General features: G+C 35.4%; 9 protein-coding genes across 12 annotated transcripts in view; 3 read left to right on the plus strand and 6 right to left on the minus strand.

Moving 5' to 3' along the window:
- The first annotated feature begins 3,991 nt into the window (after positions 1-3,991).
- LOC115978154 (plant intracellular Ras-group-related LRR protein 6-like) lies at positions 3,992-9,283 on the plus strand. Its single transcript, XM_031100173.1, has 3 exons — positions 3,992-4,353; positions 4,823-4,992; positions 8,163-9,283. Exons 1-3 carry the CDS (start codon positions 4,165-4,167, stop codon positions 8,854-8,856), a joined length of 1,053 nt encoding a protein of 350 aa, XP_030956033.1. The 5' UTR covers positions 3,992-4,164; the 3' UTR covers positions 8,857-9,283.
- Positions 9,284-26,933: 17,650 nt separating this feature from the next.
- LOC115976214 (oligosaccharyltransferase complex subunit ostc) lies at positions 26,934-27,906 on the minus strand. The gene has a single exon (XM_031097371.1). It carries the CDS (start codon positions 27,765-27,767, stop codon positions 27,222-27,224), a length of 546 nt encoding a protein of 181 aa, XP_030953231.1. The 5' UTR covers positions 27,768-27,906; the 3' UTR covers positions 26,934-27,221.
- Positions 27,907-33,025: 5,119 nt separating this feature from the next.
- LOC115976215 (nucleotide-sugar uncharacterized transporter 1) lies at positions 33,026-47,025 on the plus strand. 2 transcript variants are annotated; one of them, XM_031097373.1, is made up of 8 exons: positions 33,026-33,389; positions 33,495-33,621; positions 34,624-34,775; positions 34,883-35,091; positions 35,163-35,256; positions 37,228-37,394; positions 37,482-37,652; positions 46,412-47,025. In XM_031097373.1, exons 2-8 carry the CDS (start codon positions 33,531-33,533, stop codon positions 46,683-46,685), a joined length of 1,158 nt encoding a protein of 385 aa, XP_030953233.1. In that variant the 5' UTR covers positions 33,026-33,389; positions 33,495-33,530; the 3' UTR covers positions 46,686-47,025. The 2 variants fall into 2 exon arrangements, with proteins under 2 accessions (XP_030953233.1, XP_030953232.1); XM_031097372.1 differs by having other exon boundaries at positions 33,027-33,621.
- A 718-nt stretch (positions 47,026-47,743) lies between these two features.
- On the minus strand, positions 47,744-49,085 carry LOC115968349. The gene is made up of 2 exons (XM_031087732.1): positions 48,555-49,085; positions 47,744-48,415 (listed from the first exon to the last, which is right to left on the minus strand). Exons 1-2 carry the CDS (start codon positions 49,083-49,085, stop codon positions 47,744-47,746), a joined length of 1,203 nt encoding a protein of 400 aa, XP_030943592.1.
- A 7,631-nt stretch (positions 49,086-56,716) lies between these two features.
- On the minus strand, positions 56,717-61,010 carry LOC115978155 (auxin efflux carrier component 2). Of its 2 annotated transcripts, XM_031100174.1 has the most exons (6): positions 59,759-61,010; positions 58,979-59,249; positions 58,182-58,267; positions 57,889-58,046; positions 57,014-57,090; positions 56,717-56,886 (listed from the first exon to the last, which is right to left on the minus strand). In XM_031100174.1, exons 1-6 carry the CDS (start codon positions 60,999-61,001, stop codon positions 56,820-56,822), a joined length of 1,902 nt encoding a protein of 633 aa, XP_030956034.1. In that variant the 5' UTR covers positions 61,002-61,010; the 3' UTR covers positions 56,717-56,819. The 2 variants fall into 2 exon arrangements, with proteins under 2 accessions (XP_030956034.1, XP_030956035.1); XM_031100175.1 differs by lacking the exons at positions 56,717-56,886; positions 57,014-57,090 and having other exon boundaries at positions 57,947-58,046; positions 58,182-58,208.
- Positions 61,011-66,097: 5,087 nt separating this feature from the next.
- LOC115968358 (auxin efflux carrier component 2-like) lies at positions 66,098-71,390 on the minus strand. The gene is made up of 6 exons (XM_031087743.1): positions 70,262-71,390; positions 69,898-70,159; positions 68,486-68,571; positions 67,168-67,325; positions 66,299-66,375; positions 66,098-66,164 (listed from the first exon to the last, which is right to left on the minus strand). Exons 1-6 carry the CDS (start codon positions 71,388-71,390, stop codon positions 66,098-66,100), a joined length of 1,779 nt encoding a protein of 592 aa, XP_030943603.1.
- Positions 71,391-96,161: 24,771 nt separating this feature from the next.
- LOC115968367 (auxin efflux carrier component 2-like) lies at positions 96,162-101,473 on the minus strand. The gene is made up of 6 exons (XM_031087755.1): positions 100,360-101,473; positions 99,995-100,196; positions 98,583-98,668; positions 97,277-97,434; positions 96,367-96,443; positions 96,162-96,228 (listed from the first exon to the last, which is right to left on the minus strand). Exons 1-6 carry the CDS (start codon positions 101,471-101,473, stop codon positions 96,162-96,164), a joined length of 1,704 nt encoding a protein of 567 aa, XP_030943615.1.
- Positions 101,474-110,341: 8,868 nt separating this feature from the next.
- LOC115968377 (homeobox-leucine zipper protein ROC8-like) lies at positions 110,342-118,810 on the plus strand. The gene is made up of 10 exons (XM_031087763.1): positions 110,342-110,463; positions 111,397-111,514; positions 111,605-111,796; positions 113,139-113,585; positions 113,699-113,800; positions 113,913-114,116; positions 114,734-114,917; positions 115,201-115,469; positions 115,857-115,946; positions 118,424-118,810. The coding sequence occupies exons 1-10, from the start codon at positions 110,342-110,344 to the stop codon at positions 118,808-118,810; spliced, it is 2,115 nt and encodes a 704-aa protein (XP_030943623.1).
- Positions 118,811-138,528: 19,718 nt separating this feature from the next.
- The window catches only part of LOC115976217 (UTP--glucose-1-phosphate uridylyltransferase), a 9,586-nt gene continuing 3,935 nt past the window's right edge, over positions 138,529-144,179 (minus strand). For both annotated transcript variants that reach the window (XM_031097376.1, XM_031097375.1), the window contains 10 exons: positions 144,025-144,137; positions 142,715-142,747; positions 141,491-141,543; positions 141,350-141,425; positions 141,194-141,250; positions 140,995-141,078; positions 140,782-140,880; positions 140,594-140,698; positions 138,860-138,931; positions 138,529-138,769 (listed from right to left, as the gene is read on the minus strand). In XM_031097376.1, coding sequence (XP_030953236.1) covers positions 138,743-138,769; positions 138,860-138,931; positions 140,594-140,698; positions 140,782-140,880; positions 140,995-141,078; positions 141,194-141,250; positions 141,350-141,425; positions 141,491-141,543; positions 142,715-142,747; positions 144,025-144,137 — 719 coding nt within the window. In that variant the 3' untranslated portion in view covers positions 138,529-138,742. The remainder of the gene's footprint in view (positions 138,770-138,859; positions 138,932-140,593; positions 140,699-140,781; positions 140,881-140,994; positions 141,079-141,193; positions 141,251-141,349; positions 141,426-141,490; positions 141,544-142,714; positions 142,748-144,024; positions 144,138-144,179) is intronic.

Below are 144,179 nucleotides of genomic sequence, written 5' to 3' on the forward strand. Positions count from 1 at the left end.
CCTTCTCAAACCTTGTGAAAAAAAGCTAGACTTCATCGGAAGCTCTCTCGTCATCCTCCTCCTCCTTATCTAGGTTCCAACAACGCCTAAAATTTTGAACGAGTAGCATTATAGATTGGAATAAAAATAACTTTGGAAACTTATTTCATAGAAAGAACCGTCTTTTAGCTAGGCTTCAAGGTATTCAGGTTGCTCTATTTAGCAAACCATTTGCTTTTTTATATTCGTTAGAACAACAACATGCCCAAGAATACAATAACACCTTGCACTAGGAGTATCTGCTTTGTCAACTAAAATCTAGAATCCTGTGGTTAAATTATGGAGATGCTAATACAAAATATTTTCACCTAAAAACGTTACAGCATCGAAGCCAGTCCCGTATTTTAACCCTTAAATATGGGAATGGGATATGGATGTTAGGGGAAGCATTATCTCTCCATATTAGTGACGCTTTTAAAACGTTGTTTACATCCACTTCGTCACATAATAGGTCAAAAGCCCTGTTAGGCCAACAACATAGTCAAAATAGCCCCTTATTAGAACATTATCAATGGCTCTCTAGCATCCCCCAACCTGAGGAGATATCAAGGAATATCCTATCGCTTCCTCCCTTGAAGGCCCCCAGGCTAGATGGCTATCATGCCATTTTTTTTCCAAAGAAATTGGCATATTATAGACTCGAGTGTGATTCAGGTCATCTAGGAGATTTTTGAAAATATGACTATTTCGAAAGATTGGGGTATCACCAACCTAGTACCTATCCCAAAAGTGCCCCACCTAGATATGATCACACACATTTTCGACTAATCAGTTTATGTAATACTCTATATAAATTGGTATTTAGAATTATCCTGCAGAGACTCAAACCCTATATTGCAAATATTATCAATCCTTGTTAGGTAAGGTTTGTTCCAGGTTGCCGGACAAGTGATAATATTATTCTAGTTTAGGAGATTATACATACACTGGTACGTAAAGGTGGGAAAAGGGGTCACATAGCACTAAAATTAGATCTGGACAAAGCATATGATAGATTAGAATGGTCTTTTATTCAGGAATCGCTTAAGTTTTTTCAAGTTCCGCCAACTTCAATTAAACTTATTATGAACATGCTCTCCTGAACACGATATCATATTCAGTGGAATGGCTCTCCGCTCCCGAAAGTGGTCCCCATTAGGGGAATGTGCTAGGGAGATCCATTATCCCTATATCTCTTTATTCTGTGCTTGGAACGCTATCCATTCTTTTGGAAAAGGCGGTTTGGAACAAGACGATCCACCCCATTGTGTTCAGAGGAAAACTTAGAATATCTCATTTATTCTTTGCAGATGATATATTTCTGTTCACCAAAGCCAAGTTAACGGTATGCCAGAACCTTATAAACATTTTACAAAAATTTTGTCATTGTTTTGGCCAAATTATTAGTAATCACAAATCACGTATCTAGTTTTCACATAATACCCCCCCCCCCCCCCCCCCCCCCCCCCCCCCCGCAGGACGGAGAACAAAAGAACTAATTGCAAGAATATTTGATATACCAACCACAACGCAAATAGGCACCTACTTAGGAACCCCTATTTTTATCACATGCTAAATGGCTAACGCATATCAATACTTAATTAATAAAATCCAAAAGAAAATTGAAGGTTGGCAAGCCAAATATCTGTCTGTGGCTAGTTGTGTCACATTGATCAAATCTACAGTGGCTTCCATTCTTAACTATGCCATGCAAACAACTCTGCTCCTACAGAAAGTTAGTCAGAACTTAGATAAAATCAATTGTCAATTCTTATGGGGAGACACGAACCATCATAGAAGTTATCATACTATTAGCTGGGAAACTATAACAAATCCTAAGGAAGCAAGGGGGCTGGGCATTAAAACATTTCGCCATATGAATATGGCAACTCTTACGAACTAGGTTTGGAGACTTCAATGGCAGCCAAATATGTTATGGGCCCAAGTGTTAAAAGCCAAATATTTTCCCCATACAAATGTTTTTGAAAGTGTCAGAAACCCTAGAGGGTCCCACACTTGGAAAGCCCTACATGAAGGAATACAATGGTTATGGCAAGGTATGATATGGATCTTAGGGGACAGCCAAAATATTCGAGTTTGGGAGGATCATTGGATCCCTGGGGGCACATTACGTAGTCGCATTGAAGGCCCCCTAATGCCAAATGAAGAACAATGTTTAGTTAGCTTTTTGCGAAATAGTCATGCTTGGACATTAGACATCCTTCAAGTTCCCCTCCCAATGCAACTCGAGCAACTTATTAAAGGTATTCCTGTGGTGCAGCTTACTAGGATACCTGATTCCTTTGTGTGGCTTCACAATGATGGTATTTGCTCGGTTAGGTTGGCCTTGAAATATTTATACCAACAAGACAATGTTCCTATAAATAAACCGCTATGGAATTGGATCTGGAAACCCCACTGCCCCAAAAAAATCCAAATTTTCATTTGGAAAGCCATGCGCAATCGGGTTCTCACAAGGCATTATTTAGCATTCTCTCACCCAAATATGAATGATCGATGCCTTAGATGCAACACTTCTGAAACAACGATACACATATTAAGAGATTGCCTTTGGCCCAAGGGGGTCTGGTGTCAATCCCTGAGTATCCTGCCACTTTCATTTTTTCAAACATCATTACAATCCTGGCTTCAAACCAATGCTACTTTTGATAGCGTTATCCTGCACCAGCAACTTCTTTGGAAAATATACTTTCCATTTCTATGTTGGCAATATTTATAGTTAGCTAGAAATGAGCGTATATTTAAAAACCAATATAGCTCCCAGCATAAACTTGTCCACAAAACGGTCCAAGCAACTACAAAATTCTTTTACTTAGCATGCCCTGATAAAATAGTTAAACTTAGTATCTCTCAAGTTATCAAGTGGATGGCTCCAATTGAACCATTTATAAACCTAAACACGAATGGTAGTTTTTTAGACAACCCAGGTATGGCAGGGGTAGGAGGTTTGCTAAGAGATAGCTCAGGGTCATGGATATCAAGATTTTCTTTAAGTATGGGTATTACAACTAACAATATGGCCGAATTAGGCGCAATGCGTCAGGGCCTTATGTTGGCATGGGATTTGGGATTCAAATTTATCCAACTAGAGATTGATTCTATGATAGTGCTAGTCTGGCTAACTACAACAACTTCTAATTTCCCTCCTGATGTGTTTCCTTTACTATGTGATTCCAGGAGCCTTATGGAGCGGGCATGGGAGGTCCAGGTGCACCATGTCTACCATGAAGCAAACGAATGCACTGATGTATTAGCGAAACGGAAAACCACCAACAACAACTTTTGAAAATCTATGATACTTGTCCCAATTTGGTGTGTCAGTGTTTTGTAAGGGATATGGTAGGCTTAGGAAATAGTAAAATATGTCCCTTGAGGCTGGATATGGTTGTGGATGTATAAATTCTGTTATATAATTAAATAAGGCTTCCCCCTTTTTATCAAAATAAAAATAAAAATACTCCTGTAAAAAGACTCCTCTAGAAGGAGTGACTAATTGCTCAAGAACAAAGGAAGGGAGTACGGACTAGAGACTAGAGAGTAGGTAGTCATGACTCATGATTACACATATTATTATCTTCTTCTTGTTGTCAAAAACTAAAAACAATTCCAAGTTGGATTAGGCTCGATAAACAAAAGGAATTCCAAGTCTAAAACACAAAAACAAAAATGTGAAAATGGCAAACAATAATAAAAGCCACCCGAGATTCGCGTGCAGCCGAGTGGGGGAGGGGTTTATAGGCCTATTTTTTCAATAGAAAAGGGAGGGGTTGACTTAATCAAGTGGGAGACATGGCCACGCAACCCTTAAGGACTCAGGCCTTAGTACACGGCCTTGTACGTCCCCCCCAAAAAACAAACAAACAAAACGTCATTCACACGTGGTAGGTACCTCAATCAAACTCAACCCACCCGTACGTCCTTTTGCAGTCCTTTCCGTCCAATGTATATATAATCATGCTTCTTTCTTTGCACCCAAACAAAAATTATAAGAGATACCTTTTCTGGTTTTTAAGCTCTTTCCTATCCAAAATACCACCTTCTTATTATTAGGCTCTATAATTGTAGAAAATTTTGTGTCATACTTTCTAGGTGAGGGTGTAGAAAATCTTTGTGGTGTTTGTAAGGATGATGTATGAACAGCAACAACATGCGAGGATAGATGTGAGGAAGAGGATGGAGAAGAAGGGTTCCATAAAGGAAGAGAGATTGGAAATTGTGGATTTGAGTGGCATGTCCTTGGAGGCTGTCCCTATTAGTCCTTCCCTTAACCTTGGGACTATTTGCAATTTGGACCTCTCTAATAACAATATTCAGGTATTCTTCATCAATAATATTCTAGTGATTTTTCTTTACCAAGATCTATCTCTTTCTCTGAACCAAAATATATGAAACCCAGATATATAATTTCCTCCAATAATCAAAATCTTTGTCGGTAAGCGGTTCTCACTTACCAATGAAAGCTTAGACAAAAAGTTTATTTTACGATTAAGATTTTATTTTATTTTTATATTTTTTTTAAATAAATGACATAATTTTACTTTATTTCTTATATCTTTTTTTTTTTTTTTTGGTAAGACTTTATTTCTTATATCTAATGGTGTATAAGTGGGTTTATATTCAAGTGAAATTGATAATTTTTCTCTGGAGATATTGTGAAGTGTAAACAGCCAAACAGGTGTTTGATTTCTGGAGAAGATGAATTGATCAAATATTATTATGCTGGATTTTCATAACATATACTTGTATGTGGTAACAAATTATCGTTTGGTTGTAAATTTGACAGAGCATACCGGAGTCCTTAATAGCGAGATTGCTAAATATGGTAGTTTTTGACGTGCACTCAAATCAGCTTAAATCGCTCCCAAATTCAATTGGCTGTCTTTCTAAGCTCAAGGTTTTGAACGTCTCCGGCAACCATATTGAATTTCTACCGAAAACCATTGAGAACTGCAGGTCTGTGCTCCCCTCATGCACTTCTTGCGTGTAGCTACCTAGCACACCAAGCTTTTTAACATTAAGTCACTGCCTGGTATTTTTTTTTTTAAATAGTAATTTAAAAAAAAAAAAAAAAAATTAACAGCTCTGAATTCTGTTTCCTATGGATTATCATGGAAGTTATTTTAAGCTTTTTAGAGAAGAAAAAGTAAAACATATACAGTAGTATATAAAACATTAAATAACCTAATCATAACCACACACCCAAAAAAGAAAAAGAAAAAAAGATCAATAATATTTAGTGCACCCGTTTTTCCATATTATGATTTATGTGCATGCATCATGTGTATTCTACTACAAAGAGAGTAGAATTTAGTGATTTCATGTTTTAATTTGTCAAAAGGGTTTGTTAAAAATAAAAGGACAAAATTTAGAATATAGATGAAGATATGAAGCGGCAAAAAAAAATTGTGAGGAAAAAACAAAAGGATGGTTGAGAGGTGATTGATTTTTAAATATCATAATTAATAGTGAATGAATAAATGTCAATTATAATAATTAATTTCTCCATAATTAATTATAAATATATAGAGTGGTGAGAGAAATAACAACAGTTATAAACTTATAATAATTAGGTAAAATATAATTTTATCTTTCCAAAAAAAATCTATAAGCATGAACAAGCAACATATCTAATAAATAATTGATTAGTCTTAATAAATAGCTTTCTTAAAAAAAGTAGAGAATGATAAGTCTTAGTAGATAAATCTCTTGTTTTGCATAAAAAAAAAAAAAAAGACAAGTGCTGATGAAAGGTAGTTCCAAGGTTTTCAAGAAATAAAATTTGATTGGGAGCACATAGAGAATATACCATGAAAATAACACCTACCTATGCTAATATTTTGGTTCATTGACTCATTCATTTTCTTCTACAAAAGTAAACAAGGACCACTAAGGTGGTGTGGTCTAGTGGTGTTAAGTGATGCACAAAGAACTGCATCAAGGGTGAGGTTCCATATTTGAGTCCGAATATGGACTTGTGTGGGGTTGCCTTCCTTGGCAGCCTAGGATCACTAATGCCTCTTGTAGGGCTGGGAAGCTATGACTCACTGTGTCCTCCTGCACCCCAGTAGGACCCGGACCCAGTGAATGGGGCTGGAAAGCTATGATTCACTGTGTCCTCCTGCACCCCAGCAGGACCCGGACCAAACGGATAAAATACTACTATAATCACGTCTAGGTAGGATTGGCATGTTAATCATCCCCTACCCATTTTTTTTACCAAAAAAAAAAAAAAGTAAACGAGGGATGAAAGTGGATGCCACAAATTTATCAAAAGCTGTTACTAAATAATTAATTGTGATTTGATACTTGTGTCGGGATAATTGTTCACAACAAAGGATTTAGTTTGAATCCAATGAGTGTACTGACCACCACGCAACCATCCAATATTATTAGGCTTTGTTGTGCTTCTTTATCTTTGACTAAATACACCATTTTACATCACATACCTACCTAACATCACTGTTCACATAAGCAATATATCTTTCTTTTTCTTTTCTTTTTTCTCTTCCTACGTCATGATTGATTTGATATTTTGATTATGGTTTTATTACGTCATATTTTAAGAAAAAATGAAAAATTTATCAACCTTTTTTTTTTCAGTTTTTTCAAATTTTTATAAAAATTTCCTAAAACTAATGATTAATGTATATTCTAAAGTCATACATTAACTAAATCCTTTGATTATATATTTTTTAGAGTTTTATTTGCAATACATGACATCATTTTTTATTCAAATTTATTGTTTATACATAAGTAGATTATTTTTACTTGGTAAGGAAATCATTTTCTTACTCGCAGATATGAGTGGTTTTCACAATACTTTCGTGCATAACAATTAACCATACCCTTACTAAAAAAAAATTAACATTATTTTATAATAATACCAACAAAAAAAAAAGCATGTTTATGTTTATATTGGCATTTTTTTGGGTGTGATAAATGGTACATTTGACTATTACGAATAGGGTTCATCAAAAAAATTGACTATTACAAATAGGATGATAGACTACAACAAAAGTCAAAAAACTCTTTCATTTGTTTTATAGAAAATAATCAAAATACAGCAACAGTTACACGCATGCAAAGGAAAAGGTTCACTCTAGATATTGTAATCTGAAACCGTCCATTGTGTTCTGGAGAAAGATTATAGGCTGAAAGCACTAAATAGCATATACGGACAAAATACTAAAAAAATTAAATTAAATTAAATGTCTGGTAGATTGATGCGAGATAGCCGCTCAACAATCCTTTTCCGTTTGTCTAATGCAAATATCTATATCACCGTATATCTTTGGTGCAATGGTCATTCATTTCACAAATATAAATACTTGTGAGGTATGGGAGGTAAGAGTCGGGGTTCAAGTCTCCAAAATGGAGCTTCACATATATATACATTTAGATTAAATTAGAGTCGAAATTTTATTTTGTATAAAAAAAAAATGCAAATATCTATTGTTTACCAGGAATAATATATGCTAGCTAGGAGAAGAAAAAAATTTGAAGAAATTATTTAATATTCTTAAAATACAGCTATGTGGTATGCCTTTCTATTATGTAATAATAAGTTTTATTAATTAAACTTATGATAGGATCCACTAATCACATGAGATGATGATAAAATACCATGTTACATTCCGAAAAAAGTGCCTAATAATTTTCTAAAATTTTGGAAAAAGTGAAAACATGAACTTAATTCTATATTTGGTATAAAAAAAATTATATTCCAGTAATTGATACACATTTAACCTATATACCCTAAACCTTAAATTTTTTTTAACAAGAACCGCTTTATTTGTCTTTAAATTTAAGAAAAACTTGGTTGAGATTTAGTGCATATGTAATAATTATTTAAAATATTGATTATTATTGATTTTGAATTAAATTTTAAATAATATGGTATTATATATATCCTTAATCTTTAAAAACTAAATATTGACTATAAAATGGACATGGTCATTTTATTTTTGAAAACAGAAAATTCTGATTCTGATCATTTGAAATGAACAAAAGATGAATGAAGACTATCATTTTTTTTTTTAAACCAGCTTAATTTTTAATATATATATACACACACCATGGTTAACAATTTGTGGTTTGATGCATGCACCTCGGCCCTCCTGCAGATCCTTAGAAGAAGTGAATGCCAACTTCAACCAGCTGAGCAAGCTCCCAGACACCATTGGTTTTGAGCTTACCAACCTAAAGAAGCTCCATGTTAACTCAAACAAGCTCGTATTCCTCCCAAGCTCCACCTCTCACCTGACCGCCCTGCGTGTCTTAGACGCCCGGCTTAACTGCCTCCGGTTACTCCCTGATGACCTTGAGAACCTCACGAACCTCCAAGTCCTCAATGTTAGCCAAAACTTCCAGTACTTGGAAACCCTACCATACTCCATAGGTCTCCTCATCAACCTGGTGGAACTGGATGTGAGCTACAACAAGATAAAAAGCCTACCAGACTCCATGGGATGCCTGAGAAAGCTCCAGAAACTGAGTGTGGAAGGGAACCCGCTGAGTTCGCCTCCCATGGAGGTGATGGAGCAGGGATTGCATGCGGTGAGGGAGTACCTAAGTGAGAAGATGAACAATGCCGAGCACAAGAGCACAGCACAAAAGAAGAAATCATGGGTTGGCAAGTTGTTCAGGTACGGCACCTTCAATGGGAACAATAATAATAATAATAGAAAACTACACGAGGACCGTCAAGGCTTCAGCATACCTGAGTATCGTTCCATTGATGGCCTCGCTTCGCCAAGGTATATGGGGATGTTCTCGCCGCGTCGCCTCTTCTCACCTCGGACCTACTTCAGTAGATGAACATGCAGCAAATGCACGCAGAGCTGTCTTTCAATTTACAGCACGAAACCACTACCTTTAATCATCATTGCTCATGGCATGGGGTACTTTGAAGTTTGAAGTAGGTCTTGTGATATACTGCTACAAATTAATTAATAAAGAATAGCAGGCTGTACACATTTTAATTAGATGCAGTATATTATGTTCTCCAATTAAATTTAAACACTTAATTATATTGATCAATAAGATCAGGGTAGTGATGCATTTTCCTAAAACAACCAAATTTAAAGCAAAAGTATTTGAATTCAATTAAAAGACTTAATATACTGCACCTAAAAAACTATACCTAAGTTTTACTCTTATAAGCATGTATGAATGGTATAAGTCCTTAAGATGTCTCTTAGCTTAAGTAAGCATATGGATCAGATTCACTTGTGCCTTGGGTCTCTAGCTTGCACTCTCTCATATCTGTAAGTAGAACAGGTATATGTTTTGGTCTGTAAATAAATATCATGCATTGTGGAGTGGACATTTGGTTTCCTTTTAACTGTATGCGTTTTTATAAATAAAATATTTTCCAAACAAGCTATTTTCTCTCCAAAAATCAAATTAGTGGACAATAAAAAGGTGTAAAAAGAAAAAAAAAAATCTAAGAAGCAATTTCAAGAGATGAATAGTGTGAAGCTCAGTCTTAAAATTGAGAGAGAAAACAACGACAAGTCGACAAAAAAGTCAAGATGTAAAATGTATTTGGTGAAAGAGAAGCCGAAGAGGAAAAGGCAACCTAGAGGAGTTTTGCTTCCTATTTAGATTCTAGACTTTTGTTAGTTTTTCTAGCTAAAGCAGATGTAACATGCAATGAGGACAACAGTAAATACAGACTAATGTTTCCAAAAAAAAAAAAAGACAAAAGATGGTAAAGATATGCGACATGCATTGAAACTAGTAAGGGCAATAGTAAATTTTGACTAAATATTTGGAGCAATCTTCCTCCAATGTACTATGTGACGATTTAAGAGACAAATTATGTGTCATTTTAGTTACATGATTTTTTTAATGAATTATATGACCTATTTAAATCATATATATATATATATATAGTCTTATATTATTGTACAGCACACAGCTTCGGGCCCACTTGGCCCGGACACACCCCTAAAACGTTCTTAAGCCTAAGCCCAATAGTATGCCCCTTCCACTGATCGCAAGTTAGACATGCTCATGGAGATCATGTATGGATTGGTCGGAGGCTGTACTTACCAAGGGTAGCCCGTGACCTCGGCAACTCGGTATTGCATTGGGGAATATCGCTACTGAGCAATCTTCTTTGGAGGCAAGAACCACTTCCAACGCCATTGCCATTGTTTCCAAGGGAGCATATTCCTTGTCAGGAATAATCAAATCAAGCCTCACCCACACGAGTGAGACTAGAAGGTAATCATGAGTACTCCACCAACCTTAAGCTATAAATAAGAGAAGGGAGTAGAGAGAGGAGGTTGGTCATTCTGAGAGAAAGAGAGAGCAAGAGAAAGAGAGAGAGAACACCAGTAAAAGGAGAGTAACTTAGGGGGAGAGGGAAGAGAGTTCTACGTAGGAAAAGCAACACATAATCTAAGCTCGGCTAAGAATTACTCATAGTAGGAAATTCATAGTCCACATTATAAATTAATTGTCAACCCAATCCCGAATCTAGTCCATTAAGGGAGTTACGGCCCGTACAATTATGAATCATAAAGTAGTTGGTTGGAAGAGATTTCTCCATATTGGTTTAGAGATGAACTTTGTATAATTTTAAATGAAAGAGATGAGAACAATTAGCAAAGTAAAAAGACAATTATGCCCTCATTTAAAACACAAAATTATCATTTAATTGTGAAGTTATATATAACCTTCCTTTCTCAAGTCATATTATATGCTAGTTTCTATATCAGAAAACAATATGGACCTTTGTGACTAGTCGGCAAGCAATTCGAAACCGACTTCTTTCCATGAAGGGCTAGTTCCTTGGAATGTTTATTTTCCATTTGCTATTTGGAACCTTTGGCTCCATACAAACAATGTCGTGTTTAACACTACAAAAAAACAAGGCTATCCCAGCATTTTTAAACGTATTGAGATAGGGTCAAAATTCCTATTAGGGCATTTTTTTTCCTAGCGCTTCAAACTGTCGTGCAGTGACAGTCGGTATAGGGTCGTCGGACCTGTACTAGCATTTTTTAAAAGCGTCGGGTCTAGGCAACCACCCTAACCCGAGTCTAGGCAAATCTGTCTCCCAGGCAGCAAATTAATATTTATTTTGTGCTGCCAGGAATGGAATGCTTAAAATCTCTAAGCTAATTATGGTCAGGTGGAATGGGCCTAGTAGTGGGTGGTACAAACTCAACACAGATGGATTAGCTTTGGGAAATCTTGAAAGGGCTAGTGAAGGGGGATTAATCTGTGACTCTAATGGGTTGTGGGTCAAAGGTTTTACCGGGAACATTGGGCATGCCACTAGTGTGGATGCAGAATTATGGGTTTTAAGGGACGGGTTGACTTTATGGTTAGCTCTCAATTTTGTGGCGGTGGAAATTGAAATTGATTCTAAAGTTCTGCGTGATTGGATCACTAGTGAGTTCAATTGTAATCTTAACCACTCCTCTTATTGTGGACTATCAGTACCCTCGTTAGTCAAGTTCCCTAAGTGAAGATGAGCCACTGCTACTAGAAAGCCATCAAGTGCGCAGATGCTCTAGCTAGGAAAGACCCATCCATCCAACAAGATTTTGTTGTTTTCAATAGTCCGCGCCTATGAACCATTGCTATGCTTTTATTTTATGACAGTACTGGTTTGTACTATGAGAGGGACTATCCTTAAGGCTCTATAGTTGTTGCTTAGTCTTTTATGATAATCATTTATTTACCCCAAAAAAAAAAAAAAAACAAAACAAAACAAATTTGTGTTCTAAGAGCCTTGTAGACTGTAGTTCAATGGTTAGTACCTTTTGGTGTGTCCATGATATTCATGATTCATATTCCTTTTCCCCCCATAACTATCAAATTTAAAAACAAAAACAACAAACAAATCAGAGTTTATTTGTTGGGTGTCCAAAATGACACATAAGTGTCCTCTAAAAAATCCTCAAGCCCAATCCAATTTGATTTGCAAGCCTAGCAAATAAGGAAAACCCTTTTACCTAAACGAATTTCCCAGGCAAAGTTAAAAGCTTAATGAGTCATTTTTTCAGAAGTGGTCAAATAGCATTTAATTTAAGCTCCATAAGAAAAGTTACAGCTATTATGTTCCAGCTACAAGAGTATACAAGTCTTTTATTAGGTTCCTAGTTTTCACTAGTTCTTTTAACTTTAGTCTTGAAATTGTAATGTTATGAACTGCAATTTTCGTTCTCCTAAGTTTGAGTGTTGTTTTAAGCAACTATTTAAGTTATCTAGGTGGATTTCAGTTAACTCAACTGATAAAGTTTCTAATGATTGAATAAGAGATCTGAGGTTCAATCCCTGTTTACACCAAACCGACTAGTGTTTTGGTCTGATAATAAAGAGCTATTATCAGGAGCAGACATATCATATGTTAAAAACTCTCTAAAAAAAGGTGAAATGAATAATATAGTGTGATTTATACAAACTTGGCCCTAAGCTTGTGAGAAGAGTGATTTCTTTTACTTTAAGGGCACGCTTGGTAGACTGTAATAGATACTATAATGTAATAGATATTCCTATGGTATAACTATTCGGTTGTTTGGTTATGTTTTTATTACAATGAATAGTTATTCCTTATGAATAGCTATTCTTCAAAATAAGGGATAATTATTCCTTATCAAAAGTACTGAATATCTATTCTTTCACCTTTTGTAACAACTTTTTAAAAAAATTTCCTAAAAAGCCATTAGCCACATCTTCAAAATGAAAGAAAATAAATTTTCCTTGTTGTTAATTATTAGCTCTATTTTGAACACCCAAAAATAAGTATATTTTAGGAAATTTCACTTAAAATGATTTAATTACACCTTCTTTTTATACTCTACTAAATTGTGGATGCATATTCAGGATTCTATTTCTAAATGGTCACCAAACTAATGAATAGTAATACTTATTACATTCCAAGTTAATGTATTCCTCATAATACTTATTCTTATTCCCATGTAGTAATCATTACAGTGTACCAAACGTGTCCTAACTCTTATTCATTTGGTAGATTACATTTGAGTGGCGAATTTTAAATTTGATCTTATCTCTCTATTGGAAAATTCATTAGAGTGTTGAGTTATGCTCTTATTTGTATTGGTGGATTCCATTAGTGTGGCAAGCTTATCCTTTCTTGGAGTTTGTTTTGATTATCCTCAATGTTCATTTCTCTTTCCCTAAATTTGAATTTCAACACATGGGTCCTAGGTCCTTTTTTTCATTTTAGACTCCCCCCCCCCCCTCTCTTTTCCTAAGAGGTGATGACTTTAATTGTATTCTTAATTTAAAAATTAAACTAATGAAATTTCAATATGTACTTAATTTTAATTAATCTAATTAACGACCAATCAGAATTAATAAGTCATTATCACATGGTTTAGGCCCTAATTTGTAAGAATGTATATCAACCATTGAAACTTGAGATGTGGCTTGATCTTTGATCAAATGAACTGATTGTCACATTCATTAAATTGTTTTGATCTTTGTAAATTCATATGTATTTTAGTTTTGATCGTTATTGTTAAATATTAGCAACGCGATGTGTTATACCATGTTGTGTATGCTAGAATAGATGCGGAAGAGGAAGCATAGCAGAAGAACACTGAGAACACGAGGGTTACGTGGTTCAGCCTTGACGGCCTACATCCACGGAAGAATCCCTTAAGGGCTACATCTTTATTGTATGAGAGTGTAGTACAATAACTTCCTGTGTTACAATGAACCCTAACATGAGTATATATAGACGACTAAACCCTAGACTACTAGTACAAGTAGGAATGGGCTTGGGCCTATTACATTGGGCTAATATGTCTAATATATATCTCTAACACCCTCCCTCAAACTCAAGGCGGAAGCTCGATGAAGGCTTGAGGTTGGATAAGCATTGAGAAGATCACTTGGAAATGCCTTGAAGAATGCCTTTGAAGAAACCATAATGAAGAATGTGCCAACTGACTAATTTCGGAGTCTCAAATGCGGAAACGGAGTCCAAAATTGGAATCTACGCGAAAAACTGAGCAAGATAGACCCTTTCGGAACTTTTGACTTTTGGTCAAAAGTCAACGCAAAAGTCAAAGTCAAAGTCAACTGGTCCAGAGTCAAGTCAACAGTCAAAGTGCTCACGGGTCAGATCCGGGTGGTCCGGGTCGGGTCGGTCCGGGTCGTGGTGCTGACGAGACGACACTGCTGACGTGGCTGATGACGTGTAGCTGACGTGGACATGCTTGCGTGGCTGCTGACGTGGAGTGATGACGTCATCCAATGACGTCAGATGACAACAGCGGAAGTCTTCGGCGCGTGGGTGTTCCGCCGGCGCGTGGAGGAGAAGCCAGAAACTAGGAAGGCGCGTGTTAGCTCGGTTGAGGCCCGTAATTTCAGGTTTCGTAGATCGGCGGACGAGGAGGCCGAAAGGGCGGCGCGTGCGCCTGGAAGACAATCTAGAAATTAAGAATCTATGGCGGCGCGTGGAAGATTTTTCAGAGGCTACTGCGGCGCGTGGAGGCGCGTGAGAGCTCGTATGATTACCAGATTCTCAGGCCAAGTGGATCGGTGGACGACAAGGCCGGCTTGGCGGCGCGTGTGACTGAGATCCGAGCTGGGAGTCGAGAATCTTCGGCGGCGCGGTGAGAGTTCCAGGAGCCATTGGTCGCGCGTGGTGGCGCGTGCTGCTGCCGTTGGAGGTCGGGTTTCTGGGTTTTGGTCGCGATATGCCGTGGAGCACGTATGTCTTGTTGGTTTCATTAGGCAAAGGCTTGATGTGCACAGATCTGATAGGGAGAGACACTGATTGCTTGGGATTAAGATCTGGACACAGCAGTGAGAGCCATAGCGGCTGCGAGATGCCGTGGAGTCTAGATCCAGCCGACAAGCATATGACTTTTGATGGCAGTGTGCACATAAGAATCTTCTTTGTTTGCTAGAGATATTTGTTTGATGCCAAGAACGAAGTTTGGCTCTGATACCATGTTAAATATTAGCAACGCGATGTGTTATACCATGTTGTGTATGCTAGAATGGATGCGGAAGAGGAAGCATAGCAGAAGAACACTGAGAACACGAGGGTTACGTGGTTCAGCCTTGACGGCCTACATCCACGGAGGAATCCCTTAAGGGCTACATCTTTATTGTATGAGAGTGTAGTACAATAACTTCCTGTGTTACAATGAACCCTAACATGAGTATATATAGACGACTAAACCCTAAACTACTAGTACAAGTAGGAATGGGCTTGGGCCTATTACATTGGGCTAATATGTCTAATATATATCTCTAACAGTTATAAATTCATATGTATTTTTAAAATGGAATTCATGTTCTACAAACTATCCAAGTGACATTCTTGCCCTTAAGTGGCTTCAAATTACAATTTCCCCCTTGTGCTCAAATTGCACAATGGGTTGTATCAATTTGATGAATAATGTTTTTAAACCTTTCATTAGGCATTTTGTCATTTTTTTTAATGACATTTTAGTGTACAACAAGTCTCAAATAGAACATTGGAGTATCTTTCTTAGGTGTTTCAAACCCTTCGTAAGCAAAAGCTTTATGTGAACTTGAAGAAGTGCCATTTCTTAACAGACAACATTATGTTCTTAGGTTTTGTTGTTTCAAGATGGGATCAAGATATATCCAAGTAAAACAATGTTGTGAAATAATATGTTTACGTAATGTTAAAGAAAAGAGAAGAGAAAATATTACACAAAATTTAAGTGGTCCTACAGTATGCCTACATTTATTGGAGATGATAGAATAAAGTTTCACTATAGTTTTGGAGATTAGAATAATAGCCTGAAGGCATTGTCACAAACCCAAACCCTAAATACACAATTGATTCTCTCTCAAATAAATTGAGAACACCCTGTTGTATTTAGTCAAGAATTACAAAACACTCTAGCTTCCTTTATTTGGTGCGCACACACAAAAGAAGCTCTTATTCTCACCTACCTTTCTTTTGCTTCTTCTCTCAAACTCGCTATCTATTTAGAACTACTAGTGTGGGTTGCATGTGCAAGGCATGTGCTAGCCCTTTAGTGAGAAAATTAATATAGATTTTTTTTTGTTGAAGAAGTATGAAGTCATATACTTAAATTTAAAATAGCTATTTGAATATCTATGTACCATGAAAATTTCTTAGAACTTATTTACTAAATGTAATATCTACTCACCAAAAAATGATAATGAATGTCATCATCTTTCTACAATATTTAAATTGTCGCAATGAATGATAATATACGCTACAAATTTTTTGAAAATCTTCATTAAATTAAATACTTGCAATCATTTTATTATTCATATTTCATTCTTTATTATCTTATTTTATGAATCTAACTACGATGTTTAGCTTACTTATTTTTAATGAATACCCTTTTAAGTAGGAAAATAAATTTTTTTTTAAAAAGAACAAAATAACAAAAGACATATGTCATCAAAGTTTCTATTAGATAAAATTATAAGCCTAGAAGATTTAAACCTAATATAGTATTCTCTAAGTAACAAATAGAATATTATATATCACCATTCTAACTTTTCAAGCATGACTACCAGTCTACCACATAAAATTCAAAATACAAAAAGAAATTTTTTGGGACATTAAAATTTAGTAGGAGTATATTAGACATTGCACAATGGAATATTTTAGGAATATTAAGATTTTGTTAGGGTTTAACTAAGGGAGAAACAATAGGGATATATGCTCATTTACAAAATATAAATGATGAAATTATTCAATTTTAGTTTAGGGGGGAATGCAACTACCCCAAACATAAAGGAGGAAAGTGTTACTTCGTCAATTTGTGTGTATGTGTTATGTGTGTGTAAAACAATATGTGTGCGTGTGTGTGTGTTTATTTTTTTTTAAACTTGAAACAATGTATTAAAAAAAATCAACCTAAAAAAATTATGCATTAAACAATGAATTTTAGTTCAACAAATTGAATAAACCAAAAAAGAAGTTAGAAACACAACAAAAAGTCACGATATTTTTACAATACCTTTATTTCTAGTTATGGTGGGTCCTAGTTTGATATTTTATTATTTTATTTTAGAGTAATGTTACGTCCACAATATTTTCATAATAAATCTTAGATGGTAAATTGCTGTTGGTTTTAAATTGGGCTAACCACTTTTAATCGTGCATTTAAAATTAAAATAAAAAAACCAACTGAAGAAAATTGTGCCTAAAACAATGAATTTTGGCTTACCAAATTTGACTAAACAAAAAAAGAAGCTTAGGAACACAACAAAATGTCACACAAAAAATAAGTTTAAGAATATAACAAAATGTCACAACATTTTCATAATATTTTTTATTTCCAGTTGTGGTAGGTCCTAGCTTGATATTTTATTATTTAATTTTTACATCAATAACATTTTCACAACAAAATTTAGGTAGAAAATTATTACTAGTTTTAAAATTATGCATTAAAAAAAAAACAAAAAGACAATACAAGAAAATTGTGCATGAAACGCAAAGTGAATTATGACTCACCCAATTTGACTATATATACTAAAAAAGAAGTTTAAGAATATAACAAAATATTAAAACATTTTCACAATACTTTTATTTTTAGGATCCGAATAAATATATTTTTATTTTATTTGAGGAAAAATGTGACATCCATAACAGTTTTTAAAAAAATTATAAATGAAAAATTGTTGTTGGTTTTAAATTGAACCCACTACTGACATCACTTTTTTATCCTTTAGAAATATCTTATCACATAAAATTTGTTACAAAATTATTGTGAAAATATTGTGACAAGAAGAAGATGTTATAACATTTTCATAATACATTTACTTTTAGTTGTGATTGATCTTAGTCTCTTATTTTATTATTTTATTTTGACCTTTAAAAAATCGACACCTCAATAATTATGAAAATATTGTAAAAATTTGTTGTGTCAGTGTAATTGTGTATGTACATGTAATATTTAAAAGTACAAGCAAAACCATGTATTGTGAAAAAAAAAAATGAATAGTACAAATTGTCAATAATTATGAAAATATTGTAACGGTACATATACATATACATATAAATATTTAAAAGAAAAGACAAAAACAGCACAACCAAAACCCGCATACTGTGGTTTGTATAAATAAAATAATAATAATAATAATAATAATAATAAATCCTAATGAACAATGTTGTGAAAGTGTTGCGAAAAATGTCGTGAATATAACACTTCTTCTTTCATAATACTTTTAGTTTTAGTTGTGGATGATTCTAATATGATATTTTATTTTAATCTATAAGAAATTAACATAACAACAATTGTAAAAATATTGTGATCATTTATTGTGTAAACTAATAGCTTTATATATAAATAAAATAAAATAAAATAGTGGACAGGACGATAGTACCAAAAAAAAAAAAAGCGGCGAAAAAAAAAAAGGAAAAGAAAGCAGCAACAGTGCAGAGGTTGACAAAAACCAAAGCAATGTAGTTACAGTGCCAATTGAACCAACCAAATGGCACTGTAGCAACTGTTCAATACTTGAAAAAAAGGATAAAGGCGGCACAATAAACCAAAATACTGTTTAAAATACTGTTCATTGACCCTTTATGTATGTATAGAAAGTTTCAGCCGGAGTTGAAACTTGAAACAGTATCATGTCATCACATGAAAATAATGACAATGACTTCTATTGCTAAAGAAGTCAACAATTTCTGCCAAAAAACATGCAACAAATCTACAACATTTAATGCAAGCATGTATATCTTTGGATTTAGATAAGGTGCATGCAACTAACCTTAAAGTTGTGAGAGACAAGTTAAAAATATCAGTATAAAAGTAAAATCGTAAAAAGCTAAAAAAAAAAATTATTTAAAGGTTGAAATGAAAAGTGATTTTTGAAACTTTTAGAGCCTGTTCGGTTATAGTTTTCAAAAATTATTATTTAAAAAGATGTGAAAATTGTGGTTTTAAAAGTGTTGTTGAACAACGTGTTTTTAGTGTGAATAAAACAAAAAAATGTGTTTGGTATCATAGTTTAAACAATGTTTTTCAGTATTCAAAAAATGTAAAATATGTGTTTGGTATGTATGTTTTGTTTGATAAAAAAAAGCTGACCCGTATTAAATAACAAATTTATAATCCCATTTTTATCCCTCCTTTATCCCATTTCTTTCCGTCTTTATCCTTTTCTCTTCAGTCTTTCCTCAGAGCAGAAACCCAAAAAGCAAACCCACGCCGTCCTCATCTCCATTGACGCCAAAGAAGATCCACCAAAAAGCCAAACCCAAGCCGTCCCCATCTCCACGAAAAAGCCAAACCCAAGCACTCTTGATGTTTGTGTTGATAGATATCTGGAGAATGACAACCATCCTCAAGACGGGCAATAAACCCAAATGTTACATTTCTTTTCACCTGGCTTGGCACGTTTAGCATGATCCAAGCAAGCTTGACAGCAGTCAGCTGCACTTTCTTTATGGTGGGTGAGGCCCCATCTAACGGCTGCACCATCATAATCCGTATGAAGTTGAGCATGGCATTCCGTTGGTATTGGCCTGCCAGGTAAAATTTGATCCTCTGGAGAAGAAAGTATACCTTTGTCAATGATATTATAGATCTCCACCCGACAAAAAATGTGTACAATACACTTCTTAAATCTAGCATACAACGAAAACTGGGTTTTTTTGGTGTGAGATGAATTATTCGGGGCGTGAAGACTGAAGAGATGAGAGTAGAGTGAAGAGGAGACAAACTTTAGAAAAAGCTTATCAGTGGGTCCGGGTGCAGTGAAAATTGAATTTCAGTTTTATTACCGTTGTGCCATCAGAAACGCAATTTCATTGTTTAAAATGTGGCTCGAGCATGTTTCAAAAAATATGTTTCAAACAGAGGTTTTTGAGCAACTATTTTCAAACAATCCTATTTTAAACACTATCACCAAACATATTGTTTCAAATTTTGGACACTAGTGTTCAGTGTTTAAACACTGAACACTATGTTTTCAGTTGACAAATCAAACAGCCTCTTAATATCAACTATTGATTTACAGTTGTATGGTGCAATAGCCAGGGACGGAAGAAGACTTGGACAATGAGGGGCAATAATCCCCCTAAATATTTTTAAAAAAATATATTAGTATATATATTAATACTAAATTTAGCAATTTTGTTCAATAAAATTATATTTTTCTCTTTAACAGTATCATTATATCATTAATTCTTTTAAGAGTAATGTTATAACCCCAAATTTTTCTATAACATTTTTACAAAACTGATGAGGTAGTAAATTCTTATTGATTTTCATCTGAACCAACCATTTACATCATTTTTTATTTACTAATAACAACTCATTACATTAATAATTTATAAAAAAGTTTCTAACTCTAGTATTTCTCTCATTTCAAAGGCTAGATCTAAAATTTAAAATAAAATAAACAAACTCAAAAAAATTAGCCTAACAACAAAAATTATCAATAATAAAGTTAAAAACAATTAAGCCCAATCACTAATTTTATCCAAAACAAACAATCCGACTTTTTAAAAATTTTTAAACAAAATAATTATCCATACCCAAACACAAATACACGCAACTAACAGCAAAACCGCGACTATTACTTTTTAAGTCCTGACTCAGTCCCTAGCCATAGCGCTACCTACTGCACCTCAATCCTATTTCTTCACGTATGCTTCTTGTTGGATTGCCAATCCTCGGCTTGGTTGAATATCAAGCCACACTTTCTGACATGTTGACGCATGCTTTTTGTTGGATTGACAATCTTAGGCTTGGTTGAATATCAAGCCACACTTTCTGACATGTGCATGCAAACATTTAATGGCTTGTTAGCTAACGCAAGCCGCCATTTTTTGACCATTCAAGTCATTCCAACAAACAAAGACAATAGTTAGTTAACCCATACCACAATCTATTAACAATGTCAAATTTTCTTGGACTCGCCTCTTCCAGTCGTTGTTTTATTAGAAACTTCAATATTATTATCGCACCTCTTACTAAACATTTTAAAGGAGGAAAATTCCATTGGAATGAGGAAGCCTATAAAAGCTTTGAGCTTATCAAGAGCTCTACTTGCACTTCTAAATTTCAAAAAATTGTTTGAAGTTGATTCTAATGCTTCGAGGAGTGGAAATTGGTACAAATCCCAACTAAGAAGAGCCTTTCGCCTTCTATAGTGAGAATCTAAGTAAATCTCGAAAGAAACATTCCAATTTTTATAATAAGTTTTATGAAATTGTCCGTTCTTCAGATCATTGTAGTTATTATCTCATTCTCAATGACTTTCTAATTTTTATTAGTTTACTATTTTAAAAATCTAACAATTAAGTTACATGTTCAATTTGTTCTTGATGCACATTTTATAAGTGCAATAATTATTAATCTTTGATCATTTTAATACTTTGTAAATGTGAAAGAATGAGACAACGGAACTTGATGGTAATTAAAAGCCAATAGCATTCCTTAGTGTGTTTCCAATTTAAACATGACTTCTAAATGTTAAAACTTTTGTTTTGACCAGAAAGACAGAAAACTCGAGACAGAAGTCATTATTATGTTATAGTGGGGTTTCACATGGGTGTTGCCCTAGTCTAAATGTTATAGGTTTGGTTTTGAACAGAAAGTCAAACGCATGAGATAGAGTCGTTATTATGGTATAGTGGGGTTTCACGTGGCTACTGGCCCTGTTCATGAAAGTTGCAACCATTTTGACAGAGGCAATGACCACAATTGTTCCATTCCATGAAGGCTCTCTCATTAGCGGGCCACAAATCTACCACTTCTGTCAAAGCCACCAAACAAATGCATCGGAATTTTTACCTAGTGACGAACACGACACCACATTGGCGTGGATCTGGAACATGCACATGATGCACTAGCTCCAACAAGTGGTCCAAATAGGCATGCACAAATGAGTCTTGAATCCACAATCTTCCTTACTTTTTTACTAATAAATTACGCATAAACAGCGCCCCTCTCTCTCTCTCTCTCTCTTAACAGTCAATTTGATCTATATTATTTTCTATTTCAATCAATATTTACCGTCAACTCATTAACGAAAAACAAAAATTAATTACAAGTTAAAAATAACAAGAACCAAATTAAATGTAACTAAAATGTAGAGACCAAATTAATATTAACCAAAATGATATTCCCACCCCCACCCCCAAAAAAAAAAAAAAAATAATAATAATAATAATAATAATAATGAGCTCTAGCTAGAGTAAAGGTCATTGGCTACTCAAAAAAAAAATCATTTTTATACAAAACCTAAGATGATAGTGTTTACAATCCCATCAAATACTATGTACATCAACAACAAAAAATTGGATTCGCCTAATTATACAAAAAATTCATAAAGTTAGTCAAAATTTCCAAGTAAAACCCATCAATTAAATTCATAGTGATCACCTGTCATGAAATCATATTTTGACATAGTACAATAATACAATCACCAGATACACCACCGATATATATAAAAATAACTTTTACAGCTAACCATCTTTACTTCCCACACAAGATTACCAGTACCTTGCAACAAGAAAACCTCATTTATCTATTGCATTTGCAACTTTTGAGGAACACAGAGAGTGAGGATTTGCAACTCGAGCATAAACCCTTCTATAGTCTTAGTCATAAGTTAACTTCACGAAGGTGGCTATGATCACACATATAGAGTATCGTCAGATCTTGTACAATGGACCAAATGTGGTTAAGGAGATAACATAGAGAGAGCCAGTGCACTTCGGCAAGTCATTGGGAGGTTAGAGATAGTGTAGAGACAGCCACTGACCTTGATTGAAATGAGAAAATTTGGTTGAGTGAGCTATGCTGGTGCCACAACTTGTGGCACAACTCGCCACATGGGCGAGTTGTGGCACCAACATTTGTCTTGTTGAGTGCATGAAGACATTGAAGGGGGTGAATTTGATTGGACAGCTGTGCTCAGGCAGGGAACTAGATAGCAAAGTAGTAAGGATGTAGCAGAGAAGATGGAGCTCGTAAAATGGGAAAGCAATTTTCAGTTATTCAAGGATGCATTGTTCTAAAGCTATACATTGGAATATGGAGAGGGAGTCAGAAAGGAAGCGAGCAGAATGCAAGAATTTGAGAATAACACTTACATAGGCAGAAATTACAGACAGAAAACACTTCCATGTGGAATTTGAAATTTCATCCCATAAAACATTCCAAACAAAGAACTTTATTCAACAGAAATTTAAATTCTTCTTTATAATTGGACAGTTGGGTGGTGGGGGGATTCAAACCCTAGACGTTTCTATTGGAAATTCTAGAAAGTGCCAATTAAGTTACAAGAACTCTTGGCAACAGAAATTTAAATTCTACAAGACCCCTAAGTGCTGTCTACAAATTCTCTACCCAAACACAGTTAAAGTCTTCCTCAATCTACTTTGCAATCACACGTATAACTAACTGTAAAAACTAGCACACCAACATTTTGAATCACTACTATATATATATCCAAAGAAATTTCCCTAGTAAATAAAAAGGTAAATAAAAGAGAAATAAAAAGTCCAATAAATTTTCCATGTTCCAAGAATTAGAATCAAACAAATATGATACTGCTATACACTAGAGCATCGGATGCTTGTAACCGAATGCAGGTATAATAGACCCAGAATATTGGTTTAATCAATGGCGATGACAATGACATCAAACTAAAAGAGGGGGCGAGAAAATTTAAAAATTCACAGGAGGGAAAACAAGCTATAGACACTACAAACTACCCACATTAAAGCAACTGTCATCATCATAGAGCACTGTAGTGGCGTTTATATAAAACCCATACACCAAATTTTCAAGACCTGGATTGGCTTAAATCTTAGCATTACCTAGCATAGCGATCAAAAGGGCTGCCAATCAAAATGTTGTGCCCAATCTATTTGCCTTCATTTCTTCCAAACTATTCAAACTCAAGCTTCATCCTTACCAAGCAGCAATGCCTTCCAGAGACAGTTCACTATATATATATATATATATATATGTATATGATTTGTCATAGTTTGCAGTACTGATTGACAGATTAAAATCTCACACTACTGTGTTTTTTCAACTAGTTTTTATTAAGTTCATTAATTACATCATTGTGATGAAAACTTCATATCCATTATTAAAAATAAAAAAATAAATGAAAAATGTTGTGGGTGCCCTACGTGAAATCAACCACTTCTTTGTAAAATCATCAAATGGCTGGCAGGGAATAAGAGAATTACTACTCAATACTTGAAAAGCATCTGATGAAAAGTTTTCCACACTAGTTAAAAAGAGTACAAGCAACAATCACATTCAAACACTGCCCTATATGATCGTAATAATTAGTGTTCTTTTTTAACAAGTTCATTAAAAGAAGTTAAAAAAACAAGACAAGTACATATATCTATTCAACGATATCATAGTCCATAGGGTCACAAATATCCATTATACGATATACTACTCCAAATGGTAGTTACGTAACAGCATCAAGACATTCTTATGCGTAGGGTATTGCATTCACTAGTTTTATCAGATTACCAAAGCAAAGTAGGTTGCTTTATAATGTAGCTTTATAAAGGCCCTTACCCTAGTATAATATCTTCTTGCGCAGGTTTGCATTTCCCAAAAAATTAATGGCAAGAATACCAATAACAGTATTAGGCAACAAAATAATCAATGGGAGACAAACATCATGCTCGTATAACCAAACGATCTAAATACAATAGATGAATAAGCAGGAAGAGGAGACAGAAATGAAAATCATGAAAGATCAACCTCCTTGGGAGCAAAAGCATCATTAAAGAAAGAGGAATTTAAGTAGATGTGGCATCTATGAAATGACAAACATCATAGTTACAGAAAAAAAAAAAAAAAAAAAAAAAAAAACTTTAGCCCAAAATGATTAGCAAAAGCTTCCAAGCAGCATTAAAACCTTGACTGACTGAGAATGCATCCAAAATAGGAAATATAATGCAATCATAAACTTGACTAAAAACCCAACTGACTAGATACGGACCCAAAGTGCTTCAGGAATCAGTATTCCTATCCATATGTTTGCCCTCCATTCTGCTTGAGTGATGCATTTTTTGTTGATGACAAAGAATAACCTGAATGCAAAGTCATTGGTTCAGGGGCATGAAGGTAAGTAACACAGTGGAATGCTCACCAATCTACACTCCCTATATCTTCCCCCCCCCCCCTCCATTTTTTTTTTCTTTCTTCTTCCTTTTTCTTTTAGATAAGACTTGCACCTAAGTTCCATTCACCTCTTCACAACTCCAGTGAAAGACAGGAGGACCCCACCAAGGCTTCTAAATCAATAAGAGGATATAGAAACTAGATATGGACCTTTAGAACTGAACTGAACTGAACTAAGCTTTAATCCCAACTAATTGGATAAGGGTACATGGATTCTTTCAAGCCAATTGGCCCTATATAGGGCCACGTCTTTACCTCTCTAACAACCATATCATATAATTTCTACCAGAGACATTTTTGGCCACCCTTTTGCTACAGACCACCCCCCCCCCCCAAAAAAAAAAAATAATAATAATAAAGAAAGCAGCATCCATGGGTAGAAAAAGGAGCAATAAAAAGCATTAATCACAATAAATTAGCAACTTTTTTTTACAAGTAATAAATGAACAACTTTTAGCAATTTGAAAATGTTGAGCAAGATTTAAATTTCCTTAAGGCAACATATTTTATGAGCAGCTCTAGCAGGCTTCAGGCTTGATGTCAACTATAGATATTGTGAAAGATAGGAAAGCAAATAAGCATGAAAAGAAAACCGGTGTCTGTAAAGGAGACTCTAAGGACTTGTTTGGCACACAATTTTGGACTAACCAAATTGCACCGGATTGGATTGGATTGAGAATAAATGGAATTGGAATGGATAATTATTATCCCAATCCTACATGTTTGGTGCAATAAAAATAAAATATCATTTTAACTTTTTTAATTTAGAATTAAAAAATCCCTGCCCTCAACCCATTGGCTCAATAACAACAACAATCCCCTCTTCGTCAAAGTTTTAACAACAACAACAATCAGACACGTGTTGCCATTAGATCTACAAAACATGCACGTGTCATTACCGACACACTCGACCACTTCTACAAGTTGATCTCACAAATGCCAAGCAGGACTTTTCCTGTAACATAGAGTTTGATCAGCATTGTGAATTTGAGAAATATACATTGTTTTTGAAGGCAAGGTCTACTTTGGAGAATTGGAATGAGACTGAAGGTGTGGTGGAAGACATGAAAATTGGGGATCAAGAGAAATGAGGGGTACAAGGGAACTTCTGAACCCAAGGGGACAAGAATTCCGTTGCCTTGGGAACTATAGCAGGCATTGAAGACTTTGGTGCATTGCTTGTTGGCTTCATTGTCCAATGTCAAAGAGTTTGTGGAGAACAGACTCGATGCCCACTCTCCTAGTCACCCACATAATCGTCGCCATCAACAATGGCAACCTCCAACTCATCCAAGTCTCCTGCATCTATGTCAACGACAATAGGTAGAAGACAGCAAAGGCTTTGCAGCTTTTTATTCTGTGACCTTAAATAGGCTGACTATTTAGTCCAATCCCATGTAATTTAAACCCCCTAGTGGGGATTCATTAATCCAACTTTACCAAACCATATGTGTTTCTTTGGATTCAAATGTTACAAGGGTGAAATACCCAAAACATGGTTTTTTTACCTTCGGATTTGTATGTCCTGAGCCTAACATTTCCTTAATGAGGTACTAGTATTATCTAGCTCTAATCCTAGTCATAGTCCCGTGTGCCAAACAGTGCGTAAAAGAGCAGCAATCAGATAGAAACAAAGCACAATAAGCTATGAACAAGCTCAATATTTGCACAAAGCATGAACAGAAATGAATATGGGCTTTTAACATGTACTACTCTGTGACAATTTCTCCCACCCTTGTCTATTTACCCAACTCCTCCTAATAACCGAAATACAATGTTAAAATGATAAAATTAAATTAAATAGAGGCACATTACAACATTATTCCAATCCTATTAGTTTTAGCTTTTATTTTAAGCTCCCTAACCTAACTCACATACACGCATACAATACAAACGCTTAAGCCTCCAGCTCACAAAAATAACTGAGAAACATAATAACCTCCATAGATCCATAATTCATTTTCTTTATAAATAAAAAAAAAAAATAGAAGAATCCCATAAAACAAAACAAAACAAAAGTCGCAATTGAAAAATGCATCAATCTATGATTTATCTAAGATAAGCGGGGATCTTGATACGAATAAAGAGCATACTCATGACATAGGCAATGATGACGGAGGAGATGCCGGCGGAGGCGTAGGAGACCTTGACGCTCCTGGCGCGGTTGCGGTCGAGACCCAGATCCAAGAGCACGATCCCCAGCCCACCCAGAATGAACATGAACCCGGACGAGAGTCCCTCGATGATGTACTGGCCGTTCACTCGCCCCTGCAGGAACACGACGGGTCGTACGGATCCTGTGGCCGGGTCTTGGACGGAGCCGATGCCGGGGGGCTCGACGATGACGTCGTAGACGAAGCCGGAGACGACGAGGAAGTAGGTGAGGAGGACGAGGGCGTAGACGGTCATCGAGGAGGGGAGCGTTAGGGTTGGGAGCTTCAGGCGGAGCTTTGGGGGGCGGAGGAGGAAGCTGTTGAAGGCTACGAGACGGAGCAGGTGGTGGATCGGGTCAACCGACGAGGCTGAATCCATTGCTGCTGCGGCGGCGTTGCTGGTACTGTTGGAGAGGGTTTGGCTTTCGGATTTGGACCTCATCTTTCGTTTGCCCTTCTTTTTCCCAGGAGCAAGATCGACTGATCTCGTTGTGGGTGTATGACTTGTGATAATATGGGGGTTCAGGGCTTTGGCATTGGGACACTTGGGAGTCAGGATTTTTTTTTTTTTTTTTCCTTTCTTTCTTAATTGGGAGTCAGGACCTAGGACTATGGATTTGGTTAATATGCTATCCTGTAGGTTAAAGTCTCTAATAATTAAATAAGATATTTGAAATTTAATTTTTGTCTACATTAAAAATCAATTAATCTCTTGGTCTGATAATAAAGAGTATCATCAAAAACGAATGTTATAAGTTGAAACTCTCTAAAAAAAATGTTATCCTAGTCCAACTTAAATTTCTTAAACACTAACCAAATCAAGGCTAATATTCCTATAAAAAAAATCAGTGCTAATATGAAAGTCAAGGGTATGTCAACTGAACTTATGTGCCCCTATTTTGTGACAAAATGTTATATGGGAGAATATAAATGGTAGAGAAAAAATGATGAATCCATATGAATGTAACAAATAATTAAGCACAATCACATGATAATTGTAATGTCCTATTTCATTTTAAAATGTAGCAATGTTTTCTTTTATCTTTTCATAAGCATTTTCCATCAATCTAAGGGTCCGTTTGTTTTGACTTCAAACGGAATTCATAAATCATTTTCCAGAAAATAGCATGTTTGGTAGGTCCGGTAAATTGGTCAAACTGAAAATATTTTCAGTTTGACCATAAAATAAGGCTTATGAGGCGGAAAATGAATTCAGTTCTCATTTTCACTTCAAAGTATTTCCACACAGAGAGAGAGAGAGAGAGAGAGAGAGAGAGAGAGAGAGAGAGAGAGAGAGAGAGAGAGAGAGAGAGAGAGAGAGAGAAGAGACTTCGTCGACGACCACAGACCGAGCTCCAGTCCGACGATCGCACCGCACCGCTAGTCGATCGCAGCACCGCACCGCTCGATCTCATCGCTTAATCTCGCCTCCGCTCGATCTCGCCTCCACTGCGCAATCTCACCTTCTCCTCCGCCACGCGATCTCAATTTGACCGGATTTGATGAATTTTTTTGCTGGGTTTTGTTTCTTTTGTGAATGAGTGTGGAATTGATTCATTATCCACATGTTTACAGCTGAGGAAGTGTATGGAAAATTGGGTGGCTTAGCTATGTAAAGCATTTTCTGTAAAAATGTTTGAACAAACCAAACACCGAAATTGATTTTCCGTAAAACGAATTTTGAGGCAGCCAAACAGCTTGAATACATTTTTCTTTCCTGAAAATAGCATTTCCGGAAAATAAATATTTTCCATAAAATATTTTACTGGAACCAAACACAGCCTAAGGTAAAATTCAAATTTCTCTTTGAAAATTGTGTCTAGACCCACATGTTAAATAACCTATATCATGCAATAACAAATACTCTACACAGTTATGACCTTAAAACCAAAGTTGTAAAATTGAGACTGGACCACATGGTCAACCCAATTACTATCAAGCTGGTTCTTTTAACTCCAGAAATCGGCCTATGCAAAAAGTCAGTGAATCGTCTCGACTAGATCGCCTAGGTTTGATTCTTTTTTTTTTCTTTTTTCTTTTTTATATATATATAGAAGAAAGAAAGAAGTTCTATGTTTCTGTAAGAAACAAGGTGTTAATTGAAGTTTATTTATTTTGTTTATGCAATTGTATTTTGTACTTTTAAGGATTGAGAAATTCAATAACTATTTATGTTTTTGTAATAAACAATGTGTAGCTTAGGCTGCGTTTGGTTCACTGTAAATCGAATTCCAAGTGTAAAATGAATGCAGGGGAAAGCGAATTCCCGTAAGGAAAATGAAATCTGAGTGTTTGGTTCTATAGTGGAAAATAGTTTGAAAAACGATTTATGGTGTTTGGTAACATTCTGATAATGCTATTTTCCTACAAAGTTTTCACATTTTCCCAATCATTTTCTCAGCTCCCAACCAAATTTTATAACAGAAAATTTCAAAATATAAGCTTTAGCGCAACCAAAAATAAAAATAAAAACATTTTTTATTCACAAACTCGTCAGATCAGGAAAGAGAGAGAACAAGGGAAAGAGAGGATCGGAGTCAATGGAGGACGGCGGCGGCCGGATCGGGTGGGTTTAGGGGTGGAGTGGAGTGGGCTGGTGATCGGTGGCGGCCAGATCGGTTGTCAAGATTGGTATCGAGCTTGGGGCTTTGGGCGACAAGATTGGTGGTTCGATCTAGAGGCGGCAATGATGACGGGAGTGGGTGGTGGGTTGTAGATCGGTGACATGCAGTTGAAGATTCGGCCATGGTTGGTCAAAGGAAAAGAGAGAGAACGAGGGAGGAAGAGAAGAGGGACGGTGGGTGCAACTTGCATGGCGGACGATAGATGGTGGACGGAGCTTGCACGACGGATGGCAGATGATGGACGGAGCTTGCATGGCAACCAAAGCTTGCACGGTGGTCCGATTCCTCTGTTGCTCTCTCTCTCTCTTTGGGTTGTTAAGTTCTAAGTGAGGTTGGAAATCATTTGAAGGTAAAATGAGTATGTAATTGGTTTTACAGAGTTGGGGTGCCTATTTTACGATCAACTGAAATCGGTTTTCAGTTTGACTGAATTTTCATGTGCATCCAAACACCCTCAAGGGTGTAAAATATTTTATGGATTTCCTTTACCACTGAAACAAACGCAGCCTTAAAGTTTTTTTACTTGTTTATGCAATTGTACTTTACACTTTTAAGGATTGAGAAACTCAATATTTATTTATATTTGCTTAGGATTTAGTATTTCTTATTTGCCTTATAAAAGTTGTGAACTTATGATATGAAAAATACATTTGAAAGATATATCTCTGTATTTATTTGGACTATTTTAGCCAATTTTTCTATTTTTATTAATTTAATATATTCATATATATTTTAAACCATTATTAAAATAATTATGGTTTCATCATGATTTAACCTTGGTCCAACCTCAAAAATCCGAAATCTCTCACTTTTCTAGTTCTTTGTAAGGTCCAAGTTTCAAAACCATGCTTAAAACCCTCCAATTGCTAAAATACCACATGCATGATGCTGAAAAAAAAAAACTTTTAAATTGTGCATGTAATGTGTGTTATCTAGATTCCTAATAATGTGATGTCTGACAATATGGAATAAAATGAAACTTATTAGATTTCTATTCAAAACAAAATAATGCTATCAAAGTCCAGCTTATGGCATTTACCAATGAGTTTCATTTTAGTCCACACGTATATTTACCTAAAGCATGAACAAAAAGAGTAATATATAAAAGCTATCCTTGAACTAATGTTAGGTACTACAAAAAAGTTTTAAAAAATATCCAATTTACTCTCTAAGTATTAATCTCACTTAATAACATTTGAAAATTCTATTGCTCCTTTTGTTTCTTTCTTTATCTTTGGTTTCTATTGTTATAGTATTGGCTATCCAAGCCCTTTTTTTTTTTTGGATAATGGCAATCCAGACCCTTGATTGTGCATATAATTGCCATAATGTTGTCAATGTGAGTTCTGTGTAGCAAAGACAACCTGTTGGAAAGAAGCAGAGGAGGAGCAGAAAATTTCAAACCGTGTTGAGTGTCATTTGTCCTTAGGGGCAAATTGGATATTTTTGAAAAGTTTTTATAGTACATGGTATTATTCCAAACCCCACCAATGGTTTTTGTATTTTACCAAAAAAAAAGAAAGAAAAAAAGAAAAGAAATAAGAAGTGATGCTAGAGATATTAAAAAATTTATTACACAAGTCTTACAAATTAATGCGATACGAATAAAAAAAAATAATTATGAAATTCATTTATTATGCTGTAAAAGTCCATCAATCACATTTATTGCAATTAGGGGTGTGCATGGGGATTAAGTGTGTGTGTGTGTGTGTATATATATATATATATATATATATATATTGAGCACTAGAATAACACCAACACAAATAAGACAAAATTTATAACCTAATAAACTTTGTATAGCACTAAACTAACACAAACAATTTTATTAGTGTTTTAAGGTTCAAACCAACAAAAATAACAATAGATTTATAATCTTATAAATATGCTGGTAGTGCATCGAACCAACACATATAATTAAACCAAATAATTTTATTTGCTTCTCCTACCATCTAAAAATTCTAAGCAATATCACCACCATACACAAATTATCAAACCAAATGATACTTCATTTAGTTAGTAACATATCAAATAGTTCTATCCCAACTCAGTTGAAAAACAAAATAAGCATAAATGAGTTTTATTATTCTATAATTATTAAGATATCATATAGTTCTATCCAAACTAAGTTGATAAACAAAATAATAAATAATAAAATTATGTAATAAATATTTTTAAATATATATTAAATATAAGTGGGTCGAGTTGGGTTAGCTAGATTTGTAAATTTGTTGACCCGCACCGAACCTGATTTATCATAAATTTTTTTAAACCAACCTAATCCACCAATCTCTAAAAACCAACCCAATTCAATGGGTTGAGTTGAGTTGGATCAGACCGGTTTTAGTGGACTGTCAAGTTGGCTACTAACCCTAATTGCAACATTAATTTGTGTTGGCAATTGGGATTGTAGGATGGCACATAAACATTGGGGTTTTTGGTGTGCAGATTATACAAGTTCATTAATCCATAATTTTACACAGATGCCCAAGCGTACGTTGAAGCACGCACTCAGAAATTTTTTAAAATTTTCTACAAAGCTCATTTGATGGGTTTGATGGTTTTTATTTTATTTTTTAATTTTTGTGTTTTAAAGTTTTTGTTTTGTTTTTTTTAATGACATGGACTTTTTAATCTTTCAAATGCTTATATGGCCTTTTTTTTTTTTTAATGTTAAATTAAAAATTTTAATATATATATTTTTTTTGGCATAAATATTATTTATCGATTAAGTAAGTTTCAAAGTGTGTTAATTGTGTCATCTGATTTGTAACATAAACGTTTTCTATTTTTTTGATAATCTGTAACATAAACGCTTTCTATTACTAAGTTGGTATAGACCAAATTAAAGGTGACAAAAAAAATGGTATTTTCACCATTTTTTTTAGAAACTGTGACGAGAGGTTAAACTCAAAAATCTTGTAATTCAACTGTGTTTCAAACCCAGACCTCCAGACTTAAATCTCTCATCCCACTTTCAACTATCAAAATTACTTGTATTAAAAAAAGAAGAAAAAAAAAAAAAAAGGAAAAGGAAAAACGTGATGAGAGTAATTAGATGCATCACACAAAAAATTCAGTCCTAATATAACTTGGGTACATTGAAGTGGCCCCCGAAAGAGAGTAAAAATAAAACTTGGGTAGTAGACCAGTAGTGCAGTGCAGTCCAGTACCTGAATCTGTCGGCCGATGATGCCGTGATTTCCTCAAAAATCTGTGTCCGACAGCTTGAGTTTTCCGCCATCAACGCTTTACTCGACCCACGTGTCCCCTCTCTTTTCGAGATTTTTGTTCCTTTTTTTGTTTTCTTATAATTTATTTACTTCCCCCTTTTGTCTTTTTCCACCGCTCTGCTCTTTTCTTTTGTGCTCTTCTTCTATTTCAATTTCAAAAATTGAACTCCTCCGAAGACCAAAGCTTTAACTTGTTTGCTGGGCTGGGTATCTACTTTCATTTCTGCATCACTCTCTTTCTCTCTCCTCCATTTCTTAATATTCACTCCGTCTCTGTCTCTCTCTCTTCTTGTCTTGGGTTTTGATTTGAAGCAAGCATTTTGATTTGGGCTGCTATGGTTAAAAGGAATGCTGTGTAGCCGTAAAATGTTCAGTTTCTTAGTAAGGAAAGATATTAAGAAGGTTCTTAAGCGCAAAGACAGTGATGCTGGCCACAAAGGTAACTAAATCTACATTTTTCTCATTTTCTTTTCCTTTTTGGTTATAGATTTTAGATGGGTTTCTGGGTTTCCTTTCTCTTTTTTTCCCACATTGCATGTGCATTATCATTATTCATTTAGCCTTGAATATTGCCTCTGCTATGAAGAATTTCTTTGTTTCTCTCTTGGGCTTAGTGCAATTTTACCATTTTTATCCTCTTATTCTTACAAGGAGAGGACATGTCATTTGAACTAGAGTTCATTGTCCTATAGTTTTTACTCTTTTCAAGCTTGTTTGTAATATAACCCAACTTTCTCAAATATTTTCCCAATCAATTACTTGATTAATAGGTTGTTTCATGTAGTAAAATTTTTTTTTTCCAAGGTCTTTTTAGTATTGAATGGAATTATTTTATGCTCATAAAACATGTGAATCATAGGATAAGACCAAGATGGATGAAGTGTTAGAAGTATTGTGTGATCATAGAATACATATTAAGTTAAATGAAAATTTTAATAAGACTGCTATAAGACCAGCTATCCTCTGTGTTAAGAAGCAACATGTTTATAAAATAAGTGTAATTGAAATGAGAATGTTAAGATGAATAAGTGGAAATACAAGGAAAGATAGAATTCAAAATGAGGAAATTCACTAAGATGGTGGTGGCCCTTTGTTGATGAAAAGATGACAGAGAGTTGCTTGGGATGCTTTGGTCATGCACAAGAAGTGAGTTAATTCAAGTCGAGGAACAAAAAGAGGTAGATGAAGACTTAAAATAAAATTAGTAGAGGTAGTAAAAAATGACATGTCAATTAAGAAGGTAACAAGGAGTATGACTTTGATAGAATAGAATGATGGAAAAGAATACATGTGGTTGATACTGACTAGCCTGTTGAGAATCTATAGCCGGCCCCAAAATTTTGGGACTAAGGCTTGGTTGTTGTTGTTGTTATTGCAATTGTAAAATCTTTGTCTCCTTGATGTGGTTTATTAATCTCTCTCTTTTTTTGCATCAACTCAGGTAGAGCACTAGAGGAGTTACGAGCTTCTCTTTTTAACAAACTTCGCTTGTCTGAGGGTGTAAAGCGTCAACGGCAATGTAGATGTGGCCCCATTGCTGCTCTTACCTTCAATTTTGTGGTTGCTGTTGGTATTATTTTCACGAATAAATTGGTTCGTATAGCCACCTTTTACATATCTAATCTAGCTGTTTAATGCCATATTTGATTTATGTAGTCACTGTTTCCCTGCTTGTAACTTTTCTGTCCTTGTTTTTTCAGGTGCTTAATAATGTCAAATTCAAGTTCCCTATATTTCTTACTTTTATTCACTATGTTGTAAGCTGGTTCTTAATGGCCATTCTAAATGCCTTTTCTATCCTGGCGGCATCTCCTTCCTCAAAATCAACACGTCTATCTACTTTAATTACTCTTGGCACTGTTATGTCTCTATCTACTGGCCTTGCTAATGTCAGCCTAACATACAATAGGTGAGATACATAATTTCCTAAGGATTAATTATTCTATTTCTGACACTCTGACTGTAGTACCTACATTTCAGTGTGGGTTTTTATCAGATGTCCAAGATTGCTGTAACGCCATCAATTGTTCTAGCAGAATTTATATTATATAAGAAGAAAGTTTCTTTCTCCAAGGTGACTGCTCTCTCTTTGGCAACATTGATGTCCCCATGGAAATAGTGTATTGTTCTCTGAGTTTGTAATACATTAAGATATAATTGTAGAGTACTTAGAATCTGTAATCATTTTTAGATATTACAATTGTTCATTGGGTCTATCTTAAAATGTTTGTTAAAATGGGAGCGTTTTGTCTTTAGTAAAAATCACTTTTGAATGTTTGTCTGAAATGTGGAGGACCTGACTCTAAAAAAATCTAATGACTCCACCTGTAGTGCTATGCAAAGTAGCATCAAGTGACAGTAGTGTCCATTTTGTTTTGGACATGATATACCTTTGACATGTTTGTATCGGTAAATAAGATGGCCTGAATGTGTCCAAAGACTTTATGTAAATTTATGACAATGTAAACATTGCTAAGACGCTGCCAACATATTCAAGTCTTGGTAGATTGATTCGGACGATAATTTTCTGTCTTAATATAATAACAGAAATATTTTAGTGCAAATGACCTTTAAGTCAAATGGTGTTCCCTAGTGTTTCTAATGGAGACATCTAGGGTTTGAATCTCCCTCCCTTACTTAAAAATATAAGAAAAGCATTGGTGTTTCTTAGATATTTATTTTTTATACAGATATTGTTTATTATCTGTATATTGATGCAAAAATGTCCAATGTTGACTACAAGAATTGATGAAATATTGAAATGATTCATGGCTATCAGTGATCAGATATAGGGAGCTTTTTCCATGTGTCTAAACATTTATATTGTATGTATGCATAAATTGAAGCTGTGTAGTGAATTGGACTTTGACAACTTCTGATGCAGCTATGGAGTATTAATTTGCAATTACTTTGCACATTTGCCTTCAAAAATTATTTTATATGGGGTCCACATGTTAATTCCAATTAAAGTGAAGGTTGTGTGGTTTTAATGGTCTGAGTTTTTAGGGTTAAACCAGGTTTTATTTAATTATTCATGGGCAATTTCTGTATTCAGGGGAAAATCTGTAATTTTTGCAATTCCTGCAAATTGAGGGTAATTTGGTTGAGTCTAGGATCTTCCTAAGTATTTTAGGTTTTATTTTCTTTGAGTCAGAGTTAGTTTTTTATTAGTTTTTTGTTTACTAGTCAAAGTAGGAGTCCTAGTACTAGGAGTGCTAATACTACTACTAAAAGAAAAGGTCTTATATAAATTGACGGAGAATTGATTAATAGTAAAATTTATTGAATGTTTTGAACATAGAGGCACGTTTTCTTTTCTTTCTCCCTTTCTCATCTTTCATTCTTCCTATTCTTTTCTTTCTCCAAATGACTATTCATACTTCCCTCGAACATCATAGAAACTTCTCTAATTCTTCTTCTTTACAACTCCAAATCAAGCCTTTATTTTACCTATCAGGACCTGAAATCTCCACATACTTTCTTATACCAAATAGTCATCAAATAACTCATCAAACCACTTTTTAATTCCTAACACAACCCCATATAACCCTTTCGTCAACAACTCAAATCCTATTTCCACAAATCCTCCTAAACCTTAACCCACCATAAACACACATGGACAAATTCCCCAATTTGTCCTATGTCAACTTCATTTAGGAATTTATGTGCATGAGATTGAGTAGTAGAATAAATGGCATTTGTGTGAAATCTATTCTCATGGGAGAGTATTTTGCAATAGAGCCTTCTGTTTTGGGCATGCAGTCTTGTGCCACGTAACTGGCTTTCAAACTTGTACTAGTTGCTATCACCACTTTCGAGCTGTTCGAAAATATACTCTCCTTGCTTTTTTAGGCCTTAAGCAATTCATCAGTTTTATAAGATACTAGTTGGGTGCTTATAATGGTCTGAGTATATGGAATGTAAAACTCATGCTTGTTGAATGACTAACTGACCTTTAGAAACTATTGCTTGATCTGCATATGTTGGTAATATGTGCTATAGCATCCTGCTTTGTGTTTGAAATATTGCCAATGGAATCTTTCAGGTGCTTGCGTTGACAATTGTTTCTATTGGTGTTGCTGTGGCTACGGTGACTGATCTCCAATTTGACCTCTTTGGTGCTTGTATAGCATTGGCATGGATAATACCAAGTGCAATCAACAAGATCCTCTGGTCCAGTTTGCAGCAGCAGGAAAATTGGACAGCCTTGGCGTAAGTTTCAAGCTCTCTCAAACATTTTCTTTTTTCCTTGAAGTCCTCCTAATTGCATCTTACCAAGGATGCTGAATCATTGAACAGATTGATGTGGAAGACAACGCCGATCACTTTATTGTTTCTGGTTGCTTTGATTCCTTTGTTAGATCCCCCTGGTGCCCTCTCCTTTGATTGGAATTTTAACAACACATTGGCTATTCTCACATCAGCAGTTCTAGGCTTCTTGCTACAGTGGTCAGGTGCTTTAGCACTTGGGTAAGCAACCTCTTTACAGTCTTTTGACTATATCATGTGATAGCAGGTTTGGTCTCATGGCTTGGAGCTGGAGTTTCCATCCTTTTGTTTTATTTGGTTAATTCATACTCTAGACTGATGCCGGTAAAAAGAAAAAAGAAAAATTCTATCACGTAACACTTCAAAACAAGAGCTGGTGTTTTCTACAACCATGGGAGAATGGGAGAATGACACAGGAAGATCATGGACAAATAAGCTCAAAGATCAATTTTTTTTTGATAGGTAATAAGAGAACTATTATTAAAAAGTAAAAGATGAATAATACAAGCTGTTCATGATGATGAACAATAAGAAACAGAAGAAACAAACAGCCAAACGAAGGAGAGGGAAATCAAATAGTTAATCTAAGGGAAAACAAAAACTTTGGAAGAGACGAAGAGTCAGTAAAACCCCAACAACGAGACCACTCAAAAAGACTACGTTGGCTTAAAACCTTCAACTCATCCAAGGTCTTCTCCATGTTCTCAAAGGAGCGACGATTCTGTTCCAACCAAACAATCCACATTATGCACCCTGGAATCAAATTCCAAATATTCGAGTTGTGCTTCCCAAGCCATTGATGCCAACAAGACAACAAACCCGCCACTGATCTTGGCATAACCCAATGAATACCATAAGCCTGAAGCATGAAAGTCCATAAGGTATGTGTAATAGGACAGTGAAGAAGGAGATGGTTTACCGACTCCCCATCATAGCAACACATACAACACCTATTTGCCAAAATGCGACCCCTAAGCATGAGATTATCCAACGTGAGAATTCGATCGTGAGTAGTTGTCCACAAGAGGAAAGGCAAGCCACTCGCTTAGGAATCTTAGATTTCCAAACACCCTTCCAAGGAAACCGAGAATTTGGAGTATCCTGAATTGCATGGTAATATGATTGGGTGTCAAACTTACCATTACCTTTGAGATGCCAACAAAGAGTATCCCTCCTATCACCCCATGGAATACGAGGTTGGATAAACTGAAATAGAGAAAAAGATGCAGCAAGTTCCCAATCTTCGAAAGCTCTGTAAAACCTTAAATCCCACACTCTAATAGTGCCTCCTTTCGGAAGCCACAAAATCTCAAAGATGCAAGCATCCTTGGTAGCTGAACACACAAAGAGCTCAGGGTATAGATCTTTTAGGGTACTATCCCCAATCCACCTATCATGCCAGAAGCGAATACGGGTGCCTTCACCCACAACAAAAGACAGATGCTTAGAAAAACTCTCCCACCCTTTGTGGAGTGCTTACTAGAAGTCTAGTCTAGTTGATATTATCTTTTGATTTGTTTTCTCTTATATGTTTCTGGGATTTTTTTGTTGAAGATTATATGTTTCTGGTTTGTTTGATTTATTTTTCTATTTTTTAATTTTAAGACTCTAGGATAAGGATACATTATAATTTCCAGATTTGCTGGTAATAGGATTAATTGGCCTAGAATGACGAACTTGTGATTGATGCCACTGTGCCTTTTTAATTGGACATAACATCCTTCAATTTGTTGGTGATGACAGCAAATCAGTGATAGAAATACACCATTTAGTAAGTTCATCCTTCCCAAAATTTTGATGGCTGTGTGCCCATCATGGGTATTTTTGTAATTTCGTATTTACTGGTGGTGGACCACAATGATGAGCCGTCAGTTTTATTTAATGTCTATGTCGGTTTGATTTAGTTAAGGGGTTTATATGTGGACTTTAGTTTAAGCCATTTAGGAATTTGTTTACTAGTCAAATTGGGAATTCTAGTCCTATCAGGAGCATGTTAAGGTCTAGAGTCTAAGTATATACTTTTGTATTCAAATAATTCAAAGTCATTGGGTTTTTTGTTTGTAGTGTTAGGAATTAAATGGGTGATGTCCAAAATGGTGCATAAATCCTACAATGATGGTGTTTTACACCCATTTCCTTTAGTAATAGGGTATGGGTATGGAATATGCTTCCATTATGCTTGATGTGGCAAATTTGGAGGAAGAGGAATAGAAGAGCTTTTGTGGAGAAAGAGTTGCCTATAAAGAGATTGATATCTCATTTTCTTGGGTCTCTTTTCTTTTGGGCATCATTAGATAAGGGCAGGCCATCGAGTATGTGTGATTTCATAGATTCATTGTACCTTTGATCTAGTTGGGAACTAAGGGTTAGCTGATATACTCCATTTTTTTCCTTGGTATATTTTTTCTTTTTTTATCAATTCCGTTGATACTTCCCCAAGATTTCATAAACATGCATCAAAATCAAAGTAAATGAGCTGGATTCTTCCCATAGGGGTTAATCCAGGCTCTGAGTTTCTGTCAAGTGCCAACATTGTTCCCTCAAGTTCGAGTGGAATTGGCCATGTTTTACTACCATCATAGCAGCCACAACCAAATTTGGTTCTATGAAACAAAGTGCTGACTTTTTTTTTTGATAGGTACAAAGTGTTGACTTAAAAAGTGAATTTTTTCCTTTCCTTCTATACTTCAACTTATTATCAATAAAGAATTTGGAGATATAAGGCAAGAATTGGGAAGTCAACTAGATGTGATAAGAATTGGGATGTAAATGATAATTGTAAGATAACTTGGTCGATTCGAGGTGACTGGCCTCCTAAACTTGAGACGGAGAAAGGAATTTGAGGGTTAATTTTCTGCTTGCTTTCTTTTTTTTCTTTCACTGCTTAAATACAATACAATGCTTGAGAAAATTCAAAATTACAACTGATGATAAGGGCAACCTATTTTATCTGATAAACTTTACCACTAACCAATCCTTATTGAAGTAGATAGCTTACAACCTGATCCACTAACCAATCCTTATTGAAGTAGATAACTTACAACCTGATCCACTAACCATTCCTATGAAAGTAAATAACTGAACAGCACAATAAGCATTATTCTCTTTCACTTATCAATATCCTTGTAGAGTCCATGCAATATTTGCAACCTTACACATGCTAATCCAGGTTCATTCAGACAACCTTGGTTCATAACAAGATGTGCCAGAGTTTTTTGGACTTTCAAACCTAGAACTTTAGAAGATTGCATATATAGTTTGGAGAACTGTTTTCATTGTTATGGCATTAATGAAGATCTGATTTAGATTGTAGGATATTTTTTTGGAGTGGTACTTTAGGGCTAGGCGTGGAGTTTAGTGATGGGAAAAGATTAGGAAACAGAACAAAGCCAAGGTTGCTCTGGGGTTGTATAGAACAAGTTGTGATATAAAAATGGGATGCTTTCCTAAAATGAGTCTGAGTGTCGGAGAAGAGTACTAGGCCTATTTTTAATAAATTGGTTGAAAGATGGCTAATGATTTTTAGGGTTGGATTTAGGGGTAGAATAGTGTAAAATCAAAACACCCCACTTGTTTCCAATTTATAATTGAGGAGTGCTAAATATGGATAGAAAGGTCAATTGAGCTCTAGTTCAGATGGCACCTCTTCCCCTTGTAAGAGTAAGATGGAGGGTGAGGTCGTAAGTTCAAGACCTATTGGGTTTATATGTAATTTTATCAAAAAAAGGAGGAAAAAAAACTTATCTAGGAGTTTGCTCCTGCAGGATGGAGGAAGACACTTCTCCTTAATCTCTATCTAGTTAGTAATGGTGGGTTGGTTAATTTTTGTTCGATGATCTCCTAGAAAAGTTGGCCTTTACATTTAACCTACATCTTCACGAACGACTTTCTTGTTATCAGATAAGAGTTACCCCTCAAAGAAGTAGTCCATCTCATGCAACCTGTCAGTAAAGGCCCATGGGTCTAGGCGACCATCAACATTGGCTGCCTGAGCTTTTGTGCTTCCTATCACTCTCTCATTGAAGTCTCTAAGCTCCCTAATGTCATTATAGTTTTGATAATCTTACCGAGGAGAACCCTTGATTTTTATGAATGTTACCTTGGCAACGTTGTCTACAGGTATTGTGCCTTGTTCCTAGTTATTGCCTCCTATTGTGGGGGCCTTCGCCCTCATCTCTCCTTTGGAGGAAAGCTTCTACTGACCCTATTTGAGCAGACAGGGCTTGGAGGGTTTTTCATATTTGTTTCTAAGGCTTGTTTCATGGTGGTTTGGGACTTGAACTAGACTAGGACTCCGAATTTGACACTGTGCCGATCATTACGCAAAGGGTGTACTGTGGATGCAAGTGAGACCAGTTAAACAAAACTCCTCACAATTTAATTTTCAATATAAAATAAAGGCTAACTCGTTTAATTGGCTACACTTCAATCAATTAGCACCTATGTTTGAAGTACCGAAGGTGACCGTTCTAAGTTAAAACTTCCATTGATTAGGGCATACCTCAAAATTAATTATGAGGCTTGACTACTTTGAAGGATTTAATGTAAAACTTTTTTTTTTTGCTCAAAGGTGATAAAAGAATAAAAGGGTTGTGTAAGCTGGACTTGGAGAAAGCCTACAATTGTATGCACTGGAATTTTCTTATTTATATGTTGAGAAGATGCAGGTTTAGTCAGTGGAGGTAGTGGATTTACACATGCATCTCCATAGTTTGGTTTTCAGTTTTGGTGAATGGTAGCCCAAGACGTTTCTTGCAAAGCTCTAGGGTTGAGGCAGGAGGATCCATCATCTCTGTTGTTATTTATCATAGTGATGGAGGCCTTGAGTAGGTTGTAGGAGAGGGAAGTGGGAGGGCATTACCAGTCGGGATTCATAGTTGGATGCTCAGCCGATAATGTGATTAAGGTTTCTCATCTTCTTTTTGGGGATGATATGCTAATGTTTTGTTGGGCTGACTTAGAACAAATTTGATATTTGAAAGGTGTGTTTGTGTGGTTTCAAACAATTTTTGGCCTTAAGATAAATTTGTGGAAATTTGAGCTGGTACTGGTAGGTGATGTGTCGAATGTAGAAGTATTTGCGGGAACTTTGGGTTGTAAGGTTTTTAAGCTACCAATGGCATATCTTTGTTTCCCTCTAGGATCTGCCTTCAAAGAGATGGTTGTGTGGAATTCAATGCTAGGGAAAATTGAGTGCAACAGCTGGCAGGTTGGATTGGAAAAGAATGTACCTCTCCAAGGGAGACCAAGTGATGCTAATAAAAAGCATCTTATCCAACCTCCTAAACTTATCCCTAATTGCCATTCCCTTGGAGGTGCTTGTTGTATTGAGAAGCTACAAAGGGATTTCTTGTGGGGGGTTGGACTTAATGATGAGTACAAATATCATCTAGATAGTTGGAGATGTGTGTTTGAGCCCCTTCAAAGTGGTGATTTGGGTATCAAGAATTTAGTCTTGTTCAATCAGGCATTGCTAACTGCACCTGTGTTTGTGCTTAGGTTGTGTTTGGTTCATGTAAAATATTTTCCGGAAAATAAATATTTTCCGGAAATGCTATTTTCGGGAAAGGAAAATATTTTCAAGTGTTTGGTTGTATTATGAAAATTTTTCTAGAAAATATTTTCATGTATTTGGTAACATTCTGAAAATGCTATTTTCCACCACCACCCACACAAAACCTACCACCACACAATAGGAAAACCACCAAAACACTACCACCCACACCACCACAACAACAAAAAAAAAAATCAGAGATCAAAGAGAGAGTAAAAATCAAAATCACAAACAAATTTTATTACAAAAATTTCAATATATACACTTTAAAGAAACATAAATCTGCTCAAAAAAATTCATTGAACTTCATACAAATTTGGTCAAACTGAGAGAGGGAGGAAGAGAGAGTGATCGAAAACTTCAGGGAAATAGAGACGTCGACGAGATCATTTGTGCGATGAGATCGGCGGCGCCGATGAGCTTTGGGTCGAGAATGAGAACGAGATCGGTAATGACGGCGCCGATGAGCAACAAGAACGAGATCGGTAACGACGACGCCGATGAGCTTTGGGTCGAGAACGAGAACGAGAATGATAGCGCCGATGATCTCGGCGGGACGATCTTGGCTGCGCGAACTCGACGGCGCGATCTTGCATGCGCGTCTGGGGTGGGGCGCAATCTGGGCTCTGGGTTCGCCGGTGAAGTCGAAGGCTCTTCTCTCTCTCTCTCTCTCTTTGTGCGTTTGACCCGGAAATGGTTTGAAGTGAAAATTTTCACTTCAAACCATTTCTGGGTCAAAGCCTCATTTTACATGGTCAACTGAAAATATTTTCCGGAAAATTTATTTTTCATGTACAACCAAACACCCGCATTTACGGAAAAGCATTTCCGGAAGTGATTTGAAACCAAAACAAACACAACCTTAGTGTCATAAATTTAGTTCACAGCTGATCCCAAGCTTAGGAAAAGGAGGGTTGCAGTAGGTTGACTGCCAACATAAATTTACTCACCCTTCCACTACATATACTCATTGGAGTGTCCCCTACTAGCGATGCGCTGCATTGGACCCTATATGCAGTGAAAGGTGGGCAAAGTTAGCTAGGGCGTTCCCTGTAAGCAATGCGCTATATCGGCACTCAGATGTAGGAAAAAAGGGCAAGAGTTTCCACACTTTGATGGACAGGTGCGGGTAAAGAAGGTAGTCCAAGAGAATAAGATTTGTATAGATACTTGGGAATAAGGTTTTTAGCTGGGAAACTAATGGAAATAGTAGATACAATGATTAGGAGAAGAATATACATACTATTTCTTCAGGAAACTAAGTGGGTAGTTGAGAAATCTAGAAAATTGAACATACAAGATTTAAATTATGGTATACAGGAAAATAAGTGGATATGCCCCTTAAGGAGGATTAGAAGAATCCATTTTGGGAGGACATGGATTGATTGATTCAAGGGTTACCAAACGAAGAAAAGGTATTTATTGGAATAGACCTGAATGTTCATGTTAGAAAAGATAGTGGGGGCTATGAAAGAGTTCATGGAGGCCAGGGATATGGATTAAGGAATGAACCAGGTGATGCTATCCTAAATTTTACAACACCACATGATTTGATATTAACGAACACTTGATTCAAAAAGAGAGAATCACACTTAGTTACCTCTAAAAGTGGGACAAACGTTAGTCTCATAGATATCATCCTTACTAGAAAAGTGGATAGTAGATGTTGTAAAGATTGTAAGGTAATACCAGGAGTGAGCATTACCACTCAACATAGGGTAGTGGTACGAGCTATTTGTATTAGAAGATGGATAAGAAGAGAAATTAGACAAAGAAATCCAAGGATTAGGTGGTGGAGTTTGTAGGGAGAAAATCAAGATGTGTTTAAAGATAAAATGATCAAAGGCAAGAAATATAGACGAAGATGTTGATAAGATTGGAATGAAATGGCTAATTGTATTAAAATAGTGGCAAAAAACATACTTGGACAAGAGAGTGATGTGGTGCTTGACAGGATGATGGTGTAGCTAGGTGATACCATATCAGACTGGATGGTGGTGAGAATGTGAATGACTTGCGATTTGTGATGGGGTTGATGGATGCTATAAGTGATAAACTAAAGGCATGATGGAACAGCAGCTAGAATGGGTCTCACACTGCTTGGCAATGTTTCAAGATGGTTTCTAGTGTGGTATTGGTAGTGGCAAAGACAAATAGGGATAAAAGGCAGGGGCAGTTGGGGTTGGCATGGATTCTGAATTTATGATGAGTGGGGTTTTCAGTTTGGGCTTGATTTGTTGGGCATTGGGTGATGTTGATATGTGTGGCAATGTGGCATTCATAACTTTCTGTTGCAGTAGAGAAGTATGATAACAAAGGGTTTTGGGCTTTGCTAATGGTGGCTGCAAGTCTTCGAGTCCTCGAGATTGGTAGTTATTGAATTTTAGTAGCAAGTGACGAGTGGGGTGGGGGTTTTGGTCTAATAGATTAGAGGTTGGGGTGGCAATAAGGGTTTGTGTTTGGGAATTCGGGTTGGAATGAGTCTTGTGACTTTGTTCTTCAGGGGACGACATGGTCGTCTTGGCTTCAGTAGATACAATGTTTCTTTATTTTTGGGTGTTAAATTACAACTTCCCTCAAGTTTGGGGAAATGCCACTGTTAGAAACCCACTCTTATTTTTGTAAATGACCTCCCACCCCCTTAAAGTTTTGATTTGTATAACAAATAACCTCCTATGACCATTTATGTCTATTACAAATCAAGTCAAAATATTTTTCAAACCGAATTCCCATAAAAAATAACCTTAATGATTACTAACCATATTGGTTATAGAATAAGAAAGTTTTTTTCAAAATAAAATAACAACCACAGCGGGTAAGTGTCATTTTTAAGAATATGAGGGTGTTTCTAATATTTCCCAAGGGAGGTTAGTGTAATTTACCCATTTCTTTCTTTCTTTCATTTGGAAAACTGGATTAGAGTTATGCTCTGATAACAAGTTGATGCAGCACAAGTTTGAAAGGCAAATGGGAGGCAAATGGAATAGAGAAAGGAAAAGACGGGCTTAGGAATCAACATTAAGTGGGAAAACCTAGAAATCAGAACTTAGCTATTGGAAAATTCCAGGAAATATCAAAAAGGAAAGTAATTAAAAAGTAAACATAATCTCACATAATCCTCAATCATACTAAAATTACATTAATGGACATTCAAATTCAAATTAGCAATAATTTTGTGTCTGCACCATTCTATTGATAATTAGACATTACAATATAACTGGCATTACCATGTTGATGATAAATATTGTAATATGCTGATCTATTATTATATGCTTGCTGAAATCATTTATCATGATATGTATCAGGTAATACTTTTTAGTTCTGCCCATGTTCAAATTTAAGAAAATCATCTTGTCTGATCTCTGTTTGTTTGTTTTGGTTCTCAATTTTCTTTCTTAATTTACAGGGCTACATCTGCCATTACCCATGTTGTTCTTGGTCAGTTTAAAACTTGTATTCTTCTTCTTGGGAACTACTATGTCTTTGGTTCAAATCAAGGATATACTAGTATTTGTGGAGCATTCACAGCAATTGCTGGTATGTCTGTTTACACTTACCTTAATCTGAGGCAGAAAACCAGCAAAACATCTCCTCGACAAGCCTCTTCTGTACCAGTATCTAGACTGAGCAAAGAAAATGGCAACAAACATGATGGCAATTATGGCAGGGAATCAGTCTAACAAAATACTTAACTTTGGTTAGAAGATTAATCTGAAGATGGTTCATTAACTTGAGTTTTTTATTGATTTTTTTTCCACTTAACCTTTCTGAATTCTTAGAATAGGGCTCTTTCATTCATATGAGTCTCTGTTTATAGGCTGCTTGGGTGCTACAGTTAACATTAATTTTAGTCTGTTTTAGTCTATATTGTTATTCCGGCTTAAAGGGCTTTTGCAGGTTATGTGGAGTGCTTTTTTGATGTCCTGACTGCAAACTCAACATTGTACATATGGATGGTGTGGAGGATTCTTTAGTTCGATATAATTTTATCAGGATTTTTATTATATTTTTGTTTGTGTATTTGACAGTTCGTTCCTTTTATTTGTTTTATTTTTGGCGAATAAACTGTAGCCAATACAATTCAGGAATTTCATAATAATCATATAAAGGCAATTAGTGTAGAAGAATTTAATTGAGGAAGAATATCCAGAAAGGTTGCCAGAGTTTATAATGGGTTGATTGGAATGGAATAGAAAAAAAAATGTCATACTCCTTTTGGGAGATTTGAGAGGTTATGATATTTAATTATTTATCTTCCTTTTTGAATCTTCTGAAGGAATGGAATGAAGGAAAGTAACATTATTTGAGGGTTGAATGGGAAAGGATTGGCAAAGAATCATTGTCATACAACATTATTATTATTAAGGATTAAAAAATAAGATTAAAAAGAAAGAAAAAGAAAAAAAGAATAGAGGTTCTAGATACGATTGTAAACAAGCTGAGTTTTGATCGTAAACAAGTTGAGGTTTTTTGAACGCAAAGCAAACTGCTGAAAATCATTGCCAAGAAGAAAAGAAAGTACAACAAAGCCAGGAGAGAAAAGCTCGAGGCAATTAACGGATTACAAACTGTCTTCCTGTACAATTTGAATCAGCAAAGGAGGACAAACTCCTTTCCAAACTTGAGATGATTCCTTCTGCCTCCCATACTGAGCCAACTCGTGAGCTACCTTGTTGTATTATCTTTTCACATGCTTGATTTTCTAGCTACTAAAAGAAGCAAGCAGACTAAGAATTCCTTAATAAATATGGCCAAGACAGCCACTATTTCCAGCTGCTAAAACACTATTGACCGCTGTTAGAGCATCAGATTCCAAAATAATTTGGGAAAGCTTTTGCTCCTTGGCAAGAAGGAGACCACATTCCATAGCCAAAGCTTCAACTTCCTCCACCAAGTATTGACCCTGAAGATATTTACAGCAAGCAGCAACAATATTACCAGCTGAATCTCTTATAACAGCTCCCACACTAGAGTCCTTTTCACCATCCGAACTAGCACCATCAGCATTGATCTTGAATACACCTGGAGGAGGCGCTAACCACTTTCCTTCTGACCAAGACAAACTTTGAGCACAAGCTGTTGAAGCACTTTTGAATTCAAAAATATATTTCTTTGCAAAACCCCAAATATGGTCACGGATTTGACTTGAGGACTCATACACAATTCTATTTCTATTGTACCAAATTGCCCATGTAGCCCCAACGAAAATCTCCAAGTCACTGGATGAACCAGATTCCAAAATCTCCATAGCAATATCTACAATATTTCTATTTACATTCAACAACAAAATCGGACAGTCTAGCCAACAACTCCAAACCCTCTTAGCCATTTCACATTTCACAAAGACATGACAATTCGTTTCAGGCTCCATACCACAAGCCGGACAAACATCACAAATATCAACACCTCTCTTTTGCAGATTCACAAAAGTAGGAAGAGCATTCATACACATTCTCCAAGCAAAAATACGTACCTTGGGAGGAATGTTTAAGTGCCATAGTTTTTTTCCATAGAGGACTTCTAGAATCACCGGCAGAACATTCGCCTACCTCCAAAGTATCAAGCACCCCAACAATATAATACGCACTTCTTACACTGAATTCTCCTTTTCTATTACCCACCCATATAATCTGGTCTTCTGGAAGGCTGTGGCAAAGGGGAATATTTAGAATAGTCCTTTCTTCAAAAGGCAAGAATAGAGATCTCACTACATCACCTTTCCACCTCCTAGTATCTCTATCAATAAGCGCTGAGACCCTAGGGTAATCATTAAAAGACTTTGGGGAGGAGATAACTTTGTATGTTGTTGGAGTCGGTAGCCATTTATCCTCCCAAATAAGAATCTTCTCACCACTGCCAACTCGCCATCGGGTGCCTCTTTTCACAACTTCCAACCCATTGAAAATGCTCCTCCAAGTATAAGAAGGGCTGGATCCAAGCTTAGCGTGAAAAACATCATCATGCGAATAATATCTTGCTTTAAAAATTTGGGCCACCAGAGAGTTAGGATTCGAAATCAACCTCCAACCTTGCTTAGCTAGCATAGCAAGGTTGAGAGCCTGAAGATTTCTGAACCCCATTCCAACACTCAACTTAGACTTACACAATTCCTTCTAACTCGCCCAAGCAATTTTAGATTCTTGACCCCTTTGACCCCACCAAAATTTCCTCATCATTGCTTCCATCTCATCACAAAGGCTTTTCGGGATTTGGAAACAACTCATCATGTATGTTGGAATTGCTTGAGCAACGGCTTTAATAAGGACCTCTCGGCCTCCCACTGAAAGCATTTTTTCCTTCCACCCTGATAATTTTCTCCCCACCCTCTCTTTAATTTCAGCAAAAATTTCAACTTTTGACTTGCCAATAATTGAGGATAATCCAAGGTATTTTTTATGGCGGGTATCTTGCATAGGCCCCAACATATTTTTATACTTCACTTCAGTGGCGGAGCCAGAATTTTAGCTCAGAGAGGACAAAATTAAAAGATATTATTTAAAGTGAAATTGATCTAAAAAATATTAATCGATGATAATAACAAAATAAATAAACAATTGTAAGAAAATAAATATATTTCATATTATTAAAATAAATTTAAAAAAATAATTAATTCATACTATAAGATTTACAACAAAATGTTTACAAATTGATGTGGTAAAAATGTTATTAGTATTACTTAAACAATATATAATGAATAAATGTCTGAAATTATTTTTTGTAGTTGGTGACATATCAATTTGTAAGATATAAGTAGTAAAATTTGTAGTATTTCTAGCATCAATCGACAATAAAATACTGTAAAGAGTATTATTAATAGTGAAAATGGTAAAAAAATAATAGAAAGGAAAAAAAATTGTGAAACAGGTGTCAAACTTGGGACAAGACAAAAGCTATCTACAAGAACAGTAAAATAGGTGACAAGGTGGTAGATTTGATGTTTGAGAAAACTTTTTTTTTGTGTCAGAGCTACTTTGTTTCAACCAAGTGGGAGTCCTTTTTTTTGTTTTTTTCTCTATAAATCGTCAAAGAGTCTAAAAGTTTGAGCTTGGTTTGACTCATTAGTCAAGTTGAGCTCGAGTTCAATATCAAGCTTTTGAGCTTGAGATCTAACATAAATATATTATCAAGTCTATTTCAAGCTTATTATCAAACTTATTTGGTTTGAATAAGTAGTATCAACTCTTATTTAGTTAAAGTCCAAGTAAGAAAACAGTTTATTTGTCAAACTTATATCAAGCTTATTACCAAGTTTATTTGGTTTGGACGTGTAGTCTCAAATCTCAACTCCTATTTAATTAAAGTTTTAGTAAGATATGAGTTTATTTGTCAAGTTCATATCAAACTTATTACAATGCCTATAAATGACCCTAAACTTGGCTTGTTTTGTATCAAGCCTTAATGTTCATGAGTATGTTCATTAACGATGTATTTTTGCTTAGGCTTGACTCATTTATTAAACAAAACTAAAACTAAAACTAAACTTTAAACTTAGTTTGTCTATAGACAAATAAACATGAACAAACTTCTTATTGAATCAAACCCTAATTGTTATGAATGACGTGGTTTTTTATTTTTATTTTTTTTTATTACCCTAGTTTCAGAATTTTTTTTAATAATAAAAATTTCCATTGTTTTTTTCCTCCTTTCCTAAACAAGCTATTATTGTATGCTTAGCGGTTTGATTATTTTGTTTTAAACTTATTTTTCAATCCAAATAGTATCAAAGCCAACCTGGTAATGCCACGTAGGCTTGGAGACATTGTCTCATAAAGTAAGTTCTAACGAGGACGATAAGAATTTAAGTGAAGGAGATTGTGATACCCTAAATTGATTGGATATTAATTGAGTATGTTATGAGTCTCACATCAAATATATTTGTATAATATACTTGTGTGTACGTTTATCTATTTTCTTTCACAATTTTTCATGCCATATTTTAAAAACTTTGAACCGAATGAAATGCATATGTATTTTATATGGAATATATATCCTGTAATGTATATTACTAACCATGCTATTAGTGCAATGTTTAACAGAGAAGAGTTTGATTGTAACAAACAACATTAATTAATTATTATGTGACAGCAGAACTGTTTTTACCATGGAGCAAGTAGCAATTTTTAAATCTTTCACAAACAACGAGCGATTTTGGGATCAATATAGTCAGAGACTCACCGTGACACAGAAACAAAAAATAGTTATATTGATACATGTAAAAAGAGTTTTACAACTGTCCTCATTTTTATATCAAAATAAGTGTTTCATCTTATCTGATTTTTCTAACTATTTTTATTTATTTATTTGTAAAAGGTTGGAGGAGTCATTGAAAGGTCCAACATGCATTACTTTGACTTAAAGATTTCAAGTTTCAATGCATGGGAGTGACATTATTGGGAACGGTCAATGGAACTGGTTGACTTATTCGCATGTAAATAAAATACTAGAATTAAATGGACCACACTTTGTTTTGATACTCAAAATATACAGTAGTAGTAGTAATTATCCTAGATTCACAGACGCTGGGCAAGATAGAGAGAGAGAAAGTCACATGATGGGGTACATTTCTTGTAGACAATGCATGCATGTTGTCTGCTCTAGGATTTACAGGAACTGTTGTGTTTTCAATTTTTATTGAAGAAATGTCTAACAGATATGACAGGAACTAAGAAGACCTTCATGTGCAGTGCACAGGCAAAGAACTACAAATCTAATCTTTACAAACAAAAACCCTCTCTTTTGGCAGCCCCACTGATGACAAGAATAGACAGCAATTAATGACTTGGCAATAAAGCGAATAGAAATAAATACTGTTAATTTTACCGTTCAAACTCTTTCTTGTGGGTGCTAATTCAGTTATAAAATCTTTAACAATAAAACGAATACTTAGTGTAATTAATGTGAAAAATATTATTACTCACTTCTTAATGCATACATTATAGATATTAATTTTTGAAATCGTGCTTTTGAAACACAATTTCAGTCAATATAATAATATATGTATAATGTATGGTGGGTATGTAACTATCATTATTCTTTATCATTTACTAGAATTATAACCTCCCTTTTAGAGCTAGATATTAACATCAACATTTTGGAACATAGTAACATGCTTGGTATAATTGCGTGTCTCTAGGAAAATAGTAGGATAGAAAAAAAGCCAATTTGTTTCTGCTGGAAAAAAGAAGAAGCCAATTTTGTTGTCAAACACCATATGTGCAACAACAGTTTAATGACAAATTAAATTAAATTTTTACTTGAAGAACAGCTCCTTTTGGAACAGCTGTAGGTCACATGCTTTAACGTTGTAGTACATATATATTTATTGCATAGGGTGAAGATCCCGTTAAGTAATGCTTTTTAAAAAGGTAAGGAGGTTTAGAACAATGCATTGAAGCTACCCTTTTCTTTCAACCTCCACTTCTGTTTACAAGTTACTTGAAATTCAGTCATTCATATTTGTCTATATATATATCCAGTCATTCACGTGCAAGTAAATTTAATAAATCCAAAACCCATAATGTTTGTTTAATTATTTTTCTTAATTTTTTCTATAGATAATGCTGCATCCAAGTTTATTATGCTACCGACAATGACGTTTGTTGCGATCTCATTGCAATTTTTAAACTTTTTAATATGATAAATATATTTTTTGTTTATTAAAAAAATGATTATTCATAAAAAGAAATGTTATACTAATACAGTGAATGACAATATGACAGGGGTGAATGTTGAGTTATAAAAATAAAGATTTGTACTGCCAATCTTTTTCCTACCCATATATAACCCTAGCACATGAGAGAATCTATAACAAAAACTATTTCCTTTTTCTTGTATAATCAAATACTGAAGTTATAATTTAATATATTTTGAGTTATAAGGCGGGGACTTTTCTTATAATTTATATCATGTGAATAATTATTAGTTTTTTCCAATATCCCAATAGTGGTTTTTGTTAAACATTTTTTTTGTAAAGTCATCAATTTGATACTTTGTATGTTTTTAACAATTTTATTCTCAATTGAATTAATTTCTTTGTACTAATATCATGATGATCATACTAAAATCATGAAATATTAACCATGCTATTGGTATGTTAAATGCCTTTCATGCAAAATATGGCCACAATGAGGATTTTTCATATGCGTAGAGTATGTTAAATATAAAAGAATTTTTTTTTTTAAAAAAACTTCTAAATTCTAAATGATGTCGTTTTTGTCAAATGCCTCAACTCAATTTCAAATAGATTCATTTCAAATCTTGCTCAAATTTGCAATTTGCAATAATAGGGTATAGAACCAAGGACTAGCATAACACCTTTTAGAGTCTAAGCTGAAAATTTTTAGTGGGGACTTCTCTTATTTTATATATTAATTGAATAATATTTATTTATTTTTATCTTTTTTTCATTTAAAAATATTTTTTTTCTTGTTTTTTTGAGATACAAATAACTTCTTCATACGCAAATGTAATATGCATTGGTAGTTAATATATTAGAAGTATTTTCATCTATTTATAAAATGTATTTTAAAAAATTTAATTTTAAAATAAATCTAAATAATTAATATTAGAATAAATATTGTGGGGTCATAGAGCTCAGTGATATACATCCACCTTTTGTATTGGGCCTGAGGTCCATGCTGAGACCCATAATTGCATATGAAGAAGACAGTGGTGATCATGGCAACCCAGGAAACCGCGCCGAGGACAACTCTGTCCTCGGCTAGCCAAAGCCAAGGTAGAAGAAAAGTGATTTACCGGCAAAGACAATCTTCCAAAAGCACTCTAGGGAAAAAGATAAGTACAGCAAGTAAGCACATTGGAGCATGGCGATAGAGCAATTCCAGGAAAAGCTGCTGCTACATTAAATGCTCTACAACTAACACTATGATCGCATTAATGTGGAAATGATACCTGAGCAGTAGCTTTTCAGACTCACACTACTACCTAAGAGCTTTGGGAGGAGGTTGATGTGACAAAGACCAACAACAGCAGATCTGACTTGCACGTGTATGGTGGAGATGAAGGAAAGTAGTACATAAAGAAGAAGGAGCTCTGAGAAAAGGGATCGGAGGTTTTACCAGAGAAAACACTGTAGCAATCTGAACTAACTTTGTAACTATTGTCACTGTCGCTCAAGAAATAATAAGTTGAAACTCCTTGGACTAGTGTCGAGGATTGAATTGCTTACTCAAGTCCATATTTGTTTTACTTATTCATTCTTTAAATCATCTTCAACTGTTGTTACACTCATTAGAACCCAGTTCTTCTACCCACTCTCTACAAATTTATTGTATTGGGCTTGAATTCACTTATCCCTTAGGAATAGTGCTCAAACCCAGTCTCTACAAATATCATGTCTAAGATGGTCATCATCTCTCTTGGCACTATTGGACTTCAAGTATTGAACAATGAATTTCAATAATGACTTGGAAAACTATTAATTCTATTTTTTTTTCTTTTTTCCTTTAATTATTTTATCTTTTTTCATTTAAAAATATATATTTTTCTTGTTTTTTGAGATACAAATAACTCCTTCATACGCAAATGTAATATGCACTGGTAGTTAATATTTTAGAAGTGATACATGCATTACAAAAATAATTTATCTTACTGGTAGTTAATATTTTAGAAGTGATACATGCATTACAAAAATAATTTATCTTTTTTGCATAACTTAATACATTAATTGGACTATTTTCATCTATTTATAAAATTTATTTAAAAATTTTTAATTCTAAAAATAAATTTAAATAATCAGTATCATAATAAATATCATGTCTAAGATGGTCATTGTGTCTCTTGGCACTATTGGACTTCAAGTATTGAATAATGAATTTCAGTAATGACTTTGCCCGGAAAACTATTAATTTTAATTTTGATAGAGATAAAAAGGAAGAGTAAATTTTTTGAGATTTTGAAAAATTTTACTCTCTTAAACTACCATAAACATATTAAACCCTATTAATAGAATGTACAACATTCGAAAAGAATATAATTTTAAGAAAATATATTCATTACAGTTTGGGCCTTAATTAAAAAAAAATTACATTATAAGATTGACAAGACATTCTTTTGGCCAATAAAATATGTTCTTTTATTTTCCTCTAGGTGAGAGACTTTACTCTTTTTTTTTTTTTAAATTATTATTATATTCTATTTTAGAGGACCTACTTCCATTTGGGGCCTTAGGCCATTGCCTAAATGATCTAATGGTTTAGTCATCTTGGTTATAATTATTTAACTGTGATGATTAGTGCGGCTATTAAATACTTTCATGCTAGCTTGTAACTAGGAGTGTCCATGGGTCGGTCCGGGTTGTGTTTATGCCCAACCTGCAATTGACTCGACCAAATCAGGTGGAAATTTTTTAAACTCGCAGTTAACCGATGAGGGTGTCGGATCGGACTTGTTAGGTCACACTTTAGGCACCGGTCAGTTCGGTTGAAACTAGCAAAGGCAAAACAACTGAAAAATCAACCCAGATTTGGTGGAGGGCTTACTGAATTTGGTGAAATCTCACCAGATCTGATGAGATCTCCACTAGATCTAGCAGAGATCTCACCAGATTCGGTGGAGATCTTGCAGATTTGGTGGATCTCCACTGATTTCTCACAGGAAAACTGTTAAACTTTGATGAATTATTTGGTTTTCGTGGTTGGATCGGGTGGCTCAGGTTTTGGAGAGGCAAACCCACCAATTCAATTCTGAGGGTGGGGACCTGCTGCTAACTGCTGGAGTAGTCAGATTGGGCAGCGCGTTGGTCGGATCTGGTCGAGTGTGGTGGGTGGGTCAAGTCTCTGGTTGGTTTGAACACCCCTAGTTACTTGTAATGATCAAATGACTTGTATGCAATTATGCAAATGTCATTGTAGGCTTCCATAGGTGGCTTCACAGGTCTCTTTTTGCCGATTAGTGAGTGTGAGATAATCTAAGCATGACATTTGCTAAGGTTACAATAAAGTTGTACAAGAGTTTTGTAAGTAAACTGGATAACCATTTCTTCTAATGAATTTTCTATGAGATCGGGTTTTTAAAGTGAATTCTTTATTAAAGAGGTTTTTTTTTTATTTTTTATTTTTTTTTATTATTGATTTTTCATTTCGTTCCCAAATCTATGTACTTTTACTACTTTCATTATTATTGTTTATAGATTTTGGTATTATAACTATGGTTAAGATATCTGGATATATATGCTAATATATATGCTTCAAATAAATTATAACTTGATCAAATAATCTGGTTGGGGGTTCAAATCCAGTTTTGTCAATTGGTATTCACCGTAGGATTCTTTAGTTTGCTGCCTGAACGTCGGATAAATAATATTAAAGTAAACTGAAACGAATAAAATTAGAATTTTTTTTTTTGAGAGAGTTTTAACCTAGACTTTACCAGTTGAGCTAACTGGAACCCACAAATAAAATTAAAACTTAAACTAGCTATGTAGACAAAAATCTGAGCTTCTTTGATAATTGATATTGGTGTAGCAAAAATTGAAATACATTCAAATTTAACCTTCTGCCTTCCTCTCTACTATCTATTCTATTACCTTCCGCTATCTAACTGTATAAACCGAGTAAAAAGCAAAGTAAAACAAATAACTTAGACGAAAGAACTTAAAGATCGAAGCAAATGGATGCTATATTTTCAATTCCAATGGTCATATATAGCTAGGGATGGTCACGATCTTATAAATTATAATTGTTACGCACTGAATACAATGGCATTGTTCTTCCCCGGACATTTGCATATAATAAGCCTAATTTGGATTTACAATACTATATTTGCTTTCCCTTGTCTTTACTTCTGTCCACAAGTTACAGCCCAAGAAGCACATAGTAAAGAACAGTTATGGGCAAGGCAACCAGCATTCCAAAAATAACTCTGCAAAAATAAATAAATAACACCAAAACTTATGTCAACTTTTTATCATCATTTGCTTGTTCTAATAATTAACTGAATTTTTTTTTTAATTTTAATTTTAATTTTTTATAGAAAACAGAAAACTTACGCAGTGCTAAGTACGTTGGCATGCACATTGTACTCCTTGGCAAATACAAAGGGAACGATTCCCTGGGGAAGAGCAGCCTGCGGATATGAAGTCAAAGTTGATCATTCTAGGTGAAGCAATCTGCAATCTTATCTTTGATTATCTTTAAAGATATATTTTTTTTTGAGAAGATAAAAAAAAGATGGAGGAAGAAAGATGCAGGAGAAATTGAGAGGCTGTTTGGTAGCGTATTTTAAATAATAGTTTTTAGTATTTAGATAACATTACACGTATTTTCATACATTTTTTCACTTACACGTATTTCAGTAAAATACAAATAACTTTACTAAAACAACATTAAAAAATGGGTCCTGAGATTCGGATCATGGAAAATAAGGATGGGTGGTTTTTTTTTTTTTTTTTTTTTTTTTTTTTGGGGTTTTCCATCCAAGCCCACAAAATTTATTCTTCAAATAATTAAAGGGAAAGGAGGAAGAAAATAGGGAGGGAGAGCACATTTAAAATTTTGCTCCAATTGAAATAAAATTTGAGTTACTATTAAATATATTTAAAAATATTTCTTATAATTAAAAACTAATAAGGGCATAATAATGATTAATACAAAATTATTAATTCTTTTTTTTCTTCCCAATTAAATAAAAGAATTTTTTGTACATTTTCTATATTCTCACCTTTTTAAAAAAAATTCTTATTTCTTCTATAAAAAAAACAAAGAAAAATATCAATCTTTTCAATTTTTTTTTTTGAAATTTCCATCCTCCTAATATTTTTCATTCTCTCACTATTCTGTCCTCCCAACCTAATTCTTTCAATCATATATATCAGCTTCCCTTATTTCTTGATGAGGAAATACTTTCAAAAGTTAGATGGTATACCTGAACAATGGCAACATGCAAAAGCACCCCACGAAGACCAATAGCGATTGAGGTTGCTGCAATTACTGCTGGACCAGTTAAGAACCTAACAGCCATTGAAAATGCTGCCACGGAATTTCCACAAGCAATGATCTTTGGTTGTAAAGCCATGAACAAACCTAATTAATCAAACATTACCCAGATTCGTCATTTGAAAGAAATTACTGCTAAGTATTTTTTTTCCCAATATATTAATAATAAGATTCAGAACGTAGTAAATTCTTTGTGACGAGTCACTTAGTTGAGGAAGGTACCCAGACTGAACATTGCCATTCCCAATCCTGCATCAGATAATATTGCAATGGATCCTTTAATGATAGTTGGCATTTGGATGTGATACCTAAGAACAAATTAGAGTAATTTATATTATTCCACACAGCAAAGTATATGAGATGATGAAGCAGATCATTTTCTTGAACCATGCATCCTAGACGTGAACCAACCATAATTTGTTGTGATATACCAGTTCCTTAATATTTAATTACCCTACAAATATAAAATAAAAGAAAATAGAGTAAAAAGATGTGCAGTAACACTCGAGATGGATAGACAAGCAACTCCGGAAAATTTTCTTAATTAAGGATGATGACAAGTGACAAGGACAATAAATATGTATGTCAGTGGTGATTATCAGACATAGTGTACACGGAATAATTCTTAGATACTTTCAAAATATGAAAAATGATGTTCTCTTTTCTCACATTTATGATGGAGTCTACTTATTAAATTCATAGTGGAGTGCATTATGAATATAAAAAGAGAAAAACACTATTTTTCTGTGCTTCGAAAGTACACAGAATAATTCTTAGATACTTCCAAAAAGTACACGGAATAATTCTTAGATATTTCTAAAATATGAAAAATGATGTTTTTTCCTCTCACATTTATGATGGAGTCCATTTATTAAATTCATGGTAGAGTGTATTATGAATATAAAAAAAGAAAAACATTATTTTTCTGTGTTTCGAGAGTACCTAAGAATTTTATGTATGCACACATATATTGATTGAAACTTAATTTTGAAAACAAGATTTCAGTTATATTGGGGTACCTGTATGAAATGAGAGACCATGTAAGGCCGATAAGACTTGAGTAGGTATTAGGGTTTCTTATAAGCTTCCTCCAAACCATGATAAGTACAAGCCTAGTCATGACACTTGCGGGAGGCATTTGGTGCTTCTTCGCTCCATCGCTTTCTTCCATATCCACTACTTTTTTCTGGCATGTGTAAGGTGACCCATTTGTTGGGAACTTCAATCCTTCCTCTATTTCAAGCTCTGATTTGTCCCCATTAATTTTGCTTGCTGGACTGATATTTTCACCTGAATCATCATGAATGCCTTTATCTCAGTGATTTCAACAACAGAGAGACCCAAAAAAAAAAGGTAATGAAAATTAAAAGACACAACACATTCATTCATTCATAAAATTAATTTCCATTAATCTAGGATTAGCATTTTAAGAACAAGCTGTATGTATGCACTGATAAGTGTTTTACTGTTTTTTAGCATTTGAAAATGGTAAAAGAAGTTTGAACAATAGCATGTAGTGAAGTACATCTTAAACTGAAACGGTTGATGTGAGTTTGCATTGCATGCAAATACATAATCAAAAAGAGACAAATGCGGTTGAAAGTCCTGAATATATTAATTGGATAATAGTATGTACTAAAATTTAATTTACACATATATAAATAAGGGAAACTATTGTTACGCTCTTGTTATTATATTTTATACACTCCATAGGCACTCTCTTTGAAATCAGAAAATCATGTTTTTATTTTTATTTTTTTTATATAAAAATAAAATCGTCAAAACATTATTTCAATTACCTCTTGAAACAGCGGTCTGAAGTTGAGTGGCAGCTTTGGAAGGATCAAGGACCCCAAAGTCAGTGGAGGCAGCTCGATTGACTGCATGTCTGAGATTGCCTTCGGAAACTGGAGAAGCACTTGAGCTCCAAACAAACATGTGAAGCTCTTTGCTAGGCTGCACAGCCATCTCCTTCTTCCTTTGGACACCACTAGTACTAGACCCTGAAAATATAGGGTTTGGAGGAGGGTAATTACCCCCTGCAACTGTACCATTAACATTAAACAACTCACCACTCATACTCCTCGCTCCTCCTCTAGTTTTCTTCCCAAATTTGTTATTACTATTAAGAAGCTGCATATCATGATCATCAAAATTTGAAGTCCTTGGTGTTGCTCCTTTTGAAGACTCATAATTGTGTTTTGGACTTGGTGCTTTGCTACTAGCAAACATTGCATAGAAATCTGTCTGGTTGAAGCTTGAAGCTCTTGGTGTTGGCTCTCTGGAAGACTGTACTGAGTAGATCTCTACACCAGTAAGATTGGATGCTCGTGGAGTCATGGAACTTAGTCCAAGTCCATGGCCATGGGACTTGTTAAATGAGGAAACCATAGATGATGAAGCTGATGCAGCACCAGATCTTCTCACAACTACGTGAAGTTTTCCATCCTCACCGATCTCAGCATCAGCGAGTAATGGGTCACGACCGTTGAGTGAAACAACGTCAGACTCAACCTTGAAGGAAGTGATGGAGCCAGCAGTCTCTGGAAACTGCTCCGAAATGAGTAGCTTTGCACCTCTGAACTCAAACAAGAAGAGCATGAGAGTATACCAAATAATACTCTGCAAAACCACAATCTGGACCATGAGATCTCCTGAGAAATCTCCATACATGGCCTTCAAGAGTGGGATTCCCATGACAAGAGTGTTGGGGAGAGTGGAGAGAGAGAAGAGGGTAATCATCCACTCAAGGCAGCCATTTTTGCTAAATGTTTGCCATAGAAAGAGAGCTGTAAGAATGACCATTTTTTGGAGACAATCAGCAGCAATGAAGCGATAGTTCATGGCATAAGGATTGTTGGAAGAAATGAAATGGAAGGAAAGTAATGGAACTGCAAACACAGCCACAAATCGGTTGATACCAGAGCACTGGTCTGGTGTGAAGATTTTCCACCACCTCACCGATCCATATGCTAATAGCATAGCAACGTATAGAGGCACAATGGCCGCAAACACATCGTAAATGTCCTTACCACGAATCATATTGCTTGCTTAACTACGTACGTACTGGAGATCATATATAACTAGTGGAGAGAGAGAGAGAGATAGAGAGAGAGAGGGTCTCTTTTAATTTGCTTGTTCAAAGTATTCAGAACAAGAAACTCCTTAACCTCTTTATCAGTTTGATATATTGGTTTTATTTTAGTTGACAACACTAGAGTCTAAAAAGGCTAAATCTGATTAGGTTACTGCCTATTACTCACATTTTTATACCAAATGCACTGAAATCGTGAGCATAGTGCATTTCAAGTATGTGTAAAATTTTGTGTAATAGATTGTGTATACTAGCATATTTTTTATTATTTTATTATTTTATTATACACTTCTGATTGCACGTAAAATTGTGTACGAAAATATGATTTTAATTATAATTTTAAAAGTGAATTTAAAATACAATTTTAGCTTAAAATTGTGAATCTTACGCGGTGTGCATATATCACCACTCGTTTGAAAAGGATTTGATAACAATGCGGGATAGGAACCAGAGCGAGGAACAGCCTCGTCAACATCGCTGAAAGAAATTACTTTTTAAATCAGAAGTTGTCGTGAGAGAGGAAAAATTCGATCCTCTTCTGTGCGGTTGTGGGAACTCAAAACTCTGCAGAGTTTTTATTATAAAATACTAATAAATAAATAAGTGGGAGATTTAAACGTATATGAATATGCGTTACATTATATATATGTGCATGACTTTGACTCATAAAGAAAAAATGAAGATGAGTCTGTATTTACTGCAGATAAACCTTACTCGTCGCCACTGTACTCGTTTAAGCACATGAGTTAAGCAATTTTGAGTGATCCGCGGTTGCAGCAAGATTCTGTCTCTATTTAATAAAGCTTGTTGTGGGAACTTGGACCCTGACTTAATTTTATTATTATTTCTTTTAATATTACAGTTTCCAATGGAGACAACCTATTCCGTCAGAAACAAACACACAAGCAAGTGGTTTCATAACATATTGACAGTCTTGTTTAGAAAAATTTTAATTTTTTAACGGAATTGTATTTAACTTATTTTTAAAAAAATAAATATCAACTTTCCAAAAGTACATTTAATTTATATAAATTCAAACAAAACTAATAAAAAAAAGGAGTATTGTATTTTCTAACTAAAATAAATGGTATGTAAGAAAAATTATTTATATTTAGAAAATAAATATATTTTAGAACATCCAAAAATACATTATGATATGAGATCTAGAGAATATTTTTTTTTCTACCTCTCTAATGCTTAAGATAAAAATCAATGTTTGTTATAATTTAGTTAACAAATACCAATATGAGTGAATAAGTACGCCAAACACTAAATACTTCACAGTATTTTGAGCTGGGAAAAAAATGTGGTCTGTTTAGTTTTATTATAGAAATTAGACCTTAAAATCTAAAGCTCTTGCTATAAATACCTTAAACTGAAAAGAGTATTAGCATATATAACATTTGGCATACAATTTTTTGATGAATTGGCAAATTACAAATTAAAAATATTTTGTAGTTGTTGCATTCATTTGGCTATCAAAATGATGAAGTGCTTTTAAATGTGGGCAATAATGACAATGGAGGACATAATAAAAGTAGTTACTAGTTAGTATTTTCATATATAGTTGTCAAACGTAAATCGTTATTTTATTTTATTATATATATTTTTTTGAGAAAATATTGTATTGTATATGATATTCTATCATATTGTTATCGTAACATGTACAAATACTTAATATAAATTATAAAAAATTATTATAGATATGTAAATTATAAAAAATTATTATAGATATGTAAATATAAAATGCATATTTATTATATGTTTTAAATATATTCAACTAATGACTAATTAAGTTATTATTATTATTTTTTTTGAGAAACAAACACACACACAAGGGAGAGGGAAAGGGGTTTTAACACAAAGACACATCACAACTCCACTCAAAAGTCATGATAACTTTTAAGGGAGGGTGGGGCAAGTTATACTACATACAACACTCTCTTTTAAGTAATGTGGGACAATTACCTTTTCTTTTTTTTTTGAGAAACAAACACATACACACACACACAAGAGAGAGGTAAAGGGGTTCTAACATAAAGGCACACCATAACTCCACTCAAAAGCCATGGTAACTTTTAAGGGAGGGTTACTAATTAAGTTATCAATTGTACAATTCTCAACAAAAAAAAAAAATTGTACAAAATATTTAACAAAATTACCTAAATAAATCAATTTTAAATATATTTATACGATCCATGGTTAAATTTGTCAAACTTAAAAGTGATGATACATAACATTTAAGATAAAATAATATTGTTGTTCTCATTATATTTACATCTTTCCTAATCAACTTCATCTTTAGTCCAAGTTAATGTTACAATTATTGATGCCATTTGAAAAAAATCATATCATCATTGACATTTTCTCTTCTAATCAATTTTCATAGTCATCTCCAAAGTTTATTATCACTTTTTGTATTTTATATTTCTTTATGGCATTCAAGTTTCTTGGACTTATATTATTAATAACAAAAATTTAATTATATTATCATTTAATAATTTTTTTTTGATAATCATATTATCATTTAATACTTTATTCATAATATAAAAAAATTCATAAGTGTGAAAGTTAAGTGTTAAGTGTGGTCAAAAGTTTGTATGAGAGAGAAGGAAATAAGAAAGACCTCATGTACATGTTATTTTATTGGGCTCAATCAAGTCACCAAATAATTTTTTGTTAAACAAGTCCAACAACTTGTTCAACTTAATTTAAAACACAAATTTTAAGAAAAAAGTCCAATTTAAATTCATATATCTATGTATCATTCAATGCATATGATTCATACGATACACATTTATATATCTTACAATTAAAGACCATAATCAATACAATACTTTTTTAACATTTGATATGCATAGTACATTTTGTTAGGACATATATGTTTCACTTGTTAAGAACATATGTCACTATTTTATGTAATTGGTTTATCCTTTGACAAAACGTATTTTACTTGTATCTGAGTAGATTTAGGATGTGTTTAAATACTTCAAGAAACTATGTTTCAAGATCAAGTGTTGAAACCTTCAAGTCTGTCCAAGAAAACAAGCTAATAGTGCAGATTCATTAAAACTCGACAGTTGGCTCGACAGCTGCATCTATTAAGCTTAAGAAAGCTGTTCAAAACCTGGTGTGCTCGACAGTTACTCAACAGCTGCTCGGCACCTCCTATCTGTTGAGGTTTAAGAATTTCAGAATTCTAATTTGATTTTCTTGGGATCCATGAATATGTCTTTGGGTTTTCTTTTCTCCTAACCCTAAACATATAAAATGATTGTTTTAAGGGTCGTCAAACAGTTCACAAGTTGCATAAACATTGAGCAAACTCTGTTCAAGTAAATTGTGACTAGAGATGAAGTTCTTGCCCTAGTTCATCACTTTCTCTTGAAAAAGTTGCTGTGTATGTGCATCGTAGGGTTTTGTGACCAAGCATCTTTTTGATCTTCATCGTGTGGATGAACTGAAGAACTTTGCAACCAACAATCTTCTTAGTTGGTGATTGAAGTCGCGTACTGGGATTCGTGCAATTGGTTAGTCACGTATTTGGGAGTCATGCATCTGAAAGGGGAACTGTCACTACAGAACAAGTCCAATTGGGTATTGGGGTAAGGGTTCAATTGTAGGTTGGTAAGGTACTTGAGATTCCTTTACTTGTAACCGCTTGTTGTGATAATAGTGGAGTTTCGGGAGTGGTTACCTAAAAATCACCCGGTGGGGTTTTTACCGTTAGGTTTTCCCCATTCGTAAACAAATCATCGTGTTATTTATTTTTCGCTACATAACTAGTTTATTGGTGATTTGTTTGTACTACCACGCGTTTGCATGATAAATTGATTAATTAATAACTTGACTAATTAATTAATTAATTTCTATCACAAAGGGTCATTCAGTTTGTGGCCTATCACATTTTGTATGTCATATCGGAAAAAAAAACTATGTTTTTATACTTGAATGGTGGATGCCATGAAGGTATTGGTTTAGGAAATATTTTTAAAAATATTTTATGGAAAAATAAAAAAGTAATTAATTTTTTTTTACCTCTTTTTATATTTTTCATAGAAGTGGTATCAAAACTTTCCTAAAATAGTCCATAAAAATATGTATTAAAGGCACCCGTTAACCAAACCCTTCCAATTAATAGCAATTATATTATTTGATAGTTGGGAAAGTGTGGACTTGAATCCTGAACGTTTTTGTTGGAAAATAGTTGAGCTACAAGGTACATTAATCCTTGTGTGATCTTATTGTTAAATCATTTGACTAAATTATAAAACATAATTGTTAAAATTACTATTTGACATGCATGTTGTGTAATCCTAATACCTTTATTTTTTATGATATTTTCTTTTTCCTCAATTTGATTTGTTTTTCTTAAATAAATCATAATATATCTTCAATTAATTTGTATAGTTTTAATCTATTTTTTCTTTTAGATCTTCAATCAATACACTTCCTTCTGGATTTGACTTAGAACTCACCAAGACCAAGTTATTATCAATCTTACCCTTGGAAGTATTATTGAAGTCTCAACACTTTTGATTCAAAATTCATTTTCCATATTAGGTTACCCCCTAAAAATGAATTTATATTATTAAAAAGTGTTAAGGTTTATCATACAACACATTCAAGAAAACATAAACTAATCCAGGAAAATTATAATGAATAATTGATTTGAAATATGAATAAAAACCAATATTAATTCGATGTGTGTATGTATATATATTTCTTTTATATATTTAGTCAGAGTTCACCTCACTGAGAAAAATCTTAACTTTGCCAACGACTACTTTCTACCTAGTAATTCTACAAACACCAAAATTGTCATAGAAAATTTCACTTACCCTCTTAGTCGTATTCACCACAAAACAAAAGGAAAAGAATTATGTGAAAAAGTCAGTGAAAATTTGTTTAGTAACAGACTTTTTGATTCATATACTGGGTAAGATAGCAAAAGTAATCAAATACGTAGAGTCCAACAATGAGAAATCAAATCAGATGGTGTCCATCCTCCTCAGCCTAACTTGGATTTGCATTTAACCAGAACTCAAAGCCCAAGAAGTACATAGTAAATAATTGTAACGGGCACGGCAAGGATCAATCCAAAAATAACCCTGCAAAAATTGTAACACCAGGATTAACTTATGGTTATTATTATCATTTTAATTCATTACTCTATACCCACATATTTTCTTATATAAGATTTTCTTCTAAATCTTAACTAAGAAAAATCCAAAAAAAAACTTACGCAGTGCTAATTATGTCTGGATGAACATCGTACTCCTTAGCATACACAAAGGGAACAATTGCTAAGGGAAGAGCAGCCTGTGACAAGAGGTAAAGGTTGAAAATAGCAAGTTTGTTATTCTTAGAATTGTTTACGTAACTATAACACATCCGGTATTTTCAAGAGTCTCTCTTAAAGTTTATCAGTATTCGCATTAGCTCATACAAATATTTTTGTCTATTTTAGTATAAGAATTTACTTTATTTATTTATTTTACATACTCATTTTTTAAAACATCTCATATTAAGATTATATAATTTTAAAATATCAGTTTTTTTCTATTTTTTTTAATTATTTTTCTTTCTTCATACATAACAACCATTATCTTTCTCTCTCCAAAAATAAAAAATAAAAAAAATCATTATCTACTATTTTCCTTTATTCTCAAAATACATAAAGAAAGAATAAAAAACTATAGTACCATATATCTACGTGGTTGATATAGCAACCATATATTTTTATACAACTTTGTATGGTATGAAGTGGGTGATTTTTGGGCTAGGGTTGGCTAAAATGCGATATTGTTTTTTATTATACAAGCACTAATGCAAGTGCTCAAACATCCCTCCATTTGGGAAGTAATGTTATGAACTAAAGAAGTCTAAACATAATTTTGGATATAAACAATGCTACAGCATAATTTTAAAAGAATTAAATGAAGTATTGTGGAATGGAAGGTTTAATTAATGTCAAGGTTTTGCGGAGTTTATTTGTTCATATATTAACTGAATTAATTAATTAATATCGATATCAGAGAATGCGCGCTTTCGATATATATATATATATATATATTTTTTTTTTGAGAATCCTTTCAATTTTAGTTGGTGTACCTGAACAATTACAATTTGCAAAAGAACTCCACGAAGACCAACAGCTAAAGAGGTTGCCGCAATTACTCCAGGGCCGATCAAGAACCTAACAACCATTGTAAACGCTGCCATGGGTTTTCCACTAGCAATGAACTTTGGCTGTAAAGCCATGAATAGACCTGGTAAAGCAATTAATATATAATTGGTTCATTACTTGAAAAAAAAGAAAAGAAAAGAAAAAGGAATTGACATAAAAAGGTTTAGATTTTATTCCTTAGATTAGATCTTATCTTTGTCGATTAAAGTTACAAATTTATGAAACTATTTAAATTTGAATCCCATAAGCACATTCTTTATTGAGGGCATTAATGATTAATGAAGCAGGAAAACAAAAAGGAAAACCCTGGAAATCGCTTCTTTACTCCAACTAAGTATTTGGTTAGGGGATAAAAAAAGTGGGGGATAGAAATAGTCTTTGGAAAAAAAAGTGGGGGATAAAAAATAATTAGTTTCTCCTCATGTGTGTTTATTTGGGAGCGTGGAAAAGTTGAGGGAAGGAAGACTCCTTGTTTGGTTGAGAAGAAAAAATGAGTCGTAAGGAAATGTAATTTATATAAATTTACTCTTATACCTCTGTTATATAAATCAAAATTTTTAATAGCTTATAAAAAGTAATTTAAAAAAAAAAAAAAAAAAAACCCAAACAAACAAACACAAAAAGAGGTAAATGAGTCATTTCCCATCTACCCCATTTCCTCTTCTATTTTCTCCCCAAATTGGGGAGATTGATTTTTAGTGAGTTAAGAGAAAAAACACTCGAGCCCCGCCAAAATCATCACTTTTCCCTTCCAACCAAACAACCAAAACTACCATTTTCTCCCCTATATATTTTTCTCTCCCATTTTCCATCCTTCCCCAAATCACCTCAACCAAATGGGCACCAAATGAGGTTTTCTCTTTCTACCCTCTCTTTCAATAGCTGGGAAATTGATTTATGAATAAGTTTTAATTAAGTGAAATGTAAAGTTTAATTAATAATTTCCTGCTTTTCTTTGCTTTATTATTGCCCATAATAATGAAAATGAATAAAAAATATTGACAAAAACTTCAAATTGAAATAATTTCATAATAAATTTAAGACTTTATTAATTGACAAAATTATAAATCTAAGACCTAATAAAAAATATGGTGTAAAGTTTAAGTTTGGACATTTCTTTTTCTTTTTTTAATTGTAAAATAAAATAAAGTAAGGAAAAAAAAAGGAAGGAAAAAAGAAAAAGAAGAAAAAAGAAAAAAATGAAACAATATGCAATGTGAAGCATTAGTTGCAAAAGGGTACCTAAACTGAATTGAGCCATTCCCATGCCTGCGCTCGATATCATTGTTATGGATCCATCTATGATTGTTGGCAATTTAATGTGACACCTAAAAATGCAAGAGAGTTAAGAAATTTAACCATATATTGTAATAAAAGTTGGATTTTTTAAGCTATGTTTGTCCCCAAGTGTATCACTAAAAAACGCGGCTTAAAAACGCGTTTTTTGTAATGCCTGTTTATATCTTTTTTCTTTTTCATATTATCTTTCCTTATAATATAAAAAATCAAAGGAGATTTATTATTAAAGTACTCCTGTTAAAACTCAATTAGTAAAAGTTTATGCAATATTATTATTATTATTTTGATAAAATCCTACTTGCTTTTACCATGTAACTTGAAATACTATCTTTTTATTGTAAATTTTCAATAACATTATAGAAAAATCCTTCTTTAGTTTACATATAATTTTACATCCAAATTAAACAACAGGCCATGCCAATCTAAAACTAATAGACTAATTAATTTTGTTATGGATGAAACTCTATTACTAAAATTCCAATAAGTTTAAATTATTATTTGAATTATATTTTTATTACTAAAAAATTTTAAATTTTAAAGGAAATTTCAATATTTATTTTAAATTATTTTAACCTTTAATTTTTTTTTTTAATAGTCTTCTGTTTTGACGGAAAATTTGTCGTTGATGTTAGACTTTTTTTTTGAGAACCGTTGATGTTAGAGTTTTTCTTTTTTTGAGAAAGTGTTGATGTTAGACTTTGGTCATATGATTTAACATTTAAAAAAAAAAAAAAAAATTAACCATGCTACTTGTAAATTCCTAGCTAGGATATATAAATTGAACTAACCCGTGCATCAAACGGATATATTTCTTGTAATGGATTAAATTTGACATGCTCTATGACAACTTAGCTGGAGAGAACAGTGTATATGCTCAGCCTTGAGAGTCTATAAGCAGAAGCCAGCACAATTATTTAATTTTATTGTATCGGCAATGATTTGCAATAAATGAATTATTTCTCTAAAACAAAGCTATATATATATATATATTTTTTTTTTTTTTCCTTTTTGAAAAAAAAAAGCTATATTTATTATCGAGCTGTAATATATGGTGCCTACTGCCTAAATCAAAACCGAAAACTATAATTCTGTGGAACAAATATAAGAATTTGGAAGTGGAAAGATATAAATATATATATATATATATATATATATATATTGTAATGAAGTATTCATTGTCATTGGTTATTTAAAAAACGAAAAATGCGCAAAATAGACAGCAAAGAATTTCATAAACATGTAAGAACAACTATAAATCTAAATTATCTAATAGTATTAATTTATGGTAGTGTGTATACAGTAAGTATGCAATAATTGGTGTGTGATAATCATTAATTTGAAATTTTCTTAAATACCTGAATGCTATTAAGGACCATATAAGACCCAAAACACTTGCGTAGGTACTAGGGTTTCTTATAAGCTTCCTCCAAACCATGATGAATACAAGCCTAGTTATGACACTTGTGGGCGGCATCTGAAGTTGTTTCCTGTGAAACCTACTTGCCTTGAAGTTAGCCTCTTCCTCTAGATCAAGCTCCCTATCCCTGGTGATTTTCCCTGCAGATAGCTCATATATATACCTCAAAGGTTTCAATTGATTATCGATGATAAACTCCTCTTTGATATGTGATCATGAGTAAAGAACTTTGATCATTTGATATAATCAATGTCCGAAAGCAATATTAATTTCACAAAAATCACAAAGAAAAGGTAGTTCACCTCCTGGCGTAGTGGAATCATGTTTAAGAGCAGTATTAGTAGTGCTGAAAGCATGTCTGCCATTGTTATGCACATCATAAACTGGTGAAGAACTTGTGCTCCAAACAAACATGTGAAGCCCCTGCTTGTTATTAGGAACTTCACCACCACCAACACCAACACCACCACCAACACTGAAACTATGTTTCATCTTTCGATAATTACTGCTAGGCGTAGACCCTAAAAGCATCAGATGATCTGGTGATGCGTAAGGTGAAAATCGATCACGGGTCCTTGTGTAACCATGTTTTGGAATTGACTCCATGTATCCAAACATAGGGTGCAGAAAATTCCCATCTGTTTGGCTAAAGCTTGAATTTATTGAAATTGAACGGTAGGGTTCTTGTGGAGTAGATTGTACTGAGTAAATCTCTACACTATTGGCTGGGTTTGATGCTTGCGGTCTTTGGGTAAGGGAACCCACGCTGGAACGGGAATACATTCCAAAGGACCTATTAATCGAAGATCGTCTCAAAACCACGTGAAGCTTTCCGTCGTCACTGATCTCAGTCTCCGCCTCTATTGGGTCTTGACCACTGAGCGAAATAAGGTCGGACTCAACCTTGAAGGAGGCGATGGAACCTGCAGTCTCAGGAAACTGCTCAGCAATGAGGACCTTTGCAGCTCTGATCTCAAACAAGCAGAGCGAGATATTATACCAAACAATAGCCTGAAGAACCACAACCTGGACCATAAGACTTCTAGAGATCTCTCCGTACATGGCTGTCATGAGAGGTATTCCTATGAAGAGATTGTTAGGGAGGGTGGAGAGTGAGTACATGGTGATGGTCCATTCAATGCTGCCCTTTTTGCTCAAAGCTTGCCATAGAAAGAGAGCTACAAGAATGACCACTTTTTGAAGAGAGTCTCCAGCGATGAACCGAAAGTTCATGATATAAGGGTTGTTGGTGGCAACAATGTGGAAACAAAGTAATGGAACCGCAAACAACGCCACAACGCGGTTGATGCCTGTGCACTGCTCCGGTGTGAATATTTTCCACCACTTAACCGAGGCAAAACCTAATAGCATAGCAAAATATAAGGGCACAATGGCCGCAAATATATTGTAAAGCTCCGTACCAGTGATCATGGCTTACACTAAGAAAGAGGGCTAATTGAACTAGATGGGAAGATTCTTCTTTCAAAGACCGGAAACAAAGTGGTTCTTCCAGTTTGATGCGTTCTTCTGAGGGCCTACTTGGGATTTTGATGCAGGAACAGGATCGAAAAGACAATAAATAAAAGAATGTATTTTTAACAAGTTGCTAGGACATTTGGTGGGCAGATTTCATACCAAAATGTGCAAGAATTTGGAGATTTTGGGTTTATGAACTTAGCTTTTACGCATCAGATTTTACAATAAATGCATTTATTGTAAAAATAAACTTATTCCTTGCCACTAGTCTTATTAATTCATTGCACATTAGTTCAGGTAAATTCCTCAATGAAACGATGGCAGGCATATATGCATTAATCTTCTTCTTCCTTTTTTGGATAGAAAATGCCACGTGTATAAATAAAGATCAGGATGCAAGATGGGAACTAGCCACCATCGAATTGTCCAGTACAAGAAGCCCTCCTAACACGATTTGAGAGAAGAGGGAAAATAAAACCACTGGGGGGACCTTTCCAATGGAAACTGTCCCAAAATAAAAACTACTAGAGAAAATTAAAAACTTACCAATGAAACAAATCTACTATAGCAAGGGAAATTTTTACAATTTTAGGAAAAACATTTTCCTAGACTTTACTATTCGTAGAAAGCTTACAGAGAAAGCTTTTCACTACACTAGAATCTCTGAACTTCTTAACTATATGAAGTGCCTCCATGGATGAAGCACTCATGATCACAACTAGAACCTCTAACTGAATTGAAGAACCTCTTGAATGTTTTCTTTACAATAGCAAGTCTTTGGTTGGAGCTATAGCTTCAACTTTTTCATCAACTAATCTTCAGATCTACTTGAAACCTTTCGATACGATGAATTTAAGAAAAACTTTACAGAACCCTATTCTCACAAATAGAGCTTTTTAAGATCATCTCTAGGGATGACTTATAATGTCCCTTTTATATCCCAACAAGTAGAGCTCAAATTAGGCTTGAAACGAACTAGTTATTCAACTTTTTGTATTTTTTATTTTTGCTAATTTTCTGGAGTAAGAGGAAATAGAAACTTCACTTTCAAGCTTCGATTGATCGGGTCGAATCGAGGCTATAGTCAAGTGCAATCAAGGTGGAGTTAGGCATGAAGTCGAGGTCATTGAAATTTCACTTTTCTTGAGTTGTTCTTAAGTATCCTTTACGTCTTCAACTTAATCTTCAATTATCATTTTAAGACATGTCAAAACTCATGACTAAACACACAATTTGGCCCATTTGACAACATTAAAACATATAGACCTAACAACTTTTTCCATATACAAATAGAACATGTACCTGTAGACAAATAATAAGTAAATTAAAATATAATCCCACAAACTCAATCACTATTCAATCAAATCAAAAACATTGAAAGACTTATCCCTAATTAAGAATACATTCAATCCAGACCTAGTACAAACACCCATTTTTTACACCCTCCAATAATAACATGACACATCAGCATTTCACTAAACAACAAAATAGAGTCACCACACACAATCACTACTTTTTAAAATACAGTATCATAAATTAAAAAATTTCACCTCCCACACAACCGAAGAAACAAAAGCCTACAACCACCAGAGACCTCCAATGCAATGACCTTAACATCTTGAGATTTTTTTTTTTTTTTTTTAATTTTTTTTTTGGAGATGAAGGTGAAGCGAGTGAATGCAAAGGAAAAACAAATCTATAGGGAGTGATAAGGATAAAATATAAATGTACTTACTGATATAGAGGCATAGAGTAATGTTCCAGACAAATCCATCAGCCTTGTATTCCGTAATATATATTTGGAGTCTACGGCTCCAAGCTGACGGTGTCAACTTGAAGCAAAGATAAAAGGGTGACGACATTAAGCTGAAGGGCACACAAGATTGACAGATCTGATATAACTTGGCCTCCACACATAGGTATACAAGGAAATATCTTGCGTCCCACGTTTAGAAAGACTCCTATAAGGAAAGGGTTCCGTAAAATACGATCATGAGGATTCTTATAAGGAAAGGACTTCTAAACCAAGGAAAAGATATCAACCCTCTACTACTATAAAAGCCCCAATACCCTTATTAACCAAAGTACGCACAATTTACCTGCTCTGGCACTCTAGAGTTGTGAAAAATTCTAACTTGACCTTCGGCGGATACTTGGCCGACACCACACTGGTGCTCTTTGTAAGGTCTTTTCTTTTCATGTTGTGCAGGTGTTGTTTCGAGCACATGAGGACCGTGTAGCTCATTGTTGATTTTTCAGCATCATCAGTTGGTACCGTCTGTGGGAATCACGCACTTTAGCCTATTGCTTCCCGGACAAAGAGTTGCATGGTACTCACTCGCTCAATGGCAACTAACAACAATGTTCAGGGAGACGAGCCGCGACCCACTGCCCTGGAGAGGCAGGTCCAAACCCTCACGGCAGCAATGGAACGTCTCACTAAACAGAATCAGGACCTTGAAGAACAGTTACGGCAGAAGAACGCTGCTATGGGTACCCAAGAGGAAGACAAAGAAGGTACCAGTGCTGAGAGGAGAGACTGAGAGGGGCTGAAAGGTAGTCACACCCCGAGCAGACCGGAGTGACAAGACATGAGCCGTCCTTCCACTACAGGCACGGCTCCCCCTCACATTGTCGCAGAGATGTAGATGATGAAGGAATGGATGGACCTTATGATGAGCGCCCTCAAAGGACGAGTGTCCAGTGATTTTGATGATCTGGTCCACCGAACCGACTTGCCTTTCACCACATCCGTCAACTCCTTCCCCCTACTGCAGAAGCTTCGCATGCCACAGATAGAAAGCTACAACGGAGTCAAGGACCCTTTCGATCACCTAGAGACTTTCAAGACCTTAATGCACCTTCAAGGAGTAGTAGACGAGATCATATGTATGGCCTTCCCTACAATGTTGAAGGGTCCTGCAAGAATTTGGTTCAGCCGGTTGACACCTAACTCCATCAGTACTTTCAAGGAGCTAAGCACCCAGTTCACTTCGCACTTTATTGGGGGGCATAGGTATAAGAAGTCTACTGCGTGCTTGATGAATATCAGGCAGCGAGAGGACGAGATGCTGAGATCCTACAAAGCCCGCTTTAACAAAGAAGAACTCTTGATCGATGAAGTTAACAACAAGATACTTGTAGCAGCCCTCACAAATGGGTTGTAGAAGGCTAATTTTTTGTTTTCTTTATACAAGAACGACCCAAAAACCATGTCGGACGTACTTTACAGGGCCACTAAGTACATGAATGTCGAAGATGCGCTACTGACTCGAGAGGAAAAGCCTAGGAAGAGAGAGAGGCAAGAAGACACGCGACAGGATAGAGGGCAAAACATGGCAAGAACCGGAGAGAGAAGGGATGACAGGCGCTGTAAGCCCCCGGCGGGGAGGTTTACGAGCTTCACCCCGCTAACCGCCCCAATCGACCAAGTCCTAATGCAAATCAAGGACGAAGGAGCCTTAACCTTCCCTGGAAAGCTGAAGGGGGATCCCAACAAACAGCCTAGAGAAAGATACTGCCGTTTCCACTGTGATCACAATCATGACATGGCAGACTGCTATGACTCAAAATAGCAGATCGAAGCCCTTATCAAGCAAGGGAAGTTATAGAAGTTCGTTAGCAGGGAGAGAACAGATCCGTCTCCTCAAGAGCAAGCCCCCTGACGGGACAATAAGCGTCCCAAACCACCCCTAGGAGACATAAGAATGATCGTGGGAGGAACGGCGACCACCGGCTCGTCCAAGAAGGCTCGAAAGACTTTCCTTAGAATGGTTCAGAACGTTCAGCTGGCAGGCGTCGTCCCAAAAATGCCATAGGTCGATAACCCAATTATTGGTTTCTCGAAAGAAGATACTCGATGCCTTCACCACCCGTATGACAACGCACTCGTTGTGAGCATTCGAGTAGGAGACTATAACACATACCAGGTTTTGGTTGACAACGGAAGTTCCATGGATATGCTCTGCTATCCGACGTTCCAACAGATGTGGATCGATAGAGAACATCTAGTTCCAACCAACACTCCACTCATCAGGTTTGGAGGAACAAAGGTATACCCCTTTGAAGCGGTCACATTGCCTGTAACAATTGGGGACTATCCTCAGCAAATCACTAGGGATGTTACATTCCTTGTTGTCGATTGCTCCGCTGCCTACAATGCCATTATAGAACGACCAACCCTTGACTTATGGAAGGCCATAACTTCAATCTACCACTTGATGATTAAATTCCCCATGGAGTACAAAGCAGGGGAATTACGAGGAGATCAGGTAGCTGCGCACGAATGCTACATTGTGATGCTGGAGATGGACGACCATCTACAGACCATGAGCATAGAGGAACAGCGGACGAGGGCAGAACCTATAGAGAGGCTCAATGAGATACCTTTCAATAGCTCCAAATCGGACAGAACCACGAGGATTGGCAATTTCGCCAGCCCAACGGTTCGCCAAGAGCTCATAGCCTTCCTTAAGGAGAATCAGGACATGTTTGCTTGGAGTCATGAAGACATGCCAGGAATCGACTCGTCAGTCATGGTACACAGGCTGAATGTATCACCTTCCTTTCCACTCGTCTGGCAGAAGAAGCGAGTATTTGCCCAAGAGCGAGATCGAGCAATAGCAGAAGTCGGCAAGTTACAAGAGGCGGGCTTTATCAGGGAAGTATACTATCCCGATTGGCTAGCGAATGTGGTGATGGTCAGGCTTTCCACTCATCTGGCAGAAGAAGCGAGTATTCGCCCAAGAGCGAGACCGAGCAATAGCAGAAGTCGGCAACTTACAAGAGACGGGCTTTATCAGGGAAGTATACTATCCCGATTGGCTAGCGAATGTGGTGATGGTCAGGAAAGCCAACGGGAAATGGAAGATGTGTGTAAACTTTATGGATTTGAACAAAGCATGCCCCAAGGATAGCTACCTTCTTCCTCGAGTCGACGTACTGGTAGAACCTATAGCTCAGCACTAGCTACTGAGCTTCATGGACGCCTTCTCAGGGTACAATCAGGCCCGGATGGATGAAGCAGATCAGGAGAAGACTTCATTTGTTACCAACTAAGGTCTTTTTTGTTACAAAGTAATGCCATTTGGCCTTAAGAACACGGGCACGAGGTATCAAAGGCTCAAGAACAAGATGTTTGCGAACCAAATCAGGAGGAATGTTCAGGTCTACGTTAATGACATGTTGGTAAAAAGCCGAAGAGAAGAAGACCATTTGAAAGATCTTAAGGAAACATTCGGCACCCTTCGCTCCTACAACATGAAGCTTAATTCGAGTAAGTATGCATTCGAGGTGACAACGGGAAAATTCCTAGGCTTCATGGTGTCTCAAAGAGGTATCGAGGCCAACCTAGACAAGATCAAAGCCATAGTAGAGATAGCCCCCTCAAAAAACGTGAAAGAAGTGTAGAGTTTAATCGGCAAAGTAGCTGCCTTGAACATGTTCGTATCAAGAGCAACGGATAAGTGTCTACCCTTCTTTTGCACGCTGAAGAAATCTTTTGAATGGACTGCCGAGTGTCAGCAAGCATTTGAGGAGCTAAAGGCCTACCTCTCTTCCCTGCCGCTGTTAAGTCCTTCACAATTGGGGGAAGAGCTCTTCCTGTATTTGGCTGTCTCCCTGGCAGCCATCAACACGGCCTTGGTCAAAGAAGAAGACAAGGTTCAAAAGCTTGTGTACTATGCCAGCCGGGCATTTCGTGGTGCAGAGGAGAGGTATCCACCCATGGAAAAGCTCGCCTTTGCCTTAGTTACAGTAGCTCGTAAACTCAAGCCGTACTTCCAAGCCCACACGGTAATCATCCTAATCGACAAACCCTTACGGCAGGCAATGAGGAACCCTGAAGCTGCTGGTCGGTTAGCGCTATGGGCAATAGAGTTGAGTGGGTTTGACATTCAATACCGCCCACACACCGCCATCAAAGGGCAGGTCGTCGCTGACTTCATAGTAGAGTTCACCAATGGGGAAGACAAGAGGGCAGATGAATATCTGCAGTGGAGTATACATACAGATGGGTCGTCCAACAGGTAGGCCGGGGGTGTAGGTGTCGTACTTCTCTCTCTTAAAGGAGACTTGATCGAATGTATGGTTCACTTCGACTTCCCTACCACCAACAATGAAGCAGAGTACGAAACTTTAGTGGTGGGGCTTGATCTCGCCAAAGCAGCAAGAGCCACAAGAGTGGTTCTTTACTGCAACTTTCAGGTCGTCACTAACCAAGTAAACGGGGATTATAAGTGCAAAGGCGAAAGAATGAAGAGATATCTGGATCAAGTAAGGAGAAGGGTAGACGAGCTGAAGGCCAAAATTATCCAGATCCCCAGAGGAGAGAACAAGCAAGCCGATCGCCTTGCCAAAGCAGCTTCAGCCGAACATATGACTACCCTTGATAACATACTCTCTTTTGTTTAGCTTTCTCCACTAATAGATACCATCAATGTGCAGGAGATAGGTTCCGAAAGCAATTGGACCACGCCATTGATCTCTTACTTGAAAAATGGCGTCTTAACAGTCGAGAGGGAGGCTGCAAGAAAGCTGAAGGTCCAAGCAGTGCGATTCATCTTGATGAAGGACATCTTATATAAGAGAGGCTTCTCCCACCCATACCTCAGGTGTTTGGGACCCGAAGAAGCAGATTATGTTATGAGAGAAGTCCACGAAGGGATCTGCGGAAACCACTCAGGGTCACAATTGTTAGCACACAAGCTGATTCGAGCAGGATACTACTAGCCCACCATGCAAAAAGATGCTCAGACTTATGTCAAAACCTGCGACAAATGCCAAAGATTCAGCAACATCATCCGATAGTCGTCCAAAGAGTTGACCCCTATGACAGCCCCATGGTCGTTCGCTTAGTGGGGGTTAGACATCATGGGGTCGTTCCCAATAACGGTGCGACAGTTGAAGTTCCTGATAATAGGCATCGACTACTTCACGAAATGGGTGGAAGCTGAAGTTTTAGCCACCATTATGAAGAGGAACGTGAGAAACTTCGTCTGGAAGTCCATCATATGCAGGTTTGGGATCCCTAAAGTCTTAGTCTCAGACAACGGGAAAAAATTCGACAATGACTCGTTCCAAGATTTTTGCTCGCAGTTAGGGATCAGAAATCACTACTCCTCCCCTGCCCACCCTCAAGCGAATGGACAAGTTGAAGTCACAAACTGATCCTTACTTAAAATTATCAAGACTCGGCTCGGGGGAGCAAAGGGTATATGGCCTGAAGAGTTGACAAGCATACTATAGGCGTATAGGACAACGGCGAGGACGCTCACAGGAGAAACACCATTTCGGCAAACGTACAAAAGCGAAGCAGTCATTCCAGCTGAGGTCGGACTCACAAGCTACAGGGTAGATAACCATGATGAAAGAAAAAACAATGAGGCTATATGTCTACAGCTTGATCTAGTTGACGAAGTCAGGGCAACAGCAGAACAAAGACTCGCACGGTACCAGGACCGCATGGTTAAGCACTAGAACTCTTGGGTCCGACATAGAGACTTTCAGGTCGGAGATCTCATTTTAAGGAAGATCATGGGCGCTGCTAGAGACCCTACCCAAGGAAAGCTCGACCCCAATTGGAAAGGACCCTACCAACTCACGTCATGGCAGAGGAAAGACACCTACCACCTAGAGACAATGGACGAATGGAAACTACACCACCCATGGAACGCCGAGCATCTACGGAAGTACTACCAGTAAAAAGGATAGTGTGAAGGGCAGTACCCCATTATTTTTAGTATACCTTAGTTAAATTTAGCTATACTCCTCAGTCTTTCTATTTTACTTTAGGTTTTGCTACAATAACTCTTTTTTAAGCCCAAAGGGCAGATTTTCTTCTTTTTAAGAACTACTTTTTCTACGAATGCACGGTTTATCATAATAAGAGGATTTTTCATTCAGATATGACTTAATGTGTTTTTTTTACAATATATTATCAAGTCCATAAAGCAGACAAGTTTGCAACTAAGTCCATAAAGTGGATAAGTTTACTACCAAGTCCATAAGTGGACGAGTTTACTACTAAGTAAACAAAGTTATTATCAAGTCCATAAAGTGGATGACTCCACAAAGTGGACGAGTTTACTACTAAGTAAACAAAGTATTATCAAGTCCATAAAGTGACGACCCCACAAAGTGGATGAGTTTACTACTAAGTAAACAAAGTCATTATTGAGTCCATAAAGTGGACAACCCTATAAAGTAGACGAGTTTACTACTAAGTAAACAAAGTCATTATTAAAGTCCATAAAATGGACGACTCCACAAAGTAGACGAGTTTAATACAAAAGTAAACAATCGTTATCATTAAAAAAGACGAATTTATTAAAGTCCATAAAGTGGATGACTTCATCCCAGAAAAATGAAATATTATAAATGGACGAGTTTATTATGTCCATAAAGCGAATAAATTCAATAGTAAGTCCACAAAAGGGACAAACCAAAGTCCATAAAGTGGACGGGTTCATTGGTCCACAAAGTGGGTAAATCCATTACTTGATAAGGTGGACAAGGTCATTTGAGGCTGACGACTTCATAAAATTACCATAAAGCGGACGAGCTTAATAATAAAGTCCACAAAAGTAGACAAGTTTGTTAGCCAATCCTAAAAGTTAGATGAGTCCATAAAAGTGGACGAGGTTATAAGGTAGACGGATCTAACTAAACTAATGGGCTCAGTAAAAAGCCAAGAAATTAAGTCTACAAAGTAAACATCCTTAAGTGGACGAGCCTATCAGACAAACGGGTTCGTCTCTAACTTATGAAAACATATCATACAAGCACGAGGAACGAGCATATAGATAAAGAGCAACACATATATGCTTAAAGCGACGGATATATAAGATGACGTTTTTACAAACAGGGCCCAAAAATAAACAAAAGGGCATAAAACATTGTCCAGAAATTAGATAAATTTTACAAAAGAAAAACCCTAAGTTCATGAGGTCGGGAGGTCTTGTGGGGTCCTGTTGCCCTTAGTCTGATCTGGGGCATCTTGAGATGAAGGGTCGTCAGCAACAGGGGGATTGGTCGACGGAGCCAGAGGAATGACGGGAGGATTCACGGTAGGTTGAGCAAGGATGACACTGTTATCTTGAGTATCCTGCTTTGATTCAGTGGCGCCGTCAGCACCTTCAGGAATGGCGTTGCCTGCAAGAGTTGTTGGCAATGGCTCATCCATTGAAACCTTCGCCAAATCCAGGTGAGGGTAATTGGATTTAACCTATTTGAGGCAATCCTCAAACCCCACACCATAATATTCAGGAATCAATGAATGCCAGCGAATCCTTAAACTCTTTTACAGCGTCAGCCTTGGCCGTCTCCACTTGGCCCAGTATAGCCGTCAACTCCTTCTCCGCCGTCTCTTTAGCTTCCTGATCTTTTTTCCTCTGACGACCCTCTTCTTCCAATTTCTCTTTCAACTCCTTCACCTCCTTGTTAAGAGTACAGAGGGTGTCCTTATACTGATCTTGCCCGTCGGTTAGGTTCTTAATACGCTTTTCTTGACGGGCAATCACCCCTTCATTGGCAACACCCTTGACCTGTAAAGCCTTCATACGAACCAGTGCCTAAGAGATAGAACAGCTGTCAGTTGGTTAGTATGAAATGGATAAGTAAAAGAAAGAATGAAAGATACTTACCTGAGCAAGGTCATAGAGGCCTGAATCCCCTAGTTCACTAATCGCCTGACCAACACAAGGATTTGCATCTTTGTCTTTGATAATGGACTCAAGCATCTCGACAACATAATCCTTGTGGGTAAGAAGGCGACGCTCAGAATCTTGAGTGACGGGGCTGGGCGTCGTCATCAACCCCTTACCAGCCTCGTGCTTTGGTGGCAACGGCTTTTTAGGAAGCTTCTCTCCCGAAGTTACGGATGCCTTTTTGGACTGGCGCTCGTCCTTCTCGTCAGCCTTCCTCTTGGCCGCCCCCTTACCAATGGCCTTAGGGGCCGACGATGACTCCTCCACCTTAGTTTTTTCTTCTTCTTTCTTACAAGCAACAGCTGCTCTCACCCTCTGTCTGGCTGCTTCCATTTCTACAAGAGCAAAAGACAAGTATGCACAAGTGACGACCTAAAGGAAAACGCATACAAAGATGACGGGAAATTAAGGGATACTTACGTCAACGAGAATAAGCGTTTAACTGACGAGCAATTGGTGTTGGCTCCGAACCTCCATAGTAAAGGTGTAAAATGTCGAGTGTAATGAGATCTCGACACTTTCTCTAATCCAAAGGGATCTCTGTTACCCAACGGATGAAATCTTCCTGCTCCTCTGTAATATGGGGACGGATGCTAGCTGAAAATTAGGAAAGCAGACGATGTTAGAAGTTTGTAATAAACAAACAAAGGAAAAAGAGCAGATGGGGTTAACCTGAATCTTTGACAAAAGCCCAAGTGTTGTCAAAGTAACCATGGGGCATCGTCTTCCATTCTTCCTGATAACACACCCAGTTCATCCCTTTTACAAAAAAAGTATCTACCCTTCCAATTTCTATTGGAGTCAGGTATGTCAGATACCAACTTTAGCCCTTTTTTCCTCACCACGAAGTGGTATATCCCATGAAGACGAGACTATATGTTGAGGTCGATAGCACCAAAAGAACTTGTCAATTGTTAATTGACGGTTCCCACCACTCAAACGATCTCACAAAATCTCAGCCCCAATGAATATCCTCCAAGCATTAGGGGCGATTTGGCTGACGGACAAGCCTAAAAAATTAGCCAGCTGACGGTGAAGCGCTGTTAGCGGCAGCCTCAACCCTGCTGCAAACATGGCATCATACATGCTAACATCCGTAGTCTTCCCCGAGTAGTACTTCTCAAATTTCCTAAGGAGACGGATTGGGATATCGTCCGGTATCTAGTAACGGTCTCATAAGGTTTTAAAGACTTTGTCTGACATCGTCGGCAAAAAGTCATTGACGGTCCATATCCTGGGGAGAATGAAAGGACGGTTATCTCTAGGGGCTCTCGGGGTGCTATCTAAAGCCTCCTCGTCACTATTATCCTCGTCACCGTCATTGTTGTCCCCATCACTCTCTCTCTTCCCTCTCATCTTCCTCATTGCTCATCACTCTCTCATCTTCCTCACTACTCATCACTCCTTCGTCTTCCCCTCTATAACTCTCCAATTCCTCATTAGAAGGTTGGGCTGATGTTTCCCTCTCTGACAACCAGGAGAAGCCCTTCTCAGGCTCGTGACCTGACGGGAAGACCTCGTCGTAGCCCGCTCCATCGTGGACTGACGACTGTTCACTCGTGGCTTCTCTAGACATCTTACTACCTACAAGCGACAGAGGCATTTTAAGAACCTAATTCGACGGCCTTTCTAAAAAATACATAGAAAACAGAAAGTAATAAAAGCAAGAGTAACTTGCCAAAGTAAAGCTAACAGATTCCTAGAAGATGATGGTTTGAGTTAAAGCAGAGGATGTGGGTGAAGATTTCTTAAGTGACGGGTTCACTCTGACAGTCAATAGTAGTAAAATAGAGGAAAATGAAGGGAAAGGCGAGGTATATATAGGGAATGATAGGCACGGAAGACGAAGTGACGTCCAGAGGCAAAGCCAATTGGATTGTGCCACGCGTCCAAGCATTAAGTAAAGGCTGCTTGAGGAATAGCCCATAATTGATTCTCCCTCTCTCCTAAGAAAAAGAAAACTAATTAATAAAGTTCAACTCCATAACCCATCAGCTTAGACTGACAGAGATATGGAGTAGGGGGCAGCAAAAATATAAATGTACTTACTGATATAGAGGCATAGAGCAATGTTCTATACAAATCCATCGGCCTTGTATTCGGTAATATATATTTGGAGTCTACCGCTCCAAGCTAACGGTGTCAACTTGAAGCAAAGATAAAAGGCTGACAACATCAAGCTGAAGGGCATACACAGGACTGACGGATCTGATATAACTTGGCCTCCACGCATAGGTATATAAGGAAATATATTGCGTCTCACATTTAGAAAGACTCCTACAAGGAAAAGGTTCCGTAAAATATGATCATGAGGATTTCTATAAGGAAAGGACTTCTAAACCAAGGAAAAGATGTCAACCCTCTACTACTATAAAAGCTCCAATACCCTCATTAACCAAGGTACGCATAATTTACCCGCGTTGGCACTCTAGAGTTGTGAGAAATTCTAACTTGACCTTCGGAGGGTACTTGGCTGGCACCACACCGGTGCTCTCTGTGAAGTCTTCTCTTTTCGTGTTGTGCATGTGTTGTTTCGTGCACATGAGAACCATGTAGCTTATTGTTGATTTTTTGGCGTCATCAGGGAGTAATTTATTTGATCATTTGAGATGAAGGTGAAGGAGAACTCAGAATCAGACTCAATGGCATAGTCCAAGTTGGAGAGGAGAGGTGGTGACTCATCCAAGTTGCCTACAGACTCAGTGGTAGAGTGCAGTGCTATTAGTCTGACAAGGAAGAGGAATTAGAGGCAGTGAGGAATTGCTAGAGACCGTTGAGATTGCCGTAAAAAGAAGTGCTAGGGATATCTAAGGTGGTTGGAGGTTGGAAACTCTTGGTTCTTTAGTCTTGTGGGAACTAAAAATTTTCATCATGTAGTTTTCTTTCTTTTAATTAATTTATTTATGAAATTGGGTTTTAAGAAGTGGTGATTGTATGTGGTAGGTCTATTTCATTGTTTAATAAAATGTTGATTGCATGTTGTTATTGGAGAGTAAAAAATGAGGGGTTTACACCAGGCCCAAATTGAATGCATTCTCTTCATAATTTAATCTCAAAGATGATAAGAGAAGAGGTTTCTTTTTTCCATTTTAGTCAATGACCTGGCAGTGCAATTTGGGGACCTTTCACCTTTGGCATCACTTTTCGATGGCAATGGGCTCCAACCAAGAACCATTATATGAGAGAGAGAGAGAGAGAGAGAGAGAGAGAAGGATTTGGGAAGATGGGAATTACATAATATAAACCACCGATGTAGATCTCCATGTTTTACCAGTCATTATAGAACCATATCATAGAATAAATGTCATAAAATGAAATTTTATCATATTTATCAAAATAGACAAAGTCTCAAATTCCCAATACTGATGATGCAAGGAAAAATATAGCATCTTCTAGAGTCTAAAGTGAACAAAAGTCAAAAAGTGCTCAAAATTATTCCGTACCAATTGCTAAAGCATGATTTACCTTCATTTTTTTATAAAACCAATTACAACTTACCCACCTATAATTTAAAATTTGACACTTTACCTACCTAAGGCAGTTAAAGTTATGTTACCCACCTCTTTTAAAAATAGGACTAAATATGTGATTTTGCTAACTTTTAAGTCTCTCTCTTCTCAACACACAATAAAAACAAAAAAGCACATACAAAAACAAGACAAAATAAGACAAAAAAGGGAGGGCTTTGTAAAAATTAAGAACCATGATAATCTCTTCTCTCCCACATTCCATTCTTCAAAGCTCCAGCCAAAAGAATTTCTTTCCTTATGTTGGAGATGAATCTTTCTACAAGCACTATACGTTCACTGCCAAGCCTTCCACTCCAAATTAAAAAACAAACAAATAAATGCACACAAAACCCACCAAAACAAAGGGGAGATAAAGTCATACTTTAGTCTAAAGTTACTAATGAAAATAAGATCCTCTCTAATAAGCTTGATCGAATCAGCAAGTCAATTCCTTCATAATAAACAATCAAAACTCAGCACTTGATGTTATTTTCGCACCTAAGCTGTATGCCTCCTAACAAATAATTATATTTCAACATCCACTTGCTAACCTCCTAAGTTTCACAACTTGTGCAAATGTGGATGGCCTGCAATTAACAAAGAAGCAAATCATATTGTATTGATATTTAATACATACTCATTGAAACTGTCAATTTCAAACCAATATAACCCAAAAGGAAGGAATATATGCTCAATTTTTTCAAACAAACATGAAACTATACAGAAGCTAATCATATCAAATAAGAAGCTATAAACATCATAACAATACAATTCTAAATGCCAGTGGCATTGACAACAAACTTTGATATGATGGATTTTGACAGTGAGGTTGGAGAAAAGACTTTTCATAAACCTCTAGAATCACTCACTGTGACAATGAGCTCACCTCTTTGAAGAGTTGCTTTATCTCTCCACACAGCTGGATTATTGTAGCATTAGTAAATCCTCCCTGGAAGAAACCACATGACGAAAAAAGAGTATTTTAAAAACAGATAACTTAAGTATAAACCCCCCCCCCCCATCTTTTGATCTTGTTTTGTCTTGTTTTTTTATGTGTTTTATGTTTTATGAAGAGAATGACATAAAAGTAGAACAAAATTACATATTTAACCTTATTTTTAACAGATGTGGGTTACAGAACTCTAACTGAGCTAATCTTAAGTGGATAAAGTGTCAAATTTCAAATAACAAGTAAGCAACTTAAATTTCGGTCAAACCACAAGTGGGTATGTTGTAATTTGCCATATTTTATATATTCATATCTCATACATTCCAACCAATATTAAACTAAGGAACTTATGATTAACTTTTCAGAAAACTTCCAAAAGAACAATTGGAACAATATATTTCAATTTTTTATTTTATTATGTTCAACGTTATGTATTCTTATTTTTGCCCTAGTGGATCTCTCTCTCCCATTTACTAAGTTTCTATTAGGTATCAGAACTTGAAACAAATTTTGCTTTGTTTTTTAAAACCTAAAAAATGGTGAGTCCCACTTTTAAATCATGTGATTAGAATGAGTTTTTGAATATGGTTTCCAAAATATAGTGTTAAAATATTATGGTAAATATTTTAACAACTCTTAAAACAGATCTTAGTGGAATTATGGTAAATATTTTGAAGGGTAAAATACTATTTTGGTCCCTAAATTATATTAAAAGTTTGTTTTTCATTCCTAAATTTTAAAAAGTTCTTTTTTTATCCCTAAACTTTGTAAAGAGTTTTTTGAATAGTATAGGGACTATGGTGGGCCTTTTTTTTTTTTTTTTTTTTTTTTTGTGTTTTGGGTTAATTTCCCCTGCTATACTAAGGCCCGTGATTCTGAGGTAGAAGAGTTGGGACTGGCCTAATTGAAATACACCTTAGGCCATCTTGTGCGCAAGTTGGACCATCGCAATACAGACGCGTCCTGGGAGGATCTTGGAATGTACCACGTGCTCACAGCAGGAAAGACTATTACAGATATTATAGTAGGAAACAGATGCAGCAAGATAACTAAAACATTTCTATTAATAACAATAATACATGAATAACACAGCAATGGAGGATAAATCAATACAATTACAAATAACAAGGTCACAGCCAAAAGTTTAGCAATAAGATAACAAATTAGTCATTGATCAACCAAAACAAAGAAACAGGATTCATCTACCGAAGGAATGGACTTAGCTCTTTAGTAGACACAAGCCCAAAAAGGGACCGATCTCCAATGTGGGTAACCTCAAAGGAAAATCTTGTCGTACACACTTTGGAAAAATGACCTAGATGGCTTAAACTTAAATTCTTAGTTTATCAGAGAATGGGTTTATTGAGAGGGAGAGAAATAGATAGTCTATTGATGCATGTTTTTGCTCCTATCACTAATATTTCTTTTTCTGGGATTTATGTATCTTTCCTTTCTTTTTTATTTCTTTGTTTACTTTGCTTTCTTTTCTTTCTACATTTCTTTCTTTTGTTTGCCATTCCCCCCTTTCACTATTCACGCCTATGGCCTTTTATACTGCCTATCATGACAAGATTTAGCATTTTTATCCCTTAACCACTTTTGGCTCATTGTGGGTGTCCTTCCAAGACTATCCACTGGTCTGTCGGCTACTCAGCCATTACCATTACACTACATAGGTTGCACCACGCTTCATTCCCAGACAAATTTTTTTTTTTGGTTTTGTCTCTTACCTCTCTTAACACTCTCATCCGGATAAGGGTTAAACATGTCCCTTACCTACTTCTATGGCATGCATCTAGTGATTCTAGCTCATGTTTACTTCTTTTGGGTGAGATGTCATCCCAACAGAACATTTTTCCCAAAAGTGTTTAAGCAGGAATCCCAAAATAGGCTCCCTCCTTCTCCCCACCGCCAGACCACACCCTCTCATACCTTTGATCCATGGCCCACCTCTCCTGTATTGGCTGGGTATAGGTAGGTGGTGCCCTGAGCTTTGTGTGCATGCTCCACTTCTATCTAAGTCCATTGCTTTTTTGGCCTTCACGCGTTTGCCATTGCCTCTGGGTTTATCTGATTCTGTTGTACATTTTTGTATCTGTTTAACTCTTGCAACGTGAAAGACACATTGGCCTTTGGGCTTTCGTTCTCTGCATCCCATCTCCTCCTTGGACTGGGCATTACTTGGGTACAGGCTCTCTCCCCCTTGCTTGGCCCATGTTCCATTCTTCCTTGTGCTCATAGGCTAGCTGGTGCTCCTGCCATGTCACTACATTGCTCCTGCAATGATATCACTTATCCTTTTACTTCGTTGTTACCTCTGGCTATATAGGCTAAAACTCCTGCTTGTTAATTTATGGCGAAAAGCACATTTTAGTCCCTACATTTTCAAGCGATTCTCATTTTAGTCCCTAAATTTTATTTTTACCGCTTTTAGTCCCTATCATAAAAACGCTTTCCGTTTTGGTCCCTGTTGTTACTCATTTAATAGAAATATCCTACGTGGCAAACGGTCCAACAGTAAATACTGATGTGTCTATCAAAATAATATTAAAAAAAGCCACGTCAGATAAAAATAATATTAAAAAATGCGACGTCAGCAATTTAATTTTTGAAAAAAACCACATCATATAAAAATAATATAAAAATTTCTAACCTAATTATTTAAAAAAAAAGAAAAGAAATTAGTTAAATTAAATTTTTTTCCTTTTTTTTGGAAGAACATGAAGAACATTTCAGGAGATGTTTCCCATTCCTCTTTCTCTACTAACAGTTCTCCATCTCTCCCTCTATATCTCTCTTCTACATTTCCCATTCCTCTTTCTTTATTCACAGCATGTTTCGCTCATCTATCTCTTCTCATTTGACTAAGTTTTGGTTGGATCGAATCGGTGGTTGCTGGGTTTTAGTGGTGGCGTTTCGGTGGTGGGTTTCGGTTGTGGAGTTGAATCGGTGGCCGGCTTTGGTGGTGGGTTTTTTTCGATGTTTGCTGGGTTTTAGTGGTGGCATTTCAGTGGTGAGTTTCGGTTGTGGAGTTGAATCGATGGCCGGCTTTGGTGGTGGGTTTTTTTCGGTGTTTTCTGGGTTTTAGTGGTGGCGTTTTAGTGGTGGGTTTCGGTTGTGGAGTTGAATCGGTGGCCGGCTTTGGTGGTGGGTTTTTTTGGGTGTTTGCTGGGTTTTAGTGGTGGCATTTTGGTGGTAGGTTTCGGTTGTGGAGTTGAATCGGTGGCCGGCTTTGGTGGTGGGTTTTTTCGGTGTTTTCTGGGTTTTAGTGGTGGCGTTTTGGTTGTGGGGTTGAATTAGTGGCAGGCTTTGGTGGTGGGTTTTTTTGGGTGTTTACTGGATCCATTTGGTGGTGGGTTTCGGTGCTTACTGGGTCTGTTTGGTGGCTGGATTTCGTGATGGTCTTTTTGGTAGTTGGGTTTCGTTGGTTGCCGGGTTTTGGTGGTGGCTGGGTTCTGTTCGATGTGGTGGTGGTCGTGCCGGGTTTCGTTAGGCTTTCTCTAAGATCTTATTCAGGCTTCGCTGGGTTTGGTTGTGCATGGAGGCCGAAAATCTGGGTTTGAGTTTTGTGTTTTTTGTGTTTGGTTTCAAAGCATAAGAAAATCTTGTTGAATGTTTGTATTTTGTAAATTTTTATGGGCATATCTTTTTATTTTGTAAATCTGAGTGATTTTATGGTTTTGGTTGCTAAGAAAATGCAAGAAAAGAAAAGTAAATTTTTAATTTTTAATTTTCTAGCAAGCTTAGTTGGGGAAGAAAAATGAAGAACACGTTCTTCATGTTCTTCCAAAAAAAAGGAAAAAAAAATAATTTAACTAATTTCTTTTCTTTTTTTAAAAAATAATTAGGTTAGAAATTTTTATATTATTTTTATATGATGTGGTTTTTTTCAAAAATTAAATTGCTGACGTGGCATTTTTTAATATTATTTTAATAGACATGTCAGCATTTACTGTTGGATCGTTTGCCACGTAGTATATTTCTGTTAAATGAGTAACGGCAGGGACCAAAACGGAAAGCGTTTTTATGATAGGGACTAAAAGCGGTAAAAATAAAATTTAGGGACTAAAATGGGAATCGCCTGAAAATGTAAGGGCTAAAATGTACTTTTCGCCTTAATTTATTACATTCTTTCTTCTTTTGGGCTTTGCTGGTCAGCATTCCTGCTGGGCCAGCTTATTCCGTCCCTTGGGCTTCCTCAGCCCATTTCATTCCTCTTTTACTCCCATGAGTTTTTTGCTAAATTCTTTAGACTTCCTTGGCCCAATTACCACATCCTTACCTCTTATTACCTTTCAGGATTATTGGCCTTTATGCCTGCCAGATGAATTTTCTAATTCATTTCTTGGGCTTCTCCGACCCATTTACTTCTTTTCTACCTCCTACTATTCCCATGGGTATACTATCTTCATTCCTTGGGCTTTCCTCGGCCCATTTGCTTCTTCCTGGCCACTTATTATATTTTGTGGACTTGTTGACCATTATTCCTACCATTCTAGCCTGCTAGTCTTTACTTTACTATATTCTCTCCTAATCTTTTTCATATTGTTGGGCTTCTTCTACCATTGACCATTTTTTCAAAAGTGGGCATCAACAAGGACAAAAATAAGGATGAAAAAAGAATTTTTTTTCAATAGTTTAAGGATGTAAAAAAAACTTTTAGTAAAGTTTAAGGACAAAAATAAAACATTTTTAGTAGTTTATGGATGAAATATGAACTTTTCAATAGATTAAGGACGAAAAATGAACTTCTTAAAGTTTAGAGATGAAAAACAAATTGATAGTTTTTAGACCCCTTAAAACACAATTGAATTAACCTAGGTAATTAGCTAAGTTGTTACTTAGTCCAATTTAACAAATCTAGGTTATCACAATCATAAAGATCATATCATGTAAAGCAGCGGAAAGATAAATAACACACAGTTATGATCACCCAGGAAACCAAACCGGTAAAAATCTGGGGAGGATTTGACCTAGCTATCCTCAAGGTAAACTTGAATCCACTATCTTGAAAGAATTGAAGTTCATACAATAAGACTTACAAGCCCCCACACTCGACTTCTTATTGCTACCCACCAGTAGAACTTACTGACACGACCATGTGCAAACTCCGAATCCATGAACTCCTTCTTTCTTGGATTCACCACCAGATACAAGCACACCCGCTTGTGTTTTCTTTAAGCTTCAATGGCAGCAACCGAGTTGATCATTAAGGTGTAGATAAAATCTCCTCATTGAAAACCCTAAGTTTGTGTAAAGGAAAGCTCCTCTAGATCTCATAAGAGATTTACACAAACAACAAAATGAGCAACACTAAAACGTGACTAGGGTTTGCCTTTTATACTTAGGACAAATTAGAAAACCCTAAACGTTTTAAACAACTAGAGCTGAGTTGGAAATCTACAGAAAAACGCACTCTGCCCGAGATTCGATCGATTGAGCCTAAGCTTCGATCGATCGAGCCAGGCCGAAATGCATAATAACTTCTGCATTAGCTCGATTCCAACTTTACATAAAATATACAACTTTGAGCAAGACTAAAAGACTTCTAAACACATTGTTTTGATCATGGTTTGCCAACAATACACATTAGAGTTCTAAATACATAAATACCTAAGTCTTTAGAACCTAACACAAATTTTTAGTAAAATTTAGGGACCAAAATAGTATTTTACCATATTTTGAAAAAGTGGACCCCACACAAAGTTTAACTTTTTCTTAAAAATGCATCCTCATGCCAAACACCATATATGTATTTTCTATTCTCAAAACACTGTTTTAGAAAAATGGTGCCAAACACACATTTTAATACTCTACAGCTCTAGCATAAGATTGAAATTTTTTTCTCATGATGTAAAAGTGAACCCCTATTACTGTGTGTTTTAAGCTTCTAGGGCATTGTTAATTGCAACAACCAAAGAGAAAACTTGTGATGTCAATGTTGAATTTATCAAAGAGAGGGGAGCCTTATCTCTGATTCTCCAAGTTTGATAATATGGATTCATAGCAGCTGTTAGATTTTCATGCTCATCAATATGATTTGGACAAGAAATTGAACTATAAATGTGATCAATCAATGAATAAGCATTAAGAATTGTGACAATTTGATTCTTCCATGCAACGTAGTTACTTTAATTGAGATTGATGGATATAAGATTTGACATGTTTGAGAGAAGCAATAATTGTTGTTGTGATTATTAGGGAGTTATGGTGTTTTGGGAAATAGCGGTTAATGATGGTGTGGTGGTACTAGCATTTCAAGAAGAGGAGCCACTAATCAAAGCCCTAATATAATGTAAAATTTTTTGAAAAAGTGGAGATAATTTCTCAGTGAAAGAACTGTAAAGAAAAATGTCATTACTACTCAATCAATATGTAGAAGATCTATTCTTTTAGAGAGAGAGAGAGAGAGAGAGAGAGAGAGAGGATTATAATTAACTAACTACCGTTGGGCTCTGACAATAAATTAACCACTCTAACAAATTCTTTAACAACAAATGATTAACATTAACATGTGGCTTCATTATAATCAGCATGCAAGATAGCTCGTGCGAAAATGATTGAAAGTTGTTACTAAGAAACGACATCATTTAGAAACCATCTCTAAGTCTCTAGACCATGATACGCTGTTGTCCCTCTTGGGTACTTAATGTGATAGAATAGAAACGGCACCGCAATACGGTACTTAATTTTGAGCCTCATTAAAATTTGGGTTTTTAGGTTAATTTTATAATATAAAAAAAAAATAGTGGAGTAAATTTCTCATTGAATGAAGTGCAAATAAAACAATAATTACTACCTAATCAATTATGTACAAGATCATTATTTTTAAAGACACACATCAGAGAGAGAGAGAGAGAGAGAGAGAGAGAGAGAGGCAAGGGAGAGAAGATAATAAATAATTAGCCGTTGGGCTCTAATAATAAATTGACCACTCTAACAAACTCCCTAACAAACAAATGATTAATGCATGGTTTTATTACAAAGACAAAATTTAATTACAAAATTGGTTGTCACCTTAACCTACAATCTTACTCAATATGCAAACTTTTGTAATTTAAAATTATGCATAATATATAAGCTTATAGATCATATAGTAAATAATATCCAATTGACACGAAATTTGATATGTGTATTAAGAGCATAAAAAACATGCAATTCAACGATTAGATTTTCAAAATATGTAATAATATTTATTTTATTGAGTAAGGTTGTAACCTTAAGTTATAACTAATTTTATAACTAAACTTTGTCCTAACATATAGTTTTATTATAATCAGCATGCAAGATACTCATGCAAAAATGATTGAAAGCTGTTACATACTACGACATGACATCATTTAGAAATCATCTTAAGTCTCTGGACCAAAACACGTCATCATCCCTCTCGGGTGCTAGATGTGCTAGAATAGAAACGCCACTGTAATGCAGTATTGTTGCTCTTATCACGATAAACTAGTCCTACTAATGCAGTTGATTAAAAAAATTTAATAATAAATAAGTCCTACTAATGCAGTTTATAAAATTTTCAAGCCTCATTAATTTGGGTTTTTGGTTAATGTACTCTAAACTTAGGAGATATAATCCAAAAATAAAACATTCCACCTGCGAATAAAGAGAATGTCCTTATCAAAATTTTCCTAATACCACAAAAGATGTATGAGAAATATAGGCCCCATGTGGCCAACTGAGCAGATCTAGAGAATATATTTTTCTCTACCTCTCTAATACTTAAGATAAAAATCAATGTTTGTTATAATTTAGTTAACAAATTTCACTTTGGCAATCTAAGTGAAGAGAGAAAGGGATTATGGGTTTGGGGATTTTTAGGAATTCTAAGGTAGAGAGAGGGAGAGAGCTTGTTCTTTCTTTTAGGGTTCTATTTGGGTTCTAATTTTGGCTTATATAGTAAAGGGGATTTTTTAACAAAAAGGACAGAGGTGGGTAACGGGGGTTTAACGGAGGCTACCTCAGGTGGGTTAATTGACAACTTTTAAACCACGGGTGGGCATTGTTAAAACGAGCCAAACCACAGGTGAGTAAAATGCAATTTCCCCTATAAATTATAAAAAATTATACATATGTAAATATAAAATGCATATTTATTATATGTTTTAAACATATTCAACTAATGACTAATTAAGTTATCAATTGTACAATTCTCAACCAAAAAAAAATTGTACATAATATTTAACAAAGTTAACTAAATAAATCAAATTTTAATATATTTATACAATCCATGGTCAAATTTGTCAAACTCAAAAGTGATGATACATAACATTTAAGATAAAATAATATTGTCTTTCTCATTATATTTACATCTTTCCTAATCAACTTCATCTTTAGTCCAAGTTAATGTTATAATTATTGATGCCATTTGAAAAAAAATCATATCATCATTGACATTTTCTTCTAATCAATTTTCTTAGTCATCTCCAAAGTTTATTATCACTTTTTGTATTTTATATTTCTTTATGGCATTCAAGTTTCTTGGACTTATATTATTAATAACAAAAATCTAATTATATTATCATTTAATAATATATATTTTTTTTGATAATCATATTATCATTTAATACTTTGTTCATAATATAAAAAAAATTCATAAGTGTGAAAGTTAAGTGTTAAGTGTGGTCAAAAGTTTGTATGAGAGAGAAGGAAATAAGAAAGACCTCATGTACATGTTATTTTATTGGGCTCAATCAAGTCACCAAATAATTTTTTGTTAAACAAGTCCAACAACTTGTTCAACTTAATTTAAAACATAATTTTTAAGAAAAAAGTCCAATTTAAATTCATATATCTATGTATCGTTCAATGCATATGATTCATACGATACACATTTATATATCTTACAATTAAAGACCATAATCAATACAATACTTTTTCAATAATATGTATAGTACATTTTGTATGTCGTATCATAAAAAACTATGTTTTTATACTTGAATGGTGGATGCCATTAAGGTATTGGTTTAGGAAATATTTTTTAAAATACTTTATGGAAAAATAAAAAAGTAATTAATTCTTTTTTACCTCTTTTTATATTTTTCATAGAAGTGGTATCAAAACTTTCCTATAATAGTCCATAAACATATGTATTAAAGGCACCCATTAACCAAACCCTTCCAATTAATAGCAATTATATTATTTGATAGTTGGGAAAGTGTGGACTTGAATCTTGAACGTTTTTGTTGGAAAATAGTTGAGCCAATAGGTACATTAATCCTTGTGTGATCTTATTGTTAAATCATTTGACTAAATTATAAAACATAATTGTTAAAATTACTATTTGACATGCATGTTGTGTAATCCTAATACATTTATTTTTTATGATTGATGATGCCGAAAATATCACCAATAAGTCACACCGTACTCACGACTCAAAGCGAACCTGCACAACAAGAACAATCGAAAGAAAACCTTTTGAGAGCACCGGTGTGGTGCCGGCCAAACACTCTCCGAAGGTCAAGTTAGAATTCTTCTTACAACTCTAGAGTGCTAGAGAGGGTAAATTATGCGTACCTTTGTTCGCGAGGGTATCAGGGCTTTTTATAGTAGTGGAGAGTCGGCTTTTCCTTCTTGGAGTCCAAGTCCTTTCCATATGAGACTCTACTTCTAACAATCCTAGGCGTGATGGACAAGTATTTCCTTGTAGGGCGGATTTTCTAGAATTCTCTTTTATGTGAATGTCCTGATTTTCCTAGGGTTTCCTCGGATCCCAAACGTGTATACAAATATTTTAAATGATGCTAAGTCCTCGGCCCATGTTTAATACTGGCCCATGAGTCCGAGGTCGTCAGGCCCAATGTTTGGCGATTTCTTACCCCATCAATGATATTTTCTTTTTCCTCAATTTGATTTGTTTTTCTTAAATATATCATAATATATCTTCAATTAATTTGTATAGTTTTAATTTATTTTTTCTTTTAGATCTTCAATCAATACATTTCCCTCTGGATTTGACTTTGAACTCACCAAGACCAAGTTATTATCAATCGTACCCTTGGAAGTATTATTGAAGTCTCAACACTTTTGATTCAAAATTCATTTTCCATATTAGGTTACCCCCTAAAAATGAACTTATATTATTAGAAAGTGTTAAGGTTTATCATACAACACATTCAAGAAAACATAAACTAATCCAGGAAAATTATAATGAATAATTGATTTGAAATATGAATAAAAACCAATATTAATTCGATGTATATATATATATATATTTCTTTTATATATTTAGTTAGAGTTCACCTCACTGAGAAAAATCTTAACTTTGCCAATGACTACTATCTACCTAGTAATTCTACAAACACCAAAATTGTCATAGAAAATTTCACTTACCCTCTTAGTCGTATTTACCACACACACACACACACACACACACACACACAAAAAAGAATTATGTGAAAAAGTCAGTGAAAATTTGTGTAGTAACAGACTTTTTGATTCATATAACTGGGTAAGATAGCAAAAGTAATTAAATACGTAGAGTCCAACAATGAGAAATCAAATCAGATGGTGTCCATCCTCCTCAGCCTAACTTGGATTTACATTTAACCAGAACTCAAAGCCCAAGAAGTACATAGTAAATAATTGTAACGGGTACGGCAAGGATCAATCCAAAAATAACCCTGCAAAAATTGTAACGCCAGGATTAACTTATGGTTATTATTATCATTCTAATTCATTAATCTATACCAACATATTTTCTTATATAAGATTTTCTTCTAAATCTTAACTAAGAAAAATCCAAAAAAAAAAAAACTTACGTAGTGCTAATTATGTCTGGATGAACATCGTACTCCTTAGCATACACAAAGGGAAGAGTTGCCAAGGGAAGAGCAGCCTGTGACAAGAGGTAAAGGTTGAAAATAGCAAGTTAGTTATTCTTAGAGTTTTTTATGTAACTATAACACATCAGGTATTTTCAAGAGTTTCTCTTAAAGAGCTAGCATATCAGTATTCGCATTAGCTCATACAAATATTTTTGGCTATTTTAGTATAAAAATTTACTTTATTTATTTATTTTACATACTCACTTTTTAAAAAAATTGATATTTTAAAACTAGATAATCTTAATATGAGGTGTACACCTCATATTAAGATTATCTAGTTTTAAAATATCAATTTTTTCTATTTTTTAATTTTTTTTCTTTCTTCATACACAACAACCATTATCTTTCTCTCTCAAAAAAAAAAAAAAAAAAATCACTATCTACTATTTTCCTTTATTCTCAAAATACATAAAGAAAGAATAAAAAACTATAATACCATATATCTACATGGTTAATATAGCAACCATATATTTTTATACAATTTTGTATTGTTTGAAGTGGGTGATTTTTGGGCTTGGGTTGGCTAAAGTGCGATATTATTTTTTATTATACAAGCACTAATGCGAGTGCTCAAACATCCCTCCATTTGGGAAGTAATGTTATAAACTAAAGAAGTCTAAACATAATTTTGGATATAAACAATGCTACAGCATAATTTTAAAAGAATTAAATGAAATATTGTGGAATGGAAGGTTTAATTAATGTCGAGGTTTTGCGGAGTTTATTTGTTCATATATTAACTGAATTAATTAATTAATATCGATATCAGAGAATGCGCGCTTTCAATTTTAGTTTAGTTTTTTTTTTTTTTTTTTGAGAATCCTTTCAATTTTAGTTGGTGTACCTGAACAATTACACTTTGCAAAAGAACTCCACGAAGACCAACAGCTAAAGAGGTTGCCGCAGTTACTCCAGGGCCGATCAAGAACCTAACAACCATTGTAAACGCTGCCATGGGTTTTCCACTAGCAATGAACTTTGGCTGTAAAGCCATGAATAGACCTGGTAAAGCAATTAATATATAATTGGTTCATTACTTGAAAAAAAAGAATTGACATAAAAAGGTTTAGATTTTATTCCTTAGATTAGATCTTATCTTTGTCGATTAAAGTTACAAATTTATGAAACTATTTAAATTTGAATCCCATAAGCACATTCTTTATTGAGGGCATTAATGATTAATGAAGCAGGAAAACAAAAAGGAAAACCCTGGAAATCGCTTTCTTACTCTAACTAAGTATATGGTTAGGGGATAAAAAAGTGGGGGATAGAAATAGTCCGAGGAAAAAAAGTGGGGGATAAAAAATAATTAGTTTCTCCTCATGTATGTTTATTTGGGAGCGTGGAAAAGTTGAGAGAAGGAGACTCCTTATTTGGTTGAGAAGAAAAATGAGACATAAGAAAATGTAGTTTATATAAATTTACTCTTATACTCCTGTTATATAAATCAAAATTTTTAATAGCTTATAAAAAGTAATTTAAAAAAATAAAATAAAATATAAAAAAAACCCAAACAAACAAACACAAAAAGAGGTAAATGAGTCATTTCCCATCTACCCCATTTCCTCTTCTATTTTCTCCCCAAATTGGGGAGATTGATTTTTAGTGAGTTAACAGAAAAAACACTCGAGCCCCGCCAAAATCATCACTTTTCCCTTCCAACCAAACAACCAAAACTACCATTTTCTCCCCTATATATTTTTCTCTCCCATTTTCCATCCTTCCCCAAATCACCTCAACCAAATGGGCACCAAATGAGGTTTTCTCTTTCTACCCTCTCTTTCAATAGCTGGGAAATTGATTTATGAATAAGTTTTAATTAAGTGAAATGTAAAGTTTAATTAATAATTTCCTGCTTTTCTTTGCTTTATTATTGCCCATAATAATGAAAATGAATAAAAAATATTGACAAAAACTTCAAATTGAAATAATTTCATAATAAATTTAAGACTTTATTAATTGACAAAATTATAAATCTAAGACCTAATAAAAAATATGGTGTAAAGTTTAAGTTTGGACATTTCTTTTTCTTTTTTTAATTGTAAAATAAAATAAAGTAAGGAAAAAAAAAAGGAAGGAAAAAAGAAAAAGAAGAAAAAAGAAAAAAAGGAAACAGTATGCAATGTGAAGCATTAGTTGCAAAAGGGTACCTAAACTGAATTGAGCCATTCCCATGCCTGCGCTCGATATCATTGTTATGGATCCATCTATGATTGTTGGCAATTTAATGTGACACCTAAAAATGCAAGAGAGTTAAGAAATTTAATCATATATTGTAATAAAAGTTGGATTTTATAAGCTATGTTTGTCCCCAAGTGTATCACTAAAAAACGCGGCTTAAAAACGCGTTTTTTGTAATGCCTGTTTATATCTTTTTTCTTTTTCATATTATCTTTCCTTATAATATAAAAAATCAAAGGAGATTTATTATTAAAGTACTCCTGTTAAAACTCAATTAGTAAAAGTTTATGCAATATTATTATTATTATTTTGATAAAATCCTACTTGCTTTTACCATGTAACTTGAAATACTATCTTTTTATTGTAAATTTTCAATAACATTATAGAAAAATCCTTCTTTAGTTTACATATAATTTTACATCCAAATTAAACAACAGGCCATGCCAATCTAAAACTAATAGACTAATTAATTTTGTTATGGATGAAACTCTATTACTAAAATTCCAATAAGTTTAAATTATTATTTGAATTATATTTTTATTACTAAAAAATTTTAAATTTTAAAGGAAATTTCAATATTTATTTTAAATTATTTTAACCTTTAATTTTTTTTTTTAATAGTCTTCTGTTTTGACGGAAAATTTGTCGTTGATGTTAGACTTTTTTTTTGAGAACCGTTGATGTTAGAGTTTTTCTTTTTTTGAGAAAGTGTTGATGTTAGACTTTGGTCATATGATTTAACATTTAAAAAAAAAAAAAAAAATTAACCATGCTACTTGTAAATTCCTAGCTAGGATATATAAATTGAACTAACCCGTGCATCAAACGGATATATTTCTTGTAATGGATTAAATTTGACATGCTCTATGACAACTTAGCTGGAGAGAACAGTGTATATGCTCAGCCTTGAGAGTCTATAAGCAGAAGCCAGCACAATTATTTAATTTTATTGTATCGGCAATGATTTGCAATAAATGAATTATTTCTCTAAAACAAAGCTATATATATATATATATTTTTTTTTTTTTTCCTTTTTGAAAAAAAAAAGCTATATTTATTATCGAGCTGTAATATATGGTGCCTACTGCCTAAATCAAAACCGAAAACTATAATTCTGTGGAACAAATATAAGAATTTGGAAGTGGAAAGATATAAATATATATATATATATATATATATATATATTGTAATGAAGTATTCATTGTCATTGGTTATTTAAAAAACGAAAAATGCGCAAAATAGACAGCAAAGAATTTCATAAACATGTAAGAACAACTATAAATCTAAATTATCTAATAGTATTAATTTATGGTAGTGTGTATACAGTAAGTATGCAATAATTGGTGTGTGATAATCATTAATTTGAAATTTTCTTAAATACCTGAATGCTATTAAGGACCATATAAGACCCAAAACACTTGCGTAGGTACTAGGGTTTCTTATAAGCTTCCTCCAAACCATGATGAATACAAGCCTAGTTATGACACTTGTGGGCGGCATCTGAAGTTGTTTCCTGTGAAACCTACTTGCCTTGAAGTTAGCCTCTTCCTCTAGATCAAGCTCCCTATCCCTGGTGATTTTCCCTGCAGATAGCTCATATATATACCTCAAAGGTTTCAATTGATTATCGATGATAAACTCCTCTTTGATATGTGATCATGAAGTAAAGAACTTTGATCATTTGATATAATCAACGTCCGAAAGCAATATTAATTTCACAAAAATCACAAAGAAAAGGTAGTTCACCTCCTGGCGTAGTGGAATCATGTTTAAGAGCAGTACTAGTAGTGCTGAAAGCATGTCTGCCATTGTTATGCACATCAGAAACTGGTGAAGAACTAGTGCTCCAAACAAACATGTGAAGCCCCTGCTTGTTATTAGGAACTTCACCACCACGACCAACACTGAAACTATGTTTCATCTTTCGATAATTACTGCTAGGCGTAGACCCTAAAAGCATCAGATGATCTGGTGATGCGTAAGGTGAAAATCGATCACGGGTCCTTGTGTAACCATGTTTTGGACTTGACTCCATGTATCCAAACATAGGGTGCAGAAAATTCCCATCTGTTTGGCTAAAGCTTGAATTTCTTGAGATTGAACGGTAGGGTTCTTGTGGAGTAGATTGTACTGAGTAAATCTCTACACTATTGACTGGGTTTGATGCTTGCGGTTTTTGGGTAAGGGAACCCACGCTGGAACGGGAATACATTCCAACGGACCTATTAATCGAAGATCGTCTCAAAACCACGTGAAGCTTTCCGTCGTCACTGATCTCAGTCTCCGCCTCTATTGGGTCTTGACCACTGAGCGAAATAAGGTCGGACTCAACCTTGAAGGAGGCGATGGAACCTGCAGTCTCAGGAAACTGCTCAGCAATGAGGACCTTTGCAGCTCTGATCTCAAACAAGCAGAGCAAGATATTACACCAAACAAGAGCCTGAAGAACCACAACCTGGACCATAAGACTTCTAGTGATCTCTCCGTACATGGCTGTCATGAGAGGTATTCCTATGAAGAGATTGTTAGGGAGGGTGGAGAGTGAGTACATGGTGGTGGTCCATTCAATGCTGCCCTTTTTGCTCAAAGCTTGCCATAGAAAGAGAGCTGCAAGAATGACCACTTTTTGAAGAGAGTCTCCAGCGATGAACCGAAAGTTCATGATATAAGGGTTGTTGGTGGCAACAATGTGGAAACAAAGTAATGGAACCGCAAACAACGCCACAACGCGGTTGATGCCTGTGCATTGCTCCGGTGTGAATATTTTCCACCACTTAACCGAGGCAAAACCTAATAGCACAGCAAAATATAAGGGCACAACGGCCGCAAATATATTGTAAAGCCCCGTACCAGTGATCATGGCTTACACTGAGAAAGAGGGCTAATTGAGCTAGATGGGAAGATTCTTCTTTCAAAGACCGGAAACAAAGTGGTTCTTCCAGTTTGATGCGTTCTTCTGAGGGCCTACTTGGGATTTTGATGCAGGAACAGGATTGAAAAGACAATAAATAAAAGAATGTATTTTTAACAAGTTGCTAGGACATTTGGTGGGCAGATTTCATACCAAAATGTGCAAGAATTTGGAGATTTTGGGTTTATGAACTTAGCTTTTATGCATCAGATTTTACAATAAATTCATTTATTGTAAAAAGAAACTTATTCCTTGCCACTAGTCTTATTAATTCATTGCACATTAGTTCAGGTAAATTCCTCAATGAAACGATGGCAGGCATATATGCATTAATCTTTTTCTTTTTTTGGGATAGAAAATGCCACATGTATAAATAAAGATAAGGATACAAGATGGGAACCAGCCACCATCGAATTGTCCTGTACAACAAGCCCCCCTAACAAGATTTGAGAGAAGGGAAAATAAAACCACTGGGGGAACCTTTCCAATGGAAACTGTCCCAAAATAAAAACTACCGGAGAAAATTAAAACATTCCAGTGAAACAAATTTACTATAGCAAGGGAAATTTTTACAATTTTAGGAAAAACATTTTCCTAGACTCTACTACATATAGAAAGCTTATAGAGAAAACTTTTCACTACACTAGAATCTCTGGACTTCTTAACTATATGAAGTGCCTCCATGGATGACGCACTCATGATCACAACTAAAACTTCTAATTGAATTCAAGAACCTTTTGAATGTTTTCTTCATGATAGCAAGTTTGTGGTTGGAGCTATAGCTTCAACTTTTTCATCAACTAATCTTCAAATTTGATTGAAACTTTTCGATACGATGAATTTAAGAAAAACTTAACACAACCCTATTCTACAAATAGAGCTTTTTAAGATCATCTCTAGGCTTGACTTATAATGTCCCTTTTATATCCCAACAAGTAGAGCTCAAATTAGGCTTGAAACGAACTAGTTATTGGACTTTTTGCATTTTTTATTTTTGCTAATTCACTAGAGTAAGAGGAAATAAAAACTTCACTTTTGAGCTTTAATTGATTGGGTAAAATCGAGGCTAGAGTCAAGTGCAATCAAGATGGAGTTAGGCATGAAGTCGAGGTCATTGAAATTTCACTTTTCTTGAGTTGTTCTTAAGTATCCTTTATGTCTTCAACTTAGGATCTGTTTGAATACAATTTATTTTGCTGAAAACTGAAAATTGAAAGTACCGTAGCAAAATAATTTTTAAATGTGTAAATAGTGCCGTGGAACCCATTTTTAATTAAAAAGTTGTTAAAAAGTGAAGTTTGTGGGTCCCGTGAACAGTGCATGGGACCCACTTGTGTTGCTAAAATGTGCACGGTACATTGAAGAAAAGTCAACAACTGCGGCTAAAAAAATAAATAAATAAATAAATAAAAAAAGGAAAACACAAAACATGAATGCGCAAAACGTGAATCCAAACCGCACCTTAATCTTCAATTACCATTTTAAGACACATCAAAACTCACAACTAAACACACAATTTGGCCCATTTGACAACATTAAAACATAGACCTAACAACTTTTACCATATACAAATAGAACATGTACCTATAGACAAATAATAAGTAAATTAAAATATAATCCCACAAGCTCAATCACTATTCACTCAAATAAAAAACATTGAAAGACTTATCCATAATTAAGAATACATTCAATCTAGACCTAGTACAAACACCCATTTCTTACACCCTCCAATAGTAACATGACACATCAGCATTTCACTAAACAATGAAATAGAATCACCACACACAATCACTACTTTTTAAAACCCAATATCATAAATTAAAAAATTTCACCTCCCACAACAACCACCAAAGACCTCCAACGCAATGACCTTAACATCCTAAGATTTTATTTTATTTTATTTTTTATTTTTTGGAGATGAAGATGAAGAGAGTGAATGCAAAGGAAAAAACAAATCTATAGGGAGTAAGTTATCTGATCATTTGAGATGAAGGTGAAGGAGAACTCAGACTTAGACTCAACGACACAGTCCAAGTTGGAGAGGAAAGGTGGTGACTCATCCAAGTTGCCTACAGACTCAGTGGCAGAGTGCAGTGCTCAATTAGTCTGACAAGGAAGAGGAATTAGAGGCAGTGAGGAATTGCTAGAGACCGTTGAGGTTGCCGTAAAAAGAAATGCTGGCGATTTCTAAGGTGGTTGGAAATTGGAAACTCTTGGTTCTTTAGTCTTGTGGGAACTGAAATTTTTCATCATGTAGGTTTCTTTCTTTTAATTAATTTATTTATGAAATTGGGTTTTAAGAAGTGGTGATTGTATGTGGTAGGTCTATTTCATTGTTTACTAAAATGTTGATTGCATATTGTTATTGGAGAGTATGGCTTGCACTAGGCCCAAATTGAATGCATTCTCTTCATAATTTAATCTCAAAGACGATAAGAGAAGAGGTATCTTTTTCCATTTTTAGTCAATAACCTGGCAGTGCAATTTGGGGACCTTTGGCATCACTTTTCGATGGCAATGGGCTCCAATCAAGAACCATTATGAGAGAGAGAGAGAGAGAGAGAGAGAGAGAGAGAGAGAGAGAGAGAGAGAGAGAGAGAGAGAGAGAGAGAGAGAGAGAGAGAGAGAGAGAGAGAGAGAGAAGGATATGGGAAGATGGGAATTGCAAAATAAAAACCACCGATGTAGATCCCCATGTTTTACCGGTCATTATAGAACCATATCATAGAATAAATGTCATAGAGTGAAATTCTATCATATCTATCAAAATAGAAAAAGTCTTAGATCCCTAATAATGATGATGCAAGGAAAAATATAGCATCTTCTAGAGTCTAAAGTGCACAAAAGTCAAAAAGTGCTCAAAAATTATTCTATACCCATTGTTAAAGCATGATTTACCTTCCTTTTTTTTATAGGACCAATTACAACTTACCCACGATCAAAATTTAAATTGCTTACTTATAATTTAAAATTCGACACTTTACCCATCTAAGGCAATTAGAGTTATGTAACCCACATCTCTTAAAAATAGGACTAAATATGTGGTTTTGCTAACTTTTATGTCTCTTTCTTCTCAAAAAAAAAAAAAAAAATACAAAAGCATGATAAAAAAAGGGAGGGTTTTGTAAAATTAAGAACCATGATAATCTCTTCTCCCCCACGTTCCATTCGTCAAAGCTCTAGCCAAAAGAACTTTTTTCTTTATGTTGGAGATAAATCTTTCTACAAGCACTATACGTCCATTGCAAGCCTTCCACTCCAAATTGAAAAACAAACAAATAAATGCACACAAAACCCATCAAAACAAAGGGGAGATAAAGTCATACTTTAGTCAAAAGTTGCTAATGAAAATAAGATCCTCTCTAGTAAGCTTGATCGAATCATCAAGTCAATTCCTACATAATAAACAATCAAAACTCAGCACTTGATGCTATTTTTGCACCTAAGTTGTATGCCTCCTAATAAATGATTATATTTCAACATCCACCTACTAACCTCCTAAGTTTCGTAGCTTGTGCAAATGTGGATGGCCTACAATTAACAAAGGAGCAAATCATATTGTATTGATATTTAATACATACTCATTGAAACTGTCAATTTCAAACCACTATAACCCAAAAGGAAGGAATATACGCTCAATTTTTTCAAACAAACATGAAACTAAACAGAAGCTAATCATATCAAATAAGAAGCTATAAACATCATAACAATACAATTCTAAATGCCAGTGGCATTGACAACAAACTTTGATATGATGGATTTCGCCAGTGAGGTTGGAGAAAAGACTTTTCATAAACCTCTAGAACCACTCATTGTGACAAGGAGCTCGCCTGTTTCAAGAGTTGCTTTATCTCTCCACGCAACTGGATTATTGTAGCATTACTAGATCCTCCCTGAAACCACATGACCAAAAAGGAGTATTTTAATAACAGACAACTTAAGTATAAACCGACAACTTAAGTATAAACCCCACCTATCTTTTGATCTTGTTTTGTCTTGTTTATGTATGTGTTTTATGTTTTACGAAGAGAGGGACATAAAAGTGGAACAAAATTACATATTTAACCTTATTTTTAACAAATGTGAGTTACAGAATTCTAATTGAGCTAACCTTAAGTAGATAAAGTATCAAATTTCAAATCACAAGTAAGCAACTTAAATTTCGATCAAACCACAAATGGATAAGTTGTAATTTGCCATATTTTATATATTCATATCTCATACATTGCAACCAATATTTAACTAAAGAACTTATGATTAACTTTTCAGAAAACTTCCAAAAGAACAATTGGAACAATATATTTCAATTTTTTATTTTATTATGTTCAATGTTATGTATTCTTATTTTTGCTCTAGTGGATCTCTCTCTCCCATTTACTAAGTTTCTATTAGGTATCAGAACTTGAATACAAATTTTGCTTTGTTTTTTAAAACCTAAAAATTGGTGAGTCCCACTTTTAAATCATGTGATTAGAATGAGTTTTAGAATATGGTTTTCAAAATATAGTGTTAAAATATTATGGTAAATATTTTAACAACTCTAAAAACAGATCTTAGTGGAATTATGGTAAATATTCTGAAGGGTAAAATATTATTTTGGTCCTTAAACTTTATTAAAAGTTTGTTTTTCGTCCCTAAACTTTAAAAAGTTTTTTTTTTTCATCCCTAAACTTTGTAAAGAGTTTTTTGAATAGTATAGGGACAAAAATAAGGATGAAAAAAGAACTTTTTCAATAGTTTAGAGAAGAAAAACAAACTTTTAGTAAAGTTCAAAAACATAAATAAAACATTTTCAATAGTTTATGGACGAAATATGAACTATTCAATAGTTTAAGGATGAAAAATGAACTTCTTAAAGTTTGGGATAAAAAACAAATTTTTAGTAAAGTTTAAGGACCAAAATAGTATTTTATCCTATTCTGAAAAAGTGGACCCCACACAAAGTTTAACTTTTTCTTAAAAATTCATCCTCATGCCAAACACCATATGTGTATCTTCTATTCTCAAAACACCATTTTAGAAAAATGGTGCCAAACACACATTTTAATACTCTACAGCTCTAGCATAAGATTGAAATTTTTTTCTCATGATGTAAAAGTGAACCCCTATTACAGTGTGTTCCAAGCTTCTTGGGCATTGTTAATTGCAACAACCAAAGAGGAAACTTGTGGTGTCAATGTTGAATTTATCAAAGAGAGGGGAGCCTTATCTCTGATTCTCCAAGTTTGATAATATGGATTCATAGCAGCTGTTAGATTTTCATGCTCATCAATATGATTTGGACAAGAAATTGAACCATAAATGTGATCAATCAATGAATAAGCATTAAGAATTGTGACAATTTGATTCTTCCATGCAACGTAGTTACTTTAATTGAGATTGATGGATATAAGATTTGACATGTTTGAGAGAAGCAATAATTGTTGTTGTGATTATTAGGGAGTTATGGTGTTTTGGGAAATAGCGGTTAATGATGGTGTGGTGGTACTAGCATTTCAAGAAGAGGAGCCACTAATCAAAGCCCTAATATAATGTAAAATTTTTTGAAAAAGTGGAGATAATTTCTCAGTGAAAGAACTGTAAAGAAAAATGTCATTACTACTCAATCAATATGTAGAAGATCTATTCTTTTAGAGAGAGAGAGAGAGAGGATTATAATTAACTAACTACCGTTGGGCTCTGACAATAAATTAACCACTCTAACAAACTCTATAGGATCCATGAATCAAAGCTCTAATATGATCCAAACTTTAATAAAAAGGAGGAGAGATTTAATTCCTTAGTGAATGAAGTGCAACTAAAATTGTAATTAATATCTAATCAATTATGTACAAGATCTTTGCTTTCATAAACACACAACAGAGCCGAGAAGATAATAACTAACTAGCCGTTGGGCTCTAACAATAAATTAACCACTCTAACAAATTCTTTAACAACAAATGATTAACATTAACATGTGGCTTCATTATAATCAGCATGCAAGATAGCTCGTGTGAAAATGATTGAAAGTTGTTACTAAGACATGACATCATTTAGAAAGCATCTCTAAGTCTCTAGACCATGATACGCTGTTGTCCCTCTTGGGTACTTAATGTGATAGAATAGAAACGGCACCGCAATACGGTACTTAATTTTGAGCCTCATTAATTTGGGTTTTTAGGTTAATTTTATAATATAGGGTGCTGTTAACAGGTGCTATACAGCATCCGTTAATGTGATAAAATTTAAGGGAAATGCTAACGAGTGCTCTTAGGGCACTGGTTAAGAATCCAGTTAAAAAAAGTCTTTATGAGAAAAGAAAAAAAAAACAATTAATGTTTTGACAGTTTTTTTCATTTCCCATAAAAGTGATATTAAAACTTTCTTAAAATGGATTATTATTGAGTGCCCTTAGGGCACTCGTTAGCATGACCCAAAATTTAAAATAAACTATTCACATTTTTTTAGGGATTTGGAAAAAACTGAATATACATTAAATATGTGTCAGTTTACATGGAGAAAGTCAAATCATTTGGCAAAATTACAGTTGAATATTTCTCATTGAATGAAGTGCAAATAAAACAATAATTACTACCTAATCAATTATGTACAAGATCTTTATTTTTAAAGACACACATCAAAGCTTAGAGACACAGGGGCAAGGGAGAGAAGATAATAAATAATTAGCCAATGGGCTCTAATAATAAATTGACCACTCTAACAAACTCCCTAACAAACAAATGATTAACATATGGTTTTATTAGAAGGACAAAGTTTAGTTATAAAATTTATTGTAACCTTAGAATTAATACAACCTTACTCAATATGTTTTTATTGGAAGTGAATTTTGATAAATCCACCGATGGATTACATTTTCTTTTTATATTCACCATGCTTGCAAAATTTATAGAAAATTAAAGAATAATAGTTAGGGTCTGGTTAATGTGTGCCCTAAGGTTTGAAAATCTTTTTATGAAAAATTGAAAAAACTGTCAAAACAGTGAATTACTTTTTCATTTTTTCATAAAAAATTTTCTAAAATAGTTTACTAATATATGCCCTAAGGGCACACGTTAGTAAATCCCTAATAGTTATATCATCAATAAATTGTTTAAATTACAAGCTTTTGTAGTTTAAAATTATGTATAAAATATAAGCTTATAGATTATATAATAAATAATATCTGATTGATACAAAATTTGATATGTGTATTAAGAGCATAAAGAATATGCAATTCAACGATTAGATTTTCAAAATATGTAGTAATGTTTATTTTATTAAATAAGGTTGTAACCTTAGGTTATAACTAATTTTATAGCTAAATTTTGTCTTAACATGTAGTTTTATTATAATCAGCAAGCAAGATACTCATGCAAAAATGATTGAAGGCTGTTACATACTAAGACATGACATCGATCATTTAGAAATCATCTTAAGTCGCTAGACCAAAATATGTCATCGTCCCTCTCGGGTGCTAGATGTGCTAGAATAGAAACGCCACTGTAATGCAGTATTGTTGCTCTTATCACAATAAACTAGTCCTACTAATGCAGTTGATAAAAATAAAAAATAAATAAGTCCTACTAATCCAGTTTAAAAATTTTTCAAGCCTCATTAATTTGGGTTTTTGGTTAATGTACTCTAAACTTAGGAGATATAATCCAAAAATAGAACTTTCCAAACTTTTGAAGTCAAATTGTCAAAAAGGCCTAGGTGACAATTTCCACCTGCGATTAAAGAGAATGTCCTTATCAAAATTTTCCTAATACCTCTAAAGATGTATGAGAAATATCGGCCCCATGTGGTCAACCGAGCAGATAAGATCATCTCAAGTGGGACCCACCAAGTGGTCTTGGTGTCATTAAACTAATATGGCATTATTAGATTCTTGAAAATCACTAATTAGATTCTTAAAAATCATTAGAAATTGTTATTTCAAGTCATAGTTTTCGTGATTTTTTAAATTACACAATTGTGTAAAACAGTTTATATGTACAAATAACTACTTAAAGGAAATGAAAAATTCATCTCCAACGTTCCATCTGACGTTCACTAAAATATTTGTATCTTTTTTTAATTTTATTATTTAATTCCTAAGTAAAAGGGATTTTTATCCTCACGAATTTGAGATTAAACATGTACATAATTCAAATTCTTTTCTTTTTCTCATTAATTAATAGCTTCAAGCACGTTGTTAATTTCTTCAATAAACTAGAGCACCAAAAAGAAACTTAACGTGTTGATGAAAAGGTAAAGAACTACTTGCTCGTTATAGTCATCCTTATCATATTCTTTCTTAGTGAACGAGAAAGGAAATGAAGCCTTGAGAACTGTCAGTTACGTTTACTGCATACCTTACAAAAGAATGTAATATTGGAAACCATGCAGGTTGCCATTTTCTTTTGGTTAGGAATTTAGAATAAATCTTCCATACTTGGTAGCTTTCTTTCACAGCATATCCTACTCCCACCATTTTCGCTGACCTTTTTAGCTGTTACTTGGGTGGAGTTCATAGATTTGTGTCTAAAACCGAGAAAATGTTACTGAAATTTGAACCCAACAAATCCAAGACTAGACCCACCAGCCTCGCTCTCTTGATAGGGTTTTTTTGGTGATAATTTACTGTCCTTATATGGAGTTGACCCGTGTGAGGCCATATATGTCATGTACAATGTACTCCCATTCTGTCATGAATAGGTTATATAAATACAAGGTTTACAGACATAGACACCACAAGAATTAAGAAAGGAATTCAATTTCTCTCAAAAAAAGAAAAAGAAAGGAATTCAGTATTTTAAGGTTGTATTATCGCTTAGTGTAGTGTGCCTGAAACAGAAAATGGATTTCCCGATAGGAAGTGGTGGTGGTGGCTCAGGTGATGAGCAAGAACAATCGAATGCTCGCAAGGGGAAGAGGTCCTACCATCGCCATACCTCTCACCAGATACAGCAACTTGAAGCGTAAGAATTATCGTTGATTGATATGATTCCACAAGTCACCTTTTGTGTGTGTGTGTGTGTGTGTGTTCATCATATGCATATTTAGATCTAGAGCATATCCAAGTTTTGTTTCTAGATTGATCAGCGAGTAACCTTTTTCTTTTTGCCGATTTGATCACTTTTCTGATGTGGGTTTTGGCTATCCCTGTAAGGAGGGTGATGCCGGTGTACCTATTGGCTATTAATGGTTACGGTTCTTATTGTAGGAATTGATTTTTTTTTTTTCCTTATAATTGGGTGGGGGATTAGAATTCTGGTGGTTTCCGTTGGAAAACAAAGAAAATGTGTCGATCAGTTGAATTACAAGACTCTTAATATAGGAATTATTTTTAAATATTCACTTAGTAGAAAATTTGATCTTTAGTGGCATTGTTTAAGGATTATTTTTGTTTTATAGATTGTATTTATGAGAGATCGTCTTGCCATTACCTATAGGTAATGTGGTAATAATCTCCTATTTTTGTTAATTACCATCTTCTCTCCTCTCTTATTATTTTTGTGCTTTCATTTAATTCATATGTAAGACCCCGTACATATACTACTTAATATATATATATATATATATACACACATGAGTTTGAATTACAACTAATGTAACTTTAATTAATACCATATCATTTAATATTTTGTTATTGGATACAAATTTTAACAAATTTACTATTAAATTATATTTTCGTCGTATAGCTTATATTCTCACAAAATTTTAAAAAAGATGAGTAATCAACAACCATATCATCTATTAATGATATGATGGGGGGCATGTCCTTATGGTGTTAGTCTTTAGAAATCCACATGACGAGAGCCTGATATGGACACATCACGCCTATTAAATTGTCTCATATGATTGCTTGCCTCTCTCTAAGGCTAATGGGGTTTTCTATTGCTGAGATGTAGATTCTTCAAGGAATGCCCGCATCCGGATGATAACCAGCGGCGCCAGTTGAGCAGGGATCTTGGGCTTGAATCCAAACAGATAAAGTTCTGGTTCCAAAACAAGAGGACTCAAACAAAGGTTTAATTTTCTTATTTTCTCATTTTTGACGCTTTTGTATGAAAAATGATGCATGACCTTTTGTTATTCTTCCATGTCTATACTTTTCAGGCTCAACATGAGCGAGCAGATAACTCTACTCTACGGTCAGAGAACGATAAGATTCAATGCGAAAACCTTGCAATCAGAGAGGCACTGAAAAATGTGATTTGCCCATCATGTGGAGGTCCACCTTTCGGAGAAGAAGAACGGCAACGTAGCCTACAGAAACTACAGATCGAAAATGCCCAATTAAAAGAAGAGGCATGTTTCAATTGTCGAAAGAGTAATAATTATCACATTCTCACTATTGCACAAAATCCGTACAGAAGGGCGGAGTTGGGATTTTTTGTTTGAAAGGTCAAATTATGATACTAATATATTAGTCAAAAGTCAAGACAAACTATCACACACGTGCGTAAACATATACACATATACAAACCTTAATATTTTGATATTAGAGTAGGTGATAATTTATAAATATATTGTATACAAAACTATCGATCATTGACATAAGTATATTCGCTAGATAATTTTTTAGGAGAACTTATTATCTTTTAAACTCAAATTAGTATACAAAAATTGTCTAATTTGATATTATACATGTACAAAAAATGAATTTGAGAAAATAAATACTACCTTATCTTTATAACTATTAGACCAATTAACAAATTCTATTATTTTTTAAGAGCATCATTGGACTAACTTAAATATTTGAGAGGGAGGACTTCTATTTTTGTAGCTAAATATTTAGAGTTTTAACAACTATACATAAAATAAAAGAGTTTTTTAATATTTTGGAGGGGAGTCTAGTTATAGCTCTAACCCTGGAGATGAGCTGCGGAGTGAGGGAGAGCCGGTGACTGGAGATGAGCTGCCAAGTGAGGGAGAGCCGGACCTGTTGGTCGACGGTCAACAACATTACAAGTTTACAACAACAACAACAACAACAACAACAACAAAAAAAAAAAGAACCGATGACACAAACCTGGAGATGAGCTGCAGAGTGAGGGAGACTGGGAGAGCCGGTGACTGGAGATGGGCTACGGAGTAAAAGAGAGCCAGTCGGAGTGAGGGAGAGCTGCGTGAGGGAGGCTGAGTGATTTGGGGATTACCGAGTTAGGGATTTAGGTTAGAATTATAGGTTATATATATATATATATATAAAGGGCATTTTAGTAATTTAGGGTACCGGGTTTTAAGCGGGGCGGGTTTCGGGTCGGGTTTCGGGTTTTTTTAATAAAACCCTGGACCCAACCCGGATCCGCTTCGGGTTTTTTTTTTTAAATCCATACCCGACCCTATTCTTAATCGGACCGGGTAAAATCCGGCCCATTAGGGTCGGGCCGGACCGGGTACCCACGGGTCGGGCCGAAATTGCCATCCCTACCTGTCCATACACACTCTTTTATACAGATTGTCTGGACCGGCAAGTGTGTAACAATATTTAACCTAATAGAAACATTAACTAATCCTCTTATACACCTGGCTAGTTAAGATCTTCTCAAATCGAGTCATTTATCTATTAAATTTCTTTTTATTTTTTTTTATTTTTTATAACTTGGACAATTCACTTCATTGAAATTTAGTTGGAAATGTTTTGCAGCATGAAAAGGTATCCTGCCTTCTTGCCAAGTACATTGGAAAACCAATATCACAAATTGAGTCATCGACTCCTATGCTCGGATCTTCAATGGATGTACTGGCAGCGATTTCCCGGAATCAAGGTCCAGGGGCTGCCCTTGATCAAGGCCATGGTTCCAGTTCTCCATTAACATACCAATTCAAAAACATTTCAGACATGGAGAAGCCACTTGTGTTGGAGACTGCTGCCAGTGCCATGGATGAATTAATCAGACTTATGCGAATCAATGAACCTCTGTGGATCAAGTCCCCAGCTGATGGGGGATTTGTTCTTCATCGTGACAGTTATGACAAGATCTTCCCTAGGGCTAATCATTTCACGAACTCCACTGCTCGTGTCGAGGCATCAAAAGATTCAGAAATAGTGACCATGAAAGCAATGCACCTAGTTGAAAAGATTTTAAATTCGGTCAGCATTCATAACTTTTTTTCTTTTCATATCTCCTACACGGTAACATTAATCCTCAAAGTCTCCATATTTCTGGAACGATTCCAAATTAAGCAAAGCATTCAATTTTGCAGGATAAATGGATAGATCTTTTCCCCACAATTGTTACAAAAGCAAAGACAATTCAAGTGCTTGAACCTGGGATGCTAGCAAGTCGAAGTGGCTCGGTGCAGCTGGTAGTAGCCTTAGGAAAAAAACACTTCATCAAAATTATTATTTTTTCCTTTTTTTCTTACAGTTTTCTTTGATAATACAAATTTGTTATAAAAGTCAAGAGGTTAAATGCAGATGTACGAGCAAATGCACATTCTATCGCCTCTAGTACCGCCTAGGGAATTCTTCTTCATTCGCCATTGCCAGCAAATCGAATTAGGCGTCTGGTTAATTGTGGATTTCTCTTATGATTGCTCAAAAGAGAAAACCTCACCTTCCCGCTCTTGGAAGCTTCCCTCTGGATGCATGATTCAGGATATGCCTAACGGGTACTCCAAGGTCAGTAACTTTATTACATTAACATGATAATTTGGTTTTTCACATAGCAAAGAGCTAGATGTTGAACTTGGTTCTATTTATAGGACTTCTAAACTATGTTTGAGGCACAATTATGAAACATACACTTTGACTTTGGCCAAGTTCTATCCACTTTGACTTTGGCCAAGTTCCCAACTAATCCATCTCTTTCAAAATGTTCATTCTTATATTACCATAATGTGACATAATGTACTTTGAATTGGGTGTCATTTGCAAAAGCAGATATCATGCAAATTTTGTCACTCTAATGAAGACAATTTATTGTTCTCTTGAAAAATGGCATCACGAAAATATCGCTTATCTAAACCTTTCTAATAAGTAGTAATCAATCTACACCATCAACAAACTGTTAATTGTTTGACAGCATTTATACATTTCCTGAAGTTCCTAATGTTTTGGATGTCCTTATGTCATTAATAATCGCACACCGTTACTAATTACTATTGTCTTGACATTTCATGCTCCATTAAATCAATTTTTACAATTTCCTGATTTTAGTTCTGGCCAAAGACAATTATTTCTCAATTAAGTAACAAACTAAGTTGTGATCTCAAAGACCAATCTATATATTTTTATAGGTTACTTGGGTTGAACATGTGGAAGTGGATGATAAAACCCAAACTCATCGGCTGTATAGAGATCTCATATGCGGTAATATTGCTTATGGAGCAGCAAGATGGGTTGTTACACTTAAGAGGATGTGTGAGAGATATACTTACTCCATAGATGATATTGCACCAACTGGAATTGGAGGGCTAGGAGGTATACTCAGAATCATTAGTTAATGAATGCTCTAAGAACATTTGTTAGTGAATCATTTTATAAAAGTTTTTATGAGAAAAGAAAAAAAGTAATTGATTTTTTAACAGTTTTTTCTATTTCTTATAAAAGTGGTATCAAAATTTTCCTAAAATAGTTCATTAACAAATACTCTAATGTTACCCCGTTAATCAGACCCTATATATATCACATGCTTGCCTTTCATTTTTATTATTTACCTTGAATTAACTTTGGTAGTTTTAATATTAATGGTGTGATTTTCCAGTGCTTAATTTGCCTGAAGGTAAAAGGAGCATTATGAAGCTTTCCCACAGGATGGTGAAGAATTTTTGTGGAATGTTAAGCATGACAGGAAAACTGGATTTTCCTCAGTTATCTGAAGTCAACAATAGTGGGGTTCGAGTGTCTGTTCGTAAAAGCAGTGAACCAGGTCAGCCCAGTGGGATGATAGTTAGTGCTGCTACCTCTCTTTGGCTTCCTCTCCCACCTCACCATGTCTTTAGTTTCTTCAGAGAAGAGAAGACTCGAGTTCAGGTCCACCAAACTATATATATTTTACTTAAAATGTGAACATATATTTCTTCGTTTTGTATGTGAAATAATAAACGTAAACGAGTGAAAGAATATATAATTAGCCATAGCAATTTCAATTTTTATTTACTCCTTAAAAAGGCCATGTTTTGAAACAATTTAATTAATTCATAGTAAGGGTTCTAATTAGTTTAACTGATAAAATCTTTTATTATCAAATAAGATATCTAGGATTAAAACTCCGTCTATGCCAAAAATTAATAAGTATTTTTGTCTAATGATAAAATTATTTATTATTGAGTGGATGTCGTGAAGTTTAAATTTTTAGGTATCTTTTTTATAATAAAAAAAATATTAATTTATATTATGTATGCATTCATTGTCTGCTAGTGGGATGTTCTCTCCAATGGAAATCCAGTGCATGAGATAGCACGCATCGCAAGTGGAGCTCATCCAGGAAACTGTGTATCTGTTATTCGGGTAATTTTATTATTTGTTGTATCCATAGCTAGCATTACTCCCCCCTTCCACTTTTTTTTTTTTTTCCTTGTACAAATATGTATAAATTATTTATGTAATATTTGTTGGGCCAAAATCTAGGCTCATATGAATTAAGAAATTTAACAAATATATATTTGCTAACAAAACCAGAAAATATATATATATATATATATATATATATATATTTGAACGAAAATTATCAAGCCAAAGCCTTAACCTGACAATAAAAGAATAATCAATCACATGCATAATACAAAGATGTAAATAGAAAAACCTTTCACAAAGATTTACATGGAAAACTTTTTCCTTTTACATACTAAATTCAAATGAATCCATTTTAATAAAATTTGTTACAATATCTTCTCAAGTTTATGCCTAAGTTGAGATCTATATCAAATAGAATAATCTAACTTTTTAAAAGTTAATACAAATTTACCTAATATCATCACCCATTTTACATATAAGACATATTAATCCTAGTATAATAGGTTCTTAATGGCCTGTCTCCTAACTACTTGACCAACCATCTATAAAATTTCATAAACACCTAGTGAAGATATGGCAAACAAATAAAGTAACTCTATGTTAAGATCTATCAATACCATACAATAAGTCAATAATTAAAAGGTACAACAGCCCGAGTGACCAAACTTTTTTTTTTTTTTTTTATACAAGATAGAATTCTACTTTAGCCTAATCTAAGTATATCTGTGTGTGAAGCTCTCTCCTAAAGACTTGAAGCCCGACCCTTACCCCCCACACTCCACAATCATTTATACTTGTGGAGTAACCATTGCACTAAGGGTGACATCAATATAGTTGGAGCCATCCTAAAAGGGGAAATTTTATCACTTTGGTAAACAAAATCTTTTCTAATCAATTTCAAATTATCTGCTTTGTTGCTCCCAAAAACTACTCCCTAGAGAAAACCCAAGATTTTCTTCTTTTGAGTGTCTCATGACTAAAGGGGGAAAAACATGTTTTTCTTTACTCTCACACAGGCCCACTATATCTCCTTTTTCTCTCTTCTCACGTTGCAGCACACTCCGAAAAAAGCCACACAAAACTCTCTTTATATAATAAAAAATAATTGTTTCACACTTCTAGACGTACACTTCATACATAAATGTACACACTTTAACATGAGATGACTATATTTTTCAAGAATGTCCACATTTAATACATGATAACATATGATGTTTACAAATAATGTATGAAGGGAGTATGAGATCATCAATGGCCATAACAGCATAACCCCAACCACCTATAAAAGCTCCTAATTCTAGTAGCACACATCAACCTTTTTGACTCCTATACGCTCACATTCTTCCTATTAGAAAATACTTTTGAGTCCTAATTAATTGAGTTTTAACTCGTTAGGGTTGAACTACCAAGGTGCTGTGCAACTAACAATATTTGGATTAGGGAACAGGATCATGTAATGTATTATAATATGATTAAACCTTAAGTAAATTTCAATAAATACTAGCTTATATAGTTTGTTATAAACATATAGAAATGATTTTAAGTTATGAGTAACTAAGAATACTATAAATCTTACTACATAGCATCTCAAAAAATTAATTTTACTACATAGAATTTATTAATTGACGTGTCAACATTTAAATACAACACACTCAAAAAGTAATTAAAAAATTTATTTAGTATGTTATTGATATGACACCAATAATTAATTATGTTATTAATGTGATATTAGTTATATTCATTTATACATTTTATAGTAAAATTGGTAGCAATTTAGTATTTGTTTGGGAATTGCTTATTTCTGGTAACCTATTTACATAATATGAGAGAAAAAGGTAAAAGTTAGATTATTGAAATAAAGTAGAGACAAAACTAGTACAGGACCCACAAATAGTAGATAATTTAAGTAAAAATCTAGCTTTTAATTGATTGCCAAATGCACATTTAACATATCACCAATTATAGAAATCATTAATCATAAAAAGGTAATTCAGATTTTTAAATATTTATCATTGAGGTACTACTAATCATATTCATTACCATATCAATTTGTAAGTTTTTATAGAAAAATTTATAGTAAATTTAGCATTTTTTGGAAATTAAATGTTCTTGTTTAATAATTTACCTATTCGTGATTCCTCACATTGGTTCTTCTCATGAGTTTTGTGTTCATCTTAATGGTGTTTGTGAAGCAGCCTTTTATCCCCCACAGACTTCTTCCAATGAGTTTCGTTTTTATCTTATAGAAATCATTAATTATAAAAAGGCAATTCAGATTTTTAAATATTAATGGTTGAGGTGTCACTAATCACATTCTTTACCATATCAGTTTGTAAACTTATATAATAAAATTTATAGTAAATTTAACATTTCTTGGCAATTAAATGTTCTTGTTTAATAATTTACATTCCGCACATGCATTGATTCTTTTAATGATTTTGGTTTTCATCTTAATGGTGTTTGTGAAGCAGCCTTACATCCCTACAGAGAACAATATGCTGATGCTTCAAGAAACCTGCACAGATACAACGGGATCCTTAGTAGTCTATGCCCCCATGGACATACCAGCCATCAACATAGCTATGAATGGCGAGGACTCTTCAGAAGTACCAATACTTCCATCAGGGTTCATAATCTCTGGTGATGGTCGTCCTGAAACTGGCACTATTGATGCTTCTACAAGTGCAAATGCTGTAAGGTCAGGTGGTTCACTGCTTACAGTGGCTTTCCAGATATTGGTGTCTAGCCCCTCATCTTTGAAGCAACTGAACGTGGAATCTGTGGCCACAGTCAATACTCTTATCAGCTCCACCGTCCAAAGGATTAAGACTTCTTTGAATTGCTCTGGTTTGGATTGAACAAATGTGGAGGTTCAACTGTTGGTGTTATATTTACAGACCATATGGTTCTTTCTATTTGCTGCTTCTTTCAGTACATTAGTTTGAAAATAATATTCAGATAACTATAGAAAAGACATCATTGATACATTTACAGAGCGAAAAGTTCGCACTGTTTATTTGCTCCTTATCTCCTTGATAGTTTGTAAAGCAAGTTCCCTTCATATGGCTTTTGGGTTTAATTCCCCCCATTTAGCTCTCCTTACAAGGTGGCTTATAAAGGGGAGAGTTGTGATTTTATCTTATGTTTGGAGAGAACTTAACCTTTATATATATATATATATATGTGTGTGTGTGTGTGTGTGTGTGTGTAAGGACCAGATTTGAGTTCCTAGTTCAAATGATGAATAGATTCAGGCCCAAAAAGCCCAAAACAATGAATTTGTAGAGAGTGGATTGGAAAACTGGGCTAAGATGAGTTGTATGACAAATAAAGTGGGTTCAAATGACAAGAACAGAAAGATAGCTTGATTTAAACTAAAGAAAATCGTCCTCAGCACAGTCCGAAGAGATCAGCTCTTATATATTTTTCTTAAATTTGATTACAAGTTTGTTTCCTGATTGCTACAGTATTTCTCTCTTGATTTCTCGATCCCCTTCTCTCCTTGCCTCCCTCTCCTTTTATATTCTCTTCCCCTTTCATCTTTACCCTCCACGTGCAAACTAGATGGTTGTTGTTGATCCCTGTCCCATTAGCACCTTCTTGAAGTCTTTATGTAATAGCTGTAAGGCTGAAAACCATCGTTCAGGTATCACCTCCACATTAATGCAACCAGAGGGTTAGCTGCAGAGTATTTAATGCGGTGGTAGCAGTTTTCTCCTTAGATATTTTAGGACTCCTCCCTATCCTACGTTTCTGTGAAGCTTATCTGTATCAACAAAATTTCCTGAAACGTTCCCCAGGATGGCAAACCATCTCTCTAGACCTCGGATTTGGCCAGCCGATGAGGCATCCTCGGCCCACCCTCCTGGACCCTTATGACCAAAATTAACTTTCTCATTTACTAACATGAACTCCCCTAACAATATTTACTCCTCCTCGGACGACTTTACGTTCTCGAATTGGGCCCTAGACCCAATATATATATATATATATAAATAATGAGTTCCTGGGCCCAATATCCCTACAATAGCCCCTTGAGATTCTTCTTTTTGGCTCCTTGGGAAGAAAGGAGGATTTCGATGTAATGATAGTTCCTCGGCACCCATTTTACATCTCTTTTGATGGTACAAAGGCTCTTTTTAACTTCTCAAGGCCCACTCCTGACGCTTCAGCATTCGAGACTCTCCCTCATTAAATTTTTACAGCTCCATGTCCCCCATGTACTACAGCACGATGCGGATCCAACGGCTGGGGGCTCTGCTGAAACATGGGTGAGAATTTTCCCGCTTGTAACTTTCTCTTTGATATAAATACCACTCAAATCAATCACTCATCTCACTTTAGCATTCATTTCTTTTTAGCACACATACACTGAACCTGCAAACCTTCCCAACTCATTCATACTCTTACAAATACCAAAAGCCCATCTGATGATAATTTTCTTCTTTCTGTAAGTCTTCACAAATCTCTACACTTTACTTTTCTATACACTTTTTCTTTCTTTGTGTCCTTTCCTCCTTGGCTCTTCTTTCTTCTCATTATCTCCTTAGTATTTCCAACTCTTTCTTAGAAATGCGAAGGTTCGCTCATTTGGTAGACTCCGAGAAGGGAATAGAGAGTTTCAGAGCTCTGTATAGAATTCCCCCAGAAGCATTCATTAGGTACTGTAAGGAGGGAGAGTGGCATGAAAAAAGGTAAGAGGGAGAAGTAGAGATCCCAATGATTGCCTTCATAGAGGGTGGGATGAGAATTCTCATGGGTACCATAACCAGGGATTACCTTAGGGCCCATAGGTTAGCTTCCACCAGTGTGCCCCAAATATATTTAGGATTCTAGGGAATGTAGATGCCTTTAATGAAAGAATGGGATTAGGGTTGACCCACCATGATATCAACTAGGTTTACAACCTCCATCATTTAAAGGGACAGGGGTATTACCTAAAATTTAGGTACCCCGAGGTTAAGCTCATTCAGTGCCTCCCCGAACCCAACAAAGGCCTGAATAAGGATTTCCTAATCGTGTCAGGGGAATGGCACGATGGCCTCCCATGCCCGACAAGAGAAAGGCAGCCAGGTGGTGTTTTAGACTTAAGATGATTACTTTAAAGTTACCTCCTTTTTCTTTTCCTTTTGTTTGTGTTTGTGCATGAAATTCTCTTTGATTTGTATTATTCTTCACTAATGATGTTTTTTGTCTTTCCCAATGGTTTTGCAAACAAAAACGCGTCTATCCCCAACTTCAACCTTGTGAACCAGCAGAGTTTGGACAAAATCCTGAAGGCCGAGGTGTTCGTCCACATAGACGGTCAACTCAAGGCAACCCACCTGATATTGGACTACATTCCAATATCCAAGAGTTTCCAGGCACCAAAGTGTGTCATTAAGGCTAAGGATCCTTAGCTGTAACGAATCAGTGTTGCTACCCCAGACTTTCTCATTACTAGTCCTGTTCTAAAAGGCACACTCACCACCGAGCCAATACCCGAAGGCATACCAAAGGTAGCCTCGCCACCACAACAGACAACCAGAGTGGCCACTTCTTCTCACCCCGCTAACACAATAGTTAAAGTACCTAATTCCGAGGATGAGTTTGAAGTCTTTAATCAAGCTTTGTCCCCAGAAACTTCAACTTTTGACCTCGGCCATCCATTCATTCTGATACTAGACGAGATGGGGATTCAACGTAAGCCAAGGTCCACCCTACTAAACCTGATAGAGTCCCAACCGGGGAGGGATGCACCTGGAAAGGCAGCCCAAACTAAGCCTCCCACCCCCTACCTACCCTACCCCTCCGACTTGAACCTACCGACCTGAAAAGGAAAAAGAAGCCAAAGGGCAAGGAGGTGGTGAAAGTTGTAAAAACTCACCCCTCCCAAGAGGATGAGGCCCAAAGAGCGACCAAGCAAGCCAAGGTGGGGAAAAAGGGCGCTGAGAAAAGGAATGATCCTCAGGTCGCTCCTCTAGCCTAGACCCCTACCCCAATGTTAGATGGGGCTCCACTGCAAGCCAGTGCCTCCATCAGGGACTTCCAAGGAGGGACGGCCAGCTATGTGGCCGACGCGGTGGATTAAGCTCTGCTGCTCCCCGAGGACATGCCGAACTCCGGTCCATAAGGAGGTACGAGGTCTTTCTCAGCTTGAAGAGGTACCTCACCATGGTATGCATTCCACTTAGCCCCTTTTTTCTTCTTTTTTTTTTTTACTGCTTTTCTCTTTTTCTTTTTCTAATTTGTCCCTTTCCTCGACAAGTTGTTCAAGCCTCCTTTCGAGTGGAGGAGATAACCAACTACTGCCACCAACAGATGAAGAAGGAGGAAGGTGCAACACCACCGTAAAGGCCTTCAATGTGGCCGAAAAGAGCATTCAAGAGCTAAAGAATAAGTTGCTTGAGGAGGAGAGGGAAATAAAAAGTGTTGTAGCCACTCTAGACAACGCTGAGAGGCAAGCTGAGGGCTAATGGGTGCTCCTCCACAATGCCAAGGATCAGCTAGCCGCCTCCAAAGCATAGATCGTTGCATTTAAGAAGAAACTGGAGGAGGCCGAAAAGGCAAGGGAACAAGCGGAGAGGGCTCGGGATCAAGCCGAACAAGAGGGATATGATATAGGAGTGGCGGAGACCGAGGAAGCCCTCAGGGCTGAGGTCTCAGGGGTATGTAGGAACTACTGCTCCCAAGTATGGAATGAAGCTCTCAACCAAGCTGGCGTTGAGGCTTCATCTGCACTTAGAAGGGCAAAGAGTATATACTACCCCCTCGCCATCCGAGAATCTGTTCCTCCTAGCTCGAGGACTGACACTTCCTCCGAGGTGGCAGAAGCAGGCAAGGATAGTACAGCCAAGGTTCCAACCTCTTCTGACACCCCCTCCAAGGTGGTCAAGTAGCCCGAGGGCACAGAAAAGAAGAAGAACGCAAACCAGGGAATGGCCCTTAATGCCACGAAGCCCCCCACTGTCACCCAAGACCCTCTCGCTGAGAAAGAAGCTCCTAAAATGATAGAGATTATCCTAGCCTCTCTTCCCTTGCCTGCCAAGGCTGATCCTGTAAGCAAGGGCCCCGAGGTCTCAGAGGCAACATCCACTCAGTATGTCAAAGCCCATCCCAAGGAAAAGCGTGTAATAAAAAAGAAATAGGTTTCAGTGTAGTTTTTTCTTTTGTGTTTCTCTTTTCTTTTGTTTTGCTTGCAACTACTGTTTTGGTTTTCAAAGTTTGCAACCAAGTTGCCCCTTCTATACTTAAACTGCCTTGCTTTAAGGCTTTAATTAATGAAAGTTATACATATTTTCTTTCTTCCCATGATTTTCATACTAATGTTGATATATTTTCTATCTTATCCAACACTTAATAAACGTAGTAATGAGGTTAAACTCTTCTTATTAATCTGTATAAGTAATAGGAAAGTTATCCCATCTCATATGGTCAATAGCAAAACGAGTTAAATTTACCAAGTCCATCATCTCGGCAAAGCATAATTTTGACTTTAAGGACATACACAATAATGTAGGCTGCATACAGGTTTAAACTTACTATGCTCCCTACTCGCTAGTAAGCTTAGAGGACTAAAGGGATAATCAATTTTCAAACAAATACAAGTATGCCTACAAATGATTTAAGTGATGCTCATGAGCATCCACTTGAGCCTGTTATCACAATGAAGATCTTTGCTGTTTAGAATAGCTGATCATATTTAACATTCGAGTAATCAATAAGAAGTGCTAATTTACCTTAAGTATATAGGCCAAGGAGTCAAGCATAGCTAAGGTACTGTTTAACACTTAGAAAAATGATTAAAAGATATCAATTTACCCAAGGCATGTGATTCGAAGAGCCAAGCATCACTAAGGTTCTGTTTAACACTTAAATAAATGTCAGGAAGTGTTGATTTACCCAAAGCATGTGGTTCGAGGAGCCAAGCACAGCTAAAGTTCTTTTTAACACTTAGGAAAATGATTAAAAGATATCAATTTACCCAAGGTATGTGATCTGAGGAGTCATGCATGATCAAGGTTCTGTTTGATACTTAGATAAATGTCAGGAAGTGTTAATTTACCCAAAGCATGTGATTCGAGGATTCAGGCATAACTAAGGTTCTATTTAACACTTAGGAAAATGATTAAAATATATCAATTTATCTAAGGTATGTAGTCCGAGGAGTCAGGCATGACCAAGATTCTGTTTGATACTTAGATAAATGTCAGAAAGTGTTAATTTACCCAAAGCATGTTATCCAAGGAGCCAGTCATAGCTAAGGTTCTATTTAACACTTAGAAAAATGATTAAAAGATATCAATTTACCCAAAGTATGTGGTTCGAGGAGCCAAGCATGACTAATGTTCTGTTTAATACTTAGATAAATGTCAAGAAGTGTTAATTTACCCAAAGCATGTGGTCGAGGAGCCAGGCATAGCTAAAGTTCTGTTTAACACTTAGAAAAATGATTAAAAGATATCAATTTACCCAAGGCATGTGGTCTGAGGAGCCAGGCATGACCAAGGTTTTATTTGATACTTAGATAAGTGACAGGAAGTATTAATTTACCTAGAGTATATGGTCCGAGGAGCCAAACATAGCTAAAGTTCTGTTTAATACTCAGAAAAGTAACTTAACATATCAATTTACCCAACGTATGTGGTTTGAGGAGTTAGGCATGACTAATGTTTTGTTTGATATTTGGAATAACAATAATATGAAGTTCAACAGATAATGTAATAAACGAGAATGTGACAAGGAAGACTTTCATTAATAGTAGGGGAAATTACACTTTACCCACCTGTGGTTTGGCCCGTTTTAACAGTGTCCACCCGTGGTTTAAAAGTTATCACTTAACCCACCTGAGGTGGCCTCCGTTAGACCCCCGTTACCCACCTCTGTCCTTTCCGTTAAAAAATCCCCTTTACTATATAAGCCAAAATTAGAACCCAAATAGAACCCAAATAGAACCCTAAAACAAAGAACAAGCTCTCTCCCTCTCTCTACCTTAAAATCCCTAAAAATCCCCAAACCCATAATCCCTTTCTCTCTTCACTTAGATTGCCAAAGTGAAATCTGACACTTGCAAGCAAAAAGGTGTATTGAAGCTTGGGTTTTCCTCTATATCAACTTTAGCCCAATCTCCTTCACACTCTCCATCGAAGTCGCCAACACAAGCACCTGCTCCTAAAGCTTCAGCGCCATTACCTACAGTTAGAAAGACTTCAGTGCCTACTCTGTCTCCGGCAGTGGTGAATTTGAACAGATTGCTGGGTTTGTTTTGCAGATTTGTTTTTTTACTTGCAAATCTGGGTTTTTTTTTAGAGATCCAAGCAAAAGAAAGAGGTTTAGAGTTTTATTTTGTGATTGTTCTATGAAGAATTAAGTAGTGAATTTGAACAGATTGCTGGGTTTGTTTTGCAAATTTGTTTTTTTACTTGCAAATCTGGGTTTTTTTTTAGAGATCCAAGCAAAAGAAAGAGGTTTAGAGTTTTATTTTGTGATTGTTCTATGAAGAATTAAGTAGTGAATTTGAACAGATTGCTGGGTTTGTTTTTTGTAGTTTTTTTTTTTTTTTTTTTTTTTACTTGCAAATCTGGGTTTTTTTTTAGAGAACCCAACAAAAGAAAGAGGTTTAGAGTTTTATTTTGTGATTGTTCTATGAAGAATTAAGTAGTGAATTTGAACAGATTGCTGGGTTTATTTTTTGCAAATTTTTTTTTTACTAGCAAATCTGGGTTTTTTTTAGAGAACCCAGCAAAAGAAAGAGGGTTTGAGTTTTATTTTGTGATTTTTCTATGAAGAATTAAGTAGTGAATTTGAACAGATTGTTGGGTTTTTTTTTGTAGATTTTTTTTTTTACTTGCAAATTTGGGTTTTTTTTTAGAGAACCCAACAAAAGAAAGAGGGTTAGAGTTTTATTTTGTAATTGTTCTATGAAGAATTAAGTAGTGAATTTGAACAGATTGCTGGGTTTTTTTTTCTTTTTTTGCATTTTTTTTTCTTTTTTTACTTGCAAATCTAGGTTTTTTTTAGAGAACCCAGCAAAAGAAAGAGGGTTAGAGTTTTATTTTGTGATTGTTCTATGAAGAATTAAGTAGTGAATTTGAACAGATTGTTGGGTTTGTTTTTTGCATTTTTTTTTTTTTTTACTTGCAAATCTGGGTTTTTTTTAGACAACCCAGCAAAAGAAAAAGGTTTAGAGTTTTATTTTGTGATGGCTCTATGAAGAATTAAGTAGTCAATTTGAACAGATTGCTGGGTTTTTTTTTGCAGATTTTTTTTTTTTTTACTTGTAAATCTGGGTTTTTTATAGAGAACCCAGCAAAAGAAAGAGGGTTAGAGTTTTATTTTGTGATTGTTCTATGAAGAATTAAGTAGTCAATTTTTGGATTTAGCAGTGGAAGGCTAGCGAATCTGTGGGTGTATGTTCACATGGATTTGTGGCTTTGTTTGTGACTGTAGGTGTATTGGTTTTCTTTTATGTTTTATGTGAAGAAGAAGAAGAAGGAGAGAAAAGAGAAGAGAGACATAAAATATAATAAAAAAGACACATTTATCCCTATTTTTAACGGTGAAAAGGGAGAGGTGGGTAACGGGGGTCTAACGGAGGCCACCTCAGGTGGGTTAAGTGATAACTTTTAAACCACGGGTGGGTACTGTTAAAACAGGCCAAACCACAAGTGGATAAAGTGCAATTTCCCCTTAATAGTAATACATTTTCAGGTTATTTACATTCCAAGGGCATAATCCAACATTCTCATCTAGGAGAAATTATAGAGTCCTCTGGTGGACCACGTCACTTGTCCACCATTCCATTAAAAAACTTTCACTTGTTTAAAATTGTTGAGTTAATAATTAATTTCTGTTTAAAAAAATGTTCTAACTAACAATTTTAAACAAGTGGAAGTTTTTTAGTGGAATGGTGGACCACATCATTTGTCCACCATGTAGATCTTATAATTTCTCCTCATCTAGGTCTTCAAGATGATATGCACCTATTCCAGCCACCGAGGTGATGCAATATGGCCCTTCCCAGTTGGGCCCTAACTTTCCCCATGCTAGGTTCTTTGCAGTACCTAGAACCTTTCTCAACACCAAGTCTCCAAGCACCAGTGGCCTTAGCTTCACGTTGGCATCGTACTCTTGTTTGAGTTTGTGTTGATAATGGGCTAATTGGACCATGGCATTTTCTCTTTGCTCTTCAATTAAGTCTAGGCTCTTTCCTAACAGCTCATCATTGTTGCTCGGAGTGAAAGAACTCATTCTCAGTGTTGGGAATCCAGTCTTTAAAGGAATAACAGTCTCAATTCCATAAGTCATTGAAAAGGGGGTCTCCTCTGTGGACCTACGAGGTGTAGTCCGGTATGTCCAAAAGATGTGTGGTAATTCTTCTACCCATTTTCCCTTTGTGTCGTCCAGCCTTTTTTTAAGCCCACTCACTATGACCTTATTGACAGCTTCAACCTGTCCATTCCCCTGAGGATATGCCAAGGTAGAATATCTATTCGTTATGCCCAAGTCACAACAATATCTCCTGAAAACTTTGCTATCAAATTAAAGTCCATTGTCCGAGATGAGGGTACGAGGGATTCCAAACCAAGTAACAATATTTTTCCAAACAAATCTCTTGGCATCCACATCCCTAATATTTGCGAATGGTTCAGTTTCAACCCACTTGATGAAGTAGTCCGTGCCAACCAACAAATATCTCTTATTCCCTACTACCTTGGGAAAAGGACCTACAATGTCCAAACCCCATTGAGCAAATGGCAAAGGGCTAGATAGAGGATTAAGGACACCTCCTGGTTAGTGAATGTTTGGAGAAAATTTTTGGCATTGGTCACACTTCTTCACATATTCTTATACTTCCATTTACATATTTGGCCACCAATAGCCTTGAGTGAGTACCCTGTGAGACAAAGATCTACCCCCTGTATGGCTTCCACAAATTCCTTTATGTAATTCTTCCAAGAGTAGCTTAACTGCTTCAAGTTGTATGCATAGTAGATATGGGCCAAAAAAAGATCTCTTATACAATTTTTGGTCCTCAAACAGCCAAAATCGAGGAGCCTTTCTTCGCACCTTGTCAGCCTTTGACTTCTTCTTGGGTAAGACATCCTTCTTAAGGAACAGTACTATGGAGTTCATCCAGTTAGGTCCCACCCTAATCTGATGAATGTGAGCAACATTTCTCCCTACTTCAATAGGCTTACACAAGTTTTTCACAAAAATCACCCGAGGTAAACTTTGTGCCGAGGAGGTTGCTAGCGTGGCAAGAAAATCAGTATGTGTATTTCTATTTCTAGGGATTTGCGATAAATTAAAAGACTTAAATTCAAACTGTAAGTATCTAACCTGGTTCAAACATTCCTGCATTCTAAGATCTCTAGCCTCCAACTCTCCTTGAACTTAGCCCACAACCAACCTTGAATCAGAAAATATTTCCACTGCTTTTTCACCCATTTTCTGAACCATGGTCATCCCTACCAGTAGAGCTTCATAATCAATCTTAAGGATTTCTCAATTGTAATCCTCTCGGGAGATATCAAAACTAGCCCCACTCCAGATCCTCTATAGTTTACAACACCATCAACGTATACCTTCCAAGACAAAGGTTCTTGTAAGGAGATTGCACCAATCGATTTTTCATTCATGTTTTGCATCTCTACTCTCTCTTCTAATGGGGTTTCAACAAACTCAGCCACTAGATCAACAAGGATTTGACCCTTGATGGAGGTGCGAGGCATGTACTTGATATCAAAAGCCCCTAGGATCGTACCCCATTTTGCAACCCTCCCTATGTAATTAGCACTCCGAAGTAGAGATTTAAGTGAGAGCTGGGTTAGGACAACAATTGTGTGCGACTGGAAATAATGGGAGAACTTACATGTAGCATGCACCATCGCCAAAATGACCTTCTCTAGTGGTAGGTAACGAACCTCACCCTCATGTAGTGATTTACTCACATAGTAAATTGGCCTCTGCACACCACTATCAACCTGTACCAGCACTAAGCTTACCACATGGGAAGCCACTGCGATGTAGACAAACAAAACCTCATCCACCTCGGGCCTAGACATAATGGGGGGACGAGATAGATATTCTTTCAACTGCTGGAAGGCTAAAACACACTCCTCGGTCCATTCAAATCCCTTCCACTTGTTCAGCAATTGGAAGAAAGGTCTACACCTGTCTACTGACCAGGAGATGAATCGGTTTAAAGCAGCAGTCATCCCTATTAGTTTCTGGACCTCTTTGGGATTTCGAGATGGTTGTAAGTTATTGATTGCTTTAATCTGGTCAAGATTGACTTCAATTCCACAGTGTGTAACCATGTACCCCAAGAACTTACCTGATCCAACCCAAAAAGAACAATTAGAAGCATTGAGTCGCAGCTTATAACTCCTCAAGATCTCAAAGATATTCCCAAGATCGTTAATATGCTCAGATTCCAACTTACTCTTGACTACCATGTCGTCAATGTAAATCGCAATATTCTTCCCAAGTCGGAGCTTAAACATCCTGGTCATTATCCTCTGATAGGTAGACCCCGCATTTTTTATATTAAAGGGCATTACCTTGTAGTGGTAATTCCCAGTGGGAGTAACAAAAACTATTTTCTTTTGGTCATCCAAGGCTAAAGGTAATTGATGGTACCTTTGAAAGGCATCCAAAAAGTTCATCCGAGGATGGCCTACAGTCGCATCCACTAGCTAATCAATTCTAGGAATGGGGAAGGAATCCTTTGGATAGGCTTTGTTCAAGTTTGTGAAGTCTACACACACCTGTCACTTCCCATTCTTCTTCTTCACTACCACTGTATCAGCCAACCATTCAGAGTAGAATACTTATTTGATAGCTCCAGCCCACTTAAGCTTGTTCACCTCTTCCTTAACAGCATCAAAATGCTCTTTGGACCTAAAGAGGATAGCTGAGTTGACATTCAAATGGTGGCAAATGAAGTCAGGATCTACCCCAGGAGCCTCATAGGCATTCCAGGGGAACACATCAATATTCCTTCAAAGAAACGCCAATAGTTCTTCCTTCTCCCGATGAGGCAACTGAGCTCTGACTTGAAAAAACTTCTCCGGATCACTATCTATGGCAATTTCCTCCAACCTCTCACAATTTGCCTCCCTCGACACCACATCCGTAGATAGGACCAGAATCCTTGATTATTATGAGCCTCCTTCAACAAAGGCCGAGGACTCAGCTGCAGGTTGATGCATGATGGTAGCCACGAGGCACTGCCTAGCCATGGATTGACTCCCCAAGAGCTCCTCAATCCAGTCCCCTAATGAATACTTCACCTTCAAATGAAGAGTTGAAGAAACGGCCCCTAGGACATGAAGCTAGGGTCTAGCCATAATGGCCGTGTAGGGAGAGTATGCGTCCACCACAATAAAGTCTACTTCAACCACCTCCAAACTTGCCTGCACGGTTAACCTAATCTAACCCCTGGGGATGACAACCTTCCCATCAAAACTCACCAAAGGTGAATCATAGGCTGTCAGGCTTTCAAGTTTTAAGTTCAGCCCTCTGTATAGGTTAGGGTACATAATTTCTACACCACTGCCCTGGTCTACCATTACCCTCTTCACATCATACCCTCCTATCCTGAGGGTGACCACCAAAGTATCATCGTGTGGTTGGATGGTTCCCATTTTTTCCTTGTCCGAAAAACTCAGCGCCGGTCAGATTTCCACTCTAGCCCTCTTTGGCTCAGAGTTAGAGTCCTCGACTAGTAGCCAAGCTACAAACGTCACCCTGGAAGGAGGAGAACCGGTCCTCCCAAGTGCAGTGAAGATGACATTAATTGTGCCTAAAGGGGGCCTTGAAGAAGCGTTCCCTTGAGTCCTTGACCTCGATTGGTCTCCCTACTCGTTGGGCCAATACAAAAACTATTGTAACCTTCCTTATCTAACCAGTTGCTCCAAATGATTCCACAGAGTTCTGTAACCCTCGATGGTATGCCCCTATTCCTAGTGATATTGGCAGTGGAGGCTCTGGTTGCACATTAAGGGATCTCCTCCCCTTTTATTTGGTCATTTGAAGTATTGCTCGTTCTTGATTTTCTCCAAAACTTGATGCACTAGTTCTCGGAATACAGTGTTAACCACCTATCGAGGGTGTTTTTTGTGCGCATAGCCACGTGCCTTTGGAGGTGTGACTTTGCTAGGCCTGGATTTGTTTTGGAGAGGTCAACTCGGAACTCGACATTGGGCCACATAGACCAATGGCTACCGGTGTATTTTTAAGCCTACAAAACAGATGAAACCCAAAGTCTTAGAATCATGATAATGGTTGAAATAAATAAATAATATGCTTAGCATGATAGTTTTGATTAAATGGTGAGTTGATACGTTATTATTATGTATATTGAGTGATATCCAATATTAGAAAATAATTAATTAGGTGTCCAATGTCCAACAATGGGATAAGTCCAATAATCCATGTTTAGTTGCGGTTCATGGTTCATGTTCATCATAATAAGGTATGTTTAGCAATGGTTTATGACCAAGTAATATATGTCCATTGATGGTATATGTCCAAATGATACAACTCCAACAATGGTTTATGTCCAAGTAATATATGTCCATTGGTGGTATATCAATTTATTAATATGTATGTTTATTATTAGTAAAACCATGTTTATTAAATGGTGAGATAATGGTAAAATGATAATGAGTTAACATATACTCAATAATGTAATTTCAAAGATAGAGAAAACATTGACTTATCTTTTATGTTTCTGACTCCAGCCGTGTAGCATCACTTTGTTCTTCATGTGATTTATGGCTCCAGCCGTATAATGTTGGTGGGCTTCATAGTTTGTGGCTCTAGCCTTATACCTCATAGTTTAGAGCTCCAGCCGTAGGACAGCAGTGGACTTAGACATTTCAGCAGCGTGATAGAGTGAGTCCAGCGATACAATATGATATTATGAGTCCTTCCATGGTGACTTCATGATTGAAGGGGAAAAATGGGTGCAACTGGAGGGAGAGAGAGTATGTCCAGCCATGTGCATAGGTTGGTTAAGTTTATCCCCTTTCATCATACACTTAAATGACTTTCCCCATGTAATACTCTTTTAGTTTTTAGTCAAATATGAATGATATTGCCTTCCATAAAAAGGGCTTTTGATTTTATAAGTCTTTACCTTTCATAAGAAAGGGCTTTTAGTAATAAGTTCTTGGAAGAGTGTTTGATTTGTTTTAAGATGTGTGGAGATGGTAAGGAATATGTATATATTGTGAGATATGGTGTTTGTAATATGTATGGGAATTATATGTAGATATTTTGTTGGACATGGATCTTGTATATGTATACTTTGTGAGACATGGAGCATAGAGATATATGAGAAGTATGTATGGGTATTTTGTGAGGAATGTGTTTTGTAAAATAAATGGAAGTATGAGATAAATAAATGAAGGTTAAATGTAGTAAAGGCTGCTGCTGGGATTGTTTTTTTGTATTATGACATTGGTTATGTTGCTTTCTAAGAAAAGGGATTTTGTATGAGAAATAAAGAATGAGATGGAGATATGTTTTTAAGCAGTAAGATGATGATACTTCCAAATAATGGAGTGTGGGAAAGATGAGTAATGGGTAATGGTGTTGTAATATGTGTGTTGTGTTGTTATCTATGAAGAGAGATTTTGTAAGAGGGATGAAGAAAGATATGGAGATCTTTTAGAGATATGGCAACAAGATGAATGGAGTTTCAGAATATTGAAGATGAGAGAGGGCTAGTGTGTAATGGTGTGCTCTAAGAAGAGATATTTTTGTAAGGGAGATGGAGAAGTGTAAAAATGTGTATTTTGCAGCAAAATGAGTGAAGTTTCTGCATAAGAGGGTGAGATGGATCAAAGAGGGCAAAGATTAGAGAGAGGAGCCACTTGGTGTGTGGCTTGGTCTTCTTTTTATAGAGCCAAGCTATGTAACTAGATCAGAACTAGTTGAAGGGAAACTTAACAAATCAGGAAAAAACTTTGACAAAGTAAGTGGTCTTTTGTTTTTTGGCCAAAAGAAGAAAGTTTGAGACTTAATAGCTGAAGTTATAGCTGTAACAGCTATCAATCACAATTGTTACAGTTGGATGATGTCATCCGAATGACATCATTTGCTTGGAGGAAAGTATATGACATTAAATTCATGATTTGACTAAAGATGGTGAGATAAGCTTTATGATATTTTTCTGATATCATAGTTGGAGCTACTACAGAATGTGCTAGAACTGTTTCAGCTTTTGCAGAAGGTGTTTCTGCTTCTGCTGGAGCTATTTGCAGCTTAGCTAGAGCTGTTACAGCTTCTGCAGAAGCTATTTGCAGCTTCCGCTGGAGCTGTTTTTGGTGTTTTCTGCTAAGTTTTCTCTTTTAGAAAAAATATTTGATGAAGTTTTAGAGATGTAATTATGGTCTTTTTGTATCTTAACCAAATCTTGGAAAGTAAGGAGAGCATTTTAATGCTAGATATGAGATATTAATATATATTTAGTCATGTGCTTGGAATTGATTTAGATGATAATAATATAATTGATATGAAATACTTATATTATATGATGAACATTAATTTTTATATAAAGAGCATGGGGAGTTTTATCATTTTAAGTGTTATGTGATATGAACCCAATGTTACCTATTGCACACTGAGCTGTCAGAGTTCAAGGAATTGGGGAAGACACGCCAAGCAACATGCTTTCCTTTATCAACTTTGAACCACTAGAGCTTTACTGAACATACTTCTTGGCCCTCCAAACCACAACTCCCAAAATTCCCCCGATGAGACTCATGAGCTTGGATCATAAGCCAAAAATGAGATAATGTGTCATGAGCTTGAACCATGGGCTTTAACGCCTTTTTTGTGTAAATATAGACTCTTTTGGGCTTTAAAAGAGGTTTTTACAAAATTTATGATAATGTTGACGTGGTGCGGATTGCTAATGAAATGAAGCCATGTAGTATGAAAAATTTGTCCTCAACACCACTTAAAGAGCCGTAGATCCAAACTGTCCGGCAAAATTCCTTCGGGGTCTATTATTGTTGTATCTGTCTGACCTGAAATCCCTCCTCTCCTAAGGGATAACCTTACCCATCCCCTTGCCTTGCTGTTGATCTTCCTTGACCCGCTTATATTCATCAATGCAATCCATAAGCCGACGAACACTCCTTACCGGCTTCTTAGTCAAGGATTTTCTCAAATCGTGCTCGGTGGGTAGTTCGACCTTGAAGGTCCTTATAACCACGTCATCAAAATTCCCATCAATCTCATTAAACATCTCTCAATACCTGTCCGAGTATGTTTTCAGGGTCTCACCTTTTCACATGGACATAGACAAGAGAGAATCTAAGGGCCGAGGAACCCTCCTACACGTAATAAAACGAGACTCAAACGCTCAGGTGAGCTCCTTGAATGAGTCAATAGAACCTGCACCTAGACCATCAAACCACCTCATAACCACAGGCCCCAAACTGGATGGAAATACCTTGCATATCAAGGTCTCATTCCTGGAGTGTAGTCATTCTCTAGTTGAAGTGACTTACGTGCTCCACAAGATCTGTATGACCGTTGTACATGGTGAATGTGGGCTGAGTGAACCCCTGAGGAAGTCTCCCTTCCTCAATCCTACATGTGAAAGGCGATCTGAAAATTTGTTTGAGCACTCTACTTATCGCATCATTCCCCAGGCCTTTAGAAGATGAGCTTCTGTTTCTGTGCTCATGGTGGTAGTCCTCACTGTATGAGAAAGACTCACTGAGAGGAGTCCTTAATCTTTGCCTATAATTACCATCCTCCTCATCATCAAAAGAGATATCAGAAATGGAGGGAGTTCGCCTTCTCCGTTTGTGGCGCAACTTCCTCTTTAAATGATCAATCTCCTGTTGCATGGCTCTAGTATTTTTCTCCTGAAAGAGGTGGCTACCACCCCTAGAATGGCTCCGACTAGTATGGGTAGTATGCACACTCCCCTACCGGTCCCTTCTTCGCTTGAGGTTGACAAAATGATCTTCACGTTGGGACCCCCTAGATTCTGTCTGGTGTGGACCTAAACCCACCATAGTTGGATGTCAAACTCACTATAACACCAGAATTCCCACAGACGGCGCCAATCGTAAGAACAAGATTTAAGTTCCTAACCCAAATAATGAATAGACTCAGGCCCAAAAAGCCCAAAATAATGAATTTGTAGAGAGTAAGTTGAAAAACTGGGCTAAGATAAGTTGTATGACAAATAAAGTGGGTTCAAATGACAAGAACAGAAAGATAGTTTGATTTAAACTAAAGAAAATCGTCTTCGGTACAATCCGAGGAAATCAGTTCTTATATATTTCTCTTAAGTTTGATTACAAGTTTGTTTCCTGATTGCTACAGTGTTTCTCTCTTGATTTCTCGATCCCCTTCTCTCTTTGCCTCCCTCTCCTTTTATATTCTCTTCCCCTTTCATATTTCCCTCCACGTGCAGACCAAGTGGTTGATGTTGATCCCTATCCCATCAACACCTTCCTGAAGTCTCTATGTAGTAGCTGTAAGGCTGAAAACCATTGTTCAAATATCACCTCCACATTAATGCGACCAGAGGATTAGCTGCAGAGCATTTAATGCGGTGGTAGCAGCTTTCTCCTTAGATATTTTAGGACTCCTCACTGTCTTACGTTTCTGTGAACCTTATCTGTATTAGCAAAATTTCCTAGAATGTTCCCCAAGATGGCAGACCATCTCTCTAGACCTCAACTTTGGTCAGCCGAGGAGGCACTCATCCTCGGCCCACCCTCTTGGGCCTTTATGACCAAAATTAACTTTCTCATTTACTAACATGAACTCCCCTGATAATATTTACTCCTCCTCGGATGACTTTACGTTCTCAGATTGGGCCCCAGGCTCAATATATATATATATATATATAAATAATGAGTTGCTGGGCCCAATATCCCTACAATATATATATATATATATATATAGCCCACTCTCTTGGACCCTTATGACCAAAATTAACTTTCTCATTTACTAACATAAACTCCCTTGACAATATTTACTCCTCCTCGGATCACTTTATGTTCTCAGATTGGGCCCCAGGCCCAATATCCCTACAATATATATATATATATATATATATATATATATATATATATATATATATATTAGAGGGCAATGTCTATTGCATACTTCCTATTACACATAAAGTTGTGTAAAAAGAATTTTAAATTAAAATCATGATTTCAAGTCACAATTTCAATTTAAAAAACTATTACACATAATTTTGTGTGTAATAACTTGTATACACTAATCATTTCTCATATATTTTTGTTTGGTTGGGGATAAAAAAAGGATGATGATAAAAGAGATTTTAGTTTTCTCTTATGATGCATGATTGAGAGGATGGAAAAGTGGAGAAATGGAAAACTTAATTTATTTGGTTGAGAAGAAAAATGGGAGAATAGAAATGTTATATGTATAAACTTACTCTTATGTCCTTATTACATTAAATAAAGAAAATATTACTTATTATTAATTAAAATTAATAAATTACATCTTATAAAATTAACACACTACACATTTATTATTTTATTTTTCCTTGTTCTTATATTTTTTATAAAACAATGAAAAAAAAAGAGCACAAATTTGACGCTAAACAAGCCAGTAAAAAAGAAAGTAGCAGAAACAACGACAATAGCACTAGTATTAGAATAGCAGTAATGGGAATGACAGAATAAGACAAAAAAGAAAGGATCAAAAAATAAAAAATCAAAGGGAAATAACTTCACAGATGAGGGTAAAAAAGTAAATGAGAAGTCTCAAGCAAAATCACTCTTATTTTCTTCCCAATTTAGTGAGATTGATTTTTGGTGGGCCCAAAGAGAAAACTCCTGAGCCCACCATTTTCTCCCCACTTTTTTCTCCCAAATTTTCCCACCCTTCAATAATCAACCCCAACCAAATAGGCCTGGGATGATTAGCAAAAATTATATATATTTACATTAATCAAGACTCAAGAGTACATTTCCTTATAAACAAATTAACATCAATAATTTCTAGTTTTAACTTCTAAGTAAATACTGCAAATGGAAATAAAAAGGTTGGTCAAATGGATTACATTCATGGAAACAAAAAGGTTGGTCAAATAGATTACATTCATTTCAATATATATTTTGAAGGCAAATGTTAACAAGCACCACACAGTGTTTGTTAAGGTTAAAATAATGTGGGTCTCATTTGATTTAAAAAAAAAAAAAATTGAATAAATGGGAGAAAAAGAAAGAGACGGTATAAAGTTGACCTACAGCCTATAAGGCTAGCAAAAATATTGACATAAAGGTGGGTGTTAACGGGCATGTTAATGGGCACCTTACACAATCCATGTTTGAAAATAAGCTTGACCACTACAATGATGCAAACATCTTTAAAAAAATAAATACTAAGAACTAAATCTTCTTAAAAAATATCAAGATTGACTCGTGATCCTAAGAAACTCACCCCATGCAATGCCACAAGTCAGCACACCCACATCTATTAGATAACCTATTGATTGCCTGATATCCGTACCAACTTCTTTTGTCATGCTCCTAATTGGGAGATTGATAACTCGAAACCATAATGCCACTCGATTAAATTGAACGTAAACAGGTCTGACATCCTCAAGGCTCAAGCTACTTAATCAAAATTAACCTCTTATTAAAATATCAAGGGCTCCTAGCTAGAAATAATATTTGCTGTCTTCCTCTTTCCGAACATCAGATTAGTGCCAACATCAGTAAAATCTTAGTTTTTTTTGTTTGGTGTAAAATTCAGCATTTCTCTCTTCATCTGAAATTTTCAAATTGCTCCATAGGATCTCCAATTCATCATCCACGTTGAGAGAGATTTTTGGCATAAATTTCTCTCACTCTCAGACTCCCCTGATCTCCGAGAATAGTAGAAGCTCAAAACTTGAGGAAGCAAGCTCAAAGCCCCTCTATTGGTCTCGCAAAAGAAAGTGGGGGTGTGTTTTTCTCTCCCTCCCAGTTTTTATCCCTTCCCCCTTTATGCTCTTCCTTTTTGTGTGTGTTGGTGTTTCCCAATAGCAATCCAAACCCAATCCACCGCACAATTTCCCCAAAACAAATTAAATACCCCATACAAAGACTTCAAAACTCTTCCTTTCTTCACAGAAACCCAAACCCTAGATCTGTAAACTCAAACCCTAATTCCCAAATTCCTTACATCCTCACAAATCAACTACATTAATGGAACATTTTTCTCTCAAATGGCGTCACTTTAGTTTTGGAGTTTGGAGTTCAAAGTGGGTAGGAGCTTTTCTCGTGCCTCTCTTTCAACATTAAGATAGTTATACATGTAATGAATATGGTTATAAAAAAAAATGCTATTAATTACATAAACATAGGTGGAAAGCAATAAATATCTAACAATGAAAAAGATAAGTGTTTTTTTTAACCATTAAATCTCTTGAAAATCTACATTATAAAAAAAATGTAATTTTTGTAATATATGTCTTTATCATAGGTGCTAGTTTGAAACGTTTCCTTGCATACGAGGCACGTGGTATCGATCTAATGAGAAGAAAAAACGTAAATGGTGCAGCCGTAAACTGGACTTGCACAATGAAAAAATTTGCTCATGATAAAAACTCATTTTAGCTTTACTTCTATGCTTTCCGATAAAATTCATTCATGAAACAAAAAGGAAATTGGTAAAAAGACTAAACGCCTTTCATGATTTAAACACACTGCAACAAAAACTGGGCCTTTATTTCAGAATACACAGCATTGCACAACAAAGAAAGATCTTCGTGAAGAGCAAGGTCTCCAAAACTTTTCAAAGCAACTTGATCAGATATCTTCAGGGCCATTGATTTCCTGGATAACAAAATTATATATACACTCTCAGCCCAAATAACACTAAAACATCATAGCAATGTACAGAAGGTCCAAATTCTAGCTTTTTACCTTGTTTTCAAGTACAGCTCCATCAGGGATTTCTAACTTAGCCCCAGGTTTTGCAACAATAGTCACCTTCCCCTTCAAAAATAAGACCGATATTACCAAAGAGTCAGTTACAAAGAAGAATCTAATCTAAAAATAAGTAAGAGTAAAATTACAATGGAAATTTAATAATTATTTATGCCTATATTGTTCATTAAAAGAAACCTGTGCAAACTGATTGTGGTATTATTTATAGCAGTTCCCTCCCCCCCCCCCAAAAAAAAAAAAAAACACAGAGAGAGAGAGAGAGAGAGAGAAGAAGAAGAAGAAAAGAGAGAGGGAAGACAAGATTGGAGATTTGTAGACCCCATGAAATTTGTAGACAAGTGTATAACATATTTAGAGATGTACAGGAATATACACACTTCTATATACCTATTTGTTCTGTTCCTAACATGGTTGACTACCCCATTTGAAGACCATGTTAGCTATAGTTTGCTAGTACAATAAGCTAGGAGGGATTGCAAAACTTTGGTTCACATAGGTGATAGTTTTGCACCAAGCAAAATCATGGAGCTACCATCATTGTCATCATCATTGTCATTGTCATGAGGCCTTCATCAGCATTATCTTAATAGAATCAGGATCCATCATCCATCTTTTCTGGAAATATCTATCTTGATTGTATAATACTAGTAAAAAAATTTATTAAATGGTGTTGTCTGTCCATCAGGTTTCATGTCATCACTCAAACTGCATCAGATAAACCCCCTATCCCCACCTCACCACACAACCAGGCAAACATATAAACGCTGGGATAATCACAAAATTACTTCAGCAAATAAATTTCCCCCTTAATCAACAATTATATAACCTTGGAATTTGCATAAACTTCAACCAATGCATTTTTAACAAGATTTTAAATAGAATGATTTATGTCAAGTTGAATTTCTACTGACCCATCAGATTGACAGACTGCTAGAAACTTGAATTTAAAACAACAATGCTGACAGAGGACTGCCTACTTTATCAAGCATGGAAATGACAATAATTTTTTGTTTGGTAGGGAGGCAAGAAAAGTGAGAGGAAGAAAAATGTGAGGAAGGGGGAATAAAGGAAAGAAAAGATTTACAGTTTTCATTATAAGCTTTTAATAGGAGGGATAGAAAAGTGGAGAAATTCCTGTTATACTCATGTATTGAATTGGTTTTAATAAACTATAGGGGATAAGATTGTAAAATCACCTATAACATTTTCTCTTCTATTTTCCTCCCATCTTGGGAAGATTAAAAATGGTGAACTAAATTTAAAAAAAAATAAAAATAAAAAAATCTTTTTTTTTTCCTTCCTTCTACTTTTCTACTCTACCAAACAAGAGAAAAGATCAATCCAACTTCCATTTTCTCTCCATCTGTTTCTATCCTCACTTTCTACCCTAGCAAATGCAGTTCCTAAGAAACAGTTTTTGCAAACAATAACAGTCATGAAAAATTTTAATTACATATACTTTTGATAGAAATCCATAAGTTGGAACGTCCATGAGAGATTTGGAGCTAAAGCAGCTTGGAAAGAGAAAAAAGTCTAGGAAGAAACATTTTTAGCAATCAATTTATAAGGAAGGTAGAACTGCAAATGAATCAGACTGATTTCAAAAAATATTAAAAATTCTAATGTTAAGAAGTAACAATCCATCCAGATGCCATTGATATAATATTGAAGAAATGAGAAACTGAAAAGCAACAAGGGTTCGTATAATACCTTGAGAGTAATATTAGCACCAAACCATACATCACCAGTCACCTTAAGGCTATCAAGCTCAACAATACTAGGGATAGACTTGAATCGATTCAAGAAGTTGCCAACCTGTTAAGGAAATTAAAAATTCACTATCAATGTCAAGAGTCTTCACGCATCTAACAACACCAACTCACAAAGATAATCTTCACCTTCTTAAATTCAGGCCCCAATTCAATAGAAGGATTTGCAGGATTTGTCCTCGCTTTATTCCGGATAACAAAGCCATCTTCTAATGTATAGAGATCAGACTGCGTCAAAGAAGAGGAAAGTGGGTAAGGGAGAGAGAGAGAGATAGAGATTTTAGACAAGCATCAAATTACCACCTAAGTTCCTACGCCTAATGTCAGAGAAGAGATGGTAACCTGGACAAGAAGCAAATCGGAAGTTGCCTTCACAGGAAGAAATCGAGAACGAGGTACATTGTTACCAATAGCATTATCAAAGAACTGGTTGACATGAGACAGTAAGAATTACAAGATTAATTTTTGACTTCAACAAACATGTTAAGAATAATGATTAGCAAAAAAAACATGTTAAGAATAATTTATGCATAACAAATACCCTAATGGCTGCACCAGCAGCAGTTTCAAGCTGAAGAACTTTGATTCCCTCCACTTCCTACAAACAAGATTAACTTCTCCCAATTACTTCCCCGTCTAAGCATCAGAAATGAAGAGCACAAAATAAAAGCATCACTGTTAGAAAAATAGAATATACCTTTGGGTTTGGTATGATCTCCATCTTTAATGCATCAGCCTCTACAAGCCTCTTAATTGCCTTCAAGTTAGCCCACCTGTGTGAAATCTTGTTAGTATTCAATCAATTTATGTAAATTTCACTTAGGCCAACATGACTTACAAATTATTTGTATTGAAGATTTTGAACTTCTCTATTGACTTGAATTCATTAACCTGTTTCAAAGAAAGCACATCACATCAACACACACCAAAGACATTCTCTAAATAAAATTTACAATAAGATGACCTCATTGTGTCAAAAGCACACTGCTTGTATCAAGCTAATACAAGTTACTGCAGAGCACCTCATAGGGAGGCAGGAGCATGGTGACCACCACATATTTTCTCTGGTATGACAATCTCAGTGTCATCTAGAGTGATCTGCCAGCACAAGGCATCTTTAAAAAGGCAAGTTCAGAAACATTATGGTCTTTGTTACAATCACAGTGCAGATATTGATTGACGAGAGCATAAGTCTATGCTTTACAAACTATTATGACAGTTTAACTAGCAATTTTCAGAACAGAAAGAAAGGACTAAGAAGAGGAGTAGGTGTCCCCCATACACTAGACCATTCCTTTATTTCTGAAACATACTTCGTATTATTTTTATTTCCTTTGCAACTCTTGCAGCTCAGTACCTATAAACTAACTTATTGTTGCAAATCTAGGGCAATATCTCAACATAATTAATAAGAAATTTGTCTATTTGCTTGGATAATCTGACCTAAAATTTCAGATTGACTGGTGGAGATACAGACGAATAACAACTCAAAACTTACTTTCATCATGTCGCCTCCCTCGTCAAATTGATACTTTAATTTTTCTTTCATAATTCATTTCTCCATGGTATGACTACCGTACTTGTAAGGATTGAACCTATATCCTCACCCTCCATCCCTAGTTTTGGGAAGGATCATGTAATTAGTAACTATAAATAGTTATAAGCAGTTGTGCCAATTATTTTTTGGCACACCACCCCCTCTTCTGTTGTTTCACATCCCTACTTACATCATGACAATTAGTTCTTTTGGTGTTTAGGTATGCCAAACATAAAATCAATAAACATTAGCTAGTTGATGCCTTACTAATTAATTTATTATGCCAATTAGATTATATCCATATACTACATATAACAATCTCTTAGGATCAATTGAACAGTCAATTAGTATTTCAAATGTACAATCATGTAGCTGGGTGTAGTGTGCGTCGGCTTGGCTATATCACCTCTAGCCTACAACTACAATGAGATTCTGGACAATGAAAGCATTTCTCACTTGCAGGGAAATTAAAATGACAAAGGAGATCAAAAGAGGAGAAAAGAGTGGAATGGAACAAGAACTTACATGTTCATCAGGAACCTGTGCAATTTCCAGTAGCTGCATCATGTAATTAAAAATAAATATGTTACTAAAACCCTTCAATTCAAAAAATAAAAAAATAAAAAAAATAATAATCTTGAATGTATTACAGTTGCATATAACGCTCATAAGTACTGGACTCATCTTGAAGCAAATTCACATTGCCTACAAACTAAAACCGCAATTTAAATTCCTTTAGATTCTTTGTTGAATCTATAAGCTACAAGGGGCAGGCTTTGAAAGCAATCTCAAGCTAAACATCATTGACAAGAGAGTACTTGGGCCAAATAAAAAGGTAAATCCTAGGAGGAAATATGAGTAGCATTTTGCCAATGAACTCCAGCTTAACTGGCACCAAAGGTCTTGGGTTCAAGACCCACCAAGTGAATGTGCAACTTACCAATAAATAAAATAAAATAAAAAACGTGTAGCATTTTCCTCTCAGCTAGCTATAAAAACTTGCCATCATCAGCCTGATCTTAAAATATTATGTTTCTTGTACGGTGACCATCTGCTATATGTTATATTCTTTCTCAAAAACTGACCAAAATGAGAAATTTCAGAAAAGCAATTGATAGAATTTGACTGTATTACAACAACAAAAAACACCAAGCCCTAATCCCAAAACTTTGGGTCAGCTATGAATCCTTAACAGTCTAATCAGGGATTGGCCACATGAATCATTTTCCACCATCCTAGTCATACTCTCTATTATTTCCTTAATTGACATATCATTTTTTACTACTATTAATTTTATTTTTAGTCTTCCCCTGCATTTTTTTTTTTCATTTCCTCAACTTAAATCAACTCATTTTTTCTCACTGGTGCATTAATTGCTCTCATTTGAACATGACCCAACCATCTCAAGCGAATCTCCCTCATCTTTTCATCAAGAGGGACCACCATCTTAAGCGAATTTCCTTATTTCGAATCCAACATTTCTTTATAGTTAATATCAAATAGAAACCATAGTTAATATTTAAAATAATATCTATTATATAATAAAAATCAAAGAAAATTTCACATAGAAAATTTCGCATTCTTAGCCAAAATTAATTTCACACTCAAATAAAGTTCCCAAAAGTTTTATGCAATAAGAAAATCATTTTTTTTTTAATGTTCTTGACTTGAAATTCTTGGTTGCAAGATTATAAGCTACATAACACTAATTTATCCCAAGTAATGCGCAATTGAGCATCTAAATAAAATCAACCTCAAAACCTCTATCATGCTTTAAACAAAACAAATCAGAAGATTGTGAAGAAAAAAACACCAAAAATGCAAGTTATATATACCTGAACCCTTCCTTCATAAGAAATGAGAGTACCACCTTTCACATCAGCCATGGTTTTGGGTGTTACTTCCATACAGTATTCATTCTTGTTGTGAACCAAATGATTTAAAATTTCTAAGAAATCCAGTTAAGGATAATGGCAAAAGATATGCACTA

Source organism: Quercus lobata, chromosome 2 (genome assembly GCF_001633185.2).
Source record: "Quercus lobata isolate SW786 chromosome 2, ValleyOak3.0 Primary Assembly, whole genome shotgun sequence".
NCBI lineage: Eukaryota > Viridiplantae > Streptophyta > Magnoliopsida > Fagales > Fagaceae > Quercus > Quercus lobata.

What these genes read in the sequence shown, in the direction of transcription:
- LOC115978154 (XM_031100173.1), top strand. Translation starts at nt 4,165, where the DNA reads ATGATGTATGAACAGCAACAACATGCGAGGATAGATGTGAGGAAGAGG. An exon ending in TCTCTAATAACAATATTCAG is followed by an intron (nt 4,354 to 4,822) that starts GTATTCTTCATC and finishes TAAATTTGACAG; the next exon opens with AGCATACCGGAGTCCTTAAT. An exon ending in AAAACCATTGAGAACTGCAG is followed by an intron (nt 4,993 to 8,162) that starts GTCTGTGCTCCC and finishes GCCCTCCTGCAG; the next exon opens with ATCCTTAGAAGAAGTGAATG.
- LOC115976214 (XM_031097371.1), bottom strand. Translation starts at nt 27,767, where the DNA reads ATGAGGTCCAAATCCGAAAGCCAAACCCTCTCCAACAGTACCAGCAAC.
- LOC115976215 (XM_031097373.1), top strand. Translation starts at nt 33,531, where the DNA reads ATGCTGTGTAGCCGTAAAATGTTCAGTTTCTTAGTAAGGAAAGATATT. An exon ending in CAGTGATGCTGGCCACAAAG is followed by an intron (nt 33,622 to 34,623) that starts GTAACTAAATCT and finishes GCATCAACTCAG; the next exon opens with GTAGAGCACTAGAGGAGTTA. An exon ending in GTCAGCCTAACATACAATAG is followed by an intron (nt 35,092 to 35,162) that starts GTGAGATACATA and finishes CCTACATTTCAG; the next exon opens with TGTGGGTTTTTATCAGATGT.
- LOC115968349 (XM_031087732.1), bottom strand. Translation starts at nt 49,085, where the DNA reads ATGGGGTTCAGAAATCTTCAGGCTCTCAACCTTGCTATGCTAGCTAAG. An exon ending in GGGTGCTTGATACTTTGGAG is followed by an intron (nt 48,416 to 48,554) that starts GTAGGCGAATGT and finishes AATCTGCAAAAG; the next exon opens with AGAGGTGTTGATATTTGTGA.
- LOC115978155 (XM_031100174.1), bottom strand. Translation starts at nt 61,001, where the DNA reads ATGATTCGTGGTAAGGACATTTACGATGTGTTTGCGGCCATTGTGCCT. An exon ending in TCAGACCGCTGTTTCAAGAG is followed by an intron (nt 59,250 to 59,758) that starts GTAATTGAAATA and finishes ATGATGATTCAG; the next exon opens with GTGAAAATATCAGTCCAGCA. An exon ending in TGGTCTCTCATTTCATACAG is followed by an intron (nt 58,268 to 58,978) that starts GTACCCCAATAT and finishes ATTTGTTCTTAG; the next exon opens with GTATCACATCCAAATGCCAA.
- LOC115968358 (XM_031087743.1), bottom strand. Translation starts at nt 71,390, where the DNA reads ATGATCACTGGTACGGAGCTTTACAATATATTTGCGGCCATTGTGCCC. An exon ending in AATGGCTCAATTCAGTTTAG is followed by an intron (nt 67,326 to 68,485) that starts GTACCCTTTTGC and finishes TTGCTTTACCAG; the next exon opens with GTCTATTCATGGCTTTACAG. An exon ending in TGCAAATTGTAATTGTTCAG is followed by an intron (nt 66,376 to 67,167) that starts GTACACCAACTA and finishes CTCTTGTCACAG; the next exon opens with GCTGCTCTTCCCTTAGCAAT.
- LOC115968367 (XM_031087755.1), bottom strand. Translation starts at nt 101,473, where the DNA reads ATGATCACTGGTACGGGGCTTTACAATATATTTGCGGCCGTTGTGCCC. An exon ending in TGGTCCTTAATAGCATTCAG is followed by an intron (nt 98,669 to 99,994) that starts GTATTTAAGAAA and finishes TTGCATTTTTAG; the next exon opens with GTGTCACATTAAATTGCCAA. An exon ending in AATGGCTCAATTCAGTTTAG is followed by an intron (nt 97,435 to 98,582) that starts GTACCCTTTTGC and finishes TTGCTTTACCAG; the next exon opens with GTCTATTCATGGCTTTACAG.
- LOC115968377 (XM_031087763.1), top strand. Translation starts at nt 110,342, where the DNA reads ATGGATTTCCCGATAGGAAGTGGTGGTGGTGGCTCAGGTGATGAGCAA. An exon ending in GAAGTGGCTCGGTGCAGCTG is followed by an intron (nt 113,801 to 113,912) that starts GTAGTAGCCTTA and finishes GGTTAAATGCAG; the next exon opens with ATGTACGAGCAAATGCACAT. An exon ending in ACTGTGTATCTGTTATTCGG is followed by an intron (nt 115,947 to 118,423) that starts GTAATTTTATTA and finishes TTTGTGAAGCAG; the next exon opens with CCTTACATCCCTACAGAGAA.